Source organism: Miniopterus natalensis, chromosome X (assembly GCF_054644295.1).
Source record: "Miniopterus natalensis isolate mMinNat1 chromosome X, mMinNat1.hap1, whole genome shotgun sequence".
In the NCBI taxonomy this organism is placed as follows: Eukaryota; Metazoa; Chordata; class Mammalia; order Chiroptera; family Miniopteridae; genus Miniopterus; species Miniopterus natalensis.
Window position 1 is genome coordinate 91,144,676 of NC_142103.1, and position 144,179 is coordinate 91,288,854.

At 38.5% G+C, this 144,179-nt stretch overlaps 1 protein-coding gene and 3 pseudogenes across 1 annotated transcript; 3 read left to right on the forward strand and 1 right to left on the reverse strand.

The window, feature by feature from the left end:
- The first annotated feature begins 27,134 nt into the window (after positions 1-27,134).
- On the forward strand, positions 27,135-28,880 carry LOC148090615 (DDB1- and CUL4-associated factor 8 pseudogene; annotated as a pseudogene).
- Positions 28,881-48,100: 19,220 nt separating this feature from the next.
- LOC148090616 (DDB1- and CUL4-associated factor 8-like) lies at positions 48,101-49,846 on the reverse strand. The gene has a single exon (XM_087813397.1). The coding sequence runs from the start codon at positions 49,844-49,846 to the stop codon at positions 48,101-48,103; it is 1,746 nt and encodes a 581-aa protein (XP_087669523.1).
- A 2,497-nt stretch (positions 49,847-52,343) lies between these two features.
- LOC107539467 (importin subunit alpha-1 pseudogene) lies at positions 52,344-98,438 on the forward strand (annotated as a pseudogene).
- A 403-nt stretch (positions 98,439-98,841) lies between these two features.
- On the forward strand, positions 98,842-114,980 carry LOC107539466 (ubiquitin-conjugating enzyme E2 L3 pseudogene; annotated as a pseudogene).
- The last annotated feature ends 29,199 nt before the right edge of the window (positions 114,981-144,179 follow it).

Consider the following 144,179-nt stretch of genomic DNA (forward strand, 5'->3'; position numbering starts at 1 on the left):
TAATCATGCAAAAAAATGTTTATCTGGTATTCTGATTGTCTCCTCAGTTGAGTCATTTAACTTGAGTTGCCAAGTTAAATTGTTGAATTTGCAATATCCATTTGAAGATCTTCACAGACATTTTTCTATGACACCAGCACTGATTTGAAAAGTTCCTTTTTTTAAAAAAAAAATGTTTTTTCAAGGGTTTTTTATTGCATTTTTTATAGAACATGTCTCTCACCTGTCAGGCAATGTGATTATAGTCAGGAGAAATTGCCTATTTGCTTGATATAGTGCATGGCATACTCTAAGCTAAAAACATATTTCTGACCAAATTGATGTGCTGTAAACTGCTAGTTTTAAGAATAAAATTGTACATTTTATTTATATTTAATCCTATTTTATTACATTTAGAATTCAAATGAGGCCTGGTTATACTTCATTATGTCTGCCTTGAAATTAAACTGTCAGTCCTAAAAGGAGTGACACTGTGCACTGTTTACGAAAAACATGACATTCTGTTACAAGAAATGAAGCTAAGCAAAAAAAAAAAACCAGAAATAAAAACTTTCAATGGCCCATCACATTGTTGAGAATAAAATCCAAAGCTTCTATCCAGGCCTATACCACTGTATCTGGCCACATGAGCTGGCTCCTGGACCCCTCGCAGCATTTATTTTCATAGTATGTACCTGGCATTATAAAATGTATGCTTCTCTATTAGCTTCCTTCCCAATGAAACCTAAGCTCCATTAGAACAGAAACTTTTTTATGTGTGTGAACCACTGCACGGCACCTGAACAGTCAGGTAATAGGCGCTCATTGTATATCAAAGGGGCGCTATAACGCGTGCACTGCTGGAGCCAGAAGCCACGCAGTAGGATCTTCATATTCCCCATGGGAAGTCAGCTTTCCTTGCGATATGGAAAAAGAGCAGTAAGATACTGCATAGGTTAATGTGTGTGATCAAGGGATAAAAAAATGAAAAACCAATTGCCTGCATTTACTATAATGACATTATAATGTACGGCATCTTTTATATGTTGGAAAACACAGGGTTACGTTATTTATTAAATTTCAACTATTTCCCTGATAATTATCCACTGCTTCCCATACCGTTCTCTCCCCCTCTTCACCCCATTCAAGTGCCTTTCATTGTTTCAAGGAAGGACCCTAAAATCCTTACTTAGAGAACATTTTGAGCAACGAGGAGGGAAATTGTAATAATGAACAACATTTCTTCATTTTCTTCATTTTCTCTACACAAAATATCTTCCAAGTCTGTTGAGGGCAAAACAATAGAGTAATATTCAAGATATGGAAAAACCGGTGCTGGTCTGCTGGTGGCCTGTAAGGGTACGTATGTTGGTTGTAAACATCCTGTATGAGCTATTTTTGAGGTGACCTGCTCAATAAGAGCTTACATATTGGAGTGTCCCAGAGAGAGAGGCCAAGCCCTGGGAAAGATTGGAGGGGAAAAATGGCTACAATGCGCCCAGACACCCTGGGTCTTCACTGGCCTTACCAAGGATCTGTCCTAATTCCTTAAGCCTTCAGGATCTTTGACCAAACCTCTAAGAAAATCCCCAGCAGACTGAGAACAAGTTTCCACTACTCTAGTAGAATGGAGACAGTATATAAAAGTTAAGTGGGTAAGAGGAAAAAAAATTAAAAGAATTGTATTTTTTGTACAGCTAACCTCTACACACTGACTATTCACACTACATGATTTTGTATGAGAGCAATGAAATGTAAGCTTCAGGGTCTCTCTCGCGCAAGTCCCTGGGTTTCTAGGAATGCTTGGAATTGTAGTATGTCTGGAAAGCATTTCTCTATAAGCATTTATAGAAAATTGTCTAAAGAGACCACAAAAGAAATGAGTCTGAATTAAACCTATTTATAAATATATAATTTTGTATTGTTTTTCTTAATAAGGTGATCAGTTATATAAATTTCTGGTTGTATGTAACCTGAGCCCACCCTTGTATATGATCATGTATACATATAACTTTAGAAAGAGACACAGCAGGCTGATACATGTGTTGATCTTTCACAAATAGTTATGGCAGACCAAGTAGGGAAAGGCTTTTCAAATCTTACCTCACATATTGTCATAATTTTTTACTGCATCATGTTTTTTATTTTTTTCCAGTTTTATTGAGAAGCAATTGACATATATCACTGTATAAATTTAAGGTGTACAGCCTGATGGTTTGATTTACATATATTGTGAAATGATTACCACAATAGGTTTAGCTAACATCCACCATCTCATATAGATACAATAATATATTTCCTTTTTAATTCCCTGACAAAGAGAAATAAGATTCTTATTTTTTTCAAAATAACTTAGCTTTCAATAAAAATACCAAAATAAAACAAATTTTAAAATGAAACCAAGTGTTTGGATTTGGCAGTGAAGGAAAAAAATGCTACATCTTTCTTGTTTCCTCACAGCCAAATTTCTATCAGTATTTTATTTTTTAGGCTTTATTGTGGTATAATTTACACACCATAAAATTCACACATTATGTCAATTCAATACTTTTTAGTGAATTTATGAATGTGGAAAACCAGCACCACAAACCAGAAAAATGCCCATCACCCCATAAATTCTGCTAAGTATGTGTACAGTCTATAAAATTACTATTTTTTAAAATTCATTATTTTAAAACCATTGTCTTCACTAGCTCACCTCTTAGTACTATCTTTACCTCACTCCTTTTGACTTCTGCATCAGTCATTGAACCTTACAATTAATGGATATTTCTCCACTTTCATTTTATTGATCTTTCAGCTATCTTTGGTGCTATCGGGAACTCCTTGGTTTATGAAACCCTTGGCTTTTGTGGAAGTGAGTCTACTCAGTATTTATTTTTCCCTTTCCTTTCTCCTTACTAAGGGGAGCTCTATAGGTTATATGTGACCATGTGACCAGCTAAAATATATAAATTATAAAGGCCACTTGCATTTGGGGAGGTGATAAGATACAAAAAGTTGGCTGGCACCTCTGGGGAAGTTTTTGATTCCTGATATAAATGTCCCCTCTTCTTGCTTTCCCCACTTTGTCCCTCCTGCCTGGAACATAATAGCTTATTGAAGTTTCATAGGTTATCTTCCCACCATGATAAGAATGGCAAGGCAAAATGTGGTTGTTTGGGATATTGAGGGCACCATGTAGCCTTTATAACAGCCCTAACTTGCATCATGTTTAAGACCATGATATTTTGGTTTTCTCTTAAAAATATCTAATTGCATTCACTAACTAAAATAGCTTAGATAGCTTTTCTTATTTTGAGTCTATTGCTAATAGTGCCTCCTGGAAAAGTATTTGTAGAAAAAGACCAAGGATGTTATCTGATGAATTCATCCCTGAGATTACCCTATATGACATCTGTCTCAAGAGAAGGCATTTTTAATGGTTGGTTGTCCAAATCTAGTATTTAAATATATGGGAGACCATGGATTTTATGGACCAAAGTTCCACAGTTCCTTACAAGGACAGACTGGTGTGCTATGGCATTAAGCAAAGTGATTTGGAAAATTAAAGGTACCATTTGCACAGTAGGGTTACAGTCTTGGGGCGGGGGAATATCCTTTGGCTATCCAAGATACCAGGATGAAGAGCTATGCTCTTCCCTCCCTTCTTCCTTTCCTTCCTTCCCTCCCTCCACCCTCTCTGCACCTCTCTTCCTCCTTTCCTCTCTCTCTCTGTCCCTATCTCTGAATCATTAATAAGCCCAAAATAGTATATAGAGAATGACTGAAGGGGAAGAGTGACCTTCACTTTTTTTTCACCTCATAACAGTTTCTTTTCATCATTTTAAATATAATGAAACAATATGTTTTGACAGTTATAAAAATATCAGACAGAAGCAAAAACAACAAAGACCAGAGTAACTAAATAATGTAAGAAATGTTTCAAAATATGGTTTTCATGTTTATAGTATAAGGAAACAAGCTTCTAAAATTGTTCATGGCATCAAAACTGAAAGCAATGCATTGGAGGCAACTTGACCGTTCTTGCGCACCAGTGAGGCAGTGAGTCAAGGTGGGAGGGAGTGTGGAAGTGAGGGAGGGAATAGCACTCTCTTTCCATAAGACTTAAAAGATATCTTGTTGTTTCCAGTTAAACATTTTTATAATAGTTCAAACTCTTAGCTGTGCCCTGTATTATTCTCTGTAGCTACCAAAAATTGGTTTGTTTAAGACCTAGTTAGATAATTAAAGACAGGGACAAATTTCTTCCTCTATACGGTATAGTCATTACTAGAATGGCTTGCCATACTAATTTTCTTAGGAAAATTTTAAACATAAAATCCAATAAGTCTGAAATCCCATTTTCATTAATTATATGGGGAAAGCAACTACCCCTAATTAGGCCACAGGAAGTATTTGAAATGAAATTTTGATATTTTTTAAATTTATGATAAAATCACTCAAAGAAATTATATAGGGTGGCATGTAAGCTTTCCTTTAAATATATTTATATAAATCTTATAAACATTTTCTCATGTATTTTAAAACTAATTATGTTTTGTGAATGATACCTCTGAAGGAGATTAAGTCTGTTATCTTCAATATTATGCCAAGAAACTGAGTAAGAAAATTTTGGAGTGCAGCATACCTAAGATTTTTTTGTCCAGTGTAATCAAAGGATGTATGGGCATTTATTCCAAAAGACCATTTTTTTTAATAGACACCAACCAACCTTCTTCCCCATGACCTTCTGAAGTTCTTCGGGCAAGTCCTATCAGCCTCCAAAATAGAGTATGCAGCCTTGCCCAAGGCTACAAGACTCAGTAGGTTTCCTAACATCTAAGCAAGAATTTGAGTAAGAATTTCAATTCTTCATTATCTTCTCCTTTTTCAAACATCTTCTTGAGATCTTGAAATAAAGAGGATGCCTCAGGGTAACTCACCACTAGCACAGCACCTCACTTTTTCCTTGTGGCTATCAAAATCACCTGGAACTTTCCAAATACGAAATGTACAGCCTCAGCCACTTCAGGCAACTTTTTAGAGTCCCAACCACATTGAACACTCTTTCTGACATTTTTCTTGTCTTAACTGATAAAACAGAGATACATCTCATTTTTTGGCCTGTTTCCACTTGCTTGATTCCTCTAATTTTCTACTTAGGAGGTAATTTTACATTTTAGTCTTTATAGATTTAATATCGTCATATAGTTATCTTTTTAAAAAATAGTTTTAACCCTGCTCTTTTGACCATGATGCCATAATCAATGTGTAAAAGAAGTCTCCAAACTGAGAAAATGCCAACAAATTAAGTCCCTCACATAGTTGTCTCATAGACACTAAATCTAATTTGTTATTGGGCACACTGAAGCCAAATTATCTATATAGATCAAAGGTTAACCTCTTTTCTCTTCCCAGCTCCCACTGTAGTTCCCCACTTAACAATAGCAAGGAAGGATTATGCTTATCTTTTTGGGGTCATAACATCACATACCTTAGGTTTGTAAATATTATCTTCATTAAAAATAAAAAATGTTATGAATATGTTTTTCATAAAATAAAAAGTATATAAATCAGGTGAATTATTTGTATATCTTGGGCTGTTTTGATGAAAAGTTGGTGGGATTTCAAAGTATCCTGATAGCACTTGGAAGATGGCAGTGGCAAGAAGTGTATAGAATTTCACTGTTTAAAGTGGTAGTGTTGCTAATCATGAAACTTCTAAAAATCTTCAAAGAAGGTGAAAATGTGAATGGTAACTCCATGAAAGGTAAGAAGTCTTCAGCTTCTTATGCTAATCATTCTATTTAACAGAGGAAAAGATTTGCAATGATGGTACAGCAGGGTAGAAAACTGTTATAACATGGGGCTAATAGTTACTAATAAAATGCTACAGATAAGAAAACAATGTAAGAAAATACCCCCCAAAATCTATAGTTCTCCTGGAATATATATATGCTGGATTGCCAGTGGTGGAACAGAGCCAGTAAGGAAATACTGAAATACATAAGGCAAACTACATGTTATATATGCACAAGGAGGAATGCTACAAAGGATGGAAATTAATCCAAGGGTACTTCATGACTGAAAGGGGTTGATGGGGACAGGAAAAAGCCCTGGAAAAACCAATAAGGCGATTATTCGACATAGTGCAGTAGAAGCTGCCTAATGAATCAATGTTCTCCCTTGTCTACGTACTCATCTCCCAACTTGAGCTAGGGAGTTAGAGAACATAGAAGATTAAGTCGTAAAATTATCCTAAAATAATAAAGGATAGTAGAAAAACTAAGAAAAGTTGGAGAATACAGCCAGATAGATAGATGGTCTAAGAATTTATGCAACAGGAATATCAGAAAGAGAAATAAGACCATGTAAGGGTGGGAAAATAATTTTCTTTCTACCCTTCTAAATTCTTTTGAATGATTTAATAATCAAATTGACATGAGACAGAGTAAAAGGAGAGAGTAACAAAATGTATTACAAATGCACATCTGAGTGTTCCATAGTACTATGGGAACCAAGGATAAACTTGGGCAGTTGAGGCTTGCAGGCTTCTGGACTAAGGAGAGGGAGGCAGGGGTCTGGGCCTTCAGAAGGAAAGTAAGCAATTCACAGGTAGATGGGAAAGAGCAAAAGTGGGGTGAACAAATTCTTGGGCAACCCAGAAACAGTGGGACACAGAGGGGAGCCTAACAGACTTTGCTAGATTCTTCCATGTCTGCCACACTTACTTTATATCCCAATGCTAAGGTGACACTCCCTTCCTTTAAGCAGTTTTTTCTTCCCTGTTTGAACTTAAATGTCACCTTTAGTTCTGTTTTAGCACAAAACTATTTTCATTGCTATTCCTTTATAAATATTCTATAATTTCCAACTATGATTTATTTTAGCCATGAACCATTTAGTTTAGTTTTCAAACGCATAGTGGTTTGGGATTGTCTTTTTCTTACAGATTTCTAATTTTGTTCACAAAAGATCTTTATGACATGTATTGTTTAAAATTTTTACGTAAGCAGATTTTTCTATCTGAATTTCTTCAGGCAGGTGTGCGTATGTGGGGGACAGGGGAGTAAAAGGCTCTTCTTAAGTCTGTTGTTTCTTAAAAAATAAACCATCTTAAAATAAGAAATATCCCCCAAATGCATATTTTGAGGTAGCAAACTCTGCTTCCTCTCATCAGCAACAATAAAATAACATCCAACGAAAAAGAAAGTCATGAGTCTTTAGCTGGAAAAGGCCTATCCTATGTATGAGCCCTGTTTATTTTCATACTCAGAATCTGGTAAAAACACCTGAGAAGTTCTTATGCGCTAAGTGTAGAGACGGGCTACTTTGCTCCTTATATCCCCGCTGTCACATGGTCACGTGTAACTGAAAGGGAGGCTGGGAAATGAAGTTAAGCTCTGTGCCCAGACAAAAGAGAGAGTTTATCTGCGGTAGAATACTGGCAGTCCCTCTATACCACATTATTCTGTTCTATACTTCTATACTTCTAGCCACACTTTACTTCTAAGTCTATTCCAGGCTTCTGACTACTAAACATCCAGTGAGTCTTCTGCTCTCCCAGGAGGAATTCTGTTATCTATTTGTCCCTGTGACCCATGGTTCTATCGTCTAAGCTCTTGCTAGTCTACTTTACTACTCTGCCAAATCTGAAATGAATGTTGGGACATCGAGGGGTATGCCAATAGCCATATACTTTTCACATATGCTGCACAATCCTACCTGAATATATTTATTAAGTTGAGTTCGCACTCACTCATTTATGTTTTTGTGTATTTACATATTTATTTGCTTGCTTGCTTGTTTACTGCTTGTTTTTTCCTTTGGCCATCACGCCAGCAGTGATTGAAGGCATTAGATATACGCCTGAAACTAATACAAAATAATATGGAACGTAAATTGTAATTGAAAAATAAAATTTTTAAAAAGAAAATTAGATATCTAACAATATGAGAAGATATAAACATATTTTTAAGGACCTAGAGGCATAGTATGATCCTGTGGTAAGCGGCCCCTAAGACTGCCCTCAGTGATCCCCTCCTGGTTGTACTCATTCTTTAAAAGGGGGGGGGGGTTGGTGATTCAGTTTGATGAACAGAATGTGGCAAAGGTAATGAGGTGTTGCCTCAGAGATTAGGTTACAACGGCACTGGAGTTAATACCTATTTTGCAACCTCTTTCACTCACCTGTCAGCTCTGAGGGAAGTCAGCTACCAGGTTGTGAGAGGGCCACTTGACATGGAGCTGTTGTCTCTGACCAGCAGCTGGCAAGGTCTGGGAGTCTGTCATCAGCCACAGGAGTGACCTCAGAAGCAGCTCCTTCCCCAGTTGAGCCCTGAGATGACTGCAGCCCTGGCTGACACCTTGGCCGAAGCCTTATGAGGTACCCTGAGGGAGAGGACCCAGTTCAGTCACGTGCAGATTCCTTACCCACAGAAAATGTGAAATAAAAAGTTTGCTGTTTAAGCCACTGAATTTTGGGCTAATGTGTTTCATAGCTATAAACAATTAATTTAGACCCTTTTGTGTAAAAGAAAAAAAGATACTAATGCTCTTATATATATATAAAATATGTTTTACAAAAAGGTTCAAGAAGTCATTAACACTACTTATCTCCCACAGCAGAGCATGAAAAGTGGAGAATGAATTTTACTTTACAATTTATGCCGTTATCCACTGTTTGGATATTTTATTATGAAAATGGATTATTTTTTAATCATCATAATAAATTAACTAGTTAAAGTAGCTGTTGTTTTAATGAGAAAATCATAACTAACATTACACACTACTTAGAAAAGACTGAGGACATTATATGTTAAAACCTATGACACATGGCCTCAATCACAGAAGAAATTTCACAGAGTTAAATAGGTTTTAATTTGAAAAGTAAAAATAAAATATAAAGAACAAAGTTTTCTCTTTAAGAAGACAAAAAGAAAAAGGAAAACTGAATAAATTGAAATAAAGCAAGTATAAATATAAATGCATAAGTCAATAAGGTAGAGGGTAAACCCGGCAAAACAAACACTAACTAGTAATCTTACCTACACTAACATAGAAACCTGGCAATGTGAAGACATTAATAAAATACGTAAAAATTTAACAAACATGAATAAGAAAAGAGAGTCAAGGCACAAATATACACTACGAATGAAAAAATGCCCATGATTACAGATTAGAAGTGAAAGGACAAAAGTTTTGCTACCCTGAAGCTCCCTTTTGGGATATTGATTTTCACCTGTTTATTGGAAAACAAGACTCAGAACTTTGACCCTCCCCCTTTCCTGCCCAAATGATTCAGATGGAACAACCTTCTTCAGAAAGGAGAGCGTAGGAGGTGACCTTAACTTAATTTTAATTAAGTAAGGTAAATAAAAGGGATTCAAAAGGTGCCTATTATCTAGATACTACCTGAGTCCCATTGCTTCTCAGTCACCTAGCAAAGGTTTTCCTGCCATGTATGTTTTGTTCTTCCTCCACTAACCTCTAAATCGTCAGTTCCCACTTATGAAATCTAAGACCCAATCCCCCCACCTTTCTCCTTTGTCCACAGATATCTCAGATGCCCAGTGTTGCCTCACTGTCTTCTGAATTGTCATGCCTGTGTGAATTCCCCATGAGCATGTATTAAACTTTGATTTTCTCCTGTTAATCTGTCTCTGTTGATTTGGTTATTAACCCAGCTAGAAGAACTTATAAGGTGGGAGGAAAAGTATTAATATTTTTTTTGGCCCCCCCAAATTCGCCAGGTCAGCCAGGAGAATTCACTAGCTGGGACACTGCTGGCTCCCTGGACCACTGCAGCTGAGAGATCTTGGACATCTGGCCACAGTTGTCAGAGACAGTAAACCTTTTAGCCTGTTGGCCTCTCTTATCTCTTGTCTGTGGGGTTCAGTCAAAGTTGAAAGTGGTGAGAATTTTTTCTCTTTTCTAAATTAAGATTAGCAGAAGAAAATATTTGTGAAGCTAGCTTCCTGGACCTAGCTACTCTTAAGTTCTTTTAATTTTTTAATTGATCCTTTCCTCCAAGAGATTTTTTTTCTTTGTTCTTCTAAATCTGTCTTTTACGTTCTTGTGTCATAAAAAGGAAATACCCTAGGAATAGAACACAGGCATAGACTCCGTAAAAGCCTGTTATTTAAGCCAACCTCACAGGCTGGGGAGTTAAGTGGTTCTCTCCAGATGAGCGTCTGTCCAGACAAAGGCTGCAGCGAGTTTATATAAAAACCAGATGCTCAGTTGGTTGGAGCGTTGTCCCATACACCAGGAGGTTGTGGATTTGATTCCCAGAACTTGAGGAATTCATCCAGATCTATGGGTATTGCAGGCAAAGTCTGGCAACTACGTGGCTTGGCTTCTTAGCCTTTAGAGGCTAATTGAAGTTCAATCTGGAGATGCCTTATGAGATTCCAGCAAAGCAGATTTAAAAGAGCCTATATGATCAATTACTGTTCTTCTATTTATGCAAATAACCTGGCCAAATTTATTGACACTAGACTTCTGCATTAAATAAGTAATCTTAATTTGACTACCTTTGAGAAAAATGTGGGTGTTTTTAAGAAGAGAAATTGTGTTTCAATAGAAACTAGAATGTACAGTTATGGATATTAGATTCTAGTTAACTGTCATTAAAGTGTTATTTTTCACCTATAAACTGAACTGGATCCTGAATTTTTTTAGTTTTCTTAAATATTTGGGTACAATTCACTTAACTAATGTTTCATTTTTCTCCCATTCTTTGACTTGTAATTATTAAGAACTAAAATTTTTTTTCTGAACCTTGAAATTGCAAATTGCAGCTAAAGGACATAACATAAACTCAAGAAAAACTGCCACAAAAGCTCAAGCTTAAATAATCTCAGCGACTGATATTGTGTAAGCCTTGCAAAATTTTCCTAAGCACCTGATGACATCATCAGAAATATTCAAACTGTAGACATGGAGGGTCGGTCAGATTGTCACTGCCTGCTTCATTCCAGCAAAAGAAACTTTGAGCCTTATATCTAGAAATTTTCTTAAGTGGCAGCCTTACAGACTCAGAACCTGGTTATAATTTGTTGTAATAATTAACCTTTGTGGGGGGTTTTCTGTATTCATAGGCATACCCCTTATTAAATACCTGATTGCTTGCTGACACAATATAGACCTTACTTTGGGAGCCCATGTGCATCACCATCCCCTGAAATGAGATCAACGATTTAACTGAATTTATTCTGAGGACTGAATAATTGAATCAATAAAATATAAGCAATCTACTAACTTAGCTTCTAGCATGTGAAACTATAAATAATAAAGTTTCAAAGGTGGGACTGAAGGGACCAAAGTTTTATCACCCTGAAGCTGCCTTTTTGGGATATTGATTTTGAGTTGTTTATTAAAAAACAAGACTCAGAAAGAAATTTTGACCCTTCCCCTTTTCCTGCCAAAGAGATTCAGACAGAAAAACCTGCTTCAGGAAAGAGTCTAAAAGGCTGTCAGTCAAGAAGATTACTAGATGTAAGGCTCAAAGTTTCTTTTACTGGAAGTGACTACCTGATAGATGCTCCTGGTCTGCAGTTGAATGTCTCTGGTGATGTCATCAGGTGCTCAGGAAAATTCTTCAGGACTTACACAGCATCAGTCAGTCACTGAGATTATTTAAGCGTGAGCTGTAGTGATGATTTCTCAAGCTCACCTCATATCATTTAACAGCAGTTTGCAACTGCAAGGATCAGGGGAATAAAAGTTTTAGTTCTCAATAATTCCAAGTCGAAGAACTGGAGAAAAAGGAAACATTAGTTTGAAGGGTTACAAACAAATACTTGAGAAAACTAGAAAAATTCAGGATCCAGTCACATTTATAGGTGAAAAATAAAACTTGAAAGAATTAACTGAACTAGACTCTAATATCTACAACTGTATAATATAGATTCTATGGAAATAAAATTTCTCTCCTTAAAACAGCCCTAATTTTTCTCAAGGACAGTCAAATTAAGACTATTTACTGCATAAGTCTACCTGTAATAGATTGGCTTGACCATTCCCATAAATGCAAGAATAGCAATTGATCATATAAGCTTCTTAAATCTGCTTTGCTGGAATCTCACAAGGAATCTCCAGATTGAACTTTAATTAGCCTCTCAGGGCAAAGAGGCCAAGCCACATAGTTGCCAGACTTTGCCTGCAATGCCTATAGTATAGATTTGGGGGAATTCCTCAGGTTTGAGGTCCCCAAAAATGTCTTCGGGTGCTTTCTTTGCCATGTCCCAGGAAAGTAACCTTCGTTTCTTACCTAGAAAGACTACTGAGAACCAGGTAAGTAAGGTACCGACAGTTTTTCCGAAGGGGTTTTATTGGCTTCCAAAGTCAATGTTAGTTTCTTAAAGCTTTTTGGTGACATCCAGAGTCTATGCACGTCTGTCTCAAACATGACAAAGTTTTGGTTAATAAAACCAGTTTCCAACTGTGTCCTGTTATAATGAAAACAGATTTTTATTGACTTCATGCAAATAGCTATGTTGCCATGATCATCAAGTAATACTCATTAACAGTTTTCAAATTCTGGAGGGATCAGATAGAGAGAAAAATATAAATGTTTCAATGTTGCTTACAAAGGTATAATTTACCAAGTTATTTTAAAAAATCAAGTTTTGTTATATCTATAAAACAAAAAGATTATAAGTCTCAAATTTTTATTAGATTCAACAGTCTTAAAGTTGCCCTCTCAAATTGTTAGAGGTTTCTAAACACTTATTCTCAATTTCTGTATGTCTCTCATGATCTGTCAGTTATAAAAAGTTGACCGACAAACCCCTGTCCATGGATTCCACGTTGTGTAGCACACTTTTAGTAAGAGATGGAGGTTCAACACCTTCATATGTTCACTTCCTGCTGTGCTTCTCTATTCTGAAGGCTTCCACTAAGATCTGCAGATCTTCTTCCATTTGGGGAAATTCTCATTTATCTTCCTCCTTTTTAATCGGATCTCTTCACCAACTCACTTTCTCTCTTGACCTTCACAAATGTCTTAGTCAAGTCTAGAAATAAAGACTTGGGGATGAGTCATTGAAATAAAGGTATTAGCTAAACTCTCTGGAAGGTGGAAGGACAGCATCAGGCCCTCATTCTTCCGGGGGACAGCTAGAGTAGAGAGCTGAATGGGAAAACAGTGAAAGAGAAAGACATAAAAAAATAGTTATCATTATTGCCACTGTCACCATACTGATTAATAACTAGGTAATAATAACAGCATTTGGATATCAAAGAAAGATAGAATTTCAAAGAAGAGAGATCTGTGGTTATAGGAAGTAAAGAAATTCAAGAGGAGAGAAACTGAGAATACTTTTCTATCGATAATTTATCTATCTATGTAGTGATTTAGCTTCTACTTGAAAATGTTAAAGGTAATATACAAAAATGAACTGAGGCCCCTGTTGTACAAAGCAGTCACATTTATTTTCTCTTACTTAAAACAAGTACGTTACAGAAAAGGGCACACAAAAAAGTAACAATTACCTAAATATCTTGTCTCTAAATAATTGTTTATGAACATACCATTTTATTTTATTTTGACTTGTATTGTTTTCTTTTTTTATTTTTATTGTTGAGGGTATTACAGGAGTTCCCTTTCTCCCCCATTGCCCCCCTCCACCCGGTGCCCACCTTGCCCCTGTCCGACAGCACCCTATTGTCTGTCTCCTTGGGCAATGCATATATGCATATAAGTTCTTTGGTTAATCACTATCCTGCTCCCCTCCCCACTTCCCTCTGAGACACCAATTTAAAAGGCTTCTTTAATTTTACCCTTAAAAAGGAGAGAGAGGAAAGGCCATCTAGAAAATTGATACAAAGTCAGACTGTCAGCCTTGAAGGCACACTGGTGTAGAAAGCAACTGATCAGGATCTCATGGTTAGGCGCGCACTGATTACGAATGAGTATTTAAAATCAGCAATATTCAAACAAAAAGTCTTAACCATAATTATTATTCTCAGATCATTTAGTCCCATATAAACAATTCTAGTTTATGCAGATCATCTGCCAGTATTTCCGTGAATCCAGTTTTTCCTTAGAACTCTATAAATCTTCCAAGTTAAAGGTATGATCTGAAAATCTATACTCAGAAAACTCTTATTTTAGAATTAGTCAGAGTTCTTTCCATGCAACTTTTTGAAGATGAAGCATATTTGCAAACGTATCAAGAATAAGACAATGACTGTCTATAAATGACAAAAAAAATTAAAATGACACTGTCATAGAGCTGATTATAATGCAACTGACAAAGAAATTTGCTTTTCTGTAACAACATTTTTAAGATAATAATTAGCCTGGCCAGGCGTGGCTCAGGAGTTGAGCATCGACCTAGGATCCAGGAGATCTCAGTTTGATTCCCAGTCGGGGCACATGCCCGGGTTGCGGGCTCCATCCCCAGTCAGGGGCGTGCAGGAGCCAGCCGATCAATGACTCTCTCATTATTGCTGTTTCTATCTCTCTCCTCTTCTCCATTCCTCTCCCTAAAATCAATAAAGATATATATATTTTTAAAAGATAATAATTAGAATTACAATGAAAATATATCAGAACTTTGTAGACTCTTGGAATTTTTATATAATCCCTAGAACACCCATTTTAGTAATATATGTATACAAAATAACATAAGTATCATCTCTTTATTTGACAAAGCTTCCCATGTAACTTTAAGCATATCAAATAAACCTAATTAGTTTAAAATTTCTTTCATAAGGAGAGAGAGAACAAATCTCCAGGGGATCATTGCAATAACTCAAACCTGTTTCTAGGTTAATAAAAAACCTTTTTCTAAAATTCAAACACTGGGAAGCTTGTCAAAATTACTTGACCAAAAAGATCCATTATCATTATAAAACAATATTAAATTATTTATTTACCAAACTAACAATAAAAAGTATCAAACAAACATAGGTTAGCAAAATTTTAGTTCTTAGGATCGAGAACATTGTTAAGTAATCAAGAACCTAATTAAGACAATATGACAGAAATATTTTAATAAGACATAGAATCTTTGCTTTCTAAGCAGATACAAGAAAAACTTTATTTTCCCTAAATAGATAGAAAAAGAACCAAACCAATTCTATACTATCTTACTTTTGATATTTAAATTGATTTACTTAATTAAACTTATTAATATTATTAAATAAAATAAGTAAATATTAATATTTACTTATTAATATTATTCAGCTTAACCATATGTAAAATTGCCTCTCAAGATTTCTCTTCACGAACCTTCTACACCTTTCCTAGTGCTTTTAGTTTGCCTCTTCTTAACTCAATCAGAAATAACCAACTTTAGAGCAACCCATTTTCCTCAAAAATGTATCTCCATATTTGATATCTTCTATTATTAAAAACAGTTTATTTCCAATTCAATTAGACTTCTTAACTCTTAGAAACCTTAATTTCTTGTGACAACTAAAAGTAAGTAATTAGCATCCTTTAGACTGACAAATTTATGAATACATTTTATAACTTTTAGAAAGAAACAGGTTCTCTCATTGGCAAACACACATTTTTCAAGAGACATACTTCAACTAAAATACAAGATACATTCATTAACAGATCAGAATTTATTTTTCAGTTTTTCTGCAATAAAAAGCCAAAAGTAGGTACACTTAGACCAATCAGTGTTTTAGTATTTCATGTTACTTCAAAATATCTAGATAATTGATAATTTTTATTATTTAACTTAACTGAGTAAAATGCTCTAAAGTTTCAAGTTACCAAAAGACTTTAGAAAACTATGTTTATACATATATTTAACATACAATATAATTCCTACTGAAAAGTTTTATCAAAAACCTTTCATTTTAGTTATAACAATTTATTAGTTCATAGTAACTCCATGAGATTTCAAATTATTATCCAATCTATTTTCTTGACAAATTTTGAAACAGTTAAATAACATGAACTTATTTTTGTAAACTGAGGTAAAACTAACATATATATTTCATGTTAATAACTTTAAAAACATCAACCAAACCTGGCCGGTGTGACTCAGTGGTTGAGGGACGACCCATAAACCAGGAAGTCATGGTTCAGTTCCCAGTCCAGACACATGCCCAGGTTGCGGGCTCACTTCACAGTAGGGCATGCAGGAGGCAGCCGATCGATGATTCTCTCTCATCATCGATGTTCCTCTCTCTCTCTCCCTCTCCCTTCCTCTCTCTGAAATCAATAAAAACATATTTTTTAAAAATCAACCAAACTTAAAACAAATATTTTCCAAGGTCATATGACACTGAAAAACATTTGGGATAGTATTTATTTCTTAATTTATATAAGTGTTTTAATACTTTTAAGCCAATAAAATATTACAACATAATTATACCATCAGGAGGCAGATAAAACACCATATATAAACACAGACAAACACATACCACAAGTAGATCATACACATAAGCAGAATTACCAATAACAGCAGACAAGACACATTTGCCCTTGACAACTTTTAAGGAGGCTGGAGAAGGGCCAGGGGAACTATTAGGCATGGGTGACTTTAGCCACTTGTGTTTTTAAAAGTTCCAATTTTTTCCTTCAATTACCTCACGCAGCAGTGGGCTGAGTTTATATTTCGGATTACCCAGCAGGAAGACCTGTTGAGACTTTCAAAATATTCCTATCAGACTTTGAAAGATCAACTTCCAATTTTGCTAAATTTTTGGTCCGTTATTAAATCCTTTAAAATCTATTCAAATATACCAATTCTCATATTTTATCTCAATAACTTTAAAAAGTTTCCACCTTGTAAGGAAATCTCTTTATTTTTCGTTCTGCTTTTTTTAATTCTCTTGTTAATTAATCCAGTTAGCATGTGTAAAACCCAAAAAGCTAAATAGCAAATTCAAAAGTCTTAGGACTAGTTACAGTCTGTGTATCTTTTTTTTTTTTTTAAGTGCAGGACAATTGTACTTCTAATGTCCTGATTTTTTCAATATCTGCAAATATCTGAAGGTAAAGAGGAAAAGGTCTGAGTGGACTTTGATTTTTGTTCTAATTTTTGTCCTTTCATCGTATTAAGTAAAGGTGGTTTAATGGCTAGTTATTATACCAGTAAGAGAGCGCTCTAAACTTTTTCAATTTATAAGGTTTTTCAATTCAAAACATCCCCTGTCTGGCCAGTGACAGTAGGATTTTGTAACAACTTAATCAATATGCCTTTTACAAATTAACCAAGGAAGCAAAAAGGTTTCCACAAAGAGAATGCAAAAGATTCAGCCCTCATAGATCCAAAAGTTCACTTCCAAATAAATCAAAGAAAGCACAGACCTTCTTTACACAGATGGTTAAGATGGTGTGGGTGCACACAGTGTCTCCCCTCTACCACAATTTGTGGCACTAGGCAGGCTTATGGAATGGGATTTGTTCAGCAGTAACAAGTAAAGAAGGCTTAGATGACAAAGGTCCCTTATGCATTGAGGCCTCTTATGACAAACTCCCCTGAGAGCTGGCACAGCTGGACAAAGAGACACTTGAAACCCCAGTCTGTTTGACTGGCCACCAGGTGCACCCTGGTAAGTGCACCTTTCAGAAGGTGGAGACCAGAGTAAATATTTTCACTGGTCGAAGTACTTGGGATATAGAACAAGACAGAAGAAAAACCTTCATCCAGTTTTTATAAAAAGACTCACAGCAACATTTTTTCTGGACAGACTCAGGTATGGAAAGAACTGCTTAACTCCCCAGACTGTGAGAATGGCTCAAACAACAGGCTTTTAGAGAGTATATGCCTGTGTTCTATCCCTATGGTATTTCCTTTTTATTACAAAATGTCATAAAAGACATAGACATAGAAGAACAAAATAATGTCTGGGCGAAAAGATTAATTAAAAAATACAATAAAATAAAACAAAAAACCATGAGTCTCGAGGACCAAGAAGCTGGCTTCACAAATATTTTCTCCTGCCAATCTAAATTTAGAAAAAAGAAAATATTCTCAACACTTCCAACTTCCACTAAACTCCACAGACAAGAGAGCAGAGATTCCAAAAGGTAAATGCTTGCTGTCTCTGCCAACTTTGGCCAGACGTCCCTGATCTCTCAGCTGAAGCAGTCCAGGGAGCCAGCAGTGTCCTAGCTGGTGAATTCTCCCGGCTGGCTCACCAAATTGTGGGGGCTAAAAAAATATTACCTTTCATCCCACCTTCTAAGTTCTTCTAGCTGGGCTAATCATCAAGTTAACAGAGACAGATTAACAGAAGAAAGTCAAAGTTTAATACATGCTCATGGGGAACTCACACAGGCATGAAAATTCCCAAGACAATGAGGCAATATTGGGCATCTGAGACATTTATGGACAAAGGAGAAAGGTAGGGGAAATGGGGTCTTACATTTCATAAGGGAGAATGGAGAATTTAGAGGTAGTTGAGGAAGGGTGAAACATACATGGCAGAAAAATCCTTGTTAGTCACTCAGAAACAATGGGACACATTGTATATCTAGTTGACAGGAACCTTCCTGAAGTCCTGTTTAACAAACTTAATTCAAATTAGGCCAAGGTAATAGCCTAAGAGCTACTTCCTAAAGCAAGTTTCTTTTTTGGAGTCATTTGAGCAGGAAAGGAGGTAGGTCAAAGGTTCTATCTGAGTTTTTATTTCTAAATTAACACCTTAAAATCAATATCCCCAAAACTATCTTTTGCATGGCACAATTTTGGTCCCTTCAAGATCTAGGATGTTCTCCTTAGCCTAATTTAAATTAAGTATGCTAAACAAGAGAACTTCAGGCAAGTTCCTGTTGCCGAGATACTCATTTTTCCCACTGCTTCTGAGTCACCTAGCAAGGGATTTCCTGCCATGGTATTCCCCACAATCTCCACTACCTATAAATTGCCCATCTGCATGTCGGAAATAAAATACACAGCCATCCCACCTTTCTCCTTTGTCCAAAAAATGTCTTAGATGCTCAAAGTTCCCTCAACACATTCTTTGCATAATGCTTTTTTGTTTTCAATTACATGGTGTCTATTTAATGAATTGTGAACCATGAAAATACATTTGCTGATAGTCATACTTGTACATGTGTCATCAACCCTACTTGGGGCTTGCGATGTGGGAGGATGGTGACAGAAGACTTGGTCAGTTTCTATGAATGAGCCAAATGCCGTGCCTCCTCCTTTCCACCGCTCATCCATACTAAGAGTGGAGTCAGCAGATTCCTTCGCAGAGATGTAAGGGTTATTCAACTCCCCACATTAGGGATGGAACGTAGGAGTAGAGAATTTGAAAACAAGCCACTGTGCAACAGCCAAATGAATCCTACTTGGTTGACAACAAATCGGCATCCACTAATAGAATCAGAAATTTAGGACAGCAAACATCCAAGAATTCTGATGAACCATTAAAAATAAGCAGTGAAATACCAAAAGTATTAAAAACATACTAAAATAGTAAAGCATTGGAAACAAGTATTGAAGTATACTGAGATCTTCGCTTAATTAGATAAGACACTATGTAACTTTAAAATGGCCTAAGGTGCTAGGAGAGGCTCAAATCCCACAAGCACCTGACATTCATCACATGCAAAATGCAACCAGAAGTCACCCCTTCAAGCCCCGCCCCACTCTGTCCCTCCTATTCTGCCTGAACCGGGTCACTTAAGGTGGCCGACTGAAATAACGGCGTTGCTTACATTTCGTTCCGGGCCTTATCCAGCAAGTAGGTCAACGGCATTTCCAGCCAGTCAACAGGGATTTCTGTACATCTCTTGAATCTGCTCCATCTGCGTTGCCTCTGCCATTAAGTTCAAGACTAGACCATCATTTATCTGCAATATTCTGACAGCCATTTAGTTGGTTCTTTCATTTGTTTCAACAGATCTGTACCTGGTGCCTACTCTGTACTCTCTACCAAAAGCTGGAGCTATAAAGATGAATCAAAAGCAGTATCTACTTCCAAGGAACTTATTCTTGAGTAGAGGAAACTAAACACATTAAAAAAAGGTGTCAATGGCATTATACACGTGTTTGCGAAACAGTCCTTCCAGACAGAAAGTGAGATATTATTCGAATTTAGTTTGGAAACATCTAACCTTGCCTCTACCCAACTTATTATCCACCCTGAGAGTAATCATTATAAAATACAAGTCTAATCCTTGCTTCAATTATTGAAGTATCTATGTATCACCAACTAGACAAAATCCAACAGGTTCTCTATATGCCCTTATAAGAAAGCAGCAGTTGTGAAAGTGTGCTTGGGGAACCAAAGGGGAGGACGGGAGATCCCTCAGACCCCTTCCCTAGGTCTGAAAGGCCAGTATTATGTCCATGATAATCTTGAAACGCTATGGGTCCTTTTCACCCTCATTCTCTCCCAAATGTACAGGCGAGTATTCCAGACCCTGCATAACCTGTGATACTGCAACAGATTGCTTAAAGAAGCAGGCATGAGAATCCAGATGTCTTCCATTAAACCAGATAATAAAGAAATATGTAGCATTATGAAATTAAATTTGCTTTGTTTGGGAAAAATTACCATTTAGAAAATATAGTATTTATGTTAACATGGAATGGGTTTATCATTCTTTTTCAAAACAAATTAATAAATATTTAAATACGTCTCAGCTTTAATTTTAGGGTGGTAAATATCAGTAGATGCAAACCACCAATACAAGTACTTTGGGCTTCTCAATCATTTTTAAGAATGCCAAGGGGGTCCACGGACCAAAAAGTTTGAGAACTGCTACAATAAGGATTACAAGTTACAGGCTGGCCTTGTCTCAGACTGCTGTTTCCACTTACTCTGGGCTCCAATCACACTGAGACTTTGCATTTTCCAGGATATGTCATGCTGTCCCTCCCTCTCGTCAGACACAGACCATGGGTTATTCTCTGTCGGCTTCTCGCCCTGCCTGGCACCACCCACAAATCGGGCTGAGGCTTGATGGGGTGAAGCTGAGGAATGCGGGATGCATGCCCAAGGGCCCAGAAGACAAGGCTCCTCAGGTGGCTCTGTGCTGCTCTGCTGTTCCTCCTCCAATGATACTATGCTCAAACATTTTTCCTGGAAGCCCATCTAAACCTTACGTCTACCCAAATACAGTCTCTCCTGTCCCTCTACTTTCACAGGACCCTCTGCTGGTAACTCAAAGAATATACATTTTGCTGTTTCAATTATTTGTTCACTAAGAAAACTGTTCTAGAATAGAGATTTTTTTTTCTCTTTTGATTCCAAATGGCACCCTGAAATTTCTGCTTTCCTAGAAGTTCACTTCAGGATAGTTACTGGTTTACAAGTCTGTGGGGTGTTATTTCTATGAAGGCAGAAAATAAGGCAAGCCCACTACATGAGGGAGGTAGGATAGCATTTCAGAAAGGATTCTCCTGACTCCCCAAAGGCACTGAGGCAATCAGACACAGAGTCCTCTTTGAATGCCACGCTCAGTCAGGCTGCCACACTGCTGGCCTGTAGGAGTAACTGCAGCATGTGGAGAGAAAGACAAATTCTGCAGGATTTCACTTATAAGTGGATCCAAAACCCTAAACAGAACAAATGAACAAACAAAACAGAAGAGAAACAGACCCATGAGATGGAGAGGACAGGCTGATGGATACCAAGGGAGGAGGTTGGCGGATGGGAAAAATAAGAATCAGGGTAATCATTTCAAAACCACTGTGTTGCTCGGTTTCAAAGCATGCCAGTAGGCAAAGGCAGGTGGCTCCCACTCCACTCCTTTAAAAATAGAAGTAGTTACAGTGATGTCCTGAGATATTCCAGTGGCTCTGGAAGGTTTCTTCTAAAAAAATCTCTCTCTTAGACTAGGAAGTTCCTCTTAGATTAAGAAAATAGCTTCTGGGAAAATTAAGCTTATCAGTCAGCCATGTCTGAGAGTGAATTACTTTACTCTTTTAATCAAATTGCTCCTGCTTTAATAGCTTGGTGCAGATTATAGTGTTGTGGGTCATCCTGTCCGCCTAAGCTTCACATATACTTGCGGCCCATAAGGTAGTGAAGCAAAAAGGAACTCTCCTTCCTCTCTGGTTGAACACACTTGCTGATCACAGCAGAAGTTGACTCTGCTGGGACTTGCAATGCCCTGACCCTATCGGATTTGCCCCCTTTACCTTCCCCTGTGCCCTTAATTCCCTTTTTGGTAGTTACATTTGCCGTTCCCTATTATAACAATTTGGTCATGTAGAATCGAAGCTCCTTGCCCCCAAACTCTCCAGGGTCCTCAACCGGCCAACGAATTCAGGTTTTAGTTGAGTCTGGGTATTTGCCTGCTCCACTCCTGTCTTCGAGTATCTGAGACAGAGAGAAACAAATGCCCGTGCTGTCTCCTTTCACTTTCATGGTGCACAGGCACAGGCGGGCCCTCTCTGCTTCTAGGCGACAACTCTCCATGCCCCTCTTGGACTCCTTCCTCCACTCACGGGGTTGGCTAGTCCACACCTTCTCGAGCCTCAAAGGCCCTGCACGGCTTTCATCTCCCTCACTCACAGCTGATCTCCTTCCTTCTTCTTTCACTGGCGAATGGGAGCAATTAGAAGAAAGTCTGCGCGTTCGCCACCAGCAAAGCTGACAACCTCCTCGCCTCTGTGCTGAATATCCTGTCTGCCTCCTGTGACAATTCCGCTGCCTGTGCACTGAATCCTACGCCTTAGGCCTATTCAAGACATTCTTCCTAAAGCTTCTATCTCCCCTGCATGATCAGTTTTCACCCTCACCCTAAATCACTGTCACTAGCAGATAACGCCCAGTGGAAATCCAGATTTAAAAAGGGTTATCTTGACCCCGTTTCCCCTTCTGATGGCAACTGCATTGCATCTGTAGCTCACCGTGCATAATGTGGACATTTTAATAACATTAAGTGTTCCAACCCCTGGACACTGCATGTCTTCCCATTTATTTCTGTCCTCCTTAATTTATATCATTAATGTTGGGGACTTTCCACTCTACAAGTCTTTTACTTCGTTCGCTAAGTTTATTCTAAAGTATTTTATTGTTTTGGGTGCTACTGTATATGGGATTGTTTCCTTAATTTCCTTTTGAATAGTTCATTGTCAGTTGCCCTGAATCCAAAACCAGACAAAGACACTACAAGAAATCTGCAGTCCACTATTCCCGGTGAATATACAGTGTTACCTCAGTTTTCGAATGTCTCCGTGGACAAACATCTCGGGTTACCAACGCCGCAAACCCGGAAGGAAATGCTTCGGTTTTCGAACATGCCTTGGAAGTTGAACATGCCACACGGCTTCCGCTGAGGGCAAGATCCCGAGGCCCAGCTGTCTGCTGCTGGTGCTTCGGTCTCCGAATGTTTCAGAACTTGAAGGGTCTTCCGGAACGGATTACATTCGAAAACAGAAAACAGGGGTACCACTGTAGATGCAAAAATCCCCAATTAAAGAACTTGCAAACCAAATTCAGTAGCACATTAAAAGGACAATGTACCATGACCATATGGGCTCTATCCCAGGGAAGCAAGGATGGTTCAATATAAGCAAATCAATCAAACAGGTACACCATTTTAACCGAATGAAGACTAAAAATCACATGATCATCACAATAAATGCAAAAAAATTGACAAAATTCAATACCCTTTCATGATAAAAATTCTAAAAAACTGAATGTAGAAGGAATTTGCATCAACATAATGAAGGTCACATAGGACAAGTCCACAGCTAACATACTAAACAGTGAAAAACTGAAAGCTTTACAGTTGTTTTTTTAAGATCCTTAAAAAGGCAAGGATTGTTTCCCTTGTTGCTCCTACTGAATGCAGTACTGGAACTCCTAGACAGAGAAATGAGGCAAGAAAAATAAATAAAAGGCATCCAAATTGGAAAGGGAAAAGTAAAAGTAACTGTTTGCAGATGACATTACCTTACATATGGAAAACTATAAAGACTGCAAGCTTACGAACACACAGACACACTTGTTAGAACTAATAAATTCAGCAAGTTATGGGATACAAACGTCTACCTTCTTCACGCGACTCAGTGGGAAGTCCCAGCAGGTGAGCAGAGGGAGAACACACTGGGGAATGAGTCTCTCTGGCTCCCTCCTTATCAGTTCTCTGAGGGATGGCGCAGGATAGCTCCTGTCAGGTCAGACTCTCCGCACTGCCCTTTCTGTCTCAGCTCTTTGATAACTGCTCCTTCTTCCCCACCTTTAGGCCCAGAAGCATAATCTCTTCCTGTTCCTTACAGCCCCGAGGGCCTGACCTTTCCCTCCTGATTTCCCTACAGCCTTCTCTCATCTTGTCCAGGTCCCACTTACAAACTGTTTCAAACTGCCCAGGTGATAGGTGCTTCCTGCCAGTGAGCTGACTAATTCACCTCACACTCACGTTCAGCGTATGAGGAAATGTTATTATTTCCACTTTCAAAATATATTCCAAACCTAATGAGTTTCCACCATCTGTACCATGCTCACCCTTGCTTAAGCCACGGTAATTTCTCACCTGGATTAGAGCAATAGTTCAGTACTTCTGCTCTCTCTTCCTACCCCATTCTATTCTCTACACAGCAGCCAGGGTCACCTTTCTAAAAAGGAAGCCTGATAATGCCAGTCCCTTGCTCACAAGCTCCTAAAGGCTTTCCACTACACGCAGAATGGAATAAAAATTAAAATTCCTCATAATGGACAGACAAAAAGGCGGTGTTTAGCCGGCCTTTGCTTCTCCTAAGCCCACTGTCCGACTCTCCGTAATGCTTACTTGCATTGTTTCGGTCACAGGGGCTTCCCCAAAGTGCCATGAACACTCATATTATGCCACTGTTTTAGAGCATTAGCACTCAATGTCACTGTATAGGGAGCACTCTTATCCCAGATATTTGTATGCTCCATTTCTCCTTTCTTTCAGCTCTCTGCTTAAATGTCATCCCATAAATGAGACTTTCTTTGAATGCACTATCGAAAATAACAACCTCCATTCTCTATCTACTTACACAGCTTTGTTTCTCTCCATACGATTGGTCACTGCCCCATATGATCTATGTATTGACTCGTCTATTGCCTTTTCCCACTATGAGTGACAGGATTACCGCTCTGATTCACCAGTGTACTGTCAGAACCTAGAACAGCACATGGTGTGTCTTTAGAAGCTCTAACTAAATTTATGGTGAAAGAATGAATGAACAAATGGGAATGGAAACAGACCAAATGGATCAACTAAATGAAATGCAAACTTTAATGAACAGCCAATTCATAGTTTGCTGAGTGAGCACCTAGAAAAAGACTCAAACTAATACAATAGCATCACATTAAAATAACCTGATCCAACCTCTAACAGTGGCACTGTTCCTTGAAAGGGGACTAGGAATGTTTATAGAGCCAATTAACAAGGATTCCTCCCCTGCATCAGGTCAGGATGGGCATAATAGGGTTTATTGTTCTAGTTGTCTTGTAACTTTTTTGATTTTCTTTTGTTTTGTTTTTCTGGCCCATGGCAGAGCAAGATTCCTTGTTAATGAACATTATCTGACACACAACACACACACATACAAAAAAAACTACCATGCAATCTGTCATACACAGAAAGGGGTATACAAAAGTATATTGTCAAAGAATAAATAGCAGAAAGAATAACAACATACCTATGTCGAGAGTAAGCTATAAATATTACCAAGAGTTTTCTAAGTTTCCTCTCTTCTAGATTTTAACATCCTCCTAACAATTATCCTGAACTTTTAGTCAACTATATCCTTGCTGTTTCAAATAGCTTTATTGCATAGGAAAACTCTAAAGGGCTGCATAAAAATGAAATCATCCACTACTCCTTTCTCATTTGTGGTTTTACTCATCCTCGCGTTATGATTCACTCTTATTGCTGTATTTAATTTTAATTCACTAAGCCTGATTTGTGTGCATTATCCCATTATAGAAATGTATGCTAATTTATTTATCCACCTGACTCTGGATAAGCTTTCAGGTGGTTTTCAGGCCGCTGCGCCATTCTTTGGAAATCACTGTGGATGCCCTTTCACGGGCCTTTCCATTCCGATTAGACTTGGAACCCTTCCCTCTTTAGAAAACTTTATAATTCTATGTTTAATCAACGCTGGATTGATCGTGCAATTACTCTGAGGGAAGCCTTGTTTTCCGCGTTCTTAGTCAGCAGTTTACTGTAGCCCTTGAAAATTTACTGACATCACCCTCGATCATTCATTTGGAAAAGCTCCGAAGTGAACGCAGCAATCGCCATGAGCTGGCTCCGAAGAGCACGCTTTTCCTGACAGTCCCAGCGCCCAAGCCTCTCACCTACTGGGGGGTTTATTGAAAATATTTTGATAGCTTTAGACCATCAGAGAAGAATTTCTTTCTCATGACAGTATGTTGGTGTCTGTCCCCTAAGAATCTGAAACTGAGAGGCGGTGGAACAAGAAGAGAAAGTGCGCTTCTTCCAAATCCGTGAGGCGGTCACTCAGCCCAGGGTCCCCTCGAAACCGACCCGGGGATGCCAGCCTTGACTGCGCTGTGGGACGAAACTGCACTTCTCCTGAAAGCAGAAGCGATAACAAACAGAAACACGGGACGCGCGGGCAAATTTGCGCTTCACACAGAGAGTGAGCACCTTAGTAGCAGCCATGCTAACCCAGTATTGGCAACCACTCCTTCTGAACATACTCACTGTCCAAACTCAGATGCGATCAGCGAGGCTCTGTGCACTGTCCCCGTCGCCCCTCTGGCTTTTCTGCCAACCGGAGCCTCAGGGTTTCCCGCAGCCGCGTGACGGGGCCGAGGCCGCCTGCGCTTCGGAGCTCAGTCCTCTGCGGGCCTGGGCCACGTCACCGCATCTGCTCCCTCGTGTCGGAGCAGGACGCTGTCTCCCAGCCAGTCCCTGCGAGTCCTGGGGCAGGAGCTCTTGCTAAGGAGGAGCCGCTCTGTCGCCAGGTTTGCAGGGGGACTGTCCCCAGAGGGCAAAGCGTTCAGCCTCGGAGCAGGGCCTGCCAGAGGCTGAGAGGGTCAGACAGCTGGGGGGCGGGGCCTGGGGCTCGGGGCTCGGGAGCTGAGCGGCCCCCAAACACCGCGAGACCCGGGGGCGGGCGCCTTTTGATCCTTATCCGCTGCCATAGCCGCCGCCCGCCAGCTCGCCCGGACCGTGGCCTGCCCAAAATGGCGCCCAGCGCTTAGGCCACCTTCCTCTCAGCCGCCGCCTCCCTTCGCCAGCCTTCTAGAACTTTCCCGCCACAGCCGGGCCGCAGCGCGCGACACCCGAGATGTCTGGCCCCGCGAGCGCCACGCGTGGCCCAGAGCAGCAGCCGGAAGCCGAGGCCGGGGCGGAGGCAGCCCCGGGTCTGCCTTGGAGCGCGCAGTCTCGAGGGGGCCCGAGGTGGCCCGGAGGCGGCGACAGTGCCGGGGACGGTAGCGGCCCGCTCCTTCACAGCATGGACCGTCCCGACACGGACACGGACACGGACACGGAAACGGAGGGTGAAAGCATCGTCTCTGAAACCACGGAAGACAGTTCCGAAGCCACAGGCGAGTACTGCGACCGCGAGGAGGACGGGGACGAGGCGGCGGGAGGAGCGCGCGCCCCCCAGCCCTTATCGGATGAGGACCGGGCCCTGGAGGACTGGGTGTCCTCGGAGACCTGTGCCCTGCCCCCGCCGCGCTGGCGCGTCCTCACTGCCCTTCGCGACCGGCAGCTGGGCTCGAGCGCCCGCTTTGTGTACGAGGCCTGCGGGGCGAGAGTGTTCGTGCAGCGCCTGCGCCTGCAGTACGGGCTCGAAGGCCACAGCGGCTGTGTCAATAGTGTCCACTTTAACCAGCGTGGCACCCGGCTGGCCAGCAGCAGCGACGACCTCACAGTGATAGTGTGGGATTGGGTGCGCGAGCAGCCGGTCATGGCCTTTAATTCCGGCCACAGAAATAACGTGTTTCAGGCCAAGTTCCTTCCCAACTGTGGCGATTCCACCCTGGTCACATGTGCCCGCGACGGGCAGGTGCGCATAGCGCAGCTGCCTACTCTGCCGCACAGCAGGGTTTCTAAGCGTGTGGCCCAGCATAGGGGCGCCTGCCACAGGCTGGCCCTGGAGCCAGACTCCCCGTTTAAGTTCCTGACTTCGGGCGAAGACGCGGTCGTCTTCGCCATCGACCTCAGACAAGACCGCCCGGCTTCAAAATTGGTGGTCACCAAAGAGAACGAGAGGAAAGTGGGACTGTACTCCATCTTTGTGAATCCTGCCAACACTTACCAGTTCGCTGTGGGTGGAAGAGACCAGTTTGTAAGAGTTTATGACCAGAGGAAAATTAATGAGGCTGAGAATAGCGGGGTACTCAAGAAATTCTGTCCCCATCACCTGGTGGACTGTGATGCCAAAGCGTTCATCACCTGCCTTGTGTACAGCCATGATGGCACAGAGCTCCTGGCCAGTTACAACGATGAAGATATTTACCTCTTCGACTCCTCTCAGTGTGACGGAGCCCAGTATGTGAAGAGATATAAGGGACACAGGAATAATGCCACAGTCAAAGGTGTCAATTTCTATGGCCCCAGAAGTGAGTTTGTGGTGAGCGGTAGTGATTGCGGCCACATCTTCCTCTGGGAGAAATCATCTTGTCAGATCGTGCAGTTCATGGAAGGGGACAGGGCAGGTAACATAAACTGTCTTGAGCCCCATCCTTACCTACCTGTGATGGCGACCAGTGGCCTAGACCATGACCCCAAGATCTGGGCCCCCACAGCTAAAGCGACCACTGAGCTCTGTGGGTTAAAGAATGTGATTAAGAAAAACAAGCAGGATCGAGAGAGAGAGGGCTCGGGCCTCACCAACCGGTTTGACAGTCACATGCTTACATTCCTCATGCATCACTTCACAAGCATCAGTCATCCGCGTTATGGTCGTCGAAGGGCAGCTTCTGGAGTTGGAGTCATGGATGAAGAGTTGAATGAGTCTTCCAGTGATTCAGATGGATCCCAGGAGGAAGAACCCCAAGACCGTCAGCAGAACCTGCCATCCTGAATGCCTGGTACCTGCTCCAGCTACATGTCACCTCAGTAGGCTGGACTTTAAGTTTGAAATTCAGTTTAACTGTTAGATTTGCCCCTTGTCTTTTATGTTGCACTCAAAAGAAACCTTTGTTCATCTCTTTCCTGTACTTTCCTTCCATCTTTCATTCCTCCTCCCACGTTCGTTTTCTCTCACTTGGTTTCTTTACTCCTTATTTCTGTGTGAATGTATGAGCAATATGTTTATGATTCTTTTCCTTTGTTCGAAAGTTTCCTAATTCTGGAGAAAATATAATAGCTTTATTAAATATATATTCTCATTTCTGACACTCTGAAAAGTAACACTTTTTTAAATCTTTAGCAGTATATTAAGTTGTTCTATTGATCTAAAAATTTAGAAATGTGTTTATTCATTAAAAGTTTAGTAAAGCCCAGCCAGGCATGGCTCAGCAGTTGAGCGTCGACCTGGGATCCAGGTGATTGGGGTTCGATTCCCGGTCAAGGTACATGCCCACGTTGCGGGCTGCAGCCGATCAATGACTCTCATCGTTGCTGTTCCCATCTCTCTCCCTCTCCCCTCCTCTCTCTGAAATCAATTAAAGATATATCTAAAAACAAAAAAAATTGGTTACTAAATTGTTAAAAAAAAAAATTTAGTAAAAACTGCATATCCACATACATACACACTCGTGCAAACACACACACACTCTTTCTCACCCACACAGATAGAGAAGGGGAGAGAGATAGAGAGAAAATGAAATGGAAGAATAGGTAGTTAGATAAATTCCTAGTAACATAATTTATCTGCCTAGATTTAATTTCAGTTTTCCCCATTATCTGAATCTATATGTTAATATTGATTTATTTTAGTAGAGGGGCTGGTAAAGATTAACTTTAATCACATGATATTGTTTACTCTGAATTTTGTATTCTTGTGCTGTTTAATGTCTGATAACTTCCACAGGATTACTTTCCAGGAAGTTCTCTTGGGACAACCATCTACTATAAGATACTATCCAAGAATAATAATTTCTAATATTTGAAAATATATATTTGAACTAACTTTAAGAATAATTTCATGTTGCAATAAAGAGTTATTTATACTAACAGAAACTGTGTGATATCATTGGAAGAAAATTCTCATTAGACATCTATGCATTAAAATTCTCTGGCTCTTTTCATGAGGTTAAGTTGCCATTAAAAATATTTTGTTTTGCCCGGCCAGGCGTGGCTCAGCGGTTGAGCGTCGACCTAGGATCCAGGCGATCGGGGTTCGATTCCCGGTCAGGGCACATGCCCGGTTTGTGGGCTGCAGCCTATGAATGACTCTCTCATCATTGATGTTTCTATCTCTCTCTCTCCCATTCCCTTCCTCTCTCTGAAATCAGTATTTTTTTAAAATTTGTTCTAAGCCTTATTTAATGTAAATGTCCAATTACAGTTCAATAATAACATTTTTGTTTTCCAAGTTTTATTAGTGTAAGTGATACAAGGCCCTCCTTGCCCCAACCCCCTTGTGAAGTATAACACACCCTTCTTTGCATATGCTTGTTGGTAAAGAAGGATGTGATAAAACACCCTGTGCCCTGACAAAGGCTTTTCTTTGATAATGATCCTTAAATGGGGTATTATCTCTGACCCCTTGAATGCAAGTTGAGAAATTTATATTTTGAGATTAAACTTGAGAATGGAAAATTATTGACCAACATTTCTGCTCACTGAGATTCAAGTTAGGGACAACTGCCTGGGGCCTTGGGGTAGCCCCTCCCAAGGTCTGCTGTTAGAAAAGAACCCTAAATGTCCCAAAAGCACCCAAGAGTCTGAACTAACACTTTGGTTTAAAACGGCACATAAAGAGAACAGTTTTAAACTGGAATTCCAAGTTTGGGGCAATCCTGCACCATTGGGTGGGATGTATACTAGCAACAACTTCAAATAAAATAAAAAAAAAAATGGTTTGAAATTTCCAGTGACACTGGGTGGCAGTGAACAATGGCAAGAGTGGATTACTACCCAGTTTTTTATTCAACTGCTATTTGGAAGCATGTCAGTCCTTGGGGGATTTGTACTGTGAATTCAAACCACCTTCAGAGCTTCCTGCGTGGCCCTGAGATTCTCTGTGCTACAAGAGGCACTTGGAGCGAGGTTTGGAAGGGAAGGGTGAAGTAGTAGCCCTGTTTGATTTATGCTCAGGAAGTAGGGGCAGGGGCACATGGGTCCTTTCTACCAGCTTCCCTTGGTGTGAGGCAGCAGCCGGGCCCACAGCTACAGCAGCTCCTCCTCAGGTCTCCCCCTCATCTTCAGCAGCCCCCTGAAAAAGGGACCCCAATTCTGCCCAGCGCTCCCATCACCAAGGTTGGAGGTTTGGAGGCAGTGAAAGATCAGCGTGGGCTCCAGACTGTCCTTGCAGGTCCCAACTATTCCTTCTGGATTCCAGTCTATCTGCTTCCCCCACTTCACAGCCATCTCTCCTTCCTGAACGCTTTGCAGACCTCAGGCTCCAGCACCTGAAGGAAAGACAGAAGCCTCCTGAATACTGCTTAAGCAGATCCGGAAACCACATACCATCAGGTACCTATTACAGGTCACCTCTTATATGTATATCACCTCCAGGTTTCTGTTGCTCTGTTTGAACCCTGAAGGAGGGAACTACCCCCATATGCTTTGTATTGACTAAGTGACCAGATTGCTTAGACAATTTGCCATTTGGAAGAGTAAATTCCTCCAAAGAAAGACATTGGATTTGATTAACATCGATTGTCAGATAGATAAATATATAGATAGGTAGATAGAGAGGAGAAGAGAGACAATAGGGAGTCAATTAATTAATGTGAAAAAGTTGATTATAGGTGAATACCTAGCTGGTAGCAAAACCCCAGAAAATGAAAGTAATGTTACCAGTTTAATTTATGTAAATACTGGTCTTTTAGTATATAGAAGAGGGCAATAAATATCACAACCAACTTTCCATGAGATGGCAGGCCAAGCTAACAATTCTATCACATAAGCAGGCAAAATTTCACCTTTAAATTTAATTTTTCAACACCAATTATTTTCATTCCACAATAGAATTTCTACAAGACAATTCTCTGTAGGCCCTCGTGGCCTTTATGCAAAATTATAATTGTGTCCTAATTATGCACAGAATTTAAAGGCATAAAGCTATGACAGATGCGAAACTATACCTTTCAAAAGACATCTTATGGCAGCCATTCATTAAAAGGACAGGTGTGGAAAAGACTACAGATGGAAAAAAATATATAAAGGAGCCTAATTGCTAAACGGCAAGCCAAAAACTTTTAGCGAGTTCTGTTAGTCCAACAGTGACCTTCAGCAGTGCTCCTACCATGTGAGCCGAAAGCATAATGCAAGAAATTTACAATAGAAGAGATCTTCAGCACCTTGTGATCACCACCTTTGAACTTTACTACCTTAATTTACCTGGACTTCAGTCCCTTCAATTGTAAAATGAGAGCTTTAGATTTTTACATTCTGTTCGCAGAGGCTCATGGAGCACTTGGGACACATTTCTTCAATGGACAATGAGTTCAGAGATGGGCGTAGGACCAGGGCCTTAATAACTGGTCTCACACTGTGTTCCATGGAGAACTAGGAGGTTTTGGGTGTTTTCAGTAAGAGAGGGTTGGGAGGTTTCCTATCCTATTGTTTTATTCAAAGTACAATGTTTTGTTTTGTTTTTCCCCCCTAACTTTGGCAGCCTATTTGTCTCTAACCCCATTATATGAGCAAACATCTATGGAAATCAGATGCACATATGCTAGCAAGTATATTCAAGTTTAACATCTCAGTAATTCTTCATAAAAACCATATTAAAATGGAGGGCAGCAAACTGAAGTCCAGAGAAGGTAACTTTCCAAATTCATCGAGCTAGGAAGGTATAAATTAGAGGGTAAAATAGAATTTGCAACCAAATTCACCCACCAAACCCCGGGACATGGCATAATTGCTTGGGTGATAGTAATTTGGCCTAGGTGGCTTTAGAAATTGGGACCCCACGTCTCGAGATTCCTTCATGATATTTTTTCAGTTTTAAATATTCTTTATTTGATATTATACATAAACCACACTGAAATCATACATTTAAAAGTCTCCCTTCACCTATTCAGGTGGCTGTAGTCTCACTTTGGATTCTCTCAGCTGTATGGCAGACATGTTAGCAACTCAAGTCCCCTGAAACGGAATTGTACTCCTCTGAGAACAAACAAAACAGCAACAATGAACCAGTAAAGAAAACCAAAACAAAAATTAAATGACAAAATATGAAAACCACAATCTGGAGTAGGGCCAGTACGTCTAGCTTCAGCTACACATTGGTTTGGAGGACATTGGCTGAAAAGGTTTTTGCTTCTGAAGGGACCACAATTGTGCCCCCCTGAAACTGCTTTTTTGGGATATTGATTTAAGCTGTTTATTAAGAAACAAGACTCAAAAGGAACCTTTGACTCTGCCCCCTTTCCTGCCCAAGAGATTCAGACAGAGAAACCTGCTCCAGGATGGAGAATGTAGGGTGTCCCCTTAGCCTGATTCGCAGTGAGAATGGCCAACAGGAGGGCTTCAGGCAGGTGCCTGTTAGCCAGACACCCCCTGGCCCGCTGTTTCGGGGTGGCTCGCAAGGATCTGCCTGCCAGGTGTGTTCCCTCTTCCTCAGCTACCTGAAAATCGCCCATTCTCACTTTCCCACCTTTTTCCTTTGTCCAAAAATGTCTTATATACCCAGTGCTGCCTCACACATCTACAGCTGTCAGTGGGGAGGGAGCTGGGGGGCTGGGTTAAACGGGTGAAGGGATTAAGCAAAGGAAAATCAGCTCATAGACACAGACAGTAATGTGGTGATTACCAGAGGCAAGGAGGGTGGGCAGGTAGAAGACGGTAAAGGGGGATAAATGGTGATGGAAGGAGACTGGACTTGGGGCGGTGAACACACAATACAGTGTACAGATGATGTGTTATAGGATTGCACACCAGAAACCTATATAACTTTATTAACCAATGTCACCCAAATAAATTTTTTAAAATTAATAAAACAAAACAAAACAAAAAAACAGATGAGGTTGTTCCTTTCATCTTGTTCTATGTTCCAAGTGCTTGGCTTGTGACCAGTGAAAATATTTACGCTGGTCTCCACCTTCTGGAAGGTGCACTTACCAGGGTGCACCTGGTGGCCAGTGGAATAGACTGGGGTTTTAAGTGTCTCTTTGTCCAGCTGTGCCAGCTCTCAGGGGAGTTTGTCATAAGGGTCCCCAGCATATAAGGGACCTTTGTCATCTAAACCTTCCTTATTTGTTACTGCTGAACAAATCCCATTACATTAATGCCTGCCTGGTGCCAGTTAGCACGTTTGTGACTGGAGTCCCCTCACATTTTATGGTAGAGGAGAGACACTGTGTGCACCCACACCATCCTAGCCCTCTGTGTGAGGAAGGTCTGTGCTTTCTCTGATTTCTTTGGAAGTGAACTTTTGGGTCTATGAGGGCTGAATCTTTTGCATTCTTTCTGTGGAAGCCTTTTTGCTTCCTTGGTTAAGTTGCTACAAAATCCTACCATCACTGGCCAGACAGTGGGTGCTTTGAATAAAATTTCTAAAAGTAAAAACTTTAGAGAGCTCTCATGTTCATATAATAACTGGCCGTTAAGACATCCTTAATAAGATGGAAGGACAGAAGTTACAACAGAAATCAAAGTCCACTCAGACGCCTTCCTGTTTACCTTCAGGTATTTGCAGATGCTGTAAAAAATTAGAACACTGGAAGTATAATAGCCCTGCACTTAAAAAAAAAAAAAAAAAAAGATACCCAGAACCACAGTTAATCTTAAGACTTTTAATTTTGTGATTTCGCTTTTTGGGGTCTTACATATGTTAATTGGGTTAATTAACAAGAGAATCTTAAGAAAAGGCAGAAGGGGAAAGGAATAGATTTCCTAACAAGGTGTAAATTTTAAAAGGTTATTGAGATATAAGATTTATGAGAATCATTATATTTGAAAAGGTTTTAAAGGATTTACTAACTGATCAAAAATTTGTCAAAATTGGAAGCTGATTTTTCAGTCTGATAGGAATATTTTGAAAGTCTCAAGAGGTTTTCCTGCCAGGTGATCTGAAACATAAACTCGGTCCACTACAGTGTGAGACTCAGTTAACTGAAGGAAAAAACTGGCAGTTTTAAAAACTTTTAAGGTGGTTAAAGTCACCCATCAGACTCCTTCCTGACACCTCTCCTGATCCTTAAAAGTTGTCAAGGGAAAATGAAAAATCTTGTGCCTTCTCTATAATTACTAATGATTCTGTTTATGTTTTGATCTGTTTGTGAGATCTGTGTTTGTCTGTTTATATGTGTATAGAATGGTGTGTTCTGCCTCTAGATGGTATTACTAGTAGTTTATATTATTTTATTTGCTTAAAGGAATTAAATATTTATATAAGTTAAGAAATTGAAACTATCCAAGGTATTTTTCAGGATCATGTGATCTAGGAAAATATTTGATATCAAACTAAGTTTAAGTTTTGTTGATGTCTTTTAGAGTCATTAACATGAATTGTATATGTTTGTTTTACCAGCATTTGCCAAAATAAGTTCACATTGTCTCTGTTACAAAATTTGTCCAGAAAATGGTTGGGATAATAATTGACTTTGAAATCTCATAGTGTTACTAAGACTTAATAAAGAGTTATAAGTTAAAAAAAAAAAAGGGGGTGTTTAATAAAACTTTTCAGTAATAATTATATGTTATATATATGCCTAAACATGGTTTTCTAAAGTCTGTTGGTAACGTGAAACTTTAGAGTTTTATTAATTTAAATGATCTAAGTTTATTTACTTTTGGCTTCTTACTATAGAGTAGCTAGAAAATAAATTTGGATTTGTTAATGAATGTCTTTTATTTTTTAAATATGTGTATAAAATTGTGAACATACATGCCAATAAAAGCCTGTTTCTAGAAGTTATAAAATTTATTCACAAATTTGCCAACCTAAAGAATGCTGATTGTTTACTTTTTAGTTGTCACTAGAAATTAAGGTTTGTAAAAGTTAGAATTCTAATTAAGTTGGAAAGAAATTATGTTTTTTGGAACTGGAAGGTATAAGGTATGGAGATAAGCTTTTGAAGAAATTAAAAGAAAGTGGATTGTTCTAAAGTTGGTGATTTTTGAATAATTTAAGAGAGGAAAACTATAAGGGATGAAAACAGTTGTAGGTTTATAAAGAGAAATCTTGAGAGGAAATTTTATATATGGTTAATCTAAATAAAATTGGAAAAAATTAATTAAGTGAATTTAAATATCAAATGTAAGCTGATGCAAAACCAGAGTTTGGTTCTTTTAAAGGGTCAAAGTTTTTCTTCTGTATCATTGTTCTCCAAATATAAAAATTTTCCTACCTAGATAGGAAAGTTTCTATGTTTTATTAAATACTTCTGTGTCATATTGTCTTAATCAATTCCTTGATTACTTAAGAAAATAATCCTCTCAGTCCTAAGAACTAAAGTTTTGCTAACTCATATTTGTTTAGTACTTTGATTGTCACTTTGGGTACTTGAATAATTTAATATTGTTTTATAAAGATATATGACCTTTTGGTGAAGCATGTTTGACAGCCTTCACTGGGTTTAAATTTTGGAAGTGTTGCCAGTGGATGTGGGGTTCTTGTGGTGTCAGAAGGAAAAGCATTTCTGGAGACTCACCAGGGGATATGAGGTCTGATGGTAATATTTATTTGTGATGCAAAACCCAAAGCTGCCCCTCCAATGTTCCATCTCTGTCAGTCTCACCATGGAAAATCAGGCCCAGAAATAGAGTCACTGTCCAGAGACCCTGTGCCATGTTAAAGCTTAGTTCAGTCCAACACTTGGCAAGCCCAGCTTGTGTTCCCAGATGCAATCCATTGCTGTGCTGCAGTATCCAAGCTCCTGCCTGGAGCCTGCGTTTTAATCTGCGAGGTCATTGGCAAGGTGGCTGCTAAGGCCACATGGCTATAGAGAGAGAATTTGTGAACACGAGGGTGAGTGTGGGTCACCAAGTGAGAGAGAGAGAGCTACTTTGTCCACCTGGAATTATGTATTCTCAAGCTTGGGAGGAACCAGAAGCATATTCAAAGTAACTAATCGGCTTCCCAGACTTTCTTGGGCTTCTGATGGGGTCCACCCTCTAGGCAATTATCCTTTTCCCGGCTTAGACCGACAGTCCTCTATAGCCCAACACTCACTCCTGGGCCATTTTCACTTTATTGCCCATGTGTTTACCTTTCCCTTTGTCCTACCCCTTCCCCTGGTGATCTGTGGGGAATGGACTGGTGGCTCCCTCAGGGGACTGGGAAGCCATAGCTTCCTGGAGAAGCAAACAGGCTCAGTGTCCCATTCCCTTTGTTTTCTTTCCCTCCTTAGTATCCAGCTGACTATGGGAACAGAAGGACACTTTTCTTATCCTGGAAATGGCTTTGCGTTATACCAAGGGACACCTGGAATACCTCAAAGATTTTGTTCTCTCTCTCTTCAAATAAAAGAAAAATTTTAAGCTAATTAAGACTGTTTTATATCCTGAAGTTACACTGAAAGTTTTGTCAAATAAAGAAATGATAATTGTGTTCTATTTGTATACATATATTTTTATCATTAAAGTAGATGTTCCAGAGAATGTATAAAAATCTCCAAGAGTTGCCCGGCTGGTGTTGCTCAGTGGTTGGGCATCGACCTATGATCCAGGAGATCCCTGTCTAATTCCCCGTCAGGACACATCCCCAGGTAGCAGGCTCGATCTCCAGGGGAGTTGTGCACAGGGCAGTTGACCAATGTCTCTGTCTCATCATTGATGTTTCTATCTCTCTCTCCCTCGCTCTCCTTCTCTCTGAAATCAATAAAAATATATTTATTAAAAAAATCTCCAAGAGTTTACAAAGTTTTGATATATTTACATTGTAGTTCTAATTGTTATCTTGGAATGTTAGATGTTTTAGAAAAGCAAAATGTTTTGTTAATTGCATTATAATCAGATCTATAACCATATCATTTAAAATTTTGTCCTTATAGTCATTGTTTTACTTCAATGATTTGCAAATATGTTTCACCTTAAAGATCCACAGAAAGGACTCTGACTTATTCTAAATTACAGGTTTCTGAGAATAAATATTCAGATCATAACTTTGAACTGGATGCGGATTGATAGAACTCTAAGAAATCATTGGATTTATGGAAATACTGGCAAATAATCAAAATAAACAAGAATTGTTTATATGGGACTGAATGAATTGAGAATAATATTTTTAACATTTTGTCTGATTTTTATATATTTCTTTGTTTTCCAGATATAAGTAAACTTGTTTTTCTTAGAGCAGTTTGGTAAATTATACCTTTGCAAGCAATATTGAAGCATTTATATCTTCTCCCTACCTGATTCCTCCAGAATTTGGACTCACTTATTGAGTATTATTATTGTCATGGCAATATGGTTGTTTGCATGAAATCAATAAGAATCTATTCTTTATCAGGACACAGTTGGAAACTGGTTTTATTAACCAAGACTTTGACTGGAATGTCATGTTTGAGAGAGACGTGCATAGACTCTGGATGTCACCAAAAAGCTTTTAGAAATTAACATTGACTTTGGAAGCCAATAAAAGCCCCTTGGAAAAACTATTGGTACCTTAGTTACCTGGTTCTCAGTAGTCTTTCCAGGTAAGAAATGAAGGTTACTTTCCTGGAACATGGCAAAGAAAGCACCCGAAGACATTTTTGGGGACCTCAAACCTGAGGAATTCCCCCAAATCTATACTATAGGCATTGCAGGCAAAGTCTGGCAACTATGTGGCTTGGCCTCTTTGCCCTGAGAGGCTAATTAAAGTTCAATCTGGAGATTCCTTATGAGATTCCAGCAAAGCAGATTTAAGAAGCTTATATGATCAATTGCTATTCTTGCATTTATGGGAATGGTCAAGCCAATCTATTACAGGTAGACTTATGCAGTAAATAGTCTTAATTTGACTGTCCTTGAGAAAAATTAGGGCTGTTTTAAGGAGAGAAATTTTGTTTCCATAGAATCTATATTATACAGTTGTAGATATTAGAGTCTAGTTCAGTTAATTCTTTCAAGTTTTATTTTTCACCTATAAATGTGACTGGATCCTGAATTTTTCTAGTTTTCTCAAGTATTTGTTTGTAACCCTTCAAACTAATGTTTCCTTTTTCTCCAGTTCTTCGACTTGGAATTATTGAGAACTAAAACTTTTATTCCCCTGATCCTTGCAGTTGCAAACTGCTGTTAAATGATATGAGGTGAGCTTGAGAAATCATCACTACAGCTCACGCTTAAATAATCTCAGTGACTGACTGATGCTGTGTAAGTCCTGAAGAATTTTCCTGAGCACCTGATGACATCACCAGAGACATTCAACTGCAGACCAGGAGCATCTATCAAGTAGTCACTGCCTGCCTTCATTCCAGCAAAAGAAACTCAACAATTGAGCTCAACAGTTTAACTAAACTGACTTATTCTCAGGATTGAATGATTGAATCAATGAAACATGAAGCGATCTAACAACTTAGCTTCCAGAATGTGAAACTTTAAATAACGAAGTTTTAAAGGCAAGACTGAAGGGAACAAAATTCTGCCACTCTGAAGCTGCTTTTTGAGATATTGATTTTAAGCTGTTTATTAAGAAACAAAAAACTCAGAAAGAACCTTTGATCCTAACCCCTCTCCTGCCAAAGAGATTCAGACAGAGAAACCTGTTTTAGGATGGAGAGTTTAGGATGTCTTCTTAGCCTGATTTGAATTAAGTATGGTAAACAAGAGGGTTTCAGGCAAGGTGCTTGTTAGCTAGACACCCACTGTGTCCCACTGTTTCTGAGTGGCCTAGCAAGGATTTTCCTGCCATGTGTGTTCCCTTCTTCCTCAGCAACCTGAAAATCACCCATTCTAACTTCTGAAATGTAATACCCAGTTCCATCTTCCCCTTTCCCCTTTGTTCAAAAGTGTTTTAGATGCCCAATGTTGCCTCACTGTCTTGGTAATTTTCACACCTATGTGAATTCCTCATGTACATGTATTAAACTTTTATTTTCTCTCGTTAATTTGTTTCTATGTATTAGGTAGATCTGCTAGGACTCCCAGGCTTTTGGATGGTCTCTGGTGCAGGCCAATGTCAGACGCTGTTTGTGACTGGCCTTCCTTGAGTGTGCTGTTTGGAGCTATCAACTATCCACAGCTTGTGACTCCCACTGCTAGGGCTGGGTGGGTTTGGAAAAGACCAAGATGTGCACCAAGGTCTGCTTTTCCAAGCCCCAGGTCCAGAAGCAAGTCTGGCAAAGACTCCAAGCACCCAGTGATCCGAGTTTGCCTGCAGGCTGATTGTTGTTCTGAGTCTCTTAATGAGCCTCAGATTGTAGACGACAGCAAGGCCTAAATCCACAAGGTGGGGAGAAAGGTTTTCCAACAGGGTGAGGCCATTGCTTCCTTCCCAGGCAAAAGCTGCTTGGATGGTAAATGTCTACTGGAGAAAGATGTCCTCTGCCATTTGGGGGAATGATTCAGCACAGGAATCCAGATGGACTCCCTCTGAGCTCTATTTCCCAAGCCAGAATCCTTAGATACCCCAGTTGAGGAACATTCTACAAAATACCTGGCCAGAACTCTTCTAAACTTTCAAGGTCATAGGAAACAAGGAAAGGCTGAGAAAATACCAAAAGCCAGAAGAGTCTAAGGAGACACAGTGACTAAATGCAATGTAGTATCCTGGATAGAATCCTGCAGCAGAAAAAGGAGGTTGGTGGACAAAGTGGTAAAATCTGAATAAAGTCTGCAGTTTAGTTAATAGTAATGAACCAATATTGGTTCTTATTTTAACAAACATATCAGTGTAAAGTAAGATCTTAACATTAGGGAAAATTGAATAAGGGTTATGTGGGAACTCTCTGTATTATCTTTGGAACTTATCTACAAATCTAAAATTATTTCAAATCATAAAAAATGCATTGTTTCAAAAAAAAAAAAACGCGTGGAATAATCTCTGCCTTTAGTAGGCATAATAATTCTGGTAATGTTTATCATGTCAGTAGAAAGAATTTAGTTCCTTCAGTTTTTGAAGTCTCTGATTGTTTTGTGATTCATGCTGAGTAACTTTCATTATTTGTGACCTTTTCAAAATGTTCTTTCTTTCATCATTTCTCTCACTATTTTGCTCAATGATGTGTTTTTGGTAAGTTGCTTCAAATAAAAGTTCAATAAAAGTGTAAACTGAAATAAAGATGAAATTTTAAAAGACAACATTTAGTAAATTCTTAAAAGAAAAAAATTTCTTAAAGGGACACATTTCACCAAACTAAATTGTAAAGTTCTTAGTACTTAGGCAGGGTACAAAATATTCCTGCATAGCTGCTTTCTTTAAGGCACTGATCATTTAACAGGATACGTTTCTCGGCAGTCAGTTAAATTTTATGGACATCTTTAGAGCAGAGGTCTTGGAGTGGAGCTGGATTTTCATTGGTTGAAGGGTTTTTAGGAGGAGAGAAAGTGAAATAGTGAATGTAGGCAAGTCTTTTCAGAAGTTTGGCTATAAAGAGGAAAAGAAAGGAGGAGTGACCACTGGAATGAGATGTAGAATTAAAGGGTCATTGTTATACTTTATTTTTAAGATAAAGGGTATTAGAAAAAATTTCATTGACAGTAAGCATCTAGGTGTGAGAAAGAAATAAATGATGTAGGAAATTGAGGAAAAGACCAGGATTCAAGCCCTTGAGGAGGTGTGCTCTAGAAACCAGTGGAAGAATGCTTTTTCATCGGATCAGAACAGATGTATGAATTCAGTAAAGAAAATTCACAGGTTTGGTGACACGAAGATAGGTGTGGGGAGCCTGTGGTTATTGCTTTGACATTCTGGCCTATAAAATACAAGGTAAAGCCATCAGTTTAGACTTCTGGGGGAGGGAATTTTGTAGATTTGAAAAGAGAAGATAATTGAACCTAATTTTCTCAGAAAGAAAATAAACTTCCTAGGGAGATACAATTTTTTCAAGGAACCTTGACTTGTCAAAGAAAATTGTAACTAAAGAAATTTGCCTTGGCCATCACATTAATGACATCTTATTTGAAACCCAGATGTAGCATGGAAATGGATAATAAAGATCTGTGGCAGAACGTCGCTTATTTGGAGACAAAAAGGAGGTGTTTCCCTGTGAACTAGATAACAGGCACCATCGCTACCTCCATGATTTCTGTGCAAGTCAGGTCAGCTTCATTTAAGGTCCAATCTGGAATTTACACTTCCCACCAAAATGCTCATACATTTTTCTGCTGCCCTGGCTGGGTGGCTCAGTTGGTTGGAGCACCATCCTGTACACCAAAAGGTTGCAGGTTTGATTCCCAGTCAGGGCACAACCCTAGATTGTGGAAGCATACAGGACGCAATTGATCGATGTTTCTCTCTCACATTGATGTTTCTCTCTCCCTCTCTCTCCCCTTTCCTCTCTAAAATCAATAAAAAAAATATCCTTGGGTGAAGATTAAAAGAAAAATTTTCTGTTGAAAATTTTTGAATATACCTATGCATATACATGGAGAATACTCACAACTTCAGTACAGTACAAATCTAGGCCCATCCTAGAGTTGTCAGGGAAGAAGCATTCTGCAGAGTACCAGAGACGAGAGGCATACTCTCAGGCTCTTTCAGACACCAAGTTTCTAAAACCTGAGAAGCCTCTGCAATGAGTATCAGATGCCTCGACATGAGAAAATGAATATTCCAATATGGTCCCGAATAGTGTATAAAGAAAACAAATCAGCAAAACAGTTCCTTTAATTTCTAAATGAGCACAGGCATGTTTTAAAGTACTGATTAGGATCTAATGGGATCGACATTAAAGGCTAAAATTGTCCACTGAAATCAGAAGCCACCTTATGGCAAATGCTATATTAGAGCAAACCCAGTAATTTACTGTTCTTAAATTTTAGTGCAGTAATCATAGATGAGCTTTTTGTAAATAGTCAGTTTGCTCAATTCTCACATTAGTTCTTATTTATTAATGAGATGCTCTCAGACTGTCTATATATCCTAGCATATCATTAACAATCAGTTACACTTTAATGTATTTTGCACGAGTTATACTTCTTATTTCTCCGTTACTTCCTGCATTTGCTGGGCTCTCCTGAACAACTTTGTTTTGAAAGGTGGTGGTTTTACGGCACATCCTTGTTTGTTTTTAATGTTAATTGGGAATGCTTTTGTGGGAGGGGGGCAACTTTAATACCTTACCTCCCACCTTCTAAATTTTTCTAGGCTGGGCTAATAACCAAACTAAGAGTAACAGAAAAACAGGAGAAACCAAAGTTTAATGCATGAGCATGGGGAATTCACATAGGCACAAATATTCCATGAAAATTCTAAAGACAATGAGGCAGCATTGGGTATATACGACATTTTTGGACAAAGGAAAAAGGTGGGAAAGTGAGAATGGGCAATTTTCAGGTAGCTGAGGAAGAGGGAACACACCTGGCAGGCAGATCCTTGCGAGCCACCCAGAAACAGTGGCCCAGGGGGTGTCTGGCTAACAGGCACCTGCCTGAAGTCCTCTTGTTGGCCATTCTCACTGTGAATCAGGCTAAGGGGACACCCTACATTCTCCATCCTGGAGCAGGTTTCTCTGTCTGAATCTCTTGGGCAGGAAAGGGGGCAGGGTCACAGGTTCTTTCTGAGTCTTGTTTCTTAATAAACAGCTTAAATCAATATCCCAAAAAGCAGCTTCAGGGGGGCACAATTGTGGTCCCTTCAGAAGCAAAAACCTTTTCAGCCAATGTCCTCCAAACCAATGTGTAGCTGAAGCTAGACGTACTGGCCCTACTCCAGATTGTGGTTTTCATATTTTGTCATTTAATTTTTGTTTTGGTTTTCTTTACTGGTTCATTGTTGCTGTTTTGTTTGTTCTCAGAGGAGTACAATTCCGTTTCAGGGGACTTGAGTTGCTAACATGTCTGCCATACAGCTGAGAGAATCCAAAGTGAGACTACAGCCACCTGAATAGGTGAAAGGAGACTTTTAAATGTATGATTTCAGTGTGGTTTATGTATAATATCAAATAAAGAATATTTAAAACTGAAAAAATATCATGAAGGAATCTCGAGACGTGGGGTCCCAATTTCTAATGCCATCTAGGCCAAATTACCATCACCCAAGCAATTATGCCATGTGCAGGAATTTGGTGGGTAAATTTGGTTGCAAATTCTATTTTACCCTCTAATTTATACCTTCCTAGCTCGATGAATTTGGAAAGTTACCTTCTCTGGACTTCAGTTTCCTGCCCTCCACTTTAATATGGTTTTTATAAAGAATTATTGAGACATTACACTTGAATATACTTGCTAGCATATGTGCATCTGATTTCCATAGATGTTTGCTCATATAATGGGGTTAGAGATAAACAGGCTGCCAAAGTTAGTGGGGGGGGGGGGACAAAACAAAACATTGTACTTTGAATAAAACAACAGGATAGGAAACTTACCAACCCTCTCCCAATGAAAAATCCAATACTCCCCAGTTCTTTCTAGAATACAGCGTGATACCAGTGTAATAGGTTCCTTGTCATACACCCATCTCTGAACTCATTGTCCATTGATGTGTCAAGTGCTCCATAAGGCTCTGAGAACAAAAATCTAAAAATCTAAATCTCTCATTTTACTATCCAAGAGACTGAAGTCAAGGCAAATTAAGGTAGTAAAGTTCATAGATGTTGATCACAGGTTGGCTGAGGTTCAGTCTATGGTAAATTTCTTGCATTATGCTTTTGGCTTACCTGGTAGAAGGAACACTGCTGAAAGTAGCTGTTGGACTAATAGAACTCACTACAAATTTTTTGGCCTGCCATTTAGCAATTAGGCTCCTTTACATGTTTTGTTTTTTGTTTTTTTTTCCCATCTGTGGTCTTTTCCACACCTGTCCTTTTAATGAATGGCTGCCATAAGATGTCTTTTTAAAAGTATAGTTTGGCATCTGTCACAGCTTTATGCCATTAAAATCTGTGCATAATTAGGAGACAATTATATTGCATAAAGGCCACCAGGACCTACACAGAACTGGCCCATAGATATTTCATTGTGGAATGAAACTAATTGTTGAAAAATCAAATTTAAAAGTGAAACTTTGCCTGCTTATGTGATAGAATTGTTAGCCCACCATCTTACGGAAAGCTAGTTGTGATATTTCTTGCCCTCTTCCATGTACTAGCAGACCAACATTTACAAAAATTAAACGGGTAACATGACTTCCATTTTCCTGGACCTATGCTACCAGCTTTGTTTTCACCTATTATCGTTACTTTACTTTTCAAATTAGTTATTTGACTCCCTATTGTCTCTTTCTCTCTCCCCATCTATCTCCATATCTATTCATCTATCTATCTATCTACATTAATCAAGTCCAAAGTCTCTCTTTAGAGGAATTTACTCTTCCAAAGAGCAAATTGTCTAACCAGTCTGGTGACTTAGTCAATCCAAAGCAGGTGTAGATGGTTGCCTCCTTCAGGGTTCAAACAGAGCAACAGAAATACTGGAGGTGATATACGTATCAAAGGTGACTTATAGCCAGGCTGGAGTGGCTCAGCGGTTAAGCATCAACCTATGATCCAGGATATCACATTTTGATTCCCGGTCAGGACACATGCCTGGGTTGTGGGCTCGATCCCCAGCAGGGGGCATGCAGGAGGCAGCCGATCAATGAATCTCCCATCACTGATGTTTCTATCTCTCCCTCCCTCGCCCCTCCTCTCTCTGAAGTAAATACATATTTTTTAAAAAAGAAGTGACCTATAATAGAGACCTGATGGTATGTGGTTTCCGGATCTGCTTAAGCAGTATTCAGGAGGCTTCTGTCTTTGCTTCAGGTGCTGGAGCCTGAGGTCTGCAAAGCGTTCAGGAAGGAGAGATGGCTGTGAAGTGGGGGAAGCAGATAGACTGGAATCCAGAAGGAATAGTTGGGACCTGCAAGGACAGTCTGGAGCCCACGCTGATCTTTCACTGCCTCCAAACCTCCAACCTTGGTGATGGGAGCGCTGGGCAGAATTGGGGTCCCTTTTTCAGGGGGCTGCTGAAGATGAGGGGGAGACCTGAGGAGGAGCTGCTGTAGCTGTGGGCCCGGCTGCTGCCTCACACCAAGGGAAGCTGGTAGAAAGGACCCATGTGCCCCTGCCCCTACTTCCTGAGCATAAATCAAACAGGGCTACTACTTCACCCTTCCCTTCCAAACCTCGCTCCAAGTGCCTCTTGTAGCACAGAGAATCTCAGGGCCACGCAGGGAGCTCTGAAGGTGGTTTGAATTCATAGTACAAATCCCCCAAGGACTGACATGCTTCCAAATAGCAGTTGAATAAAAAACTGGATAGTAATCCACTTTTGCTATTGTTCACTGCCACCCAGTGTCACTGGAAATTTCAAACTTTTTTTATTTATTGAAGTTGTTGCTAATATACATCCCACCCAATGGTGCAGGACTGCCCCAAACTTGGAATTCCAGTTTAAAACTGTTCTCCTTATGTGCTGTTTTAAATCAAAGTGTTAGCTCAGACTCTTGGGTGCTTTTGGGACATTTAAGGTCTTTTTCCAACAGGTCCCCAGATCTCCAGGAAGTTGTCCCTAACTTTGAATCTCAGTGAGCAGAAATGTTGGTCAATAATTTTCCATTCTCAAGTTTAATCTTAAAATATAAATTTCTCAACCTGCTCTCAAGGGGCCAGAGACAATATCCATTTTAAGGAGCATTATTGAGGAAAAGCTTTTGCTTCTTTACCAACAAAAATCTGCAAAGAAGGGTGTGTTATACTTCACAGGAGGGTTGGGGCAAGGAGGGCTTTGTATCTCTTACACAATAAGGGTTGGAAAACTTATATGTGGAATCTAAAGAACATAATAATCTGATGAACAAAACAGATTCAGTGACATAGAAGCATGGAACAGACTGACAAATCTCAGAGAGAAGGTGGAGGTAAATGGGTGGATGGGGAGAGATTAACCAAAGAATTTATATGCTTATATGCATAACCCATGGACACAGTCAGTAGTATGGTGGAGGCCTGGGGTGGGGAGTGGGTGCTGGTTGAAGGGGTCAATGGGGAAAAAAGGGGACATCTGTAATATTTTCAACAATAAAGATAAATTTAAAATAAATAAATAAGTAAAAAGTTGTTGGGGAAAAAAGAAAAAACATTGTTATTGAGCTGTGATGGGACATTGTGTGCCGAACATTTACATTAAATAAGGCTTAGAACAAAATATTTTAAAAAGCATTTTAACCTCTTGAAGAGTAAAATTTTTTTTAAGCCAAAGAGAATTTTAAACAATGCATAGATATCTAATGAGATTTTTTTTCCAATGATATCACACAGTTATCTGCCATGATAAACAACTCTTTATTGCAACATGAAGTTATTCTTAAAGTTAGTTCAAACACATATTTTCAAATATTAGGAATTCTTCTATTCCTAGCTGTTATGTTTTAGGATATGGTTGTCCCAAGAAAACTTCATGCAAAGTAATCGTTTGGGAGGTCTCAGCCATGAAACTGCATAAGAATTCAAAGTACAGAGTAAACAATGTGATGTGATTAAATTTCATCTTTACTATCTAGACTACTCAAATTAATCAATATTAACATACAGATTTGGAAAATGGGACCAACCCCAAGTTATTAATTTAACACGAATAAATTATCTTGCTAGCAATTTATCTAACCACTTTTTCTCACCATTTCCTTTTTTTTCTATGAGTGACTGTGTGTGTATGCATGCCTATGTGTGTGCATACACTTTTTTAACTGACTTTTAAAAAATAAACTCATTTTAAATTTTTAGCTCAACTTAAGACCTTAATAATATATAGTGACTAAGATGAAAAAAACCTTGTTAATTTTCAGAGTGTCAGAAATGAGAAAATAGATTCAGTAAGGCCATTAATATTTTCTCCTGAATTAGGAATCTTTAGAGGTAAACCATAAGAGAACAAAGAAAAAGTGTCATAAGTATATTGCGCATACATTCAGACAGAAATAAGAGGTAAGGAAACTAAGTGAGAGAAAAAGAATGAGGGAGGAAAAGTGTGAAAAAGAAGGAAAGTACAGGAAAGAGATGAACAAAGGTTTGTAATGAGAAAATAAAAGACAAAAGGCAAATCTAACAGTTAAACTGAATTTCAAACTTAAAGTCCAGCCTACTGAGGTGACATGTAGCTGGAGCAGGTACCAGGCATTCAGGATGGCAGGTTCTGCTGACGGTCTTGGGGTTCTTCCTCCTGGGATCCATCTGAATCACTGGAAGACTCATCCGACTCTTCATCCATGACTCCAACTCCAGAAGCTGCCCTGCGACGCCGGCGACCTGAGTGACGTCTTCGTGTGAAGTGATGCATGAGGAACGTAAGCATCTGACTGTTGAACCGGTTGGTGTGGCCCGAGCCCTCTCCATCTCGATCCTGCTTGTTTTTCTTAATCACATTCTTTAACCCACAGAGCTTAGTGGTCGCTTTAGCTGTGGGGGCCCAGATCTTGGGGTCATGGTCTAGGCCACTGGTCGCCATCACAGGTAGGTAAGGATGGGGCTCAAGACAGTTTATGTTACCTGCCCTGTCCCCTTCCATGAACTGCACGATCTGACAAGATGATTTCTCCCAGAGGAAGATGTGGCCGCAATCACTACCGCTCACCACAAACTCACTTCTGGGGCCATAGAAATTGACACCTTTGACTGTGGCATTATTCCTGTGTCCCTTATATCTCTTCACATACTGGGCTCCGTCACACTGAGAGGAGTCGAAGAGGTAAATATCTTCATCGTTGTAACTGGCCAGGAGCTCTGTGCCATCATGGCTGTACACAAGGCAGGTGATGAACGCTTTGGCATCACAGTCCACCAGGTGATGGGGACAGAATTTCTTGAGTACCCCGCTATTCTCAGCCTCATTAATTTTCCTCTGGTCATAAACTCTTACAAACTGGTCTCTTCCACCCACAGCGAACTGGTAAGTGTTGGCAGGATTCACAAAGATGGAGTACAGTCCCACTTTCCTCTCGTTCTCTTTGGTGACCACCAATTTTGAAGCCGGGCGGTCTTGTCTGAGGTCGATGGCGAAGACGACCGCGTCTTCGCCCGAAGTCAGGAACTTAAACGGGGAGTCTGGCTCCAGGGCCAGCCTGTGGCAGGCGCCCCTATGCTGGGCCACACGCTTAGAAACCCTGCTGTGCGGCAGAGTAGGCAGCTGCGCTATGCGCACCTGCCCGTCGCGGGCACATGTGACCAGGGTGGAATCGCCACAGTTGGGAAGGAACTTGGCCTGAAACACGTTATTTCTGTGGCCGGAATTAAAGGCCATGACCGGCTGCTCGCGCACCCAATCCCACACTATCACTGTGAGGTCGTCGCTGCTGCTGGCCAGCCGGGTGCCACGCTGGTTAAAGTGGACACTATTGACACAGCCGCTGTGGCCTTCGAGCCCGTACTGCAGGCGCAGGCGCTGCACGAACACTCTCGCCCCGCAGGCCTCGTACACAAAGCGGGCGCTCGAGCCCAGCTGCCGGTCGCGAAGGGCAGTGAGGACGCGCCAGCGCGGCGGGGGCAGGGCACAGGTCTCCGAGGACACCCAGTCCTCCAGGGCCCGGTCCTCATCCGATAAGGGCTGGGGGGCGCGCGCTCCTCCCGCCGCCTCGTCCCCGTCCTCCTCGCGGTCGCAGTACTCGCCTGTGGCTTCGGAACTGTCTTCCGTGGTTTCAGAGACGATGCTTTCACCCTCCGTTTCCGTGTCCGTGTCCGTGTCCGTGTCGGGACGGTCCATGCTGTGAAGGAGCGGGCCGCTACCGTCCCCGGCACTGTCGCCGCCTCCGGGCCACCTCGGGCCCCCTCGAGACTGCGCGCTCCAAGGCAGACCCGGGGCTGCCTCCGCCCCGGCCTCGGCTTCCGGCTGCTGCTCTGGGCCACGCGTGGCGCTCGCGGGGCCAGACATCTCGGGTGTCGCGCGCTGCGGCCCGGCTGTGGCGGGAAAGTTCTAGAAGGCTGGCGAAGGGAGGCGGCGGCTGAGAGGAAGGTGGCCTAAGCGCTGGGCGCCATTTTGGGCAGGCCACGGTCCGGGCGAGCTGGCGGGCGGCGGCTATGGCAGCGGATAAGGATCAAAAGGCGCCCGCCCCCGGGTCTCGCGGTGTTTGGGGGCCGCTCAGCTCCCGAGCCCCGAGCCCCAGGCCCCGCCCCCCAGCTGTCTGACCCTCTCAGCCTCTGGCAGGCCCTGCTCCGAGGCTGAACGCTTTGCCCTCTGGGGACAGTCCCCCTGCAAACCTGGCGACAGAGCGGCTCCTCCTTAGCAAGAGCTCCTGCCCCAGGACTCGCAGGGACTGGCTGGGAGACAGCGTCCTGCTCCGACACGAGGGAGCAGATGCGGTGACGTGGCCCAGGCCCGCAGAGGACTGAGCTCCGAAGCGCAGGCGGCCTCGGCCCCGTCACGCGGCTGCGGGAAACCCTGAGGCTCCGGTTGGCAGAAAAGCCAGAGGGGCGACGGGGACAGTGCACAGAGCCTCGCTGATCGCATCTGAGTTTGGACAGTGAGTATGTTCAGAAGGAGTGGTTGCCAATACTGGGTTAGCATGGCTGCTACTAAGGTGCTCACTCTCTGTGTGAAGCGCAAATTTGCCCGCGCGTCCCGTGTTTCTGTTTGTTATCGCTTCTGCTTTCAGGAGAAGTGCAGTTTCGTCCCACAGCGCAGTCAAGGCTGGCATCCCCGGGTCGGTTTCGAGGGGACCCTGGGCTGAGTGACCGCCTCACGGATTTGGAAGAAGCGCACTTTCTCTTCTTGTTCCACCGCCTCTCAGTTTCAGATTCTTAGGGGACAGACACCAACATACTGTCATGAGAAAGAAATTCTTCTCTGATGGTCTAAAGCTATCAAAATATTTTCAATAAACCCCCCAGTAGGTGAGAGGCTTGGGCGCTGGGACTGTCAGGAAAAGCGTGCTCTTCGGAGCCAGCTCATGGCGATTGCTGCGTTCACTTCGGAGCTTTTCCAAATGAATGATCGAGGGTGATGTCAGTAAATTTTCAAGGGCTACAGTAAACTGCTGACTAAGAACGCGGAAAACAAGGCTTCCCTCAGAGTAATTGCACGATCAATCCAGCGTTGATTAAACATAGAATTATAAAGTTTTCTAAAGAGGGAAGGGTTCCAAGTCTAATCGGAATGGAAAGGCCCGTGAAAGGGCATCCACAGTGATTTCCAAAGAATGGCGCAGCGGCCTGAAAACCACCTGAAAGCTTATCCAGAGTCAGGTGGATAAATAAATTAGCATACATTTCTATAATGGGATAATGCACACAAATCAGGCTTAGTGAATTAAAATTAAATACAGCAATAAGAGTGAATCATAACGCGAGGATGAGTAAAACCACAAATGAGAAAGGAGTAGTGGATGATTTCATTTTTATGCAGCCCTTTAGAGTTTTCCTATGCAATAAAGCTATTTGAAACAGCAAGGATATAGTTGACTAAAAGTTCAGGATAATTGTTAGGAGGATGTTAAAATCTAGAAGAGAGGAAACTTAGAAAACTCTTGGTAATATTTATAGCTTACTCTCGACATAGGTATGTTGTTATTCTTTCTGCTATTTATTCTTTGACAATATACTTTTGTATACCCCTTTCTGTGTATGACAGATTGCATGGTAGTTTTTTTTGTATGTGTGTGTGTTGTGTGTCAGATAATGTTCATTAACAAGGAATCTTGCTCTGCCATGGGCCAGAAAAACAAAACAAAAGAAAATCAAAAAAGTTACAAGACAACTAGAACAATAAACCCTATTATGCCCATCCTGACCTGATGCAGGGGAGGAATCCTTGTTAATTGGCTCTATAAACATTCCTAGTCCCCTTTCAAGGAACAGTGCCACTGTTAGAGGTTGGATCAGGTTATTTTAATGTGATGCTATTGTATTAGTTTGAGTCTTTTTCTAGGTGCTCACTCAGCAAACTATGAATTGGCTGTTCATTAAAGTTTGCATTTCATTTAGTTGATCCATTTGGTCTGTTTCCATTCCCATTTGTTCATTCATTCTTTCACCATAAATTTAGTTAGAGCTTCTAAAGACACACCATGTGCTGTTCTAGGTTCTGACAGTACACTGGTGAATCAGAGCGGTAATCCTGTCACTCATAGTGGGAAAAGGCAATAGACGAGTCAATACATAGATCATATGGGGCAGTGACCAATCGTATGGAGAGAAACAAAGCTGTGTAAGTAGATAGAGAATGGAGGTTGTTATTTTCGATAGTGCATTCAAAGAAAGTCTCATTTATGGGATGACATTTAAGCAGAGAGCTGAAAGAAAGGAGAAATGGAGCATACAAATATCTGGGATAAGAGTGCTCCCTATACAGTGACATTGAGTGCTAATGCTCTAAAACAGTGGCATAATATGAGTGTTCATGGCACTTTGGGGAAGCCCCTGTGACCGAAACAATGCAGGTAAGCATTACGGAGAGTCGGACAGTGGGCTTAGGAGAAGCAAAGGCCGGCTAAACACCGCCTTTTTGTCTGTCCATTATGAGGAATTTTAATTTTTATTCCATTCTGCGTGTAGTGGAAAGCCTTTAGGAGCTTGTGAGCAAGGGACTGGCATTATCAGGCTTCCTTTTTAGAAAGGTGACCCTGGCTGCTGTGTAGAGAATAGAATGGGGTAGGAAGAGAGAGCAGAAGTACTGAACTATTGCTCTAATCCAGGTGAGAAATTACCGTGGCTTAAGCAAGGGTGAGCATGGTACAGATGGTGGAAACTCATTAGGTTTGGAATATATTTTGAAAGTGGAAATAATAACATTTCCTCATACGCTGAACGTGAGTGTGAGGTGAATTAGTCAGCTCACTGGCAGGAAGCACCTATCACCTGGGCAGTTTGAAACAGTTTGTAAGTGGGACCTGGACAAGATGAGAGAAGGCTGTAGGGAAATCAGGAGGGAAAGGTCAGGCCCTCGGGGCTGTAAGGAACAGGAAGAGATTATGCTTCTGGGCCTAAAGGTGGGGAAGAAGGAGCAGTTATCAAAGAGCTGAGACAGAAAGGGCAGTGCGGAGAGTCTGACCTGACAGGAGCTATCCTGCGCCATCCCTCAGAGAACTGATAAGGAGGGAGCCAGAGAGACTCATTCCCCAGTGTGTTCTCCCTCTGCTCACCTGCTGGGACTTCCCACTGAGTCGCGTGAAGAAGGTAGACGTTTGTATCCCATAACTTGCTGAATTTATTAGTTCTAACAAGTGTGTCTGTGTGTTCGTAAGCTTGCAGTCTTTATAGTTTTCCATATGTAAGGTAATGTCATCTGCAAACAGTTACTTTTACTTTTCCCTTTCCAATTTGGATGCCTTTTATTTATTTTTCTTGCCTCATTTCTCTGTCTAGGAGTTCCAGTACTGCATTCAGTAGGAGCAACAAGGGAAACAATCCTTGCCTTTTTAAGGATCTTAAAAAAACAACTGTAAAGCTTTCAGTTTTTCACTGTTTAGTATGTTAGCTGTGGACTTGTCCTATGTGACCTTCATTATGTTGATGCAAATTCCTTCTACATTCAGTTTTTTAGAATTTTTATCATGAAAGGGTATTGAATTTTGTCAATTTTTTTGCATTTATTGTGATGATCATGTGATTTTTAGTCTTCATTCGGTTAAAATGGTGTACCTGTTTGATTGATTTGCTTATATTGAACCATCCTTGCTTCCCTGGGATAGAGCCCATATGGTCATGGTACATTGTCCTTTTAATGTGCTACTGAATTTGGTTTGCAAGTTCTTTAATTGGGGATTTTTGCATCTACAGTGGTACCCCTGTTTTCTGTTTTCGAATGTAATCCGTTCCGGAAGACCCTTCAAGTTCTGAAACATTCGGAGACCGAAGCACCAGCAGCAGACAGCTGGGCCTCGGGATCTTGCCCTCAGCGGAAGCCGTGTGGCATGTTCAACTTCCAAGGCATGTTCGAAAACCGAAGCATTTCCTTCCGGGTTTGCGGCGTTGGTAACCCGAGATGTTTGTCCACGGAGACATTCGAAAACTGAGGTAACACTGTATATTCACCGGGAATAGTGGACTGCAGATTTCTTGTAGTGTCTTTGTCTGGTTTTGGATTCAGGGCAACTGACAATGAACTATTCAAAAGGAAATTAAGGAAACAATCCCATATACAGTAGCACCCAAAACAATAAAATACTTTAGAATAAACTTAGCGAACGAAGTAAAAGACTTGTAGAGTGGAAAGTCCCCAACATTAATGATATAAATTAAGGAGGACAGAAATAAATGGGAAGACATGCAGTGTCCAGGGGTTGGAACACTTAATGTTATTAAAATGTCCACATTATGCACGGTGAGCTACAGATGCAATGCAGTTGCCATCAGAAGGGGAAACGGGGTCAAGATAACCCTTTTTAAATCTGGATTTCCACTGGGCGTTATCTGCTAGTGACAGTGATTTAGGGTGAGGGTGAAAACTGATCATGCAGGGGAGATAGAAGCTTTAGGAAGAATGTCTTGAATAGGCCTAAGGCGTAGGATTCAGTGCACAGGCAGCGGAATTGTCACAGGAGGCAGACAGGATATTCAGCACAGAGGCGAGGAGGTTGTCAGCTTTGCTGGTGGCGAACGCGCAGACTTTCTTCTAATTGCTCCCATTCGCCAGTGAAAGAAGAAGGAAGGAGATCAGCTGTGAGTGAGGGAGATGAAAGCCGTGCAGGGCCTTTGAGGCTCGAGAAGGTGTGGACTAGCCAACCCCGTGAGTGGAGGAAGGAGTCCAAGAGGGGCATGGAGAGTTGTCGCCTAGAAGCAGAGAGGGCCCGCCTGTGCCTGTGCACCATGAAAGTGAAAGGAGACAGCACGGGCATTTGTTTCTCTCTGTCTCAGATACTCGAAGACAGGAGTGGAGCAGGCAAATACCCAGACTCAACTAAAACCTGAATTCGTTGGCCGGTTGAGGACCCTGGAGAGTTTGGGGGCAAGGAGCTTCGATTCTACATGACCAAATTGTTATAATAGGGAACGGCAAATGTAACTACCAAAAAGGGAATTAAGGGCACAGGGGAAGGTAAAGGGGGCAAATCCGATAGGGTCAGGGCATTGCAAGTCCCAGCAGAGTCAACTTCTGCTGTGATCAGCAAGTGTGTTCAACCAGAGAGGAAGGAGAGTTCCTTTTTGCTTCACTACCTTATGGGCCGCAAGTATATGTGAAGCTTAGGCGGACAGGATGACCCACAACACTATAATCTGCACCAAGCTATTAAAGCAGGAGCAATTTGATTAAAAGAGTAAAGTAATTCACTCTCAGACATGGCTGACTGATAAGCTTAATTTTCCCAGAAGCTATTTTCTTAATCTAAGAGGAACTTCCTAGTCTAAGAGAGAGATTTTTTTAGAAGAAACCTTCCAGAGCCACTGGAATATCTCAGGACATCACTGTAACTACTTCTATTTTTAAAGGAGTGGAGTGGGAGCCACCTGCCTTTGCCTACTGGCATGCTTTGAAACCGAGCAACACAGTGGTTTTGAAATGATTACCCTGATTCTTATTTTTCCCATCCGCCAACCTCCTCCCTTGGTATCCATCAGCCTGTCCTCTCCATCTCATGGGTCTGTTTCTCTTCTGTTTTGTTTGTTCATTTGTTCTGTTTAGGGTTTTGGATCCACTTATAAGTGAAATCCTGCAGAATTTGTCTTTCTCTCCACATGCTGCAGTTACTCCTACAGGCCAGCAGTGTGGCAGCCTGACTGAGCGTGGCATTCAAAGAGGACTCTGTGTCTGATTGCCTCAGTGCCTTTGGGGAGTCAGGAGAATCCTTTCTGAAATGCTATCCTACCTCCCTCATGTAGTGGGCTTGCCTTATTTTCTGCCTTCATAGAAATAACACCCCACAGACTTGTAAACCAGTAACTATCCTGAAGTGAACTTCTAGGAAAGCAGAAATTTCAGGGTGCCATTTGGAATCAAAAGAGAAAAAAAAATCTCTATTCTAGAACAGTTTTCTTAGTGAACAAATAATTGAAACAGCAAAATGTATGTTCTTTGAGTTACCAGCAGAGGGTCCTGTGAAAGTAGAGGGACAGGAGAGACTGTATTTGGGTAGACGTAAGGTTTAGATGGGCTTCCAGGAAAAATGTTTGAGCATAGTATCATTGGAGGAGGAACAGCAGAGCAGCACAGAGCCACCTGAGGAGCCTTGTCTTCTGGGCCCTTGGGCATGCATCCCGCATTCCTCAGCTTCACCCCATCAAGCCTCAGCCCGATTTGTGGGTGGTGCCAGGCAGGGCGAGAAGCCGACAGAGAATAACCCATGGTCTGTGTCTGACGAGAGGGAGGGACAGCATGACATATCCTGGAAAATGCAAAGTCTCAGTGTGATTGGAGCCCAGAGTAAGTGGAAACAGCAGTCTGAGACAAGGCCAGCCTGTAACTTGTAATCCTTATTGTAGCAGTTCTCAAACTTTTTGGTCCGTGGACCCCCTTGGCATTCTTAAAAATGATTGAGAAGCCCAAAGTACTTGTATTGGTGGTTTGCATCTACTGATATTTACCACCCTAAAATTAAAGCTGAGACGTATTTAAATATTTATTAATTTGTTTTGAAAAAGAATGATAAACCCATTCCATGTTAACATAAATACTATATTTTCTAAATGGTAATTTTTCCCAAACAAAGCAAATTTAATTTCATAATGCTACATATTTCTTTATTATCTGGTTTAATGGAAGACATCTGGATTCTCATGCCTGCTTCTTTAAGCAATCTGTTGCAGTATCACAGGTTATGCAGGGTCTGGAATACTCGCCTGTACATTTGGGAGAGAATGAGGGTGAAAAGGACCCATAGCGTTTCAAGATTATCATGGACATAATACTGGCCTTTCAGACCTAGGGAAGGGGTCTGAGGGATCTCCCGTCCTCCCCTTTGGTTCCCCAAGCACACTTTCACAACTGCTGCTTTCTTATAAGGGCATATAGAGAACCTGTTGGATTTTGTCTAGTTGGTGATACATAGATACTTCAATAATTGAAGCAAGGATTAGACTTGTATTTTATAATGATTACTCTCAGGGTGGATAATAAGTTGGGTAGAGGCAAGGTTAGATGTTTCCAAACTAAATTCGAACAATATCTCACTTTCTGTCTGGAAGGACTGTTTCGCAAACACGTGTATAATGCCATTGACACCTTTTTTTAATGTGTTTAGTTTCCTCTACTCAAGAATAAGTTCCTTGGAAGTAGATACTGCTTTTGATTCATCTTTATAGCTCCAGCTTTTGGTAGAGAGTACAGAGTAGGCACCAGGTACAGATCTGTTGAAACAAATGAAAGAACCAACTAAATGGCTGTCAGAATATTGCAGATAAATGATGGTCTTCTGTCACCATCCTCCCACATCACAAGCCCCAAGTAGGGTTGATGACACATGTACAAGTATGACTATCAGCAAATGTATTTTCATGGTTCACAATTCATTAAATAGACACCATGTAATTGAAAACAAAGAAGCATTATGCAAAGATTGTGTAGTGAGCAACTTAAAATGAGTCAGAAATTAACAAAATTTGTCTTCATGTTTTCAAGAAAGTAGCCCCAACAGACAAGAAAGAACAGTTTAAATACCAAAGGAGTGCAGTTCTCATGTCCTTTATTGCCACTCATCTTTTCATCTGTCCAGAGTCACTATTTTATCCAGTTCTTCCTCATTTAGTGCCATCCTGTCTTCATATTTTGTTTCCAATCTACTCTGCAAGTATAATTGTTGCCCTGTCCCAGGAGGATGTGAATAATTTTAAAGTTAGAAAGTGAAGCATCTGCACTGATAGAAAATCACAGTCATTTCATTATAATTAGTCTAATTGTCTTTCTTATTTATGCCAAAAAATGTATCAGTATCTCCAAAGAATGAATGACTACCACCTGTCTTAAAAGCTGAATACAGCCCCCAATTCTAATTATTTTTATTGCTTCAATTTTTAAAAATCATGTTTGTGCCCAGCTGGAGTAGCTCAGCGGTTGAGCATCGACCTAGGATCCAGGAGATCTCAGTTGGATTCCCAGTCAGGGCACATGCCTGGGTTGTGGGCTGGATCCCCAGTCGGCACCAAGCAGGAGGCAGCCCATCAGTGACGACTCACTCATCATTGATGTTTCTCTCTCTCCCTCTCCCTTCCTCCCTTTGAAATCAATAAAGAATTTTTTTTTTAAAGTAAAAAAAAAAAAGTAAACAAAGGTCTGTTTTTTAAAGCATCTATTACTGGTAGTAGTGCCAATATTTCTTTCTCCTCTCACACACAGAAGGAAATTTCTGTTTTCCCCCATTGCTTTTTTACTGCTAATGTGATACTTCAGACTCTGAAATATGGCAGCCGCATTTCACTACTGAGCAGAGTCACTGCTCACGAGTGACACTCCCCCTTGCTTTCTTGCCCACAGTTTTGCCTCATTGCTCAGACATAGTGGGCACTTTGGACTTCTTGTCAACATGCAATATTTGTATTTGGACAGTGCCCAGGGCCCTCGTTTAGTACAAGTGCTGGCCATCCTTCTTGCTGGTGCTGTCTTTTACCACTGAATCTCTTAGTGGGATAGACTGGCATCCTTTTCTATGTACTGTTTTGATATATCGATTGATTGCTCTGCAGGTCACATTAACTCTCTGTTTATATGTTCGGTCTTTCCCCTTCCCTTCTCATTGCCCCCCCCTCACCAACCCACCCACTAAAATTGTGCCAACATTTAGATTTGGGGTGAGTTAGGTAATCCTCACTTCAGCTCAGTACTTTAGCCATATTTTCTAGTCCAGCTTTTACTGGAGAATGTTGTTGGTGGGGGTGGGTGGAAAATGGTGGTTATAAATTGCTTTAAAAATTAATGAACCCACTTGATGAGAAAAGGAGTGAATGGTAGGATTTGGTCTCTTGGATTTAGTTTTATAAACTACAAGTGAGAGGGCTAAAATACGACTTTTATGGCTAATTTTAGTCAAATACAAGTTCACTCTGGTGCAGCATGGCTGGTTTTCTTATATGACTTCTAAATAAACCCTAAAGTCAATTTCAAAAAAAAAAAATGAGACCACGAATATAGTATGAGAAGCATCATGTCCACTGGAATAAAATGCATAGCTTTCCACAGCGACGACTTTGAAAGGTGGCGCTCATTTGGAACAGAAAAGGTTTAGTGAGTTTGTTAAAAATTAATGATATTGTCATTTATTTTATTTTATTTTATTTTTTTTAATTTATCTTTATTGTTGAGAGTATTACAGGTGTTCCATTTTCCCCCCAATTGACCCCTTCCTCTTCGCTCCCACCCCCTCCCCAGGCCTTCACCCCGTTATTGACTGTGTCCATGGGCTATGCATATATGCATATTACTTCTTTGGTTAATCTTTTTCCACCCTCCACCCCCCTTCCCTCTTTCCTCTGAAATATGATCGTCTGTTGCCTGTGTCAATGTCTCTTTATCTATTTAGTTCATCAGATTCTTTTCCTCATTAGCTTCTTCTTAAAGAAGACCCTTCAACATTTCCTGTAGTGCTGGTCGGGTGGTGATGAACTCCTTTAGCTTTTCCTTGTCTGAGAAGCTCTTTATCTGACCTTCAGTTCTAAATGATAGCTTTGCTGGGTAGAGCAATCTTGGTTGTAGTTCCATGCTGTTCATCACTTTGAATATTTCTTGCCACTCCCTTCTGGCCTGCAAGGTTTCTGTTGAGAAATCAGCTGACAGTCGTATGGGGGCTCCCTTGTAGGTAACTAACTGCTTTTCTCTTGCTGCTTTTAAGAGTCTCTCTTAGTCTTTAACCTTTGGCATTTTAATGATGATGTTTCTTGCTGTGAGCCTCTTTGGGTTCCTCTTGTTTGGGACCCTCTGTGCTTCCTGGACTTGTAAATCCATTTCTTTCCCCAGGTAGGAGAAGTTTTCTGTAATTATTTTTTCAAATAGGTTTTCAATTTCTTGCTCTCTTTCCGTCTGGCACCCCAATAATACGAATGTTGGGCCTCTTGAAGTTGTCCCAGAGGCTCCTTATACTATCTTCATATTTCTGGATTCTTTTTTCTTTTTGCTCTTCTGGTTGGGTGTTTTTTGTTTCCTCATATTCTAAATTGCTGATTTGATTCTCAGCATCCTCTACTCTACTGTTGGTTCCCTGTAAATTGTGCTTCATTTCAGTTCGTGTAGCCTTCATTTCAAATTGGTACTTTATCATGTTATCGATTTTCTCAGTTCCCTAATAGTATGCTTAAACATTCTTATAAACAAAATTCTGAACTCTGTATCTGTTAGCTTACTTGGATCTATTTCATGTAGTTCCTTTTCTAGAGATTTCTTCTGTTCTTTCCTTTGTGACATGTTTCTTTGCCTCCCCATTTTGGCTGCTTCCTGGTGTTTGTTTCTATGTATTAGGTAGAGCTGCTATGTCTCCTGGAATTTGTAGAGTGGCTTTGTGTAGTAGGTGTCCTGTAGGATGCAGTGGCTCAGCCTCCCCAGTCACCTGAGCTGGGCCCTCTAGGTGCTCCCCTGTGTGGGCTGTGTGCACTGTCCTGTTGTAGTTGAGCCTTGGTTGCTGTTGGGGTCACTGGGAGGAATTGATCCCCACACCAATTGGCTGTGAGGACCAGCTGCAGCTACAAGCAGAGGGCTGCTGTGCTGGAGACACCCTATGGAGCAGGATTTACTTCAGTGGATCCTTGGTGTTCACCAAGTGCGCCCCTCGTCACTCGTGGATGTGGTAGGGTTGTAATCCGGGGTGGTCGAGTCTGACCACCAGGTGCACTGTCTCTGGGGCCTCCCGGGAGGTGCAAAGTCAGCCTGTGCCAGTGCCTTGCCCAGGGCCACCCAGCATGAGCTACACAGCAAACCACAGTTGGCTGCTCCTTGTGCTGGGCTTGGAGGTGCCCAGGAGAGGCCAAGCTATGAGCCAATGCAGCTGCCGCTAGTGCCAGGCCTGGGGCCGCTTATCAAGGCGTATGGTCCCGCTGCTGCTTGTTTGAGAGATTTTAGGAAAGTCCTAAGCATGAGGCTCGAGAGGCCACTTGCACAGAAAAGCCCCTGGAAATGGCCTGGGTGAGCTGCAGGTGGGGAGGGGCGGGGCCTCCGGGAGTCACGGGGCGGGGCCAAAGGTGAGAGTCAGGTGCTGGCGACTCAAATATGGCGCCTGCCTGCCGGCTGTGCGGGGAGGACTCGCCACAGGAGCCATGGCCTCCGCCAGCCCTTCTGCCTGGGAGGAAGCCGCCCTCCGCCTCCCGCCCGGGTCTCAGGCAGGTTAGTTCCCCCCGAGTGTCCCGGGTCCCTTCAGGCCGCTGCCCGGCGCTGGGCTCAGAGGGAGCGTCCGAGTGAGTCCGCGCGCGGCCCTTTAGAGGAGCTGCTGGGGCTCCCGCGGCCTCCGCGACCCTCAGGGACAGTCCCCGCTGGTTTCACAGCCTGAAGCTGGGGGGACGTCTCTTCTCGGCCCTGGTGCCCTGGGCTGGGGCCTGCTGTGGGGCTGGGACCCCTCGCTCCTCCGGGAAACCCCCGCCGCCGAGATTCCCTCCCGGATTTACCCGCGGCACCGGGTGTGGGTCCGCGGCCGCATCTCCGGGATCCAGCCCTGTCCCTCCCGCGTCCCCGCCCCTCCTCCCGGTCTCGGTGCTGCTTCAGCTCCCTGGTTGTGCGGCTTCTGCTGAGCTGGATGTCAGGAGGCTCTGAGTGACGGTGGTTCTGTGTTTTAGTTGTGATTTTGATGCGGTTGCGGGAGGCGGCAGGTGCGGCTGTTGCCCGCGCCGCCATCTTGTTTCTCTTCGAGGAGGTACATCTTGACCAAGGCTGTGCCAGCATTTTGGCTATGAGAGTGCCTAGGATGATGAATCAAAACTTCATGTTTATTAAATGCTTGTTCCTATGAAAGGTATAAAGAACTGTGCGTCTCTAGACTGAAGATGTGTCATGTGGCAGCATTTCTCTTGACAAAGGCAGCCAGGAAGGGACTCTGTACTCCCCAGCGACAGCATTTTCAAATTGCTCTTTTCTGCTTAATCTCATTTTAATTTCATCATTTATATCTCAAGGGGAAGTCATTCAAAAAGCATGTGTTCATTACCGAGTGAGCTGTAAAGAGAGTTATAACCAAAGAGATTCAAAATGGGGAGGGCAGCTGGGGAAACAATGGAAAGAGTTGGAAGAAAGAAACTAGTTAAACAACTAACAAGAGGAAGAGTACCCCTCCAAAATTTTAAAAGGTCCAGGATTAAGACTCCACAACACTTGTTTCTTTTATAATATGAACAGATACATTTTCATCAGGCCGATGATTCACGTATGAGGGCAATAGTAAACACCATTTGAAGATGAGATTGTCCCATGTTTGTTAAAAATTCTTGAAGCTGTAGGGAGACAATGCACTTTTAATCAGCAGAAATGATTTAAGCGCACAATCATGGAACATGATTTTCCTGAGTGAGGCGGTTCTTCCTCATTGTGGTAGGCAGGATAATGACCATCCTCCCAAACCTGTGAACATGTTAACTTACCTGGTAAAAGGGACCCTGCAGATGTGATTAAATTAAAGAGCTTGAGATGGAGAGCTGATCCTTGATTATCCAGATGGGCCCCATGTAATTATAAGGATCCTCGTAAGAGAGAGAGGCAGGAGGGTCAGAGTCAGAGGACATATGATGACGGAAGCAGAGGTCAGAGTGATGAAGGTCCATGAGGCAAGGGATGTAGGCTGCATCTTAAAGCTGGGAATGAAGGAGAAATATATCCTCACCTAAGGTCTCCAGAAGGAATGCAGCCCTGCCTGCCCATTTTAGGCTTTTGACCCGAAGAACTGTAAGATTACAAATTTGTGTTGTTTTCTGCCACCAATAAGAAACTAATACGGGAGTATTAATCTCAGCAAGGCACTCCACAGTATCTTTAAAATATTTCTCAGCCAAGATGGGGGAGTTAAGACTATGCAACAAAGTATGCTGTCAGATTCAAAACTGCCACAATCAGTATGACCAAAACATGGCGCTTAAAAACATGGTATTCAGGGCCTGGGTTTGAATCCTAACCCTGCCCCTTTCTAGTTATATAATTGTGGGCAAGCTATTTGACATTTCTGTGCTTCTGTGACCCTATATGTAAAGTGCAATTAATTATCATATCTATCTCAGAGAGAGTATTGTGTGATAAAAAATTAATTCAGATTGATATTATTTAATTACTATTACATAAATTGATATTTTTGAATTGCTTGGAATATCTCCTGGTACATAGTGAACACTAGGTAAAGGTTAGCTGTCATTATTATTAGTGCCAGCCAGAAGTAAATTCTGTGGTCACAGGTTTAAGGTTCTGTACTCAATTTTTAATATTTCAGTATTTTATCAATGGCTTGAATGATGACATTAAAGCCTGGTGACAAAATTGAGAGCTACAGATCTAATGCCAGGCTAAAGCCAATGGAATGAAATCTATTTAGGCTCCCTCCCAAAATCCAAAGGTTTATGTCCCAAATATTTGCTAGTATTATGATTTATTTACTTTAAATATATGACTAGCATGGGGTGATCTGTTCCACAGGTTGAATTGTAAAGACAGTGAACAAACTTTAGGGTTTGCTTTTTTTAAAGAAAAATATGTGATTTCACATATCACAGTACTAAATTAGCAGAACACCCAATATCTTCCTTTATGCCCTAACTGTTACTGGACCACTTCCACACCAGGGGACGGCCCTGCCCCAGCACAGTCCAGGAGCTTTTGCGTGACGGGCAACCTCCAGGTCCTTGATTCACCAAGGAAAGGTTTCAAGGATAAATTGGAGTGAGAATAAAGCAAGTTTTACTTGGGTAGAGAAAAAAGAAAGAGGCCAGGGCGCAGGTGCCACTGTGAAAGCAGCAAAAAGCACGTGTGTTAGCGGACACGGGCCAATTCGAGAGTTAGGTCTTGAAATTTTATGTGTTTCCAAGGAGGGGAAGTCATCTCCAAGCTTTATGGTGCCAAATTCTGACTCTGCCTTCTGGTTGAGAGGGGACATGGTTCCTAAGATGGTCTGTTTCAGAAGTGTCATGGCATTTGTCCCCTTAGGCCCCCCTTCTACTTGTGGTGTCAGTTTTCATTGTAATGATGGTGTAATGACCTTTGAGGTGTGTCTCTGGTCAATTTTTCCTCCATCTCGGAATGATCTGGTTCTAGCCAGTCCTTTTTGTTGTTGACCTCTACAAGCACAGCAGGGGTTTTCCTACGTATTACAAATTTTACTGACACTGGGGATGAATCTTACAGGGCTGCTGAAAGGTTCAGTAAAGATTTTGACTTGATCCATGTAGTGTGTCCTTGTAGATGGAGTCTTCCTGTCCTGAAATAAGCATATGCTACAAGGTATCATGTCTCTTTTTTTTTTATTTAAAAATGCAGAGTTGAAAACATGGAATCTGTGATATTTGATTTGAATCCTATAATAACAATATTTTATTTCCTTTTCCCTAATACTTAGTGTTAAAAATGTTTAAGTATCTTTTACTCCATTTACTTATTTATATGACAGTTCAGTTCCTTTTGGTTAAATTATTACTTGTTTTATCATATTTTAAGGTATATGTAAGATGGATTAATTTAAAGTAGAAATATACCTAGACTATGCAAGCAGATCAACTGTATTTAGTTAAAAATCAGGCAATGATCTATCATGTTGTTAATAAATGTGAATATCATTCTGTTATTTGGAGAATCCATTTTGTAGCATTGAAGAACTAAACATGCTTGCAGCTTTTGTGCTTTAAAAATTGAATTGACAAAATGGGTTTTTATAACCTGCTTTTCTGTTGCCTGATGAATTTAATATTGGATATTTCACCGAATTATACTGTAATTACAGCTGGAGTACAAAGGATTTTTTGCCCTTTTACTTCCAGCAGAAAATTAAACCTTTTCTATAGTCCGAACTGTTACAAATTCCGTTTCGCAGTAGTTTATTCCAGTCTTCAATGGCTAAATGAAATAAACAAAGAACACTGTTCCGCACAAAGAGCTGGAGACAATCATTAATAGAACACTTTTGAATTTAGGAGAAAAATAAATCCTCTAATATCCAGTTTATCCAGTAAATTTTTTCCACATGTAACCATATGATTAAAAATCAAGTAGAAAAATCAATTTACCCACTCATCTGCTGATGGGCACTTGGGCTGTTTCCAGATCTTAGCTATTGTAAACTGCGCTGCTATGAACAGAGGGGTGCATAAATTCTTTGTGATTGGTGTTTCGGGTTTCTTAGGATATATTCCTAGCAGTGGGATCACTAGGTCAAAAGGTAGTTCCATTTGTACTTTTTGAGGACCCTCCATACTGCTTTCCATAGTGGCTGCCCCAGTCTGCATTCCCTCCAGCAGTGCACTAGGGTCCCCTTTCTCCACACCCTCGCCAGCACGGGTTGTTAGTTGACTTGTTGATGGAGCCATTCTGGTAGGTGTGAGGTGATACCTCATTGTGGTTTTAATTTGCATCTCTGATGATTAGCGATGTTGAGCATTTTTTCATATGTCTCTTGGCCATCTGTATGTCCTCTTTAGAGAAGTGTCTAATCAGGTCCTTTGCCCATTTTTTAATTGAGTTGTTTGTGTTCGTTGTGTTGAGCTGTATAAGTTTTCTTTGTATTTTGGAAATTAACCCCTTATCAGATGTATCATTGGCAAATATGCCGTTCCATTCAGTGGGTTCCCTTTTCATTTTGTGAACCAGTGTCACCCCAATAAACTCAATTAAAAAAGAAAAATGAATTTTAACTATCATTTAAAATATACTGAAAATTTAGAAAACAGGGATATACTCTTATTGTTTTTTCACATTTGACATTTTTTTGAATAGGTAATATATGTACATGATTCAAAAATCAAAATACAAAATACATGTTCAGAAACCTTTTTATACCAAGTTTCCACCTCATTCTACTCCACTGTATACTGATATTTTTCTTAATTTTTTTCTTATCTCCTCAGTATTTATACAAATATATGCAAATATGAAAATATACTCACTAGCTTAATTTGTTTTTAAAAAAAAGATGTCATGCACAATATTTAACCTTTTTTTTTACTTTAAAATTTTATTGGAGATCACTTTATCTTGGCACATAAAGACAATACTAATTCTTTTTTACAGATGTACAGTATTCCATTGTGTAGATGTAGCCTGGGCTAGTTAATCAATTACCTATCATTATGCACATGGTTTGTTTCCAGTTATTTACTATTATACTGCCTCGATGAGTAACCTCATTTAGAATGCATGTAGGCATTTTTGTAGGACAAATATCCAGATGTGAGTATTATGAGTCAAAGGATAATTGTACTTGTATTTTAGTAACTAATGTCAGATTTCCCTGAATAACTATTACACCATTTATCACACTCACCAGCAACACATGGTAATGCTGTTTTCCCAAAGTCTCACCAACAATGCTTTTTCTTTAATTTTGGCAGGTGAGGGAAGGTATCTCTGTAGTGCGTGTTTCCATTTCTTTTATTATAAGTGAAAAATCAGAAAATTATTTTCTACTTTAAAAGGCCATTTGTATTTGTCTTTCTGAGAACTGCCAGTTCATGTTCTTTGCTAATTTTTTAGTTGGATTGTTGACCTTATTAATCTTGATTTCTAGAAGCTTTTTATATCTTAAGGAGGTTAGTCTTTTGTGGTACAAACTGTACAGATGTTCCGTAATTTTTCATTTGCCTTTTGAATCTGCTTATGATCTAAAAAATAATATAGTAAAATTTATTCCTCTTTGTATGTAAGCCTCTGGATTTTGGCTCTTTTTTAGAAAGTACTACCCAACTTCAATATAAAAAATATGCTTATATTTACCTGGGACATTTGTGGGATTTTTTTTTTTTTTTCCCATTTAAATCCTTAATCCAATTGGAGTTAATCTTGGTGTATACTGTGAGAGAGATATAAATAGTATTTTTTCCCCCTTAAATGACTCCCAGTTGTCCAAACAAAATATATTTTATTTTCGAAATTTGCTTTTGCTAACTGATTTTTAGATGTCACCTTTATCATACACTAATTTCCATGTTTATTCCAGTCCCTTTCTGAACTTCCATCTTATTTAATTGCTTTCTCTATTTCTATACAAATATAACATGCTGTTAATTACTAAGTATATTAAGTATACTTTAATTTAGTGTAGGGCTAGTGTCCCTTAATAGATTTTTTTACAATGTTTTGCTAGTTATTTATTTATTTTATTATTTTTTTAACTAAGTCGTAGTGTTTTACAGATGTGCTTCATTTTTTTATGCATGTGTATTTTTATTGATTTGTCTAAAACACGCAACCTCCTTCCTCTGTCTAGTCTTCGGAAAACACTCATAAATAAGCATCCTCATTCAAGCAAGACAAAGAACCAGCACTTTAAAAAGTTATCACTTCAAGACAACAGCTAGGCATTACATGAACCCACTATCTAATCTGCACAGTAAATTGCTCATTGTGTAAAATCTGAAGGAAGATATTCCAAACACAAAGAGTGTCTAATTATTTTACATCCCAGTATTCTAAGTGAGCAGCACAGAATCCATTTTCTTGGTAGCTGAAGACGCAGTAACACCATTCATCAGCCCATTTATACTGCTTAGCCCAAATTGCTATTTATTTTTGCCCACTTATTTTCCCATATAAACTTTCAATCATATTTGCTTAATTTTAGAAAACAAAACACAGTAGCAACAAAACTGTTAGTACTAGAGATCACATTCATTCTTTATTTATAAATTTTATAGCAAATAAATACACCTTTGGAAGAGTAGACACCTTTTTATAGTTGAAACTTCCTAATATATTTTTCTACTTGTTCAACTCTACTTGGGCCCTTCAAAACACCTCTAGGTTTGACTTTAGATTTATTTCTAGCTATATCTTTTTGTTGTTGTTGCTATTATATAAAATGGAGTTTTCTTATGTTTGATTTTGCAAATGGACTTTATGTAGAAGATGTCTATTGCTTTCCCAGTGCTAATTTTATATCCCAACAATTTACTATTTGTAGTAGCTTTTGAACTTGTTCTCCTGGGACTAGAGGAACACATTTTTATCATTTGCCGTCTGAAATAACATTTATCTCCTCATTTTACATTGTTACAACTCTAATATCTTTCTCTTGTTAATCCCACTAGCTGATGCATCTTATATAATATTTATAGCATTTTGCCCTCCTCCTGATTTTAACTGGAGCACCTGCAATGCACCATAAATAAAACATTTGCTTGGGAAACATTTTAACGAAATATCTGTTGGATCCTGTTTTATCAAGGTATTTTGTTTTAAGAAGAAGTAGGTTTGAATCCAGTCTAAATGCCCTTTCAACATTTTAAAAAATCAGTCATGTGAACTTGCACTGAATTGCATCAGTGGGCTGCAGTAGTGAGCAATAAGTGAGAATTTATTCCGTAGTTTTTTATTTTTGTGCTTTTTCCTGATTATGGATAAAATATTACTCACACTTTATGAAAATAATTTTAAAGAATTCCTTTTTTATGTAGTCTTGAATAGGTGACTTACCATCAAAATGATCTGTTCTTTATGGATTTGGTAGGATTTCATGTGAAACTATCTGAACTTGGTGTTATTTATAGGTAGGGGGTTATTATTTTATTTACAAATCTCCAGTTCTCTACGGAGATTTGTTTCTACTTTTTTTCCAGTAATGCTTGTAGATTTTATTTTTCTAGTCTTATCATTTCATTTAGTTGTGGGTTTTTTTGCATAAGATGACCTAAAGTAGCTTGTAAATGTTTTCAGAATTCCATTAGTGACCGATTATTTATCCATATTATTTCTAATTTTGTGTTTTAATGCTTTATTCTGTCTTTACTAAAGATGCTGATAGTTTATTGATTTTTTTTGCTCTGTGCCTTAATCTGAAACTTAGAAAATTTAAGTGAATTATGTCCATTTTTATTTATTTAAATATATTTAGTGTTTTGTAGTCACTATCAATATTTAGGACTTAAAAATATCTTTGTTTTAGTGTTACCATCAAACATATACATTTATATAATATTCTTAGTCTTCTTTTTCTTTAGGCAATATTATTATGAGCAAAAGTGAAATTAATTAGCTTGTAAATGATCTTTTTTTTTTCTTCCATTTCTAATTTGTTCAGTAGTATTACCTTTTATAATAATTACCACCATTATGTTCAAAATTATACTGAAAGACCCAGACAGCAGAAAAGGATAATATTAAATGAATGGATGAATAAATAAAAGGCACACAATTTGATTGGGAAATAAATAAGTAAAACTATATTTGGTGATGATCTGATTATGTATGTGGAAAACTGTAAAATAACTCTTCCAAAAAGTTACTACAATTAATGAGTACATTTAGCAAAACTGCAGTTTACAAAGCCAGGACACAAAATTTGATTGTATTTATATAAAATGGAAAGTGATATTTAAGAAATAATATTTAAAACTCCATTTTAAATAATGTAAAAATATAAACTATTTATAAATACGTTTCATAAAAGATATGCAAGGTCTGAATACTGAGAAAAACTATAAGACATTCATTTATAAGGTTAAATTAAAAAACACGTACATGTATATATGTTCGTGAATTAGAAAACTCAATGTTGTTAAGATGTCAATTCTTCATTAATTGATCTATAGATTCAATGTAATCCAATCAACTCCTAGGTTGATTATAACAACCATATGTAAATAAAAAGAATCTACAATAACCTAAACAGCTTTGATAAAAATAAAAATAAAAAAATAACATCTGGAAACTTATATTACCTGATTCAAGACTTACTATAATGTTAAAATTAATTAATACAGTGTGGCATGGGCATAATGAAAGACATCAAGATTAAGTAAACAAAATCAAGATTTCAGAAGTAGACCCCCATAGTATATGTGGTCAGTTGGTTTTGGGCATAGGTGTTAAGGCAATTGAATGGGGGAAAGGATACTCTTTTAAATAAATGTTACTGGAACAAGTGGATATCTGCATGGTAAAAAATACATAATAACTGACCTCACATCATATACATAATTTAGCTTAAAGTGAATTAGACATAAATGTTAGGTACAGATATAAAGCTTCATGAAGAAAACAATATTTGTCATATTAGCTTTCAGGAAGTTGCTTAAAAAGGACAAAAAGCATTGATCCATAAAAGACAAAATAGGTTCTTGTTCTTTGATAGACATGGTTAGGAAAATGAAATTGCCTGCCACAGAATGGGAGAAAATATGCTCAAGTCTTATCTTTGATAAAAGCCTTGTATCCAGAACATATAAAGAATAAATTTAACTCAATATTAAGAAAACAAACCAAACTTTTTAAATGGGCAAAAGAATTGAAGAGATAGTTAACAAAAGAAGATACATGTATGGCCAATAATCACATGAAAAGATGCTTAAGCCAGGCTGGTGTGGCTCAGGGACTGAGCATCGACCCATGAACCAAGAGGTCACAGCTTCAATTCCTGGTCAGGGCACATGCCCCGGTTGTGCATTCAATCCCCAGTAGGGGGCGTGCAAGAGGCAGCTGATCAATGAGATGTTTCTATCTCTCCCTCTCTCTTCCTGTCTCTCTAAAAATCAATAAAAACATATATATTTTTTTAAAAGATGCTTAATATCACCAGCCAACAGAGAGATTCACATGAAAAATTCAATGATACACACACTAGAATTGCTAAAATCTAAAAAACTAATGGTGAATTTTGACAAGTATATGAAGCAACTTTATTTATTTTACATTGCTGGTGAGGATGCAAAATGGTACAATCATTTTGAGAAAAAACATTTTGTCAGTTAAACATCAGCATTAAACATGCAATTAACTCATGACCCCGCAATCCCATATCTAGGTATTTATCCAGGATAAATTTTAAAAATAGGCCTACACAAAGACTTTGTATTAACCAGGATTCTCCAGAGAAACAGAATCATTAGGATGTGTGTGTATATACTATATATGTATATATACATAGATATAGCTATGTAGATGGAGACATTTATTATAAGGAATTGGCTTATGTGATTATGGAGGCTGAAAATTCCCAAGATCTGCAGTTGGCAAGCTGGAGACACAGGAGAGCCAAGTTCCAATTGGAAAGCTTTCAAGCTTGAGACCCAAGAAGAGCTGATGTTTCAGTCTGAGTCTGAAGGCTGGAAAAGGCCAATGTTAAAGCTCAACCAGTCTGGCAAACAGAGTTCCCTCTTTTTCAAGAGTGGGTTAGGCTTTTTGTTCTAATCAGACCTTCAACTGATTGGACGAGGGTCACTCACATTAGGGCCATCTGCCCTATTCAGTCTACCATTTAAGTGTCTCATCCACAAACCCCATCACAGACACAAACAGAATAATGTTTCACCAAACATCTGGGCACACCATAGGCCATCAGCTTGACACATAAAATTAACCATCACAGACATATACACAAATTTCCAAAGTAACATTATTTATATTAGCCCCAAACTGAAAAAACAAAAACCAAAATGTGTCATATAACTGGTGAATGAATGAGCAAATTGTAGTATATCCATACTATGGAATACTACTCAGTAATAAAAGGAACAAATATTGTTATACACAATTACACGGATTAATCTCAAAATCACGATGCTAAATTAGAGAGTGAAACATAAAGGAGTGCATAGTATATGATCCCATTTTTAGGAAATTCTAGAAAAGGCAAAATTATAGTAACATAAAGCAGAGTAGTGGTTGCTTAGGGCAGAGAATGAGGGGAATAAATGCAAGGAGTCATTAGGGAACTTTTTGGGTTCATTTCAAAGTTCTATATCATGTTTGTGGGGGTGGCTACACAAATACATCCAATTGCCAAAATTTATCAAACTGTACACTTAATATGGTTTGGTTTTATGGTATTTCTCAATGAAGCTGGGAAAAAGAGGATATTAATTACAGCATTGTTTATGAGAGTAAAAGTAGAATATTTTATAATAGAAAAATGATTGTTATGATATTTTGATTGAATGAAGTATTATGCACTCATGAAAATGATGGAATTGAAAATATAATTGGAATCATACATGGTTGGTATGCTGTGATTGAAACGATTCAAAAAATCACACATTTCAATAGAGACTAAAAGGACATCATTGTCATTTATAAATAGCTGTTTTAAGCCCTAGCTGATTTGGCTCAGTGGTTAGTGTGTTGGCCGGAGGACTGAAGGGTCCCGGGTTTGATTCTGGCCAAGGTCATGTACCTTGGTTGCAGGCTCGATCCCCGGCCCCAGTCAGGGCACATGCTGGAGGCAACCAATTGATGTGTCTCTCTGACATCCATGTCTCTCTCTCTCTCTCCCCCTTCCACTCTCTCTAAAAAGCAATGGAAAAATATCCTCAGGGGAGGATTAAAAAAAAAAAAAGTGGTTTTAAGAGAAGAAAAATATTTTAAACTTTTATTTAAATTCTTGTAAAAATCAATGCAGTCCTAAAGCAAAATAAAAGAATTGATTATCACAAGTTTCGCAGCCTCAGATACACATCTAGTCTCAGTTTCCCTCATTTAAAACAACTTAATGACAAATTTCCCAAAGGATCTTATAGTAAGGGTTGGAAAGCAATAATACTGAGACTGTGTTATTATTATAAATTCTTAAAAAGTGAAGATTTTATAATTATGAGGAAGATAATGATATGCAAGGAGAAGGTTTTTAAATTTATTTCCATTTTATTCTTGACTCATTGTATGACAAGGTTTCTCTTTGTGCTTTTCAATTGATTTGTATCTTTCATGACATTTCAGAATTAAGGGGCAAAATTTTTGCATCTGACACTAGGTAATATTCAAGCACTTTTATTGGGCTCAGTGTTATTTGTAATGCCTTCACAGTTTGAGAGTCTCCTCCTCTAGATTTCAGTTAGATTCTCCTTCTGCCTAAATCATTCTCTGTTAATGACTTAGGCACTGAAGGCACATTAAAACTTTAACCACTAAGAAATCACAGGTCTTTTCGGAAATTGCTGCTGTCATGCATAATTTGGTACTCATGGCACTCACCTGTGCCTGAAGCAATTAGTGATTTCCCCACTGACTCCACAACATCCTGAAAGAGTTAATAGACCTCTCTTTTAGTGCAATTTCCCAACAGGATCAAATAAATTGTTTCAGTACAAGTCTGACCAGATTTCTTAATAAAAATAAAAAGTAACCAAGTTATTGGCATTCAGTTTACCTGATGCCTATGAAGAGGGAGCATAGCACATTTAAATGTAAGGTTATGCAATTATGACTCCTATTTCCTCTCATATATGTTATTTTTCCTTAGGAATTCCGTTGTGTCTTGCGGAGAGAAAAAAATATTAGTACCACAATAAAAGCATCTTAAGTCCCCAGCATGGAAGTAAGGAGCTATTTTCAGAAAATCTGATCTGCACCCAGAAATATATGCCTTGGAAGTTTTAAAAAAATTTTTAAATCTATGTTTTTCTAATTTAAACATGTGTTATAAAGTGGCTGTAGGCTTTTTACCCATAAGACTGAGATAATATGGCCTCTAACCCAGTAGAATCCGGGACACAAACATTTGTAATTACCCCAACATTTGGAGGAGAAGGGAAGGGAAGTGGGTTGGAAAGCTCTTGTCAGTGTATCCAATCTCTCAGAAAACATGATCTCAAATATCTGTATCCTCACTGCTATTTTTACAATCTCCATAATTTATAGCACCTTCTGTAATGACGTTGGCTAACCAAAGAAGTACTCCTCAAGCAAAATAAAATGCTTTTTAAATCTTAGTGATGCTGAAACAGTCATTTTATACAATAGAAATAAACTATTTCTCTTCTAAACTAAGCATACATAGAGAAAAAGCCTTTGGAGTTGAAAACAAGTGGCTAGGAAAGGCACTGCTAAGCAGGCTTCTTTGTCTTCCTAGGATGTACAAACTTAAGAAAAATAAGTGTTAGGTGCACTTTTAGAACAATCTCAAGTGAGGGGAAAAAAGAAGCAATGGGTGAGCATTCTGTTGGTTTGGTACAAGTAAGGGTTAAAAACAATTCCAACAGCTTGATTTCTTAGAGCAATCTATCTTTTGAAGTATTTGATAAATAAAAAGCAGAATTAGGGTTATGGGAGAACCCCTTAAAAGGTATTATTTTGCATTTCCCTCTCTCTCACCAAGTATAAAATGAACGTGCTTTCTAAGAGGTAACAGACTGAAAGTGTAGTTTTCATATATTAGTTGCATTAAATACCATCACTGGATCACCATCAATGTTTTCCCCTTGTCTACTCAGGCACTCAGTGAATTTCCAGGCCAGAGATGATCCAAATCACTGTCATTTCATTGAAATACAAAGTAGATGTAGATTCTCTTAATCAAGTAAAATTAATATATACATTAATTATAAGCTATATAATTAGCATGTGTGAAGAATATACTAAAAAACATCAGCTATCCGCTAACAGATTACTGACGTGGGTCGCAGGAATCAAGCAAGAAGTAGGCATATCCCATCATCATGCCTCAAGACAAGCCACTCAGCCACATCCTTGGCTCCTTTTTGAGGTAGAGGGCAAGAGGCATGCTGTTTTAGAGAACTTTCTATAATGACAATGTAAGTCAGACCTACTTACAGTGGCCATGTTTACCACTAGCTAGTTCTGTCTAATATTGAAACTAATACAAGGGAAATTAGAGCTTAGATGCAGAGAAAAAGGATAGTGACCTGAAGGTATTCATTTATCATTTTCTTAAAGCCATACTCACAATTAACACACAACCTTATAAGCAGAAAAAAGGCATTTTCAAGAAGAAAGTAGTGATTCTGTTTCTGGTAGCCAGGCTCTGATGGTTTCATTGTTGAATCCAAACTAACATTTAAGAAAGAAATGATACCAATCACAAACACTTTCAGAAAATAGAAGGGAAGGGAACACTTTCCATACTCAGTTTATGAGGCCAGCATTACTCTGATGCCAAAACCACATGATATTACAAGAAAACTACAGATAAATATCCTTTATGAATTTAGATGCAAAATCATAAACAAAATATTAGCAGATCTACTCCAGCAGTGTATAAAAAAGATGATATACCATGACTAAGTAGGTTTTATCTCCAGAATGCAAGTTTTATATAATATTAAAATAATTAATGTAATTCAAAACATTAAGAGAACAAAGAAAAAAATAAGACCACCATTTCAAGAGATGCACAAAAATTATTCTACAAAGACAAAAATTGTTCATGATAAAAATATTTATTATACTAGAAATAGGACTTCCTCAGTTTGATAAATGGCATCAACAAAAAGAAAAAACCCTGAATCTAACATCATACTTAATGGTGAAAGAGTGAGTGCTTTCCCCTAAGGTCAGAAATAAAACAAGAATGCCCCTTTCACCACTTTTGTTAAACTTTGGGTTGGAGGCCCTAGCCATAGCAATGAGGGAGGGAAAAAGGAGCTAGTCATAAAGATGTTAAAGGAAAAACTGTGTCTACATGCAGATGGCATGATTGTTTAAAAGAAGAATCCTGAGGGATCTAGAAATGACTGCTAGGAAAAAATCAATGAATTTACCAAAGTCACGGGGTAGAAAGTTAATATACAAAAACCAATAACATTTAAAGGATGACTTTTACAACAGTGCCCAGTATCACCACATACTTAGGAATACGTTTAACAAAACATGTGTAAGACACAAAAATTAAAACTAGGGAATACTGACAAGGAAATCAGCAAATATTTAAGTGAATTAAGAAATATACTGTAATTCTGGATTGGAAGACTCCAAATAGATAATATGCCAGTTATATCCAAATTTAACTATATATTCAACATAATCCTCATAAAAATTCCCCGGATTTTTTTGGTAGAAATTGACCAGCTGATAGCTAATGTTTAATTGTATTTAGTAAAAGAGAAACAAAAGAGAACCAAATAATTAAGAAACTAGTTGTAAAATTTATGTTTGGTTTGTTCAGTTCAATTGTTTTATCGAGTTCCTGAAAAATATTACGATCCTCCAGCCCTGCAATTAGTATACAAATTTAGCTGAGCATTAAGAATACTTATTGAAAAGTATATAAAATATATGTGTATCTAATTTGTCATGCATTATTGGACATTATTTTCATTTTCTCAACCCCAAAAGCTATCAGGAAACATAAAGACTATACATATACAGGCTTCTGGTTTTGAAGGAAAGGAAAATATTAATGGTGGAAAATGCTATACAATACAAATATTAAGGTTGACATAAGTAGATTTGTTTTAGTATTTAATAAGTACTGCATATTTTTATCACTCTACAAAGTTCTTTCTAGGCCTTTTCCCTGTCAATCTAACTAGTGCAAAATTGTGACCTCTGTTTATTTTGCTGGATATTTTTAGCAGAAAAGAACTGCCATTCAGCTTTTAACCCAGTATCAGGGGTTAGGTCAGGTTAAGAGAATATTGTATACATTTTTTAAAAGAAAATATTTTCAAACTCTTTGTAACACAGGCAGCGGTGCCCTCCTCAACCCTTATGACCCGATAAACTGATAATGCCAGATTGAGATTCCCAATGGAGTTGTGAAAATCTCTTTTTTGGGATATTATTAATTTTATATAAAAAAATGCTACTACTTCTAAAAGATGCAAGGCTTTCCAACTTGACTCTAAATGTCTTCCCTGCCATTGTGTTCTGTGTCTAGACTGCCCTACGGAGTCTATTTAAAGAGAGATTCGAGAATCAAACCCACTGACAGTTTCTCTGAAAGATTTACTATTGTACTTGACAGGAAGTGGCTTATCAATCATCCAGAGCCCTTTTGTTTGGAAAACTAGTGTTTAGGAGGAAAAATAAAGTAAATATTGACAGCCATTTGCTCATAACTCGTCCATGCTAATATGCCTTAAAGTATTTATTCTTGTTAAAGAACATTTATATAGAGATTTTGGTCAACTGAAACTATTTCTTAAATAGTAAATATCAGGACTGAAAACACAAAGTGGCTTGTTAAGGTATCTAGCCTAAACCCTCTTTTTATTGAAAAACGTGGCTAAACAAGGCGTAGCAACTTATTCAAGGCCCCACAGCTAGCTGGAGTTGGTCTTGACTGTAACCTGTTATGCTACCCAATACTCTACATTTTCATTACGATAGCAATATTAGCCTACTTATATTGAATTGTAAAAATTCACATTTACATGCAAATTCAAACGTAAATTTTAAAATGGAATATTTGAAATTTGAATCATAGTTTTTGAAAATAAGCTGAAGAGCTTTCTTAAAGTCTTACCAGTAGGCATTAAATTATATTAATCAGGACAAATGTTGATTACTGTCTTAATTATAGAGAGGGTTATAATATTTCTGTTATTTACTCTGATTATATTATGTGCTAGGCACTAAACATATTTGACCTTGAAAAGTAGGTACTGTCATACACATATTTTGGATGAAGACATTGACACTCAAAATGGTAAAGGAGTTCTAAAGGCATCTAGTTATATTAACAACAGAAGACTGATCCCTTTTCAAATCAGTTTGATTTCAAAAACTAAGCTCTTATCCATTTTGATAACTCCAAAATGCCATTCTCTGTAGCCCATGCCAATAGTGAATTGATACTATTTCTCTTCTGGTTTAATTTAAAATTTGCTTATATAGTTTGGTTTTCTATTGACAAGTAACATTGCTCTACATAAATTCCTTCATATTACCATAAATCCAACCTGCAAAAATAACAGTAACCTTCATAAAAAATGGTCCTTAGTCTTCTCTTAATTTAACATAGAATTTTATAGCAAGAAAGATCCTTAGAGTTTATCAAATATAAGCCAATAATTTTCATAAGGAGAAACAGAGCTATTAATGTGAAGGATCACAAAGCCAATTAAGTTTCAGAAGGATGTGAACTCACACACAGGGCCAGGCCTGAAAACCAAATCTTCAAACTCTTCTGTCTGCTCGGTATGCTGTGCAAACTGGTGTGGCTGAGGTAGGAAAGGAGGAAAAAAAAAGCAATTTAAAACCCATTATGTAGCCCTGCTGGCGTGGCTCAGAGGTTGAGCATCAACCGGTGATCCAGGAGATCGAGGTTCGATTCCCAGTCAGGGCACATGCCTGGGTTTCGGGCTCGATCCCCAGCAGGGGGCGTGCAGGAGGCAACTGATCAGTGACTCTCATCATTGATGTTTCTCTCTCTCTCTTTCTCTCCCTTCCTCTCTCTGAAATCAATAAAGATATATATTTTTTAAAAACAAAACAAGAAAAACACTATTATGTAGGAAGAAGTCAACTCTATGATGTGGTCTTTCCTGAATAAAAATGTCCTACAGTGTAGCTGGAGTCACTATACTAGCTATGCCTACATTTCAAGTATGGTCATGTTTCCATTGTCATAATAATGAGAAATGAGGCTGGCATGGAATGTCTTAAACTTCATAGATACGTGACAAGAAATCATGTACATGGCTATCTCCAATCTAGTTGATATCTCTGAATACCTGAAAGTTATCTGTAGAATATTACTTTAAAATTTGGGTTTGTTTTCCCTTACTATGAATAGAATTATTGATGCACAAAAAGGAAAAAATATGAGCCTGTTTATAATTAGATAGACAGAAAGATAATCTTTTCTATTCAAATAGTTGACCTTTCAATGGTAACTGGGCTGTAGCTATTACTTGGCGTGCTTTAAAGGAACAATGGTTAGTAACATCCCTTTCAAACAAGCATTAATATTAAATTGTGTACTTGATAAGTAACATTGCTCATCTGAAATTTAGTTACCTTACAAAAAGATTAGTTCGATAAAAAAATGTTAATATTTTTAGTTTTGAAATAAATTTAAACACAGAAATAAATGAAATTATTTAAAATATAATGATAAAATTGTAGAACAGATTTTATGTGAACAGGACCATAACAAAGGGAAAAAACAAAATAATTTTTAAAAAATCTATTATTTAACTGGGATAGAATCTGAGGGAATAGAAGTTACCCATCAGTTGAAAATCTAAACGACTCTAATGTGAAGGCTAGTAAAATAAATGAATGTAATGACTATAGTTAACACTACTATATGATGCAGAGGAAAGTTGTTAAGAGAGTAGGTGCTAAAAGTTCTCATCACAAGGAGAAATTTCTTTTTCTTTTCTGTTTATTGTATCTATATGACATGATGGATGTTAACTAAACTTATTGTGGTAATCATTTCACAATATATATAAATCAAACCATCAGGCTGTACTCCTTAATCTTATTTAGTGATGTATGTCAATTATTTCTCAATAAAACTGGGGGGGGGGATGAATAATTTATGGAAAGCCGGCTTTCCTTTTTATCCCAGGGTTTAAATTTTAGTCATTTCAGATACTCAGACATGCAATAGTAACTACATTTGATAAATTTCCTGATTTATAGAGTTAAGTTTTTGTTTATTTGTTAATAGGTTCTATGGTTTTAGTGATGAAACAAAGCACCTGGGAGTTTAATTTCCATATATGTTAAACAGCTTCAAAAAGATCCTCTCAAATATCTGTGTGTGTATATTTATTTTTAAGGGAGGGGATCATTTAGGGTGAGAGGATTCTAGTAAAATGATAGGCTTTTCATTTATGGTTCATAATACAATTCACACATGAAGTGTATCTATTAATGATCTGATTAAAATAATTGTTTCCTATGCTGGCACATAGGTTGCATAACAAAATACTGGAGCCCATCTCTTATATTATCTTAGGACCTGGAACGGGTTAATGCCAGGTTTTCAGCACTATTGACTTTTGGAGCTGGGTAACTCTTTGCTGTAGGGGACTATCTATCCTGTGCACTCTAGGATGTTTAGCAGCCTCCCTGGACTCTACCCACTGGATGCCTTTAGAGCCCTCCTTTCCCTTCTCCACCTCCTGACAATTGAAAGTGTTTGCAGACACTTGCCAAATGTCCCCTGTAGGACATAATCGGGCCTGGCTGAAAAACTACTGAGTTAGGGGCATAAAATATCTCGCCAAAGTAAAGAAACGATTTTCTCTAAGTCTCTGATTCTTCCCTCTTTAGGGTAATGGATCCATTTGAGAACCCAACTCTCCTCAGAAAAATTCCACAGAGAAACAGTATTTGGCATATTACATCTTTGCAATAAGGACCTCAAATAAATTCAGTTTATTTTGTGGTAGCTAGTGAAGGGCAGAGTGGAAAAAAATGATAAAAGAAAAATGTTCAGGGCCTGATCCTAGAGCACCTTGTAAGCCACTGTAACAATCTGGTATTTTATTGAGCTTATAGTAAAAGACTATTAAATATTTTTTTTCTTTTAGCAGTGAAATATTTGATGTACTATTTGCAACTGATAAAAAAGTATGTGTACAAAATTTATACCACAGAAAGTTAAAATTTAATAATGTTAATATTTTAATTTTTTTCTGTCATAATTTAATCCCTCAGCCTCTTTCCAGGAATTTCCACTATCAAAAGTGTCTTATGTGTCTCCTCAAAATATGTCTCACAAATATATGTAATTATATGTGTACATTCCCTCCAATTTTAACACAAATATAACTATAATAGGCAAATTGTTCTCTTTATTTTTTACTGAGCAATATGTACTTTTCTTATTTTAAAAATTTTCTTAATGATAGTTATCAGCACATAAACTTGTTGTGAGAATTATCACATGCAACCTTTTTGGATATTCCATTGCCCAATATCTTAATAACAACATTTATACTTGTAATGAAAACAGGACAAAGAAACAAAAATAGGAGAGATCCAAGAGGGTGGTAGAGTAAGTGGAAGCTAGAACAAATATTCCACAAATCGTATATGGAACCACAAAAGGCCCAGGACAGCCAGAGCAATCTTGAGAAAGAAGAAGAAAGTTGGAGAAATCAGGCTACCTGATATCAAAATATACTACAAGGCCATAGGAATCAAAACAAGCTGTTACTGGCATAAAACAGACATAAAGATCAGTGGAACAGAACAGAGAGCCCAGAAATAAACCCACACCATTTATGGTTAATTAGTATTTGACAAAGGAGGCAAGAACATAAGATAAAGATAGTCCATTCAATAAATGGTGCCGGGAAAATTGGACAGATAGATACAAAAAGTGAAAATAGGTCACCTTCTTACACTGTGCACAAGAATAAACTCAAAATGGATTAGACTTAAATGTTAGATTGGAAACCATAAAATCCTAGAAGAAAACATAGGCAGTGAAATCTTTGACAATTCTCTTAGCAATATTTTTTTCTGATATATCTCCTTGGACAAGGGAAACAAAAGAAAAAATAAATATATGTGATTACATCAAACTAAAAAGGTTTTGCATAGCAAAGGAAGCCATCAACAAAATGCAAAGACAACCCACTGATGGGAGAACATAGTCCCCAATGATATATCTGATAAGGGGTTGATATCCAAAATTTATAAAAATCTTATACAACTCAACACCAAAAAAACCAAAGAGTCCAATTACAAAATGGGCAAAGGACCTGAATAGACACTTCTCCAAAAAGGACATACAGATGCCAATAGACAAATGAAAAAATGCTCAAAGTCACTAATCATCAGAGATGCAAATTAAACCCACAATGAGCTATCACCTCACACCTGTGAGAATCACTCTCATCAATAAATCAACAAAAACAAGTGTTGGTGAAGACGTGGAGAAAAGGGAGCCCTCATATACTGTTTGTGAGAATGAAAATTGGTGTAGCCACTGTGGAAAGTATGGAACTACCTCATAAAATTAAAAATGGAACTGCCTTTTGACACAGCAATTCCACTTCTGGGAATATATCCAAAGAAACCCTAAACACTAATTTAAAAGAATATATGCACCCCTGTGTTCATTGCAGCATAATTTACAATAGCTAAGATTGGAAGCAGCCCAGGTGCCCATCAGTACATGAGTGGGTAAAAAAGCTGTGGGACATTCAATCGTGGAGTACTACTTGGCCATAACAAAGAAAGAAATCTTACCCTTTGGGACAGCAGGGATGGACCTGGAGAGTGTTATGCTAAGTGAAATAAGCCAGGCAGAGAAAGACAAATACCATATGATTTCACTTATATGTGGAATCTAGTGAACAAAATAAACTAGCAAGTAAAACAGGAACAGACTCACAGCTGTCAGAGGGGAGGGTGTAGGGGGGCTGGCTGAAAAAGGTGAAGGGATTAAAAAAAAAACCTTCATAGACAGACAACAATATGGGGATTGCCAGAGGGAAAGGAGGGTAGGGGGAGGCAAGAGAGGGTAAAGGGGGAATAAATGGTGATGGAAGGAGAGATGACTTGGGATGGTGAACACACAGTACAATATACAGATGATGTATTATAGGATTGTACACCTTGAACCTATATAATTTTATTAACTGATGTAACCCCAGTAAATTCAATGAAAAAAGAAACAGAAATAGATGTCTCAAGAAGGTTAATTATCATTACTTATTCATTTTTTGATATTTCTATTACATATAACTACATCTTTCCATTCCAGCAACCAATACTATAGTTTTGACATATATTAATGATTTATGTAGAAGTTTAAAATCTTACTTTTTAATGAATTGCAATTATATCTGTTTTTCCCTTATTGACATAGATTTAAATTCATTCTATAAATGCTTAGAAAACCTGGAGTATCCTAGCCATATTTCTCTTAAAACAACGTTCCAGAAATAAATGAAGCCAAAAAAGAACAACATCTATTTAACATAAAAATAATTTATAGTATAAAATCAGCTACTTTATGAAGAGCTATAACCTTATTAGATTCATAAAGTTAATGAATTGCTACAACTTGATTTGGATCTTAAATGTGATATTTTGGTAGCTTTTTTCCTTAATGTATTAAATGTCATTCTGATAGAATGATAAATGTGCATATATCTAAAGAAGCTTCAGGTAAATGTGCAAAGAAATACAGAAAAATTGCTTGGCACAGGAAAATATGTTTTTGACCATTTTTAAAAAAATGCTTATTTCAGTGGGACTTGGTGACACATGGGAATATTAATGGACATGAGCCTATATGCTCTCAATTTGTATTTTCCATCTAAGTCAAGAAAAACTTCAAAGTAGCTATATTTTAGGGATATTAGTTCTAAATAAAATGACTTTTTGTATCAATTCGAGTTGTAAATAGTTCATATGACACAGACTACTAAATGTGCAGGTCTGAAAGAGAGAAAGAACAAAACTAAGTTGGTTATGTGATAGCCAGTGAAGGGCAGAGTGGAAAACAAAAGAGAAAAGAAACTTGGGCAGGGCCTGATCATAGAAGACTCTGTAAGCCATTATCACAACCTGGTATTTTATTATGCTTACAGTAAAAGGCTAGTCAATATTTTTTTAATTTTAGCAGTAAATAATTTAATGTACTATATGCACATGATAAAAAAGTCATGTGTACATTTACACAACAGAAAATTATAATCTAATATTTTAATAATTTTTACTGTCACAATTTAGTTCTTCAGCCTCTGTTCAGAAATATCCACTGTCAACAGTATCTTATGCATCTCCCTCAAATATATTTCATGCATATATGTAATTATGTATGTTCCCCCTAATTTTAACACAAATAGCACTATAATAGCCAAATGGTTCTGTTTCGTTGTTAGGTGTTTTTTTTTACTGAGTAATATATACTTTTTTTTCCCATTTAAAAACATTTTTCTTCATGACACTTATCAGCACACTGCATTATGTGACATCCATGATATATTTGCTGGTTTTTCTGTTTAACTCCTGCTTATCTCACTACATTATAAAATCCATAGAGGCAGGACTTCTGTCTTGTCCGTGCTCAAATTGTCTGCATAGCGCTCAAATTGTATTTTGCTTTTTCCTATGTGCTTTTTAATACTGGTCTACCCCTTCCCTGATTTCATAAGAAATGCCTCTATTCAGAGACAATTCTGCAAGTGCATTTACTAAATATACCAGCATAGTTCCACATAATATAGTAGGATTCCATATTAAATCCTGAATGTTCTAAATGTAGCATATTTATGGCTTCTGACCTTAGAGGGATTTTCCAGGCCATCAGTCTCTGGACTAGTCTCTCCACTTTCTTTGTACTGTCCACCTGTGTACTTCACTCATTTTTGCCATTTTGAGCCCCACTTTAATTGGGCATAAGCTGGTTTTTATAATTCGAGCCTGCAACTATTTATAGAGTTTTAATACATGACAATTTCTGCTTTGGCATCATCTCTTCTGATGATAAAAGATGCTGGGGTACAACCTGGAAGTGTCTGATGCATCTCAGATGTTGAGAGTCTGTGGTTCTGATGCTCAGAAAATTGCTCTCCTTCCCATGCTGCTTCCCCTTTGTTTCCTAATGACAGCTGTGCAGATCTTACCTGTGGTCACATCAGCTGTCACTTCTCTTTTGGTTGCAGAGATCATTAGCTCTTTGACTAATGGGCAGTAGAGATAATGCCATTGTCTTATTTTTATCTCTCAGTGCCCGTTACTGAGCAGATATTCAATAAAGGGTCATGCTGTGAATGGGAAGAACAACTCCAATATGCTTAGTGGTGCCACCAAGAGGAGATAATTTGGCGTGACAGTGAGGTCTCTCTTGTAGGTGTGTCTTAAATTAGACTGAGACCCTGATGTGAAGATCTGGGTTAAAATAACCTAAGGAAGTGTTCCCAGGGATTTCCTGCAAGAGATAACAGAGGCCAAGGAAGGGCTCAATCTCTAGTGCAAGTTTCTCGGGTGGTACAGCTTCAATCTGATCCTGCTGGGAAACTGGAGAGTAGCTTATGCCTCAGATTTATTCTTACCCCAGGTTAGGGAGCTGCACTTTCATACTGCTCCATGGTTCAGCCGTTGGTTAAGGCTACCTTGGGCGGTGGGCACAGTAAGTCCCAGATGCTTCCAAATCTTTTCAGCTGTTGGCAAAAGCAGCTCCAGTAGCCTGAGGACAGAAGAGCTGTGTACTGATACTGGTGTTTGGAAGGAAAAGGGAAATGGATGGTACCCCCAAAAATGGTAAAAAGGGATTTGAGGGGACCTGGTTGGAGCAGGATCATTAACAGTTAGTGTCTATAAGCTGACGACTGGGGAAGACTTTGTCGCTACTGCATAGTCTGATGGCAGCACAAATAAACAGTAAATACACTAAAAAGTTTGTAGAAACCTAATTAGAAAGATGAAACTAAAACTGAAGTCATGGTGAACAAATGCTATTCACTTCCCAAAACTTGTTGGATGTAAGGTTTGAATCCCACAGTTGTCACACCCCACTTCCTGCAGCACGATGGTGGAGAGCAGGGGCTGCAGGAGGAAAGGGCACTTGAGGTTCTCAGCGACCACCACGGGCAGATCAGTGCCCATCAAGCCAATTACTTTTCCTTTTCTTGCTTGGCATAAAAAGAAAGGCTTGCCACTGTAAAATCAAAAGCTGAGTTAGGCATGCTCAAAGCTAAAGGGACAAAATATTATAGAAGGACTCAGTCCTTAGAGGCTGATTGTTCCTTTTAAAGACTTTAGGGAGATGGGTCTCCTTGTAATAGCTGCCAGCTCCTGAAGACTAAAGCTTTGAAGGTTCATTCGAATGGAGCAGTGAGAAACAAATGAAAAGGAGCGCACAACCTGAAATCTGTGGGACACAGCAAAAGCAGTCCTGAGAGGGAAGTTCATAGCCCTGCAGGCCTAGCTCAAAAAGCAAGACAAATTTTTGGTAAACTATCTACCCCTACAACTTAAAGAATTAGAAAGCTCCCCTGTGAAACCATCCAGACCAGAGCTTCTGTTTGCTGGGAGATTTTTTATTGCTGCTTTGATTTCATCAGCTGTTATTGACCTATTCAGGTTTTCTGACTTTTCCTGATTCAGTTTTACATGGTCTCACTCATATGTGGAATCTAATAAACAAAATAGACTGAGGAACAAAATACATCGAGAGTTATAGATGCATGGAACAGACTGATGAATCTCAGAGGGAAGGGGAGTGGGGGAGTGGGTGGGGAGAGATTAACCAAAGAACTTAGATGCATATATGCATAACCCATGGACACAGACAATAGTGTGGGGAAGGCCTCTGTGGGTAGGCGGGTGAGGGGTGGGGGGAATCAATGGGGAAAAGGGGGAGATATCCGTAATACTTTCAACAATAAAGATAAATTTTTAAAAAATGGAGCGGTGACACAACTGAGAACCTCTCATTCAATATCTTGTGGCTTTAACAGGAACTATTAAATATGTCAGGAAGACAAAGGGTCAATATAAAGTATATAAAACTTTACAGGATTTTTTTCTTGAGAAATACAGTCTTCTTCCTTTAAATAAAGGACTCAGGGAAGACTCTGGGAAGCTTCAACAACATATAAAAATACTCATTTTGCGAACATCGTGAACTTGTGTTGACCTGAATCACAATGACCCATAATCTTCTGTCATACGGAAATTTAATAGCTATTATCTGCAACTACAAATAATATAATTCCATTACATAAATTAATTTTACTGTTACATATGAGGTGTGTACTCTTTAAATGAAGACAGAAAAGTTTTTTTCAAGAAGATTTAATCCTCAGATAAAATATAACTCTAAAATAGAAGCCAATCATCCATCTTTATTGGACACTCTTTAAAACAAATGATTATATTTTGCTTTTTCCTATGTATTTTGCTTTTTCAATATTGGCCTACCCCTTCTCTAATTTCATAGGAAATGCCTATATTCAGAGAAAATTTTGAAAATGCATTTACCAAATATACCAGCAGTTTGACCTTAAAAATATATTTTTAAGTGTCTGCCAAGTCTCATTTTAAAATTAACCCTCACTCCCCCCCAACAAAAAATAAATAAAATTAAAACCAAAAAATGCAATGCAGTTTTGTTCTTGTAATCTATGATCAGAAATAATTATCTAATTTCTACAGTATGTTAGATATGCAGTAAAATTAACTTTTGTAGTATAAGCATAGACTGGGAATTTCAACTTTAAAAAGATGTAGTGGAGGCCAGTTATCTTACAAATAAAACTGGAGTCAACAAAGATTCAGAGAACAAAGACTTAAAATGTGGACTCTTTCTGAAAGATATTTCAATAGGAAATTGTTCAAAGAATTGCTCTACTGTACCATTTCAGCTATGACTATATAATTTTAACCCAATCACATAAGGTAAACATGCAGCTTGTTTTAGTAAAATGAAATACTGCTGACTGATATATTTTTACATGATGAAAGGTTGTACAGTAAATGCTTGATCTGATTGAAATCGGTATACTAGATTATTTTTTCTTCAGTTTGCTTTAGTTAATGGGATTTAATTTTAGAGTGGACCTCCTAAAGAACATTAATGCAATTCAGGATGCTGCAGCTCTAGTGACCTGTTGTTGCTTTGTCACACCATTCAGGAAAAGTGACCTAGTGTTTCACAATCAAAGAATACAACATTATGCCTGGACTATTCCTTGTCTCTGCTTTCGCCACCACTCTAACTTCTTTCTACTCTTACCTTAATGGTAATACCTATACTGCTTCACTGCCTCTGCTAACTGACCTGTGGTGTGTGAGCATGCTCACGCGAGTGTGTATTTTTCTGCCTTAGCTATAGATAGCTGTGCCACTCCCATTCAAACTTACCACACAAAGGATTCCTTTAGGCACTGCTGAGAATAATGGCTCCTTCATTAGCCCAATGCAAAGGTACTAACCGACCGATAGATATTTACTTTTAAGACAGGACTCCACCGTCATGCAATACAACTTGGCCAAAGAAGCTGTTGCCTCCCCTCCAGCAAGATATTGGGTCTAGCCTTGGGCAAAGCCATCCCATACAGACCTCCCCTCCCCAGGGTGTGTTTCTAAGTGAACAAAGAGAATGCAGATTTAACCTTATGGTTCCAGCCATCCAATCACCAAAAATTGAGGAAATCCAGTTTATTTTCATAGATAAAGAGTCTTCAAATGTATCAGTGACTCAAAATGTATTTCCACTTGCTTGGCAATGTCTGAAATTCCACTTTCCACTTTACAATTGAAAGAATTAAAGTACCAATTCTTGGCTAAGATAATGCAGGGAGGTCAATTAGCCAATTATTCAACTACTCTAAAAGCTTGAATTTATATACTTCCCTGTTTCAGAAAGGAACTGGACACTGGGGTTGGATGGACAGAAAAATACAAAAGAGGTGGAGAGCCTGTCATGTGCAGGAAAAATGATGAAAAGGAAGACTGATTCCCAGTACTTAAGAGATTTTTTTCATTATGTTTAACTTTAACTTTGTGCAAAAGGAGATATATGATGTATAGAGTTGTTACTGGTTTTTTCTCATACACATTCTTTCTGGTGCATACTTTAACACTACTATCAAGACCCTGCATGGCTCTGGACAGCAGTGATGCTTTATGAACTTTATTTTTCCTAACTCAGCCACATACACTGTAGAACAGTTTCATTATCTTGGGATTTGCAGGGCAGGAACAAACTTTCACAATCTTGCCATAGAGATATGCCCACTCACAGGCTCTGTGCCACTGTTTAATCCACAGGGGCCTCAACTAACTCTTCTTACTATAGGTCATGATGAACCTCTACAGTGATGACTTCTTGCAGTAGGATCTAGGAAAAGGGAAGTAAACAGTACCTTAAATGCCTGAGTGTGGCACCAGAGATTGGGAGGGACAGGGTTTTATTACCTGGGAAATTTTTTTGCGTCTCAGAGATCTGGAGCAAAATATAGGATGTATTTGTACGCCTTCGTTTCCTTACCACTCTACATTCTTGGGTGACTTCTAGAGATATTTAAGAAATATACCATGTTATATTGTACCAGTTAAACCTATTTACTGGACAAAGCAAAAGCCTGCCAGTTTTAGTGGAGTCCTGAGCAAAAGAAGACATTCTAGCTGATCCAAGGTACAGGACAAGTGACTTTTCCAACTGATCCTTATAAAACAGCACATACTGTGGTGCTTGTATAGTAGGAAGCAGATAAAGGTGTGCTATCAAGCCTGTTGTAAACCATGAAAAAAGTATCATGGAGACTCAAGGCTTCTGGAACAAAGTGTTGCTTTCTTTCCTAAGTAACTATTTTCTTCTTGAGAAGAACCTCTGGATCAGCTTAGAGAGGCTGAATTTCTGGCCTGAGGACCCACAAGAATACCTGACCCAGTCACTGTCATAAACCGGATACAATCTCTTACACCCAGCCATTAATTCTGGTATACTCAGAAGCTTTTAAATATCAAGTGAAAAGATATATGTACAGCACTGAGCCTGAGCAAGTTCTAAAGGCATAAGTAATTTGCATGAGCAGATAACTCATACTTTCAGAGTGCCTTATTCCTGCCAAATTACTTTTCCTTCTTCAAACCACATCTGTGGCCTGATGGGAATTCCCTATGACATACTAAGTAATGGGGGAGAGGGGACTCAAATTAGAATTACAGAGAGCTCTGCCTTAGACAAAAAATGAACTATTCTAGCATTACAGCCCCAGGAGGAGTCTTTAAGATAACTGAGAAATGGAATTCTTCCACCAAGAGGGATGCAAGGAACAGTGAAACAGTACTGATCACTGGCTCCTAGACATGTTCTCGCCCCTTAACTGCTCTGATATTGTCCCCCCTTTGTCTTCCTCTCAAATTTCTAGTCATCCCTTCTTTTTTCTGCCCCTCCTGAAGACCAGTCCTCCTCTGGATACAATTAATACTTGAGTTCATCAGGTTTAGTTATATAGTTATTTTGCTTTCTATCCTATATTCAAAGTAGGCAATTGTACTTGGCTTCAATTACCATAGATACAGCAATAACTTCTTCAGTTACATCTCTAGCCTAGGACTCTGAGCTTCAGATCCATATACTTTTTTAATAATATGGGAAAATATAAAGAACAAAAAATTTAAAGTTTTATCTATTTTAAAGTGTATAGTTCAGTAGCATGCAGTGTGCCCACACTGTTGTACAACCATCATCACTATCCATCTCCAGAACTTTTTCATCTTCCCAAATTGAAACTCCATACCCATTAAACACTAACTCCTATTACCCTTTCTCTCCAGCCCCTAGCAACCACCATTCTACTTCCTGTGTCTATGAATTTGCCTATGTGGAATAATACAATATTTGTCTTTTTGTGTCTGTCTTGTTTCACTTAGCATAATGCTTTCAGAGTTCATCTATGTTGTAGCATGTATCGGAATTCCATTCATTTTTAAGGTTGAATAATATTCTAGTGCACATATGTACCACATTTTGTTTATCCATTCATCTGTCAATGGACATTTGTGTTGTTTCCACCTTTTTGCTATTGTAAAAAATGCTACTATGAACACTGGTGTACAAATACCTGTTCAAGGCCTCTGCCTGCAATTCTTTGTGTCTATACGCTACAGTGGAATTATGGGATCAGGTGGTAATTCTGTGTTTAATTTTTTAGGAACCACCATACCATATACTCTAAATACTTCCTTTTATATTTGAATATGACATAAACTCTTCGAAATAAAATAAAATGTTTTGTCTTTTCCTCAAAATATGGTCCTTCTTTTGCGTTCCATTGAAGAATGGCAGGCACATAAACCGTGAAATAAGAAGTCACCCTTGGCTGAATCTCCTTCTTCACCTTTCATATCCTTGCCTTATCAGTTTTACCTCCTAAATATTTCACGAATCCACTGATTTATTTCTATCCTTATCATTTCTCTAGAATGAATACTTATTATCACTTTGATTATGGCAATCACCTTCCGACTGGTTTACCTGCACCCATTCTTACCTTTTCCCCTGCTCTGCAATATGGCCAGAAAGTTCATATATAATCATGTCAGCCACTTGTTGAAAAATAAATATTCAGTGGTTTAACATTATTAAGATAAAGACCACAATTCTTAATATGGCTGGCGAAGCCCAGCATGACCCAACCTCCTCTTCCTCAGCTTTGTCTCTCATAATGCCTACCTCCTGCCTCTTTTTCAGATCTTCCATCATGCTGAGCTTTCTTGGGCTTTTAATGGGTCTCCTATCTGGAGCAGGGACACGGTGAATAATATTCACTCTAACTAGGACCCTACCCTTTATTCCTCATCATCACCACATGGAAGCTACCCTTCACCTCTAAGATCGGGTTAAATTCCCTCTTAGAAGTTCTCATTAATGCTTTTCTTTTTTCCCTAACACCTTATCATAAAAACGTTTCTAAATTTTATTTGTGTTTTTCCCCCCCACTAAAATCTATCTTACCCATTAGAAAATAAGTTTCAGGAGTTAATAATCATGTGTACTTTTTGAACCTCTATATATCAAACAGATAGCACAGTTCCTAGCACAGAGTAGACACTCAGTGTTTGTGGGCTGAAGGAATAAATTGATTTATGTCTCTATGGTTTCCCCAGAATTCAGGTTTCTTTCTCAGATAAAGGTCTGGCTTTGCCCTATTTATGTTGGCATTCCCAACATCCAGCATATTTCAGGATCAATCATGTCTGCTGACCTGAACACCATAATTACAAGTTCAACAGAGCTTTAAAAATTAGCCAGAAGCATACCCTTTGCCCACAGTTATGTTTCTAGCCTTCTCTTTAAGAATATCCTAAAAACCATGTTCCCATTCCTTTGTAGAGTAGTCGTCTTGCTCTTTCGTTTCCTAGAAGAAGAAGACAACATTTTGTTTAGGCAGGAAATTAAGACAAACAGGAAGAAAAAAAATCTGGGTAGAGCTAAGAAAGGGAATCTAGGCAAAGTTGTCCCGGGGGAGGAATGCAAACTACTCTGGTTGTTTAAATGTGTTGAAATGGGAAAAAAAAAATGCATTCAGAAAATCAATAAATGAATACTGAATGCCAAGAACTACAATGACTTCCTCTAGTTAATAAAACACACCTGCAACAGCAGCTATAGTTGGAGTCACTGCCTCATTAAGATCATAGTAATCTACTGTCCTCCAAATCCCATAAACATGCTGCGCTGACCAAACTCAAGAACCGACAGTGACGTGCTGACAATGGCCACTTCTGCTTCCTTTGATTCATTGGCGGTGGTTCTAATCTCTGCTAGTCACCCCAAGGATGTTTTATTAATCATTTTGGCAGGAGACAGAAGGTTCAAAGGATTCTACTTGCAACTTCCTAAAGCATCCACGTACAGGCCCTGCTGTTTTATAAGCAGGCCTGCATGCACACATACCTCCACGCGCAAATACTTATACATACTTCTATATCAAATCATAAAGACTTCAACTGAAATTTCTTTGAAACATAAGCACTGAAAATTCCTACTCTAGACTACAGTGACATTGGTTTCCTCAAGACTTAGTGTTAATCAATACCCGCGACAATTGTACCTGAGATATTTGGATTTCACTTCCTCAGCGCCTAGTAACTCAGGGTAATCAGTATGAGGCACTTGGGGAAGCCTAGAAAGAGACACAGAGTCCTCACTCACATTTTTGGGGTCCCAGGAGAGACTTCGGTGGCATCGTAGACTGCTCTGGGTTTGGGACCTGACTCAGCATTGGAAATGGGGTCATAAACTGTGATTCTCATGTTGCTTTGAAGGACTAAAGTTCTGTTTCCTTTTGCTCTGCATTTGATTATGCAAATTCAGTCCAACTTAAGGTATCTTATGATTAATTAGGCATAGCCAGAGATCTTTGCAAGTCAGGGCATCCTTAGACAGCTGATTACCACGCTTTCTCTGCAGCCTGTTGTGTTAACTACGGCCCTCTTACCACTGAGGTTAAAAGGGCAGGCCCCTTGATTTCTCAGCTTTAAGAAGCACAAAGTCCTGTGGCTAATCCAAGTCAGAAACAAAGTTTCTATTCTGTCATTTAAAGCATCCAATCCAGAATATTGTTTAACCCTTCCACCTCATCATAGATAAACCTCCTTTCACTTTTCTCCAGCCTAATATTTCTACTCTTCCTTCAGATTCCTTAAACTCTGCCACTGTCAAAGCGTTGGGAGAGATGACCAGTGAGGGAAACAGGGAAGCTCTCTCCTGACTGGCGTTACCATGTGATGGCTTCATACTCTCTGAACCTGAACATGAAAAAGTCAAAGTCTGCGCTTTTATAGGTTCTTCAGAGGTGCTGCTGCTGGACCCTCTATCTCTCCTTTGACAGAGTGATACCTTCTATTTCTCCATTCTCTACTCCCTACCTTGGACCCTAGTTTTCTAGTATTCCACTCTTCCTAACTTTGTCTCAGCAGAGAAAGCCCATATAATTAATATTTTTTACTAAGATGACTTACGTTCTTCCTGGAAATAAGCAGAGAGGGCAAAATAGATAAAAACACCATGTACTGAAAATAATAAATGCTTAGAAAAGTGATGTTACCTAAACACACACAGACATACACACAAATACATATTTTTTCCTTAATCTCTTACATAAGATATATTTGTATTCCGATTTTACAGAAAATTGTTAAACCAAGGCACAAAGAAGTTAACTTACTGAATGTCACTCAACATAGTAAGTAGGAAAGTATGTCTGACTAAAAGTTTATGCTTTTAACTACTACTCTGCTGTCTGAATTCACTAAACAAATAACTTACTTGATTCCAACAATCATCCATATTTGGAAAAGTGTAGGAATTTGTGAGTTAAAATGGGTGATTTAGGCTGGAAGCTCCAGGTGCAGGCTGTCTGGTTTGATATTTAAAGTCTTCTACTTTCTAGTTGTGCAATCTTGGGCAAGACATTTAAACACTATGCCTCAACTACCTGATCTATGTCTTAAGTTTTGTTTTTGTTTTTAAAATGTTTTTATTGATTTCAGAGAAAAGGGAGAGGGAGAGAGATAGAAACATCAATGTTGAGAGTCATTGATCAGCTGCCTCCATCACGCCCCCTGCCGGGGATCGAGCCCGCAACCCAGGCATGTGCCCTGACCAGGAATCGAACCTCAGTCTCCTGGATTCTAGGTCGATGCTCAACGGCTGAGCCATGCTGGCCGGGCTCAACTACCTGATCTAAAAAACAGGAATATGTATAGAGTATTATACCTCTTGACGGACTGTTAGGAAAAATAAATGAGTTATTTGCATGTGAAGCATTTAGAAAAATGTTGGGCATATACTAATGATGTAATACATATAAAGTGGCTCCAAAAGTATTTGGCACATAGAAAAGACTCAGTAGAAGTTAGTAATTATTATTATTGTTGTTGTTGTTAACATTACTCCTATCCCTAAGTCGTATCTAAAACTCAGATTGAACTTTGGATTCTTTAGAACATTCAAGAAAATAAATTATAGTCGTATAAATATCACTGTTCTATATGAGAATACTTCCTAGCTGCCTTGCTTTAGGGGTGGCATGTATATGTATGTGTGTGTCTTTGAGGGGAGGGGATGAAGTTACCCAAAACTTCTCGGGGGCTTGTGGGGACTCTGACAGGCCTCAATTATATATTTAAGTCAAGATGTCCTGAGGAAAAATTTCATCTCTCTTCAAACTAAAATAGCATAGAAGCAGTTGCTAGCTTCGTAACTAATTCAAATAATATGCAGAGACTTTCTTCTTATCGTTCCAACTGGAAATCAAATTTGACATGTGAAAAGGCAACGTGAGAGATTTTGAGGAAATGACCGCGAATTACACTTTATCTGAAATTGAGGGATTATATTTATCAAATATAAAGGGTTTACCCTGTAGTTGTCTTGGCCTCAAGTCTTCAGACTGCATTAGTCAGAAATAACTTTTTGCCAGCCACACTTATTCCTGCTATGGGTGAAGGCCATTTTCTCAAAGTGATTAACTGGCAGCAGTACTCAATCCAGTTATCCTTCTTAGGCCCCCCTATTGTAATGCACTGCAACGCTCTCCCCTCTCCGTGAAGCTACAACCGGGCGATAGCTGTGAGAACTTGAGTTTGGAGTTTCTTAAAAATGAAAGTCTGAGACCTAATGAAATTGCTCCAACATAATGTAGGGAGTGTTTGGGAAAATGCAGTGTTCTTCATCTTCTTGAGTGGTTTGCTTGGCAGATGTTGTATTTTAGCTGATCACAAGCCAGGGAAAATGATTTGAATGTCACTGAATAATTAATTAGGATAAGCTAGAAGTCCTAGCCGATGCAATGTTCAAAAGTGATTACCCAGGCCCGAGGCTTTGCATTGCCTCAGTCTACCTTTGGATAAGCTGAACTGCACAAACTAGAGCTTTCAAAGAACAGTTTCACATTAAGAATATTAACGGATTATTTCACAGCAATTCAACCAAAAACAAACACTATCTGATATGGAATCTTTAAACGATTTGAAAATAGTTTGTTATGACATGTCAGCATGCTTTTCTCTAAGCAATGTCAGTTTCTAACATTGTATACATAATTTTGTTTTCCCTTATGGAGTTATTTTCATTCTGAAGATTTTAGTCCTATGTTAAGGCAGACTGTTTATGAGTTTAAAACTTCCTGTAGTATAGCATGTAAAATTCAATACTTCATTCTGGGTTCATTGTTCTAAAAACTAACATTCTGTGAGGCTTCAGTGAACTCAATTCATAACTTATTTTGAAAAGGATGCTCCCTAAGTATGATAATACTACCGACTAATTGTATAGTTTAGTTAGAATTATTTCAGTTGAAAGTGACAGGAAACAGCTAAAATTAGCCTTAGCAAATAAGGAGCAGTCTGGAGAAAATGCAAAGACCAGGTATGACTTTTCAGGAACTCAGGAATATCTCTGGTCTTAGGATTTCTTCTCTCCATCTCTTGGTTCTGCTTCCTCTGGGTGGACTTGATTGAAATTAGGTTCTCCCCTGGCCAAAAATGAGAAACTATTATCAAGAGAAGATGGAATAGATGGAAGATAGATAAAAATGTTCACTCTGTTTAGAAATTGATTATTTTTGTGTACTCACGAGCCTTTTCACTTTAAGGCCGTAAATTTGTAGTATGGGAGGGAAGAGAAACCTAAACTTTGAAGCAAGTTTCAGTTGTGTGTTTGTTACATGAAGTCAAAGTTCTGACTAAACTAAGAAATTTAGAAACAATCTATAATAACAGGAGAGATTTTAAGAAGCATTAGATAAACAAGCAAATGAAATAAAACAGAAGAACTAAGGAAATGTGGAAACAGCAAAGCAAACGAAATTTTAAAAACCACTATGAAACAAAAATGGAAGAGTTACGGAATTGAGACTAGAGAAAGTTGCTCCTCAGCAGCTTTTTTAGAAATATTGAGTAGGTGACTTAGACTAAGTAGCCCTGAGAAATTAAAGAATCATTCTCTGAGAAAAAACAAACACTAAAGTGCTGGGAATGAAACTCACCTATGACCAGAAACAACTTGTCAACAGAAAGCTCTGTAGGTAATCAAAGTTACATTAAAGGGTAACTGTAAATGTTTTCTATCACTAATTTGGCAAATATCTGGATATTTTCTCCTTATTGTTTGATAATATCATTTTTTGTGTGATGGAATAAAGCAATACAAATATTATTTTTATTTATTTATTTTAATATAGCTTTACTGATTTCAGAGAGGAAGGGAAAGGGAGAGAGAGAGAGAGATAGAAATATCAGTGATGAGAGAGTCATCGATCGGCTGCCTCCCGAACCCCCCCTTGCTGGGGATGGAGCCCGCAACCTGGGCCTGTGCCCTGACCGGGAATCGAACCTTGATCTCCTGGATCCTAGGCCGATGCTTAACCACTGAGCCATGCCCGGCCAGGCCACAAATATTATTTTTAAAAAAATAAGCATTTCTCTTTTTAAAAATCACCCAAAACTTAATAAGAAAACATGACAAACCTAATTGATATTTAATTTGACTATTAGTGAAGTCGAACATATTTTCCTGTTTTGATTATATTTAGTCCTTTTGAGAATGACTTCATATACTTTATTCTTTTTTGTTATGCACTTGATTTTTAAAAAATTGATTTGTAAGATCATCTTTATATGTCATGATTATTGTAACCTATGTCTGTCGTATATACTGCAATATTTTATTTTGTTTTAAAAACTAAGCGTTTCTGATACCGGCTTCGGGCTGATCCATGGGGGACGTTTGCAGAGCAGCCGAACCACCCAGACTGTGCACCCCTCACTGTCTCCTGCGAAAGCCTGAGCCGACTGTGGAGCTGTCTCCCTTCTCACAACCATGTCCCCCAACCAGCTGCCCCCCTTAACAGACTCAAGGCCATACAGCAGTTAATGTGGAGCGGAGGAAAGCTAAGAAGGGCCACCAGATGCTCAAAAGGAGAAATGTCAGCTCGTTTACTGATGACACTCCTTCACTGCAGGAGAAGCGCAGCAGCCAGGGCACTGTAAATTGGTCTGTTGGGGACATGGCCCAAGGCATAAACAGCAACAACTTGGAAAGCCGCCTCCAAGCTACTCAAGCTACTAGGAAACTGATTTCTAGGGAAAAACAGCCACCCATACACCACATAGACTGGGCTGGTTCGATCCCATACTTTGTGTCCTTCTTGGGCAGAATTGATTGTAGCTGCATTCATGTTGAATCTGCTTGGCCCTCACTGACATTGCTTCCAGGACATCAGAACAGGCCAGTGCTGTAGTAGATGCAAGTGCTATCCCAGCTTTCATTTCTCGGTTGGCATCTCCCCATGCTCACATCAGTGAACAAACCGTATGGGCTCTAGGAAACATTGCAGGTGATGGTTCTGATTTTTTGAGACTTGGTTTTCATATATGGTGTAGTTCACCCATTATTGGCTTTTCTTGCAGTTCCTGGTATGACATTGTTACCATGTGGTTATTTATGTAATCTTACCTGGACATTTTTGAACCTTTGTGGCAACAAGAATCCTACACCCCTGTTACATGCTATTGAGCAAATTCTTCCTACTTTAGTTCATTTCCTTCATCAGGATCATCCAGAAGTATTAGCAGAGAGCTGATGGGCCATTTCCTACCTTACTGATGGTCCAAATGAACTGATTGAAATGATCATGAAAGTAGAAGTTCTGCCCCAACTTGTAAGACTCCTAAGAGCTACTGAATTGCTCATTGTGACTTCTGGGCTAAAGCCACAGGAAATGTCATCACTGGGACAGATGAACAGACTCAGGTTGTAATAGATGTGGGCGCACTTGCTGTCTTACCCAGCCTGCTAACGACCTCCAAAACTAATATTCAGAAGGAAGCTACATGGATGGACAATGTCCAACATCACAGCTGGACGCCAGGACCACATACTGCAAGCTGTGAATCGTGAATTAGTCCATTTATTGGCGCTCTCTTTTAGGCAGGCTTTACGACACAAAAGGAAGCTGTATGGGCTGTGACCCAACTCCACAAGTGGTGGAGCAGTTGAACAGATTGTGTACCTCGTTCACTGTGGCATAACAGAACCACTGATGAACCTCTTAACTGCAAAAGCTGCCCGAATTATTCTGGCTATCCTGGATGTCATTTCAAATATCTTTCAGGCTGCTGAGAAAGAAGGTGAGACTGAGAAACTTGGTATAATGATTGAAGAATGTGAATGTTTGAACAAAACTGAAGCTCTACAAAACCATGAAAATGAGTCTGTGTACAGAGGTTCATTAAACTTCATGGAGAAGTATTTCTCTGGAGAGTAGAGGAAGATCAAAATGTGCCAGAAATTGTCTCTGAAGGATGGCACTCCAAGACCTTCAGCTGTTAGATTGTACGGCTGAGGCATAAATTTGTTGTGTACTATGTTTCATACAGGTTCGTCTTACTGTTTCTCTACTAAGAACTCTTTTTTAAATGTGGTTTATCATAGCTCTTTTTATAACAAAACTATCCTTGAACAGTTCCAAACTGTACAAACTGTATGAAGCTTCTCCTCTCAATGGGTTTTTTATTTCTATGTGAAATTTCACATCTTTTAGTGTTCTTTAAATGAAGATTAAATTATTTTTTTTTTATAAAAAAAAAAAGCATTTCTGTTATGGTCTTGATTTGGATAACTGGGAAGGAAGGAAAGCCTCTTCAGTCTGTATCCTGCTCCTATCCTATCCAGCCCTTTACTATTTGTGTGCACAGAGCTTCCCAGTTTGCCTTCACTCCTATCGCCCTGCGACATGTGTTTGTCTGAAAACTCCACTCAGGCCACAGAACTGCTTTGCCTGAACAGGGAGAGCCAGAAGTTTCTGGTAATTTATGACCCCCCCAAACCGTGATCCTTAACTACTGAGGCGGGCCGGCTGGTGCAAGGGTATAAATACCCCAGCTTCTTTGCTCTCTGGTTGAGACAACTCTAGGTGTGGTCTATGTTGTGTCCAGAGGACAGCAACTTGAACACTAATTCAGGGTTACCCTCTGTGGAACTTTGCTTGATATATACACTTTTGAGGGGCCTTTTCCCCCCTGCCCCACTTCTATTTGCCTACCGTTTTTTCATTGTTTGTTTGTTTCTTTGGTTTTCTGCCAAAAAGACTTCCTAATAAACCACTTTTATGCAGAGCTTCACCTCGGGGTCTGCTTTTGGAAAGCCAAACTGAGAACTGAATGTGTCCTATAGGCTAACAATGCCTTAGCTGGCAGGACGTATCTGGGATTAAGTCTTATTTCATTATACTTTTCTCATGGTAGTATTTCTTAGAGGCTGTTTGTCCCTAGTAGATCTTTTCCCCTCCTGGCCAATAATCTCATGATTTTTATATTGATAAAAATGCAATGATTGATGACATGGATGAGGACCTTTCTACTCACTTGGGAAGGAGACTTACTGGAACCACTTCTTTGTCTTGAAAATCTACAGAACCACAGCCTTCATCTTAAAGAAGAGCACGCCAGGCTGATAAAACACACCTTGCAAACCCATTCTTTTTTAGTGAAAGAATATCACGGTTCCTATCAATTCCATTTACAAACTTGAACTGTAATTCATGCCCTCAAAGTCTTATCTTTTATTTGTCAAACAGCCAAAGAGGAATATTTGAAGTGAAACTTGATAAATTAATGGGTTTGGTAACTATTATGCAAAAACAGAAATCCTGGGAATTCTCTTTCATAGTATAAAAGGCTCACAGAAGGATACAAATGATTTTAAAGTATTTTGACGAGCAAATACTATCCTTTTCAATCTCCATTGTTATTCAGTATTTTTTTAAACAAAACCATGACCCCAAACAGCTACTTACTGGCAAAATATTTGCATCTGTTGGAGTTTGATTTGCTCCAGCTGAACCAGACCTTGAGATTGCCAGTTGGCCTTCGCTCTCTCGCGGCCGCCCCTGAGCTATCTAGCCCTGCGCCCTTCTCGGCCTGGCTCTCCTGGATGTGATAAATCAGGCCTTTGAAACTATCGGTGGGCTTACTATTTTTTTCTAGTTAACCTTCATACCCTCTTTCTTTTTGCTTCATTACTTTATTTATTCATTTGAGGTTATTAAAAAAGATGGTTTATACAGTCACTCACTGAACCTCACATACAACTTAACCTGGTTGCTGCTTACTAGACAAAAAAATGATTTTTTTTTTTTTTACTTCTAATAATCAAATAATTTGAAAAACGAAACAAGCAAGCAACCACTCACAGAACAAAAATCACTAGATCAGCCAGGCCGGGCGTGGCTGCGCGGTTATGCCCGGGTTGCGGGCTCGATCCCCAGCAGGGGGCGTGCGGGAGGCAGCCGATCAATGACTCTCTCATCATTGATGTTTCTCTCTCTCTCCCTCTCCCTTCCTCTCTCTGAAATCAATAAAGGTATATATTTTTTAAAAATCACTAGATCAGTATCTGTCCCTCTCAAGGGAAAGTTTTGACGCTTTTTTCAGTTGCTCACCGCGCTGCCTCGGTCACGGGCGTTGCAATCGCAGGGGCGGCTGCTCCACCGGCAGGCCTCGGACCTGGAGCATCTGGAAGCATCAACGGGAAGCCGGTTAGAGATTCTGAATCTTTGGCTCTCCCCAGACTACTAAACCAAGATCCCCTTTTTGTAAGATTTTCCAGGGAATTCACATGTACGTTAAAGTTTGAAAAGCCCTGTAGAGGGCAGGTGATAGTGTTTATTGTTGAAACCAATTAGTCTTTTTCGTTTCTTATTTGGGTAATATGTTACAATGAAAGGAAGCAGCACCGGCCTGGCATTCTTTTAAAAATGGCATTAGGTTAAGGTATAAATATACTCTAGAGATAAAAATGGCACGTGTTAAAACAGTTCTGTCAGTTACAGATTATATAGAATTTTTGCTTTACATCTTTGAAGCGCGGAAAACAAAATTATCTTTTAAACCAGTATTCCAAAAAAAAATGATTATCATCTTTCAATTGCCTACGTAGCATATTCCACAAAACAATACTGAAAAACAAATACGCTGTGTTGCCAGCAAGGTTTGTCTGAGTTACAAAGATCTAAATTATTCAGACTATCTTGACACTTTTACAATGTAGAATATTTTCTATCCAAGCGAAAATATGATATCTGTTACCTGAATAGATATGACCTCAAATTGTGTAAGCTGTTTGCTTGTAAGGTTAAATAGCTGCTTCTTATACTATTTTATAAAGTAAGAAGTGTCTCTTAGAACAACCAAATGTATACAAATACAATGTTGGCCTTTCCAGAAGAAACTGTTGTCAACTAAAACTTTCAAATTTTTCTGAGGCTCCTTATTACATGGAAACTTTATTTGTTTTTATTGTCTAAAATGGTAGAGCCTGTACTGAGGTTGCATATGCCTTATAAGATTAGTCCCTATTTTTACTGCAAATTTTAATCATTAATTTTGTAAAAGTTTATGATTTAATATTTTAAAAGGGCACTATTTAGAGTCAAATCGCAATAAAATAGAAAAATATTTATGAAAGTGGACTGCACTAGTTTTTATTACATTTTAAATTATATCGAATACATGATGTATGAGTGTTTTTTCCTTAACGGTGCCTCTTTACAGAGAACCCCTACCTTTGGTGGGTTTTTGTCGTCTTTGTTGCTACATTTGCTTTAACTGGGTTACTTTCACTCTATGCGATACCACTGTCATATGGTGGCAGGTTGTCATCATCAACTATAATTTCTTATTCTATGCCCTGGAGCATGGAGAGAACAAATTTGTTTTCATATACCATTAGCTGATACTCCAGCAATCGTTTGCATGCCTATTTATGAAGAATGCAGACTTGATATTGGGAATGCAATAATAGAGAAAACATAGCCTCTACCCACAACGACTCATACTCAAATTGGAGATGATGGACAAATAAAAATAAAATTGTTGTTGGATACTAGAAGCCTTGGCTTATCAAAGGCGATCCAGATGCACATGAGAGGGACACTGAACTTCTATGCACGAGATCAACTTTCTCTGCAATGCGATGTTGGGAGGAATCTCTCTTAAAAGCCTGTACACAGTTCAGATGGATTGTCAATGTATATAACCATTTTGTAAAGTGTTTAGCCTCAGTACCGCATGGATTATAAACTGGCAGTTTCATTTTGATTTATTTGGAACCAGGAGTTGCACATCTAAGAATTTCGTTGGATAGCAAACATGTACACAAAGATCTACGCAGAAGAATATTCACTCTGGTATTGCTCATGCTAATGCAGTGCAGCAGCTAGGCCGCCGTTAAGATGATGCTGTGGAACACATTCAATGACAATGAAGAGTATATTAAATGAAAAAATTACAAATTAAAATGGATGACATTATCTCACTTAAGAAAGAAAAGATGAGGCCATGTATGAGTGTAGAAAATGTCAAACTGTGTGTGTGTGTGTGTGTGTGTGTGTGTGTATATATATATATATATACATACTCAGAGTGGCTACCTCTAGATGGTAATATTGAGAAAAAATTGAAACTCTATCCATATTCCATTTCATGTGTACTTCCTGACAATAATTAAACTAATCTTTTTTGTTTTGATATTTTATAAAGGTGACTTTTATTTCATACTCATCCAGAGTACCTTATACAATTATTTATACATCTCCTTCCTTACAGAGGCGAATATTCTCTCTCTCTCTGTCATAGTGTTTCTGTGACTCCCTTTCCACACCATTTCTCACTGACATTTTCCTCTATTACATGAGAAAAAAAAAAAGAAAAAGGATAGTACCATTTCTCTAGGTCTTGGACACAGATTTTTTTTCAATGTTAATTGCCTGGTCAATGAAACCCGGTCATTCTACTGTCCCCCAAATGAAGCACTTGTAAATCTCTTTTTATTAGTCTCATTCTGATTTACTGTATCTAAATATTCTTCTTCATTTCACTAGTAATATGTAATTCAATAAGCATTTATTAATCACCTACTGCAAGATAGCATAGCTTAATACCAGAAACATTGGGAAAATACAGCTAAATAAGGGGGGAAATGTCACTGTATTAGGCGAAGCTGATTATGACTTCATTCTGGGATATGGCCCCATCAATATCTCTTCTAGAAGTCTGCCCATCATGGCTACTCCCTCGTATGGAGAAATAACCAAACTTACTGGGCCTAAGTCAATTATCCTTAAAGTAGATTTCAGGCTGTTCACAGACACCTGACATTCTACTAAAATTATAAATAAAACCAAATGCACATTTTATGTGGTAAAACAGTTTTCATCAGATTCTCTGAATAGTGATTCTTAACCCTGAGCATTAAGAGTATCTAGGGAACTTTCAAAAATTACCTATGCCAACAGCTCGTTCCAGACTAAATAAATTATATCTCAGGGGATGCTATAAGGGGCCTTGACCAGAAAAATCTTAAAGGAGCCATTTTAGATGATGAAGTCCATATTAATGGTAAGTCAAAATGCACCAGGTATATAAAACCCTACCAAACACAGGGTCTTATCTCCCCAAGTAATCCATTCTAAAGGGTTGTAATTGGCAGCAAGATATAAGTGAGTTTTTTCTTCTTATGTATGCCAAAATCCATCTTAAAGTGGGAAGGACACTTAGGAAGGTTAGGAAGTGTTCTGTTTATATGAATTTACCTAAGCAGATGTATACAATGCCATGATTTCTATCTCAGATATTAACCTCCCTTAGCTCATAAACTTGATTTATAATAGAACTTTAGAGAGAGAGGTCCTATAGGCTGAAGGGCAAAGATGATCCATTTTGCATCAAATACATGGGAGCATCAACTCAATGAGGACCCCAGAAAATGCAGTGAATGTCCTTTGGGTGCTCAGAGAATCTGCAACATCAGGAACAAGAGATGGCAATGTAGCACACAGTATTCTCATTTCCCGGAGTGCTGAGTGGTAGCTGCAGTCAGCTAGGGGAGAATGCACTCAAGTGCTGTTGCACGCCAGGAGCAGCAGTGTAAGGGTTTGAGGTCAAGAAACAAGAGATGTCCTCTCATGAGCACATTTGAGGCCCTCCCTGGTAACATCACACATAACTGGGAGAGATCTAGAGGGAAGGGACTGAAGTTCTGCCTCAGCAAATGGGGGCTAGAATTATTAAAATATGAGTTAATAATATACTCCCATTTTAACTTACCAATTGATAAAGGTTGGGGAAACTTAGTTATGAATAAATGTTTTGATTTCCTCCTTTAAACCACTTTATGACATAGGTAGATTTTTATCCCCATTTTTATGGGTAAAAAAAAAAAAAAAAATGGGGCTTTGTAGTAATAAATAACTTGACTGAGGCTGTGCAACTATTAAGAAGCCAGATCTGCTTGAGTCTAGTGGCGTAAAAGCTCATAAAACTGCATTCTTCAAAAATAATTATTGAATTTTTATTATGTACTATGTACTTTCCTCAGCAGAACAAACAGAAATTCTCTCAAGGTCCTAACTTCCAGTCTGCATTTAATGAGATTCTGAAATGTTTTTGGCGTGCAGTAAGGGAAGTAGACCAAGTGTGAGACTCAGAGCAACCATTAATCTTGAAAAACGTAATAGTGTCTAAGACAAGTATTCTGTATGTTATTTCACAAGCTACACATAGACATTCATTTCAATATTTTAGTATTCTGATGTCTATGAATGCTAACTTTATTCCCAAATAAAGTCTCTGTGTACGGCTTAACCTTCAGGAGAAATTTTGTGACATGGAGGTTGGATTTCTCTCACAGCCCATCTTGTTTAATTGTGCCCTGTCGTTTCATGTTTATTTTAGAATATTATGCTCTTTTAACAGTTTGTGATATTTACTAAACTACATTCTCTACAACAAAGAACAGTATGGAAACAGTATAGAATTAGCACTAAGTCCTATGGTACAGACTTATTTTTGGATTCAACTAAACTTCTTCAGGTTTCTGAAAACAACTATTAGACAAAAATTGAAAATATGTAAAATTGAGAGACCAATGCAAATATAAATGTATTCTAAGACTACATGGCTGTTGATTGCCAAGAAGACAATTAGAAAATACTTTAATTAGGAGTGTACTTATATTTCTACTGACACTGGAACAATTAATTTCCATTCATTAAGGTTCTCTGTCATTATTATAGTCATTTGTGGCTTTCAATTAATGGTATTAGAGTCTACAAAACTATATTTGTGTTGCACATGCTTTTTACCGAATAGAATCAGTTATAATTTTATGTGTTATTTGTTGTGAAAGAAAAGTGTCTTTATTGTTATAGGAATAATTATTGGTCACAAAAGAACTATAAATGGAAATTTAATTTATTAATTTGCCCTCAGTTCTTCCCTGCTGAAGACATTATCTTTATTCCGCCTCACGAGTGAATGAATGTTTAGGCTGAGCTGACTTAGAAATGAATAGTGTTATCCCAGCAGAATTTTCGTTATGCTCTATCCTTACTCATTATCATGATCATGATGACTGAACATTATATCCCACATCTTTTATAATCTCTCTGCTAAATATAGAAATGGCCTTTGAAATCAGGTAGGATGGAGCATTTGAGAAGAATTGCATAGTGTTTAAGACCTGTTTGGACGTCAGTCACTGCTTTATCACCTGCTGGCAGTGTGGTCCTAAGCAAGTTACCTAACCTCTCTGAATCCCAGTTTCTTACTTGTAAAATAATGGTGATAACAGTACATAGGACTGCTCTGAAAATTAAATGAAATGATGTAACGTGAACAAAGGAGCCTGGGCTATAGTGTGGGTAGTAGATTGTGTTCTTGGTTTAAATTTTTCACCCTTCCTTTTGTCATGTGACTTTTCAAGGTCTCCCACTAAAGAGATAATGTATATTTTCCCGATATTTTACTTTGACCAACAGAGGAAGTGAGTGTCCTGGATCTTAGCTTAAGCCTTGAAGCCTCATATATTCTGCTCGTACCCTTGTGCCTCTGCTAAAACCATGAGCAGAATCTTACCTGGTTAATGCACAGGTCTAATGGGGATTGAGACAAATGAAACAGTCACTCCAGCCAACTCAGTGAGAAGTAGGCCATGCTGGCTGCCACAGCCTGCAACAGAAATGCCAAACTGAGTCAATCCCCACATCAGCCAAACCCATGGCAACCCAGAGGCATCTGAGCAATGATAGTTTGGTGCTTTAAGCCACTGACTTTAAGGGTAGTTTGTTGTTGTTTTTAATGTTTTTATTGATTTCAGAGAGAGGAAGGGGGAGAGAGAGAGAGATAAAAACAGCAATGATGAGAGAGAGCCATTGACCAGCTGCCTCCTGCACGCCCCTCACTGGGGATCAAGCCCACAACCCAGGCTTGTGCCCTGACCGGGAATCAAACCATGACCTCCTGGTTCATAGGTTGACACTCAACCACTGAGCCATGCCGGCCAGGCTTAAGGGTAGTTTTTATGCAAGAAACATGGACTGATGCAGTGCATGGTCAATAAAGATAAGCCATAGCTGTTATTATTTACTATCATTTGAACTAGAAGCCTAATAAAAACAAATAAAACAAAACAGCATGATAATCAGTAAGGCACAGAACTCTATTTTCTAAACCTGAGGCTGTTTTTAAGAAATACTGTTTTATCTACTCTTGTTTGTTTTCTGAAACCTCTGTTGGCAGACAGCACCTTCTTCAAGAAAAGGAAATGCAACCAGTCAGGGAGAGTTTATTCTAATCTGCCACTTCTCTAAGGAAAATAGAATCCTATAATAAACCATCTTGCGATCACGGATGAATAACTGTAATGGCATTGCTACAAATACATCACACATGCAAACCCCGAACACATCTCCCTCCCACAGATTCTTCCACAAATACCCTGCTGCATCTCATGGAAGCACTTGCAGCCTTTCTTCCGGAGGCCTCAATCTGTGGCTCTCGGCAGCAGTCAAGTCAGAAATAGTCATTTGAGCTGCGACAGAGGGTGGGGTCAGGAGACACAGGTTTTTACAAGAAATTAAAGGGCAGAATGGGGAGGAGAGCTGAAGGCAGAGGTACTTAATTGTCCAAACTTTTAACTGCTCACAAATTTGAAGCTTTTAAAAGCACATAAAAATAGAAATGTCCTTCAGCTGAATGCAGTGTACAACTTGGAGTCTTCCTTTTTGGGGTGCATGCTGCATTGATATTGAGCATGTACAGGGGCATCGTTTGTGGGTTTTGGTGTAAAAGAAGACTGCATGATTAAATCTGGTTTAAAATACAAATAAAAGGGGTGCCGTAATCCTGCACCAATCCAACTAGATAACTCTAAGAAATGGGGAGCATTATTATAAAGGATCAAATAATAATAATAATAATGATGGTTTAAAAAGCTGTCCACCATCAAGTTAAATTTTGAATTCCGGAGAGAAATTGCAGTTTGTTTCTATATATTGCTTTGCCCTTCAGCTCAGCTGTTGGCTCTGCATTAATATTCAGGGAGCCTCAGTGCCAGTCCCCGTGATTCACTGAGGTATTATGAACATGCAAATGAGCAAGAGCTTTTTATGTCCACGGTTTGTCTTTCTTAGATGTCTGAAGGAATAATTGGATCCAATCAGCTACTGATAACTTGTATATAGATAACTATTGTTCTGGAACCTAAAACCATTTAACAACTATTCTTAGACCAGAGCCCAAAGTGTTGATTTCAATCAATCTCTTGAAAAGACTACTCCTACTCTTGTCTTAAATTGACTGACTTAGAGGTCAAAGTGTCACATTATTTTAACTTCTTAGATTATAGTGACCACATTTTGGAGTGAGCAGTACACAAAGAGTGGAATTTGTATTAGTTACTCACCTTTTATTTTTCTCTGGGTCTTTATTCATTTTCCCTGGGTATTTAAAAATCAGAGATGCAAGAGTTGGTGGACTGTTTCAAGTACATGAATTCTAGAGCTTCTGAAGTGTGGTTATAGAATCGACAGAAGGAAGTTGTAGGAGAGAGAAAAAATAATTTCTCTTATTCAGCAGTAATTAATGATTGATTTAAAAAATTTCAATATAGCTTTATTGATTTCAGAGAGAGGAAGGGAAGGGGAAGAGAGAAACATCAATGATGAGAGAGTCATTGATGGGCTGCCTCCTGCACCTCTCTTACTGGGGATCCAGCCCATGACCCAGGCATGTGCCCTGACCAGGAACCGAACCACAATCTCCTGGGTCTTAGGTCGATGCTCAACCGCTGAGCCACATCCAGCTGGGCCTTAGGAATAAACAACCAAGGGAGTAAAAGACCTGTGCTCAGAAAACTACAGAAAGTTGAAAAAAGAGATAGAAAATATAAACACGTGGAACAATATACTGTGTTCATGGATTGGTAGAATCAACATCATTAAAATGTCCATACTACATAAAGCAATCTATAGCTTCAATGCAATCCCTATAAAAATACCAAAGGCATATTTCACAGATCTAGAACAAACATGCCAAAAATGTGTATGGAACCAAAAAAGTCCCTGAATAGCTCAGAAATCTTGAGAAAGAAAAACAAAGTTGGAGGGATCACAATACTGGATATCAAGCTATACTAAAAAGCCAATGTAATAAAAACAACCTAGTACTGGCACAAGAACAGGCATATAGGTCAATGGAACAGAACAGAGAACCCAGAAATCGACCCACAATATTATGATTAATATTTGACAAAGGAGGCAAGGGCATACAATGGAGTAAAGACAGTCTCTTCAATAAATGGTGTTGGAAAATTAGGTAAATGCAAAAAAATGAAACTAGAACACCAACTTACACCAAAAACAAAAATAAACTCAAAATGGACAAAAGGCTTAGATGTAAGTCGTGAAACCATAAAAATCCTGGAAGAAAACGTAAGCAGCAAAATAGACATCCCACAAAACGAAATTTTCACTGATACTATGCCTAGGACAAGAGAAACAAAGGAAAAAATGAACAAATGGGACTACATCAAAATAAAAAGCTTCTGCACGGCAAAGGAAACCAGCATCAAAATGAAAATGGAACCCATTGTATAGAACATATTTGCCAATGACACATCTGATAAGGAGCTAATTTCCAAAATATATAAAGTACTCATACAACTTAACAAAAGGAACAAACAATCCAATTAAAAAATGGGCAAGGGACCTGAATAGACACTTCTCCAAAGAGGACATACAAATGACCAAGAGACATGAAAAAATGCTCAATGTCCTAATCATCAGAGAGGTGCAAATTAAAACCACAATGAGATATCACCTCACACCTGTCAGAATGGCTCCATCAACAAGTCAAGGAACTACAAGTGCTGGCGAGGGTGTGGAGAAAGGGGACCCTAGTGCACTGCTGGTGGGGATGCAGACTGGGGCAGCCACTATGGAAAGAAGTATGGAGTTTCCTCAAAAGATTAAAAATGGAGCTGCCATTTGACCCAGTGATCCCACTTCCAGGAATATATCCTAAGAATCCTGAAACATTTATCAGAAAGAATATATGCAGCCCTATGTTCATAGCAACACAATTTACAATAGCCAAGATATGGAAACAACCCAAGTGCCCATCAGTAGATGAGTGGATAAAAAAGCTGTGGGACATTCACACCATGGAATACTATGCAGCTGTAAAAAAGGAAGCATCTCTTACCCTTTGAGACAGCAGGGATGGACCTGGAGAGTATTATGCTAAGCGAAATAAGCCAGGCAGAGAAAAACAAATATCACATGATCTCACTTATATGTGGAATCTAATGAGCAAAATGAACTGATGAACAAAATAGATCCAGAGACATAGAAGCATGGAACAGACTGAAGATTCTCGGGGGTGGGGTGGGGGATGGGAAGGATTAACCAAAGAACTTATATGCATATATGCAAAACCCATGGACATAGACAATAGTGTGGTGAAAGCCTGTGGAGCGGAAGGGAGTAGGGAGGAGGGGGTCAATGCCAGAATAAAAGGGACATCTGTAGTACTTTCAACAATAAAGATAAATTAAAAATATATATAACTATGTATGGTGCCTGTTGGGTACTGGAAATATCAGGGGGAACACATTTTAAAGTATAGGATTGTCTAACTATTTTGTATACCTGAAACTAATACAAAATAATATTGAATGTAGACTATAATTGAAAAAAAAAATTAAAAACAAAAGAGACTTAAAATGTCAATGACAGTATAAAGAATTAGAGAAAATGTATCTCCTAGAACTCCTGTTTGGAAGTATATTGAACACAATTACCAGGTATATTTACTTTGGCAAGCCACATAGCATGAGCCTGCTCTAAGAGGATAGTCTTTTATTCTTTCACCATCCTTCATTTAACATCCTTATATTTTTTCCAGCTTTATTGAGGAATGATTGACAAATAAATATTGTATATATTTAAGGTGTACAATGTGTTGTTTTGATATATGTACACATTGTAAAATGATTATACAGTGGAGGGAATTCACATATCACCTCAGATACTTACCATTTTTTCTATAGTGAGAACACTTAAGATCTACTCTCTTAGCGCATTTTAAGTATACAATATATGGGGGTGGGCAAAAGTATGTTTACAATTGTGAGTATGCAAAACACAGAGTTTATCCTTGTATTCATTCATTTTTGTATTATTTATTTGTATTGTTTGTCTTATTATTACTGTTATTATTTCATATCCTTACTTAGGATTTCTCTTTTGGGTAGTGATGGTTGGTAATTTAACCTGCTTTTGCCCACTCCTGTATTATTATTAACTATAGTCACCATGCTGTACATTAGGCCTTCAGAACTTATTTAACTTATAACTGAATGCTTTTGCCCTTTGATCAATATATTCCCTTTTCCCCAACTCCTCACCATTCTACTATCGGTTACTATGAGTTGAACATGTTTTCTTTTTGATTCCACATATAAGTGAGGTAATGTCATAATGTCATGCAGTATTTCTCTCTCTGTGTCTGACTTACTTGACTTTGCATAATGTTCATGGGTTCATGCCCCCTGTCACAAATGGTAGGATTTCCATCTTTTTAAAGGCTGAATAATATTCTACTGTATTCATGCCACATTTTACTTTTCTAGTCATCTGTTGACAGACTCTTAGAATGTTTCTGTAACTTGGCTACTGTGACTAATGCTGCAAAGAACATGGGAGTGCAGATGTCTCTTCGAATTAGTGATCTTGTTTCCTTCACATATATACCCAGAGGTGGGATTGCTGGGCCACATGGTGGTTCTATTTTGAATTTTTTGAGGAAATTCCTTACTGTTTTCCAGAATGGTTCTAACAATTTACATTCCCACTAACAGTATACAAGGGTTGCTTTTCCTCCGCTACTTATAAAGGACTTTAAAAAGTCACAATAGCCTGGCTGGTGTGGCTTAGTGGTTGAACATCAACCCATGAACCAAGAAGTCACTGATTCGATTCCCTGTCAAGGCACATGCCAGGGTTGCAGGCTCGCATGTAGGAGGCAGCCGATCAATGATGTTTCTCTCTCATCAATGTTTCTATCTCTTTATTCCTCTCTAAAAGTCAATATAAAAAAATTAAAAGTAACAACAGAGGATCATTAGATTTTTTACTAAGAGGGTAAAACCAATGAATGATGATCTGACTGATGTCAGAGAGTGGGCTATAGTAATTTAGAGGCAGGGTATTTTTGACAAGCAGATTTGTCCATCTTCCGACCCTTGCACACAATAATCAACTTGTCCCCCAAATAAAAACTGAACAAATATTAAAAGTGTAGTGGTTTGAATAAGCCAAATTGTGAGTGCTGTGGCAGAGACATATACTGCCCATTAATTTCCAGAATGTCACTTCACTGATTAGACTCTGGATGGCAGCTACCTCCTTCCTCACCACTCCGTTCAGAGCATCCGATCCAGTATCGTGCAGCTGGTTCCAGACAGAGGAACATCATTGTTAAGTCAATGATATTGTGGATTAATGCACTAGGTCTATATAAGAAAATACAACTACATAAAAAGAAGAAACAGTTACTATAAATGAGCTTAATTTCTCTGCATTTATCCCCTTCTTATTTTCCATTTCATAGAAACTGAATTCCTAATCATAGTAAAAAAAATTTAATGGTAATTGTAATTTGTTTAAAAATAATTCAGCGTGGACAGTTTATGCACTCTAACCAGGAATCCCCATGCCGGGGACAGTCAGGTATTACTTTGTCAGAGAGGACAGGCTCCCCTCCAGAGGCAGTGATCACAAACACATTAGCTATCTTTGTCTTTGATCAGACCCAGATGTTTTGCTAATAGCCGTATTTCATATCAGAAATGGCTTTTATTGATTAAGTTAGTGGCTAGCTATTAATTAGCATGACACCTGTTAGGAATGGATGGTGATTACTGAGACAAAAAAATTTTCAACTTACATGAATTGGCTAAAATAGTATAAATACGCTCCTCACCCATGAATACAAAGGACATAAGAATCCAGAAAGCTTTGTAGCCTCTACCTTTAGAAATGGGCCAAAGACTTGGTATGTAAGCTATTCTGTATCCTGCCTTTGGTTTAGAAAGATGCTGGTTGCCTAATGCTGGCTATAAGAGTACCGGAGTTCTGGAATACTACGCAGCTGTGAAGAAGAAGGATCTTGTACCCTTTGGGACCGCATGGAGGGACCTGGAGAGTATTATGCTAAGCAAAATAAACCAGGCAGAGAAAGACAAACATCACATGATCTCACTCGTATGTGGAATCTAAAGAACATCATAAACTGATGAACAAAATAGATCCAGTGACATGGAAGCATGGATCAGGCTGACGAATCTCAGAGGGAAGGTGGGGGTGGGTGGGGAGAGATTAACCAAAAAATTTATACACATCTATGCATAACCCATGGACACAGACAATAGTGTGGGGAAGGCGTAAGGGAAGAGTGGGTGCAAGGTGGAAGGGGCCAATGGGGAAAAAGGGGACATCTGTAATATTTTGAACAATAAAAAAAAAAAGTGACACCTTATTAGAAAAGAAAAATGGGACTACAAATGTGATCTTTAAACCCCTAGCCCACTTTACTGTTTTATCAGATAATGCATTTTTATTCAAGCTGAAGAAAACAGAGTGTTTGGAATTAGAATATTAAACTTAGCAGAAAGTAAAAAAAAAAAGAGTAACTGAGTTCTACTTCTAGGATATTGTCCAGTGTTGAGCCAATACCTAAAATGACAGACACCTAAGACTTCGTCAAGCTTACAGAATAGGCTACATGAGCCATTTTTGTCTCTATTAATAAATGTTTCTATTATGACAGAGCTTGTTCTGAGACTTGATTTTACAATAACCTGGATGCAATGTTTAAGGGAAGTAGCTAACCCTTATTCATACAAAATATTTTGTTTTTTTAAAAGCACACACAAAAAAAGAAAGCCCCAAAAATGTTGCATGTTCAAATTTGCTTAGGGTGGTCCTCAACAGAATACTAATAGTATCTCCATTTTAAATTCTCTACATTAGTAGATCCTGTCTACTAGAGAGATCTTTTAAAAATGTGTTATTGTAGTACAATTTATATTCACTAAATAACTTTTATAACTGCTAAACACCATCTTCATCTCCAAGCTCAAACTTCCATGAAAAAAAAAGTAAATCAGCAAGTTATATCAGATAATAGCATTGTTTTAGATGAGGAAATTATATACTTTTTTATTATATAAGCCAAATTTATTTTCTGAAAGATTATTTTACATGCAAGAAGCTATTGATTTAGGGTTTTTAATAAATGTTAGTCAAATAACAACTCAATGAGACTTGTAAATAATGATTAAAAATGGGAAATTTTTATGTAGCTGTAGTAATGTTAAGTAGCAAGGGTCTCCAATGCAACAAATTTAAAAAACAAGAGACAGAAGTGAAACTTTTTGCCTGTTGTTCAATAATTCCCCACTTCTCCCTCTCTGCAGTCCCTGGTAACCACCATTCCAGTCTTTGATTTTATGAATTTGACTGGTTTTGATACAGCACCTCATATAAGTGGAATCACACAGTACCTATCTTTCTGTGTCTGGCTTATTTCTCTTACTTCCTATAGTTAATGATAATGTATAGCACACTTAAAATCTGTTAGGAGGATTTAAAAAAAGAAGAGACAAAAGCTATTTTGCTCAAAACTCACTCGATTAAACCAAGGATCAACCTAACAAGCTATTGTCTGAATAAGTTAATGTTTCTTCAAAGAACCCATGAGTCTATTGTATGGCAGGCATGGTGTCACACACAGGGGACACTGTAATGAAAAGATTGGGCTTGCCCTTAAAGAATTCCTATCCAGCCAGCAATAACTAACTATTAATCTTTATATAATATGATCAAAGCTGTATTGGAGACAGTACTATTTAGAACAAGGTTCCAGTTTTCGTTTTGGTATTTATTAACTGGGAAGCTTTGGGGAAAGCATTTAACCTCCCTGAGATTCAGTTTCTTCATCTGTAAAAATGAGATAACAATGCCTGTCTCACAGAGTGCTCATGTTGTCATGAGGATTAAATATACTAATGTATTAAAAAAGCTTACAGGAGGCTGATGAAGGAGCTTGAAGAAATCCACAAGTGTGGAATGAAAAACTTCTGTAACCTCCAGGTTGATGAAGCCAATTTATTGACTTGGCAAGAGCTTATTGTTCCTGACAACCGTCCATATGATAAGGGGGCCTTCAGAATCAAAATCAACTTTCCAGCAGAGTACCCATTCAAACCACGGAAGATCGCATTTATAACAAAATTCTATCACCCCAACGTCAATGAAAAGGAGCAGGTCTGCCTGCCAGTAATTAGTACTGAAAACTGGAAGCCAGCAACCAAAACCAACCAAGTAATCCAGTCCCTCACTGCACTGGTGAAGATCCCCAACCCGAGCACCCCCTTGGGCTCACTTGGCTGAAGAATGCTCTAAAGACCATAAAAAATTCTGTAAGGAGAACTTTTACAAAGAAATATGGGGAAAAGCTACCTGTGGACTAACGTCTGCCATGACTGATTCCACCGAGTGTGAGCAGAGACCTCAGCAGTGCATTCAGACACCCCACAAAGCAGGACTGGAAAATTGACACATGCCTGGCATTTGCCCGTGGCGGTTACTTTCTACAGTTTTCTCAATCAAAAGTGGTCTAGGTAACCTATAAAGATGTTCGAGTTCTGCTTTCAAAAAGAAAATGCTTACCTCAATGCCTGGTGTACTTTATAGCAGACAATCTCTTAAGGCTGGATTGAGCAATTGTCCTCAGTGCTCCCATAAAGCATGCTGACAGCTGCTCTCCACGCCCTGAGTGCGCATGGCTGGAAGGCTGTTCTCCACTGCACCCTTGAATGCCTGTCCCCATCAGTTGAGTTATTTGCTTATCAAGGAGTCACTTATGCTGTGTCCCCTCAAATTTGTTGTTCCAATGTGAGCTGTTAAAATATGTGGAAGAAGCACTTGTAAAAATCATATTCTAGAAATTTTTTTGACCTAAAGTGCTTCCTAAGTGTCTTTGAGTTTCCACCTTATTAATAAAAAAAAAAGTGTAGATGATGCATATGACTGTGGAACTTTGATTTACAAAATAAAGCTCAAAGAAGCAGTCTTGGCACTACATCAAAAACTTGGTAAATGCAAATACATGAATTCTAAGTTAAAACGAGTTGCAAATTAAAATTTATTGATATTTAAGTTAAAAGAGCATTTAAAGTATACATACATATATGAACATACATATACATACATATATAGGTATTGTGCTTATTTCCTATGTATTGGACTTTTTTGATTAATTGACTAGTCACCCATTTCTGGCTACTTCAGAGCAGAATGTTTCTAGTGGAAGCATAATAATGTTAACAAAAATTAAAATATATTTAAAAAATCAATGGTGGATACTTGTCTTTCTCTGCCTGGCTTATTTCGCTTCGCATAGTACTCTCCAAGTCCCTCCATGTTGTCCCAAAGGGTATGAGATCCTTCTTTTTCACAGCTGCATAGTATTCCGTGGTGTAAATGTCCCACAACTTTTTACCCACTCATCTACTGATGGGCGCTTGGGTCGTTTCATTCATATGTGGAATCTGATGAACAAAATAAACTGATAAGCAAAATAGATACAGATATATAGAGCCATGGAGCAGTTGGACGAATTTCAGAGGAAAGGCGGGGGTGGGTGGTGAGTGGGGAGAGATTAATCAAGGAATTTGTATGCATATATGCATGACCTATGGACAAAGATAATAGTGTGGAGGGGGCCCGAGGGGGGGGGGTGGATACCGGGTGGAGGGGATCATTGTGGAGGGAAAGGGGACATCTGTAATACTTTTAACAATAAAGAAAAAATATATCTTAAAAAATCAGTGGTGGATATGAGTGTATGAAAGCTGGTTCTGTCCAGGGTGAAGGTTAGGGAATGTTATTCTTGAAAAACCTGATGAATGTAACACAGGATATATTTGTATTATGAGTATTTACATAAAAACTCAGCTATCGATTAGCTTGGCCAGGATAGTAATTGAATGTTTAATTCTAGTTAGAATTCTTTTGTAAATAAATATAATTTAGATAATTTCTAAATTAGCATTGTGCAGGGTTCTGTTTTATCTATCTATTTTATTCAAGTAAAATTTTTTTGGAAGTAGGGACAAAGCCTCAGCATTTTTGTGCTCATCACATTATGTGACATCTTGACTGGGTTAAAATATGTGATCAGTAACTTTTCCAAGGACAAATACCTTGAAATTACTGCTTTTCAGCTACTAAAATATAGCATCTGTTTTAAGCTTTACTTCCAGACTACTTGAAAAAAATAAATCATGTTATTTACATCTAAACTTGGAAGAGACATAAGTCTCATAAAGTGTGGCCAAATTCTTTGAATAATGCATGATTATTTCATAGACTAATGTGTCAATGAATTGGTCTCATTCTGCACAAATGTTACCTAAGATTTTTTTTCCATATTTTTCTTCAAATTTTAAGGAATAAAAATGTACTGGAGTGCACATTTCCTAGCAGATGCTGCATAAATCTTTATTCATAAATATTTAGATCTTGATTTGATGAGAAAAATATAAGATTACAGTATATGTCACGGTCTTTCCACCTAAGTGTATAAAAGTATTCTTGAATTATCCCTATTGCAGACGTAATGTCTTTACAAGTATTTTATTACGGGCAATGCATTTCCCCAAGGAAGAGTGTTTATAAATATATGAATCAAGGTGATGCATTTTGCTGGTATTATTTTCTTGTCTTCTTCCTGGATTTGCTTTCATTACTTCCAAGATATTTTACAACAAAATGAGCCAACAGGAATTGCCGTATTAAAGTAGACAAAGGATTCAGTTATTCTGGCAATATTATACAGATGTGGTTTTGCTACTGTTCTTAAAACTAGAGAAATGCATGTTTGCAACAGATTGTTGCTCTAAATGATTAGACTTTCTCCCAGATAATCTTAAGTTAAAGTTTATCTGTTTCGAATTCTTCATATTATGGTTCCCTAGAAGAATTTCATACCCTAAATTCCGCATCTGCTACCTGGCCTTCATGTCAGCTTAATCGTGTGTCTGTTTTTCTAACATTTGAAAGATGTATAAAAATCACTCTTATTGCTCTCACTTCAGAGTAATTTTGACCAATTTAGACAAATAAAGCAATCTAAAGTACTAAAAAAGTTGACAAAGAGTTGAAAATCTTGGTTCCTTCTGTTTTCTTTTAACCTTAGAATTGGGTGAGATTGTCCTTGACTGCGCTCCTGTTACTCCAGGTTTCAATGGTCCTGTTTTTTGGAATCGCTGCGCTCTGGAATAACAACGGCATGCAGGGCCTCGTCACTCTAAGTAGCTGCATCCTCTGTCCTCATGCCTGCTGATGTCCCACTGAGGGGGGACCCCCAGAATGCTCTCAAGGTGCTGGAGTTGGCAAAAGGGCCTAGCAACTAACTGGTGGATCTCAGGGGCTGACACCCGTTTCTCTTTTTGATTCTTTTGCACGTGGCTGAGCACACCTGATCAAGTCTCTTTGCCTTGAGACTTCGGTTTCTACAGGCCCACGACAGCGGGGACTTCACCTGTTTTGTTCACAACTGAACACCCAGAGCTCAGACGGTACCTCGCATGCAGCAGGCGCTCCACGCATACGATTGAAGGCAGGAGTGGAAAGAGCTGTGGTAATTAGTTACTGCAGTTGCTGAATCAGTGAGCTCATTCTCATATTTCGAAGCTAGATTTCAAAGCCATCTTGAAAGTGTTTCTATGGCATAGTGGTTAGAAGTAGAGAAGAAGTAGATCATTTCATTTAGGTACAGGGCAACAAAATAGATTTACAATATAGATACTCATTCGTTCTTTGTAAATGTCACTGGGATTACATTTATTACTGTGTTGTCTTTACTATTTAATTTAGGAAAGGAAACCACACATACCCGTACATAGAGCATACTCTCTTTGTTTTCATATTTTCTTTTTAACCTCAGTTCTGTACCCTTATTTTCACCCTGAGGTTTTATCTTCCATAGCATAAAATCATCTTTTTAAGAGAGCATTTTAAAAACTATATTGAATCCTAAAATGTTACTTAAACTTATGTAAGTGCATGGGTCCTGAATATGTCCCTAATTCTTTTACTTCGATCTGAAAGCATTCCCGCAGCTCTTGGGCAGGGATAGCAAATGGATTTCGAACTGTGTCCAGCCTAATCAGAGTGGTTGGCAATGACCCCTCTGAGTGCTAAATTGATCCTGAAACTGCGACTTCATTCTCAAGGTTTCATGGGGACACAAGTGCCGTGGCCAGGCCATTTTGCTCAAGGAAAGTGGCTCTCAACTCCTGGTTGCAAATTAGAATCGTATGGGAAATTTTTAACAAATATCATTGCCCAGGCTCTACCCCAAACCAATCTATTCAGATTCCCTGACGTGGGGCCCAGGCATTTGTATGTTTTAAACTTTCCCAAGTGATACTAATGTCTGAGAGCCTTGGTTCTGATATGAGCTGATATACTAACTCATCTGCCACCCAATAAATCTTATTTCCATTCTATCTTCGAGTCAAATATATATGAAATATTAAAGTAGCTCTACTAGAACCATTTTGATTTGCAGGCTCTGACTAATTCCAGCTTGCATAAATCTTACTTAAGACCATTATTATGCCACTTGATTGTGTTCTGTCCACTTTTTTCTACCTGTATATCATTTATGGCCTTAAAATAAAGGTGGGCATGAAGATTGGGGGTGTGCAAAAGGATATGGTGATAGCCTTGAATAGCCAAGACCCATAACATCAGTACTGTGTCCAAGGAGCTGAGAGAATGTAAAAACCGTAAGATAACTATAGTTATTTCTATTCTAAATCCCTCCTCTAGAAAAGTTTGTCCGTGATCTACATTTCTTAATAAATGAATGTAATTCCTAAAAGTATATCACATATACTTTTTTAAATCATGCCCAATCCACTGGGAAATATTACTATTGGCCTTTGAAATCAGTTCGCCTAAAACACACAAATTACGTCTCTATAAAGATATTATCTGAGATTATATTACTCTTTTTCCCCTGCCTCCACTTCCTTCACAAAACTATCATCATCGTGAATGCAGTGTTTATAATGATGTTTTTCATTTCCTTATATATCCCTAAACAATATAGAATATTATTTTGTATACTTTTATGTTGTGATTCCCAAATGCGATAATCATCTTGGCAAAGTTCTTAGTCATTTTTATTTCTTTCTTTTAGACATAATTATTTTATCATCTTTACCTGCTAATTTTACTATCTCAGTTTCTTGGTCGTCAGAATCTGTCCTTTGCTTCCCTCCTCACTTCTGCGTGTGGTACCTTATTTCTTTTTCTGCTGTGCAATTTTGAATTTCGAGCTTCAGTTCAGGGAATTTTTCTACGAGGACAACCTGCGGGGCATTTTTCTGAGATTACCTTCTTCCAGAAGGGCAATGCACACTTATCTTTGTGAAGTTGTCCAAATTAGTAACATCTCACAGTGTCTTTAAGTTAATTTTCTGATATTGAGTTTTATGGACTATGTGGGTAACAAATACAGAACTCATATCACAAGTGAGGGCAGTAATGAAATTAATTGGGAAATCTCAGTGGAACCTTTTTAAAATTTTCTTCCCAGAACCCACGCCTAGATGGATAACTGATTTGTCATTGGCCTTTGATAGAAGGTTAATTTTTGTCTAACTCATCCTTTCACTGAAGGTGTAGATTTTGGCTTGGCCAGGGGTCTCTCTGGCTCTCCCCTGGCCTGTTCCCTGTCCCACTCCTTGCTAGGAGCCAAGGACTCATCTCCTCCTTCACCAGCTTGGAGGTTCAGGCGTCCTAGATACTGAAAATGGCAAAGAATCCCCAGAACAGAGGAATTTCAGCTCCGTTGTATCACTTGATTCCTAGTTTCCTCTTCATTTTTCTGTGGCTCCTGGGAATGTCCCTTAGCTTCCTGAGAACTCAGCTATGTGATTAAATACCTGTTGGTCATATTTATCCACCTACTAGGCGATTTGTAACAGACAGTTTTTCAGAGCAGTTAGCCTGCCTTGTCACTGGGAACAGATGGGCCTTATATTGCTAAAAGTCTTGATGATGGAGCTCCTGGTAATGAAGTGTATCATCCACCTCTTATTCCACTTGACAAATATTGATTGAATATTTAATTCAATTAATTGTGTCTTTTACTTTTCTGTACCGTGGGGATAAAGTGGTCATCAAAAACCATTGCTACTGTCAAGGAGCTTACATTCTAGTGGGAGGAACAAACACCAAATTAAATGCGTGTGTGTTTTATAAATATGTGTTATACACTATGCACACATATACACAGGAACATTTCATATTCTCAAGCAGATCTCAGAGAAAAGTAGTCTTGGGTCAGCATGTAATGGGTGATATTTTAGACATAGTGGCCGGTAAAGGCTTCTCAGAGGAGGGTACACTGATCAGGCAAAAAGTAGTGGAGGAGCTAAGCAGATGGACAGAAGTTGTATGAGTGCTCTGGGCAGAGACAACATTAAGTACAAAGACCTAAGAATGGGATTTGAGATGATTTTGTGGAGTTAAATAAAAATTCAGGAGAATATAAGCCTTTTAGAGAAAGTAGAATTTTTGGAACACTAAATCAGTCCATTGGTCATTGAGGAACTAGAGATATTCTAATCAGTTCATTCACAGCCAAATCAATCATTCAGCCAAATAAAAATATATTTATATTTTTATATTTTTATATGAATGCTTCATATATTAGGTGTTGCATGAGACACAAAAGCTAAATTGTGTACTCACAATTTAATAGGGAAGGCAGAGGATAACCTCATGGAAAGCAACGTAGTCACAAGAAATATTTTACTGTCATCCTATTGCTTCCCAAAAAAATGGGACATCATTTTTTTTTACTCTTTTCAATTTATTAATCAGCTTAATAGCTTTAATATTGTAACACTATCATATGTATGTGTAAGCAGTAATATTATATGTATTTTTATAAAATCACTGGAATTTATCAAAAGTTACTTGGATTCTTTTATCAGCTTCTCCTGCTTTCTGGTCTCTCCAACATCATCTCAGATTATCTTTAGCCTTTTCTTAAAACAAAGGGGAGTACAAAAGTAAAAATAGCTCTTTTAAAAACAAACACAAAAACAAACAAAAATATCTTTAAAATAATTTTATGAGAAAAAGGAAAAGTACAATTCCCCACAAAATTCATAATGCAAGTTAGCAGCAGCACAACTGTTAGTAATGTCCAGATGTCTTGCCTTAACAAGGCTTTGTATCCTTATAGCCCTTTCTTCTAAGTGATGCAGGATCTCCCACTTCACAGCAGTAATTCATTCCTGAAATGAGAACTTCTAGGCAGAAATGCTAACTAGGAGCTGATTTTCCATTGTTTGAAATGGGAAATATAGTTCTCATCATCCCCAAACTTAAACCAAGTTATTAAAGTGTAACTGAAGCACAGTAAATGTCTCTACATGTAAATAACAAACTCTCATATTAAAAGGGAAAATGGTTAAGATATCACTTTTGGATTAAAAAAACAATTATAGAGTTAATAAACAATGGCATGGTTATAGTAATGCTGTGATGTTTCTTTTATCACCTACAACATTCAATTTATACATTATCTTTTGAAAGGATGTTCTATTCAAAATGACTATGATTCTGACAGTGTACCAACTGTATTTGGAAAATAATGCAAAATTTATCCTGCATATCTTTTTGTTAAAAATTAAAAGGGTGTACTGAGTTTGAAGGAAATAAATATAAATTTTACCATATGAATGTTGGCTGAAATAAATAGTTGTGAGAAACACACATTGCATGAAGTTCATGCATTGGAAACCAAGGAATATATTAGCCAGAAAGATATTCTGTAGAGTGTATCTACCCTGTATTTATTTTAACTTATTCTAAAAACTTTAAAGCGTGTTGTTCTTCCTTCATGTAAGGCTATTGAACTAAAAGACAATTAAAACATTACTAATGATTATGTGTCCTTACACACACAAATGCACACATATATATACACATTCTAAAATGGTAGATATTTATATAATCTTACAGAAATGGTACAAAAATTACATGACTAAGAAAATAGTTACTGAATTTTACAAAAATCAGATTCCTTGAATATTAAAAAAATCAATTATTATAAAATATGTTTATGTAATAATATCTTGCTTAGAGGCAAGCATTCAATAGGGGAATCTCATTATTTGTAAAGTAATTTATAAAGTTTTTGGTCTAATGTATTTTAAAATTATATTTCAATTCCCTAGATTTTCATATTTCCAAATGTGGAATAACTCATTGATGCTTTTTTAAAAATGATAATTTAGGAATAATATGCATTCCTTATTAAATAGTAAGAATATGATTAAGATTGGCAAAATACAGGTGAAGTGATTAAGTTTACTTTTACAGGTACTATGCCAAATAGCTTACATACATTATTCCATGCAGTCCTTATAACAATCAAGTGAAGTAGATATCATTACAAGTGTTATAAAAAATAATGAAGTAAAATAAAAATAAAAAACAAAAACAACCAAGCTTCCAGTCAGAATGGAGAAAAATGGTCCAGATTTATCTTTTTGCCTTAAACAACAAAAATATTAGAAAAAATAGTTCTCAAATGTTGGACAACAGGCAGTGGAAGACTGTGATCTCTGAAAGAGGGGAAAAAAATGAAATGAGTTCTATGATCACCAGGCATAATACCTGGAGAGAGTTTCCAGACCTAGCATGAGGTGGTGAAAGCCAGGATGAGCCCAGTAGTGTCCCTGAGTTGCAGAGATGGACTTGGGAGATTGGGAAGATCAAGGTATGTGGAGTTCACAGGGCAAAGTAAAGGAGAAGAGAGAGTTGCAGCAAGAGAAAGCTCTGAAGATCTGCAGAAGGTTCCCCCTCTCTGAGTCTTCATCTGAGTATTTACCTGAACATGCATGTAAGTTACTTGAAGCCAAGGAAAGAATAATCTGAAAGAAGCAAGCAGAAAAAATATTCAAAAATAGGAACCACTGGTGTTCTCCCCAACCTGAGTAGAAAACAGTATGTGAGGTATCGGTGGATTATTCAGAAGAGTATCAGCCCACTTTAAGGGGCAAGGTGAGACCTAGACCAAAGGCTTTTCTGGTCCTGCTTAAAATAGAGGGAAACACATTTTGCAGAGAGAAAAAAATATATAAGAATTACAGGAGGCTTTTTGTTGGAAACAGTACAAATCAGAAGACAATGGAACAATGTCTTTAAAGTACTGAAAGAAAATACCAATCAACCTTGAATGGTTTAACCAGTAAAAATATATTTCAATAATAAACGTGAAATGCTTATGCAAACATACAAAAAGTGAAACAATTTGTCACCATCAGACATGCAATTTTAAAGGAAGTCCTTCAGGTAGAAGGAAATGATACCACATAGAAATGTGTATCTACATAAAGGAATGAATAAAAACAAAAAAGGGAACTATGTGAGTAAATATAAAATGATGCTTTCTTATGTTCTAAATTACACTAAAAGATAATTGAACGTTTAAATAAAATAATAATATATTGTATTTATAAATGTAAAAATAAACTGTATTGCAGAAATAACACAAAGACCAGGAGAAGGGACATAAATTGTACTATTTTAAGGTTCTTCTACTATAGGTGAAGTGATATAATATTACTTGAGAGTAGACTGTTTTAAGTTATCTATATTAGAAAAACTAAAGTAAAATTTCACCAAAGAACATACATAGATTGTAAATAGGTGTATGAATAGATATCGACATCATTAATCATTAGGGAAATTTAAATTAAAATGACAATAAAATACCACTATGTACTTATCAGAATGGCTAAAATAAAATAAATAAACTGACGATATTAAATGTTGGCAAAGATGTGGAGTAACTGGAATTCTCATGCATTGCTGTGGGAATGCAAAATGGTATAGCCACTTTGGAAAATAGTTTGATAGTTCCTTAGAAAGTGAAATATACACTTGCCACATGACCCAGAAACTATTAGATTTACCTAAATGAAATTATTATATTCCTGTACCCAGCAATGCAAATGAATGAAATATTGATATTTACATATTTACTGATATCACATGGATAAATGTCAGGTGCATGTTGTCAAGTTAAAGAAGCAAGAGCCCAAAATCTACACTCTATATTTACCCATTTATATAACATTCTAGAAAATGTAAAACTGTAGGGACAAAAATTGATGAGTGATTGCCAATGGCTGGGGGTGTGGAAGGTGATGAATCCAAAAACCTCCCCCAAAAATAAACTAAAAAGCCACGGCCAAGAATTCCAATCTTCAACCCAAGCTTGCTCAATGCATAAACTCCTACACTCTTAATAATCTTATGATGACATGTTCAAAGTTAATTAAGGAGAGAGAAGAAGAGCAATTATTTGTGCAGCTCATGTTAAGAACTGCTATCCTTGGATTACTTTCTTGGTTCTGCAAGTGTGCTACCCAGACCGGCAACATCAGGAGCACCTGGGAACTTGTTAGAAACATAAATTCTCAGGTTCAATTTCTAGACTCACTGAAGCAGAAACCCTGTGGATGTGGGTGGATCCAGTAATCTGTGTTTGAACAAGCCCTCCAGATGATTCTGATATGCACCAAAGCTTGAGAACTACAGATCTACTATTAACTCATTAGCAGTCATTACTTCAAACAATAAATGCAAATAAATTGGGTTACCCTCAATCTGCATTGGAACGCTGCCTATCTATAAAGTCCCTTATGAAATGCCAACTCTTTGTGAAATTTCCCATTCCTTCACTCTCCTCCATAATACATTGTTTATACCTTTGTTAAACACACATTTCCTTTCACCTTGTATTATATTTCATTGCTGACTTGTCTATAACCTTCACTAGAATGCCAGTTCCATGGAGCATGAATTCTCATATTTCAAGATTTATAAAACTCTTTGCCAGTATAATTTGAGTAAGGTCAAACCCAACTGGTCATGAAGGTTAAAATTATTGGGAAATGTTAATTTCTAAGGTACATAAAGTTTTAGACTTGGTTCAAGCAAATCATTTACATTTCATAGTCATCATCTTTTCAGACCCATTAAAATGAGGGTGAGAGTGTGGCAGTCATGAAAATGTTGCCATTGATCAATGGCCCCAGCTGTTGAGTTCTGAATCCATCACTGCACTTCCCACAGGTTACTTCGAACTAGTAATGGTGTGGAACAGAGATACTAAAGCAGGGGTATTCCTGCAAGGTACAGGACTTTCTTAATGAGCAACTTGGCCTCAAGGACTCCCCATCAACCTTGCTGAAACTCTTAAAACTGCATCGCAGTCTTAAGCTTTTTCCTTCCCAACCTTCTTTCCTTCCATCTCCCCTGCACAGGTGTCCAAATTTTATCATGGTCTGATAGCTCTCCAAGCCCCTTTCAGCTCCCTCCTCACTTTGCCTCTTAGCCATTTTCCCCAAAAAGCTCTTCCTTGTTTAATCCTTAGTGTCTGCTTTTCCCAGGATCTGAACTAACATTAGAGGGATCATGTCTATTTTTTTATTATATTTTATTTTTATTGTTGGCATTATTACAGATGTCCCCTATTTCCCCCCCCATTTGCCCCTCTCCATCCAGACCCGCCCTCCCTCCCTCTGGCCCTCACCACATTTTTGTCTGTGTCCATGGGCTATGCATGTATGTTCTTTGGCTAATTGCTTCACCTTCTTTCATCCCGTGAGCCCCACAGACAGCTGTCAGTCTGTACCTTGTATCCATATTGCTGGTTCTATTTTGTTCATCAGTTTATTTGGTTCATTAGATTCCACATATAGGAGAGATCATATGGTATTTATCTTTCTCTGACTGGCCTATTTTGACCCATGAATAGTTTTACTTACTTTAAGCAATTGTTTTGTTTTTAATGAATGGACAATGTTACTTGGGTAAATGACTACTTCTCTTTTGCAGATTGGCTGCTAGAAAGCTGAGAACAAAAGAATGACTCGATTTCATGAGCTAATCATTTTGTCTTTGAATTTTGAGTCTACTATTATTTACAAGTTTTTAAAAAACTTTTAAATTTTAATTTAATTTAATTGTATAGATCTTTCTAAGCTACATAAAATAATTTCTGGGGAAAAAAGCCAAGGGAAAAATATTCCAGATAATGGGCAAATATTAAGGCATAAGGTCAGGATTGCCATGTTCAGCCAGTCCCATAGGCTGTATACATCAGGGCTTGAACTGGATACTCAACGTGAACGGTGCCATGTGAAGTTATAATTTTGGTTCTGGGTGGCAGGTGCCCAAATGTAGAAAGAACATGCTAATGGCAAACCCAGATAATGATATTCAGAAGTCTAGTCAAGCAGCCAATTTAATTGGGCAATATAGCTGAGTAATGATAACTTTACTAGAAAATTAGAAGTAGGGCCCCACTCCTCCAAGTTAAGCTAGAGAGCTCTGTAGACCTCTGGAACAGTGACCCCACAATGGCAAAAATGTAGAAGCCCTGAGTACTGATATGAACTCTTCAGGACAAAAGCAACAGATTAATTTGAAACAAACTAGCTTATGTCAAAAGATTAATTTAATAAGCCATGTAATCACACTGTACAAAAGAAACAGTTTTAGCTGAGGTTCTACCTAATGTTGTTAGGGTGGAAAATCTTTTCCTCTGCTCTCTTAGGTTCTGTCCCTGGGGCCCTACAAATGTAACTAATGAAAGACAGATTAATAGAAAAGGCAGACAATTTTTATTCATATTTACATGCACAGGAGTTTAGAGAAAATAAGTGAAACAAAGAATAAGTTAGACTTAGCAGACTTACATACCTTTTTAACAAAGGAAAGAGGGTTAGGCTTCAAGAGATGACAAATTATGCAGACGTGACTGAGAAATAGGTAGGGAAACCTCGGAGATATTGCAGGTCCCATTCCATACCACCGCAATAAAGCAAGTATAGCAATAAAGTGAGTTGCAACCTCTATGCCGGTGGAGGGTCTTGCCTTCAATTTTTTAAAAGTGCAACATCTGTGAAGCGGGAAGAAGCAAAGGACAATATGAGATATGCTTGTATGGGGGAAATAATGGGAAATAAAAGCTATTCTAGTAAGGTCTGTTTATGCAAACTCATCTTGCTGTCAATTCCAGTCTTTGATGATAAGAGCCCCTCTTCTCTCCCTGGTATTGGGGCAGGGAGAGGGAGCACCTTCCTCAAAGGGAAATTCATGCCCTGCTTTTAGGACGGCCAGGGGAGGCAGAGAACTCTTCCTGTATTTATTGATTTTCAACTGCCTTCAGCTCAAAATAACCCTTATGCCAAAGTGGCCTATTTTGGGGTGGTATATGCTTGCCTTCAGTTTCAAACAATGTGAATGGGACCTTGTAGGGCGTACATTTGTCGTTTGTCACTTTTAGCTGCTCAAAAAAATGAAGAGCTTTTCTAGTTCTAAGGAACCCTCTGTGATTCTCAGTGGGTGAAGCACTTCTCTCAATAACAGATGCTTTGAGGTAAAATCTACTCTCTTCCCATCTCCTGCTAGCCAAGGCCCTGTAATTAACACTCTGATGCTCTCACCAGGATTTTATATCTTGGGCTAGTGACCTGAAGGAAAAAGAGTTTTACCATTTGGTTGCCTGCATCTAGCGATGGTAGCTGTGTTTTATGAAAGAGATGGCAAACAAAAGCATCAGATACATTTGAAAATCAGATTTTTTCCCCGCAACATTACTCAACTCTTTGATTCCTTATTTCCTGAGCATGGTTCTCCAGTTCTCTCCCATTGATTCTTTGAATTAATGTATCTTCTGTTTAATTTTCCAAAAGTGGTTTTAGGTGCATTTAGTCCATCTGGTATAGCTGGTTTCTCTATATCTATTTGTCATTTCCTCTTCCTACAACCATAAAACCAATAAAACTGTCAGCACCTCCTGGGGCTACATGCTCCCCGTTCAGGTTCAGCAAGAAACATGTCTGATTTTTCAAGGAGTTTCATGAATGAAAGGGTAAACACACTTTTTTTTTTTTCTATTCTCATATATTTGGATCAATTTGAGATCATTTACTGATAGCTAAATGTTAATGATAGATTTAAAATGCATAGCAGTAGATTTTAGGTTATAGTAAAAATGGGGTTAATAATAAAATCAAATTTTTAAGGGTCAGAGGAACATGTTGTTTCTAAACATTGAGAATAAACCATGAACACAGATGAGGCATAAGGCCCCAGCTGTCTAAAGTAATTTATTTCAGCATTAGGGTTTTCATGCAACGCAGTTCATTAGGAAAATGAAATATCTCAAACACCTTGTTCCTATTGACATGAAGAGAAGTTGCTTACATACACCAGGTGTTGACTATTGTCCAGAAATTTTGAAATAATGCTTCAAAAAGCATCACTTTCAATATAAAACATTGATGATTAAAGCATTTTATTTTTCTTGTAAGTGTTAAAAGTGGAAGTAAAATGGCCAGTTGAATGAAAGTAGAATTGGCAGAAAACGTGGTGTTTATTATACAGAGTATTCTTGAGTTCCTCTGATCCATTGAAAAAATTACTTGACTCTTCTGTGTCTTGGCTTCCTCATGTCGTAACAGTATCTATTTCATAGGCATGGTTTAAAAGAAAACATACTGAACACAGTAGCTAACACAGCTCCTGACACTCATGAAAGATGACTATCAACATAGCTCTCTAAGCATGATGCTTTAAAGTTATAGTGAATTCCTTGGGCAAGTATTAGAAACTAATCAGGACACATAGTAATGGTTTCATTAAAAAGATAATTCAGTTTATTTATTTAGTCATTCCAAAAAGTATTTATTGTACTCTATTAAATATTAAGCATTATGCTAGATTCAGCATATGACTGAGTAAAAGTACCGGTCCTCAGTCAGTTCATGCTTTAGTCAGGAGGTAAAAATAATTAAAAATCAATGCTGCCCGGCCAGGCATGGCTCAGCAGTTGAGCATTGACCTAGGATCCAGGTGATCGGGGTTCGATTCCCGGTCAGGGCACAGGCCCGGGTTGCGGGCTCCATCCCCAGCAGGGGGCGTGCGGGAGGCAGCCGATCAATAACTCTCATCATTGATGTTTCTCTCTCTCTCTCTTTCCCTTCCTCTCTCTTTAAAATCAATAAAACGTATTTTTAAAAAATCAATGTTAAACAACAATAATAAAATTATGTACTGAACTCTGCTTAAGGGACCAGAGTGATAGCAAACTAGTAATGTCAATAGATCTACTATACTAGTAATAAAGCTAGCATTTATTTACTGCTTATTATGAGACAGATACTGTTTTAAGCTCTGTACTAACTTATTTAATATGTACTAACTTATTTAATCCTTACAATAATTCCATGAAATAGAAGCTATCATTTTCCTTACTTTACAGTTAAGGAAACTGAGGCACAGAGAGGTGAAAGACCTTTCCTAAGGCTATTCAACTAGTAAGAAGCAAAAGAAAGCAGCCCCAACCATCTGATTTCAGAGTCTGGGCCCTTAACCACAACAATCAGAGGGGCCTTTGCAGGGGGGATAAGGTATGAATTGAATCCGGACAGATGTACAGGATTGAGCCTGGCAGAGGGGTGAGAAAGGCATTTCAGGAAGAGGAAGTAGCCTGTGCATTGGTAGATAGAACAAGTTATAGCCAAGCTACTTGTAAGAAATTTGCTATTTTTGCAGCCCAAGTCAGTTATGAAGAAACCAGAGGTGGGGAGACTAGTTAAGGAATTGTAGCTCTAGTCCAGGTAAGAGATAATGAGAGGCCAGGCCATGTTGGTGCCAGACGGAACAGAGTACCTCTTATGTGCTCAATTCCGTAAGGATGCAAAAATGAAAGGGACCTTACCTTGTCCTCAAAGTGTCTATACCCATGTGGGACTAGAGATGAGATATAGTCGACAATAAATTTTACTGGAGATACAAGCTTTGACAAAGGTTGTGAAACAACATCTCCAAAAAGAGAAAAAACTGACCTTCACAAGTAGCAAGAGAGAAAAAATTGCTAATTTTAACACTGATAAGTATAGGATAATTTTAAGGAAAAAAACATAATTTCCATGACTACACCATCAGAAATAACCAGCTTTGAAGCAGTTGCCAGAGAAATATTCCAAGGCTTATTATGGGCTCCAAGTTAAATTTGTCAGTAACATAATTCTTTTAAGAAAGAGGGGATGAAAATGGGATGTGTACACTGAAGCAGAGGCTCTAAAAACATCAAGCTTTCCTCCCACGGCTCCCAGCAGTGGTCAAATATTATGAGAATACTATGTGTCAGGCTTTGAAATCAATATCGACAACTTAGAGAGGGTCCAAAATGTAAGCAAGGTTCTGGGAGATGGGCACAAGGAACGAAGTGTTAAAGGTACTCTGACTATTTATTCTGAGCTACACTGACCCTCGCAAGCATGTTTCACCTTGAGAAAAGACACAGGCTCTACTTAAAAAGACTCGGGCTTACATTTTTAAAGTTTTAACTGGTTTAACTAGAAATTGCTTTGCGTATACATACTTCTTTTATGCTCTGAAATTTCCTGGAAAATTAAATACAACATGCATTTTAATGAAGTGCCGCAAGTATGAAAATTAAAGATGGAAGGGCTTGGGCATCAGGAAAATTAGAATTTTCTCTAATATCATTATCTCAGCCCAATTGAGCACATCTAGGATTTTATATCACTATTAAAACACTTTGAAACAGATTAAAATTTACTAAAGAAACTTTATGACATTTCATTTAGAAAATTCTGACTTGGCAATTTTCATGTTATATTAACAATCAGATATATTTACTCACAAAGTTTAATTCATTGAAATCATTATCCAATCATATATAAATCATAGACATATGATCTTGATTAATAAACATTTGCTAATATATTTAATATACTTTTGTTTTTTATATTAGGCACTTTTCATGGTGGTTGGGATACATCAATGAACAAAACAATATCTGCTGCCTTCCTGGAGTTTATGTTCTACTGGAGGAAGGCAGACAGTGAAAAATAAACATAAATAAATGTTCTAGTATGTTAAAGCTGATGAGTACTGTAGAAAAAGGGAAACCAAAAGGAATAAGACTAGGGAAATCAGGAGGCCTAGGAGGTACTGAGGGACAGGCAGCAGAATTAAATCACCTGGCCAGAGTAGCTGAGCTAGGAGGAATCGAGAACTGAGCAAAAACTCCATGGGGAGGCAGAAGACAGCCATGGAGAAGATAGATGATATTCTGGTAGAAGAAAGTTCTAGGCAGAGGAAACAGCCAGTGCAAAGGCCCCACGGCAAGAGGGTGCCTCAAGTTTGTGAGTAAAGGCAAGGAAGCCAATGTGGCTCGGACAGAGTGAGCAGGGGGAGAAAAATGAAGACAAGATGAGCGAAATGGGGGTGGTGGCCATATAAGGCCTCATAGGCCATGGTGAACTGACTTTTACTCTGACTAAAATAAAATGGAGTGACATGATGTATCTTTTGTTTTAAAATATCACACTGGCCACAGTGTTGCGAAGAGATTGTAAAGAGGAAAGGCTAGAAGCAGAACACCATTTGGAGATGATTGCAATAATCCAGGCAAGAGACAGTGATTCAAAAGTAATAGCCACGGAGGTGGTGAGACTTGGCTGAACCTGATTGAACTTGATACTGTTGTGATTAACCTAGTTATTAATAACAGGAAAGGAGCAAAGCGAAGGCCAAATATTATAAGCATGTCATTTGGATAGCTTCACCAGGAAGCTAACGCTTTTCACTCCCCAGGGAACCACTAGTCCATTCCCTGCAAATCGATAGACTCATGCCCAGTAAAGCTGGGGTGACTTGTCTGTCAGTCACACCTGGGAACAGGTCACTGGCCAGAATGGGTGTGGCCACTGCAAAGGCTCGAAATTTGGGATATTTCATCTAAACAAAGGAGTTCACTCTCTTGGCCCTCTTGTGCTTTCGAGCCCCTTGGGACTCTTGTTGCTTGATACATGCTTTCCAGTATGTGCCCAAATGGCCCAAAGCCATGTCGCCCCCACACAATGGACTAATGGACTGCGACTAGCCTGATGCTGAACTGGACCTGTCTCCAACATGGAAAGGAAACCCTGGACACTGGCTTTGCTTCTGGATTTACTGAAACCCCAGCTACACTTCTTCTATGACTGACTGAAGGAAATGGAACTTTGGAAACACAGGGACTTAATTCCATGCAAATAAAAATCACTCCGTGTGAGTCTCAGAAATTTTTTTTCTCGAAATATCCTAAGGATCCCACCCCCAGCACCCAGTGGGGAAGAAGACACCCCAATTCCTCTCATAACAAACTGAATGGATGGAAAAAGCAACTTCTATATTTTAGTTGTATTTTGCTTTCAGTTTCTCACTATAGATCTGTTTTTGTTTTATTTTTAACCCTCACCCAAGGATATTTTTCCATGGATTTTTTTAGAGAGAATGGAAGGAAGGTAGGAGAGGGAAAGAGAGACAGAAACATCGATAGCCAAGTACATGGATCGGTTGCCTCCCGCACATGCTCCACCCAGGGCTGCGGATCGAACCTGCAACCAAGATATGTGCCTTTGACCGGGAATCGAACCGGAGGCCCTTCGGTCAGCAGGCTGATGCTCTAACCACTGAGCCACACCGGCCAGGGCTCCGTTTCTTACTATAGATCTTAATGGAGTTTTCTGAGTGCTTCAAAATGCTACAGAAAATACTTATTTAGTCTCCACGTGTTAACACGTGTAGCATTTTGAAGCACTCAGAAAAATTAATTAAAATTCAATCAAAATGGAAATTAAGTTTCTCAATCACAATAGCCACATGTGGCCAGTGGCCACCGTATTGGATCGAACAGATAGAGAGCTATTCCACCATCCCATAAAATTATATTTCAGAGCACTAGCTAGGTGTTTGTAAGAACAGTTATATATTAAATGTTTGCCAGACGTTCCTCATACCCCTCTTTCTAGGTTTATCAGTTTGGATAACTACCAAGAAAAGAATAGGAAAGAAAACACAAGCTTTGTATCACTTAAGTTTGCTAATGAAATACCAGCCCTGTGTTTTTCCCGTTTCTTTCACAGCTTTCTTCCTTTTTGTCTTGGATTTCTTGGTGCTGTCTATTTTTTCCACCACCTAGAATTAGAAATCAATTCTTTTGTTTCACATGTGAATTTTCCCCCTAATTATAACCTGCTACTTTATATAACAAAGGAATTGATTTCTGAAAGCACTATTCAGACCTTAGCAAAACCAACAATTGGCATCATCATTCACATCAATGCCCCTCATGAGCACTAACCGGCCGCGCTAAGACCTGGACTTATTTTTAGACCCTTCTCCGCGTTCGTTTACTTCTGTCTTTTAATCAACCCTGTGTGACAGCAGGCACCTTTCTGCGCTTCTTACACTCCAGCTTCCTTCCTCATCGTTTTTGTGCAGTGCTATTTATTCAGACTGCCTGGTAACTGAAACAGCAAGTGTGAATTTATGCAAGTTCCAGGATGATTCCTTTTCTTAGGGAACAAAGAATAAATATTACTTATTAAATGCATTAGTCTAACATGAGCCTGCTTGGAGACTGTGGGTAATTTCTACTCACCACCTCTTCTTGGGGCTGGGTTCATCTGAAGTAGGCTGGAAAGCTGGCCTTGAGATTTGCAGCTTCCCCTCTCTGCTCAGACCCACCTCCTGCACTCTTCTCTGTACCACTGACCACAGACCGATGGCTTCTGCAAACTGCACGTCCCAGGTGGCCATCGAATTGGTTCTTTGGGGGTCCTGCCAATAGGAGGCGCTGGCTGGAAGCTGGAGGTGAGAAGCCAAGTTGTGTCTCCCTCTCTCAGCTCCTGGAGGCATCTCTGTCTGTGTTTGTAGAGATGCTGTCTCAGCTCCAACTTTGCAGGCCATCCTGAGGCTCCAGCTCCTCCCAGGTGGACACTCTTCGAGGTTTCCAGATTTCCCTTGGTAGCCAGCGGGGCTGCCCCTCCAACAGGCCCTCCTTCAAGTTTTCAGCTCCCATGAGAGGAACTCAGGCCCTGGGCTCAGGTAACACCAGCTCCTCCTCCTGTCCCTCCAGCCCTAGGAATGGTGGCAGCGCCTTGCGTTTGATGACCTCTGGGGTATCACCCCCTCTCCCTTGTTGTTTGCCGGCTCTTCTAACAATTTGACTCGCTTCCCATATAAAACTCCCTTCGTGGAACATGACATGACTTTCGTTTTCCTAACTGCATCATGACTGATAAACCCTGATGACATGGTTTTCTGAAGTAGCAGGCAGGCACGAAAACAAATGTTCTAGGGTCAGAAAAGCTATGTTTGAAATCCAAACATTGCAATTCTTTAGTGTGTGACTAGAGGAGATACTTGGAGTTTCAATAATCTCATCTGTAAAGTCTAGAAAACAATTCCGATACCATTGGTTGAGCATAAATATTGAATGAGATAACTTCAGTGAGAGTTCAGAGAAAATATCTAGCAGGGAGATACTAGATGAATATTCGAATGATTGTCAAAGTGTTTTCTTCCTCCTTCAGGAAGCAGCTCCCTGTTGCAACTTTAGCTCTTGGATCTTCATCTAACAGGCAGACCTTAAACAAGATTGGTTTGAAAGGAAATCTAATCCTTTCACGTTCATATGTGTTCAATCTGCATTACTATTTTGTCAGAGACTGTGTGAGGGATATATTCTTACTATTTAAAAAGACTGTGACTAATTCATCATAAAAGAAATTCTACTCAGACTATTGTGTAATCTTTTTTACCTTAAAATATATGTTTTAGGGTTACTGAATATATGTTTTTCTGTCCCTGAAGGGCAATGGAAGAAATCTGTCCACAGTTTTATGAAATCTTCCCTTCCTATTGTTACCAAGACATCCATTTCTTGTAGCCCAGAAACTAAATGGTGCGAAATGCAGACTATATTATGAGCAAAAATCTTCCAGCAGTGAGCACAATTTTCAGTCACCAGTCACTGAAGCCTATCTCTTGTCATTGGCAAATACATTTATAACTTTCTTATTCCAAGCAAATGCTTTCCTATAATTAAACCAATTCCAAATATTATGTTTTAACCAACTATTTTGTTTTTCACTTACATTTTATTTGTGAGCTATAATATATACTGAGGAAAATATACAATGCAGGAATTTACAGCTCAATCCTTTCTCATATAGTGAACTTCTGTTCAGTGACCTTCAAGATCAAGAAATAAAAGCCATCATCCTTAAAACCTCATTCAGATCCTGTCATAATCACCGTTTCTCTCCTCCAACGATAATCTGAATTTTATGGTAGTTATTTCCTTCTTTTCATTGTATGTAGTTTTACCTCCTAAGAATGTATCCTTAAACAGTATGATTTATGTGTACCTGATTTTTATGCTAATTGAATGGAATAATCTAGAAGAAATGTCAAGGTTTATCTTCTTAGCTTTATGTTTATGGGAAACATATATGTAGCTTTAATTCATTCATATTCATGTTTCATAGTATTTCATTGCTTGACTTACCATAATTCATTTTTCCATTTTACTTTTCAATGAGCTTAAGATACTACAAATAATGATACTGAGCATATTTTTTGTTTATGTTGCTACACTTTTGTATATATCCCTACACTTTTAGGTATAGATGTAAGAGTAGAATTGCTGAGTCATACGACAAAAATATCTTCACCTGGTAGATAACATCAAACTGTATTTCAAAGTACTTTAAACAATTTATATTCTTACTACTACCTTAATAGAATTCCCATTGCATACATCCTTGACAACACATGGTATTGTGTGTGTGAGAAATTGTCAGTGCAGTTTAGATTTACATTTTCCTCATTATATGCAAAATTTAACATCTTTTCACAAGTTTAAGAACAATTTTATGTCTCTTTAAAGTTGTTTCAAAATATAAAGTTATTCACTTCTTCTTCCCATTTTTTTTCCATAATGTTTCTTGGTTGTCAATCTTCATCATTTAGATTTCTTTATTAGGATACATTGTCTGTAGCGTGTTGCAAATATTTTCTCCAAGATTGTCATTTTTATTTTGACTTTGCCCATGTTTCTTTTTTTGTTTGTTTGTTTAAAATATTACAGATGTCCCTTTTTCTCCCCAATGACCCCTTCCACCCCGTCCCGCCCCCCTCCCCAGGCCCTCTCCCCACCATTGTCCATATCCTTGGGTTGTGCATAGCCCATGTTTCTTTCTTCTTTTTGCTGTGGATTTTTTCTTTATTTTTAAGCGGTAGAAGTTGTCCTATCTTTTATTGTTTCTGGACTTCATCAGAGTTGAGAAAGTTGGTTTTGCAAGGAGTTTGGACAGGTTCCTAGTGAACCCTTTTCTCAAAGAGGTTTGTTGCAGAGCAGAACGGAGGCAGCAGTCATTTTGCAGATTCTACATATTACTGATCTGTGGACTCGTTGCATTGGTAGGGAGCAGCAAGGCTTGCAATTACTCTAGCTTCCTTGAATTTTCCTTCATTTATTTCTGACTCCTGGGCCAGCTTATGTTCATGGGTTTTCCAGTTTACTTGTAATTGTCCCTCCCTGACTGCCTTCCCCTGGGTTTCCTGTTCTAGCATCAGATTTGGAGATACAGCCTTTAACAAGATTGTAAATTCAGTTCCCACACCGAGAAAACCAATTCCCTGTAATAAATCCACCTATCTATTGTGGACGAAAAGGGGCAACATGCTAACCTGACAAGCTCGGGGAAGGCTGCGTGGTGGCCTTGCAAACTCGGAGACCTAAAATAACCACAAACGATGGTCTGAAGTTAAAACTTTTTCAACTAGAAGCAGTGTGTGGTGGGTAGTCACGCCCTAAGGCAGTATTTTTCCATAACAAAGGCTAATTTTCACCTTAGCTAAGCCTATTGTCTTTTTTGCATCTGTGATAACATACCTGATTAACATGCCTTTACAAAAACAAAATAATTTTCTTTTTTCTGGATCCTTCAAACCCTTCAAAACACAGGCACCGCTCTGAGGAGACCATAAATCCCCTGTTATCATATTAATCATTGACTATTAACTATCCTACACCCACCTAAATACAACAAATGTATATCTATCATTTTACTTTCTGTCCAATCCCAGATGTCTCCCCGCTTTGCTTTCTCCCGCCTCCCTGATCTATCACCAATGGTTTCATGTAACCCACTTGCGCTCCCCCTTTGATTGTAAAGTATAAAGCAAGGGGCAAAACTGCCATTCTCAGGAGCTTTATCTCAATCTGTTGAGATTCTGCTTCCCAACATATGTCGACAGTTTGATTCAAATAAACTCACAAAAATTCCATACAGGTTTGAATGTTTCTTACATAAACACTATCATCTATGTCAGCCTATCTATCTATCTATATCTATATCTATCTATCTATCTATCTATCTATCTATCTATCTATCATCTATCATCATCTATCATCTATCTATCATCTATCTATCTATCTATCTATCTATCTATCTATCTATCTATCATCTATCTATCATCTATCTATCTATCTATCTATCTATCTATCTATCTATCTATCTATCTATCTATCTAATCTATCTATCTGACCTTCTACTAGTTCTGCTTCTATGGTTGAACCTTCACAGATTCAGAAATGGTTTTCATTGTAAATTATTTTGGTGAAATTTTATAAGACTTAGCCCTGTTTGGAGATTCACAATAGATGCTATATTAAAGTCTCTGAGACAACCTGAAATAAAGTAACCTCACTCTGTTTATCACAGCATTGCCACACTTTCTTCTCTTACTATTAAAACCACTTACCTAAGATTGATTGATATCTCATAGAGCTAGTTTTCCAAATAAAGTTTAAAATTTGTATGGGATATATAAAAATTATATATAATATATATATATCCAATCAAGATGAGATGGATTTAATCATAAAAGAGTTATTTTCAATCTTTCTCAACACTGAAACAAAAAGACTATAAATTTGGATAGTCTTTGTTATTAACAAAACTAAGCCTTTCTCCAAAGGGCTTTTCTTTTTGGTCTGTGATCTATAATGCTGCAAAATGAATGACTATTAATGCTCCTCTCTTTTTCATTACTATTAACGGAACCCACAATAACCAGAAGAGCTAGGCCTGAACAGGTGTTCCAGTTGTTCACTCTACATAGACAACCAGCCAAGAGGGCAAGTGAGGGTTGAAATTAATTCCAAGCTCTTCTAAACATCATTTGCTTCATGGGGCAGAGCTGCATCTGCCTGGAGTAAAGATAATTTTTTCTAATTAATATAAAGGCTCCATCTGTGCTCTAAGATGTATGACTATGGGGATGGGCACACATGGAGACATGTCTACATCTAATCCCCCCAAATGCCATATTTCTTTGTGTCTAATGCTCCTAAAAAGTCTATGAAGGTTTTGTTATTATTTCCACGTTGCTGATAAGGAAATTGTTTCAAAGAACATAAATAATCTGCACATAATCCCAGAGCTAGCAACCAGAGTCCAAACTGCACTGATTTATTTTCTACTCTAACATACACTCTTATACTATGTTGCTCCCACGCACTGCACTTCATTTGTTACATTTTAAAAATTGTTTTGGAACTTCTTTCTTTCTTTCTTGCGTATCCTCTTTAAAACTAGATTATGATCCCACTGTGACAAAAGGGAAATTAATTTCTTTCATTCTACTGTGTATTGTTCAATATATACAGGGTGTCCCAAAAAATGCACACACACTTTGAATGATTATAAAGTCAGTGTTTACTAACATACAGTTCATTTTCAAAATTTAAAAGAATCTACAGAAATGAATAATTATTTTGGTCAATGATGACCGTTCTGGTCCAGGCCCTGCTGGTAATGGAAGTAGTGGAATCGCAAACATCAAGAATCATTTCCTTCAGTATTTGTGCGCCCTCAATTCGTCGACTGCTGCCAGTTTTGTACCATAAACTTTATCTTTTATGTATCCCCATAAAAAAAGCCCAGTGGCACTTTAGGATAAATTTTCTTTTTTCAAAGCTTAGTCTGGCTTCACCTATCATTTCAAATCAGTTAAACCTGAAAAGGAGTGAAAATTAAGTGAGCTATCAGCTGTTAAAGTGTGTACACATTTTTGGGGGGACACCTTATATAAGTCCTTCAAAGTTAATTCTGTAATTTTAAGCTCCTGTGTCTTCCTAGCAGCTTTGTAACTATCTGCTACCAACCATGGGATAGAAAGATGTACATAGTCGTCCTCTACAAAGTTTCTAAGCCAAATGATATTACAACAGAGAATGCTTCCATCTGTTAGAACTATAAATAACAGAAGTTGTGCACAAAAATTTGTTTTATTTATGAAACAGTGTCTATATATATTCCACATTGTTTAAGTATCATTGTTTTTTTAATAAACATCACTTGACATAATTATTTAGTTTCCTAGTCCCATAAAAAGTAGCAATCCCACCTTAGCTGATTTGACTCAGTGGTTAGAGCGTCGGCCCAAGGACTGAAGGGTCTCAGGTTCAATTCCAGTCAAGGGCACTTACCTCAGTTGCAGGCTCCATCCCCAGCCCTGGTCCAGGCATGTGCAGGAGGCAACCAATCACCCATCGATGTTTCTCTCTCTCTCTCTCTCTCTCCCTTCCTCTCTCTCTGAAAAGCAATGGAAAAAATATCCTCAGGTAAGGATAAAAAAACAAAAGGCAGCAATCCCTTTATTTATTGTCTAAATCATAAAAAGGCAGTAGCTTTTTTAAAAAAGGCTCTAAGTAGAAAATATTAAGTAAGTGAGCAGCTAACAAATGTGTGGACTAGTCACTAGATGGCAGACAACTGGATATTTGGAGGATATGAAAACATCGGTAGATGGTTTGCAATAGAAACCTGTAAAAAGGCATAATACTAACAAAAGACATAAAATAATGGAAGGTTCTTTTTCAACGTGTTTTTAGTTTCCCAATATATCAAGATCCTGAGTAAGCAAAAAAGGGACCCATGTTGACTGCTATGTGAAAATGTTAAATTGATTCAATTCATAGCTTTTAAAACTCTATGAAAGAAAATGTTTAACCCACGTTAGGTTTATTAGGAGACAACTTACAAGCCAAGAAACATAGAACACACACATTACCCTGAATCCTCCCTATCCCACAGTGAAGACTGGGTATAGGTCTTCACATATCAAGTTTTACTAGACAGAAGGAACCTTTCTCCCAATTCCCTAAATATCTATTTATTCATAATGGAGAGGAGGGGAAATCTCGCTCGGCCAGGCGTGGCTCAGCAGTTGAGCATTGACCTAGGATCCAGGAGATCTCAGTTCAATTCCCAGGTTGCGGGCTCGATCCCCAATGGGGGGCGTGCAGGAGGCAGCCGATCAATGACTCTCTCATCATTGATGTTTCAACTTGCTTTCTTCCTCTCCTTTCCTCTCTCTGAAATCAATAAAGATATATTTAAAAAAAGAAAAGAAAAGAAAAGAAGAAAAGAAAAGGAAAAGAAAAGAAAAGAAAAAAAAAAAAGAAAAGAAAAGAAACAGAGGAACTCCCTGGTCAGGGAAATGGCCTTGTTAGAAATGGTGAGTTCCTGAAACCCCGTAAGTGATATCAGCCGTGATTTTCAGGAGCTCAGACTACTCCTAAACTATTAAAGGGAGCAAAAAGAGTAGCCACTAGAACCCTCCCGATTTATTGCTCCTTATGTATTTAATCAGTGTAGCTTGAAATTTCAGTTCAGGATAGTCCTATGGGTTATAAATAAAATTATGTTTCCATTATTGTAGGGTATAACGTTGTTTTGTTTGGTTGGTCGGTTGGTTTTTGCTTTTTTCCCCTCCTCTGTCCAGGAATTTATCTTTTTTCTGGGAAAACGTATTTTTCCTCTTTGGGAAATGTGTTTCATGTGGTTTTGATAAGCCTGATAAGACTAATTCCGCTCCCAATTTTTTCTTCCTCTGCCTGCTGGGTGATTAAGCCAATGGATTGTGCAAGACCGGGCATGTCCCATCAGTCTTCCCCATGATGACACTGTGTAAGCTTTGCATTCAGTTATGACCCAACCCAAGTCCATTTTCCTTTTGGATAGGTAAATACATTTCTATATTGGATTAAATTAATTTGAGTTGAATTACTGTTTTTGTACATAAACGACCCATAACTGGAATAATAATGAAAAAATATCTGCTACTTCCAGTTTTGCTAGCAGAATTAATTATTCCAGCCCAGCTGGTGTGGCTCAGTGGTTGAACGTTGACCCAGGAACCAAGAGGTCTCCAGTTCGATTCCCGGTCAGGGCACATGCCCGGGTTGTGGGCTCCATCCCCAGTGGGGGGCGTGCGGGAGGCAGCAGATCGATGACTCTCTCATCATTGATTTTCTCTCTCTCCCTCTCCCTTCCTCTCTCTGAAATCAATAAAAACATATTTTTTAAAGAATTAATTGTTCCAATTCTCATAGAGAGTAGAGACCTATATTTCCAACTTTTAAGTAATTGACATGCTTTTCATTATACTAATATTATGACTTACAGTTGATATTTTGGAAGACAAGAAACTTAATGTACTTTCTAAGGGAAAATGATTCACTCTTGGGAAGACCAAAAAGAACACTATATTTCAACACTTCAGAATATTACAAAGACCTGAGAGAATACTAATAATGCAATAATACCAGAAATAGCAGCAATAGCATCATCAACCACAAAATCTTCTGTAGAAATCTCATATGTGTTTTTTCACTTAAACTAATATTGAATAAAACAAGCACTCACTCTTATGTCTCTAAGAGGGGAGAAAGAACACTAATGATGTGTTCCGTTTACTTTGGCAGGATATTCTAGCTGAAATGTTAAAACAATTATCTTAGACAATCATGTTGCTGTTCTTTACTCCACAAATCTAAGAGATGTATCATCTATCCATCTGCATTATCATCTAGCTCTCTACATAGTTTTTTAAATAACAAGGTAAAAATAATACTGTTATACCTGTGGAATAAGAAAGGAAATGGAAGTTTCTAGTGCCATTTATTTTATTATTTATTTCTGAAGTTCATAAACTTTAAGAGGTTTCAATGACATTGTAGATCTTCAAATATTGCAGACTTAAGAGAATTAAGAACTTAGTATTTTAATATTCTCTTCTGATCTATTTTTCAGTGATTCTATTCAGAGTTAATTAGAAAAAGCTTAAAAGTGGTAATGAACAAAAGTTTTATTTTTATTAGAATTATGCTAAAGAGTTAGCATATAGTACAGACTTCTTAAATTGCTAAGTCAGGGATCAGTGACTATTTCTTGGTCACTTTTTCAAATGTATATACTAATTGGATTGTGATCTGCTATGCAATATGATATTTTATTTCTGAGTTTAATCACAATGCAGAGAAAATTTTCAAAAATATGTATATTTTGATATACATTCCCACTTTGATTATATCTTTTTTTAATCTTTATTGTTGAAAGTATTACAGACGTTCCCTCTTTTCCCCGTTAACTCCCTCCACCCTGCTCCAGCCCCCTCCCCAGGCCTTCCTCCCACTATTGTTTGTCCCTGGGCTATGCATATATGCATATAAATTTTTTGGTTAATCTCTGATAAACTGTTTTGACACATCAAAAATATGAAAGCATTCATACAGCATGTAGTCATTTTTTTAATAAAACATTTGATATCCTCTTGGTAAACAATGCTTTGAAACTTATGGTGATTCTTTATGTTCAAATGCATTCTAAAGTTTCAAAAGTGTTCACTGAGAAAAAAATTTGACCTTGTAAGATTATAAACCAATCAAGAATCAGAAATATTCAAAAATGCCACAACTCCAATAGGGATGTATTGGACATCTATTTGTTCTTTCATGTCCAGCACCCATTTTTTCTTTTTAGGGTAACAATACTTCAGTTTCCTTTCTAGAGGACCATATCTATCTTCCTTCTCTCTCAGACAGCATCTTTCATCACTACTAATACCTCCAACATCATAGGGTCCAGCAAACCATAAGGCCCCAAATGCACAGATGCTAATATTAAGATGTGGCTTTGCAGCAGAACACTAATTTTCCCCCTGGGCCCACTCAAAGCTGGCAGTCTTTTGTGTCGCCTAGTATATGGGCTGAAGCAGTGTCCTTAGGTATGGAATGCGGTTCCTACAGAACCTGCAGAAGTTCAGGAGGCACTGCACTTGCTTTTTCATGATAGGAGGCCCATGATGCAGTGATTTCCCTTTTACTCTGTAGGTGATGTCCTGGCACTGGAGCCATAAAAACTACTGAGATAGTGTAGACCCCTGAATCTTCCTCACATTTATTCCTCACCCCTTAGATTGCACATGTCTTACCAAGCTCTCCACTGCGCTAGTCACCTCGTGACCATTGTGCCTGATCAACATAACATCACTGGTGTAATGAATCAATGCGATGTCCTATGGGATAGCTAGGCTAGAGCCTTTCAGACTTTATCATAACAGAGAGAGCAGTAGAGTTAACATAGCCCTGAAGCACAACTTGTAATGAATTCATTTGTCTGTTCCACATGAATTCAAACTGTTACTGATCTTCTTTTCCCATTAAAATGGAAAGAACACATTTTCCAAATCAATGGTCACATACCACGTACCTGAGGCCATATTAATCTGCTCTAACCATAATACCATGTCCAGTACAGCAGCTGCAATCGAGGCTACTACCTGTTGAAATCTGTAATAGTCTATAATCATCCACTTGGATCCATCCAGTTCCTGCAAGGTCC

What these genes read in the sequence shown, in the direction of transcription:
- LOC148090616 (XM_087813397.1), bottom strand. Translation starts at nt 49,846, where the DNA reads ATGTCTGGCCCCGCGAGCGCCACGCGTGGCCCAGAGCAGCAGCCGGAA.